General features: G+C 33.8%; 1 protein-coding gene and 1 pseudogene across 1 annotated transcript in view; one reads left to right on the plus strand and one right to left on the minus strand.

The window, feature by feature from the left end:
* Positions 1-11,280: 11,280 nt before the first annotated feature.
* LOC119642286 lies at positions 11,281-70,257 on the minus strand (annotated as a pseudogene).
* An 18,796-nt stretch (positions 70,258-89,053) lies between these two features.
* The window catches only part of LOC119642287 (putative uncharacterized protein DDB_G0277255), a 128,605-nt gene continuing 73,479 nt past the window's right edge, over positions 89,054-144,179 (plus strand). The window contains exons 1-3 of the mRNA XM_038041381.1: positions 89,054-89,361; positions 95,177-96,356; positions 104,133-106,504. Of these exons, the coding sequence (XP_037897309.1) occupies positions 95,247-96,356; positions 104,133-106,504 (3,482 nt within the window). The 5' untranslated portion in view covers positions 89,054-89,361; positions 95,177-95,246. The remainder of the gene's footprint in view (positions 89,362-95,176; positions 96,357-104,132; positions 106,505-144,179) is intronic.

Below are 144,179 nucleotides of genomic sequence, written 5' to 3' on the forward strand. Positions count from 1 at the left end.
ATATACTTTTTTATTGGAAAAATTAACTTTTTGGCTCTTCGAGTAATTATAGTTTTATTAAAGTTTTCATGTTAAACTTTGAAATATCAAATTATGAATTTACAATTTAAAATTGTGATTGTGCAGGATGGTTATTATTTACCGTAAGTAAATATAGCGCTAAGGAGAGAGATCGTGTCTTTTTCCCCAATAGGACGATTTGCAGTCGTGTAACTTCACTAAGTCGTACGTAATCTCCCAAGAGTTATTAAAATCGTTGTATGCAAATTGTTGCCGATTGTTGTTCTCAATTATGAATTTCTGCCTTTGAGTTGCAACAACCTAAATGGTGTTAGAATATTGCTTGCGAACTTTTTAAATGGTGTTAGAATCAACCATTAGCTAGGAAATATTAGATTACATTATTGACGTTACCGTTAGTCTGTTGCTACCTTTGACAAAAGACGACCTTATGGTCAATTTATCAATGCATTGTTTTGATTTTCTAATCAAACTTTTTAAAATTTAAAATTTTACTGTTTATATAAAAAAAATATCATTATAAAATCTAATTAATAAACTTGTTAACCTAATAGAAATTATATTTAAAATTGGATCGCTGCTAAAACGGAACAAAATCGGGGCATTTCTGCAGGTATTGTCACCGGATCACCAAAAGTAAGGCACATCAAACAATAATGTACGATCGCGGAGCACAGTGGAAGAAGCCATACGAACGGTGAAAAAATGAATTTATACTGATTGTGTAGGAAATATGATGGCATTATTTAAGAAATTTAATACCTGCTTCCAGTTAATTATAAGTATCCACCAAAAAGAAGACCAAATCAAAACTTGACTTTGAAAAGACATCTTTTGATTGTTGTATGTATGTGTGTACATAAGTTTAAGTCTGGAATGTTTCCGTAAACAAAAGAGTGAAAAAGAAACGATGAAATTCCGTCTTTTTACTTTTTTCTCTCCTTTTGTTTGTTCATTGGCAAATAAATGAGTTAAGATGTAAGGAATAAAAGTGTAGCTGAGAAATACTTTAGAGCAGACAAATATTTTTTTTTTTATAGAAAAATTAGAAAATATCTTTCCTTTACTTAAGTGTTTTTCGAAGAAAAATCAAATCATTTCTCTTAAAATTCATTTAATTCTGTTTTGAAAGGTTACTGCTTAATAAACTTAAAGCGAAATTAAGATAATCAAAAAATTTGACCATTTGATGACGAGAAATTATCTCAGTATTAGTATACTTTGAATCTGTTGTATGTACGTACTTATTATATACTGCACCACTTGTGGTAGGAGCTTAAGAAAAATCCACCTTTTATTATAACGTGCTATTCAGAATTATTTTCTCAATTGATTTAAACGTGCCTGTCTGCCTGATGCCCGTTCACCCGGGTATTTTTGTGTTCAGCTTAGAGGTCGAAATTTTTGACATACTTTGATGAAAGTTGGCACGTTGACTTGCTTTGACTCAAGCACGAACGCTGTTGCGGTCCACTCTCTAGATCACTCCACCTGCAATTTTCAATATTTGTCGCAAAAGGTCGCTTAGTATTGCCCTTAGTATGGCGAAATCTGCGTTATAATAATAAATTGCGAAAAAAAATCAACCTTACCGAATTCGGACGACATAAATCAATCTTTTGGATACCAACGCGTATTTCAAAAGTCCTAACTGTTAAGATTTTATGATGAAAATTTGTTCAAAATAGTAGCTTGACATAAAAATAAAGTAAACCGTATTTGAATCACATGGGTCTATTTTTCCACTCCACGTAAAATTTTTCATTAATAGTAAGGTTTTCAGGAAAATATTTAATTTTTAATGTTTTATGATGAAAATTGGTCCATAGTTGCAATTTAGTAAAAAAGTGAACAGCAGAGATTTTGGATTACAAAAGCGAGCTTTTATGTAGAAAGAAAGTCTAATTTCTTTTCGTCGTTTTTGACGGAAATTGAAAATTAATAAAATTTTTAGGAAGTAAATGAGGTTTGCAAAATTTGGATCGCATCATATTATGTTTTCGGTATCCTCCAATACGCCGGCTTTCATGAAAAGTATGTCTATGCATGAAAATAGTGTGTATTATTACCAAAACAAATCGTACTAGGCGAAGCAGCGTAGTGTTTCTAATGATCGGCCTTCCCGGCTCTAATATTCTTACTTATTTTTTGTTTGGTTAAAGATCTTTATTCACTAATGTGAGGTTGTCAAAAAAGTTTGAAAGTTTCTCTTGTGGAGCTAAGGATGGGTTTCAATATGGAATGAAAATGCATGCACTTTTCAGCGAATACAAACTGCGCTTGCTACTCTATTAAGTTTCGGGTAAAGAATCATTAGCTTATTGATTTTTATTGCTATATAAAACAACTCAATTAGAAATAACGCAACGTATATACATTTGGTCCACTTTTCTTTTTCTGAATATATTTATATTTGTACTTTATGTGTTTTCACTGCATGTACGTTACAATTATTTTCATTATAATAGTTCTGCCGTAAGTGCACGTATGTGCCTGACATATAAAGTCATCCTTTCGAATAAGACTGTAGTCTATGTTTGCGTACGCCATGGCATGAAAGGCGGGGAATAAACGAAATCACATTGTTAACGCGTAACAGAAAAATGTCACACAATTGCTTAACAACTCAACGTTACAGTTCGGGAAAAACTAACAATAAAAGGCAGTACCAGTAGCAGCACCAACACCGGGACTCCTGGCACATCCACATGATATATAAATCATGGGCCGATAGTTTTACAACTCTTTCTCCCTTTGAACCATACGATGCAGCAGAATGTAATTTTTTTCTATACATACAATATATATATACAATATATATACAATATATACATATATATTTGTATGTATGTATGCATGGATACATGTTTATATAAGTTTGTTGCATATTTTTAGCATAGAACTTGTATAAAAATGCATACACACGTACCTTTATCCGGAGGGAAGTTTTTCTCTCTATGTGTATGCATTCATGTTAACGTGGATGTGTGTCGGGAATATTAAAATGATATTACAGTCAGCGTGCATGTGGAGAGAGAATGCGAAAACTAGGATATAAAATATGTTGTAGTATAAATTTAGGTAAGTAGGTTTTAACAGAGAATGCATTTTACAATATATCTGCTATAAAAATGTATACATACATATGTATATATATATATATCTAAAAACGGATTGAAGAGCAAATATGGTAGAAACGGAAACAAATGAGTGTAAGATTTTTTGTATACATTTTTAGTAGCGCGGATATTATTGCTTTATGTTTATACAGAAATGAAAGTAAATGTCTCTCTGCGTGTATGTATATATGCGCCTTCATAAATATATAGATGTATTGTGGTACATATTCTGAGCGTACATGAGCATATATTAATGTTTGTTGTAATAGGGTCAGGTTATAACAGACTTTAGTAATTTGATTTAACAGTATGCCCGCAAGTGCGGTTTACCATACTGTAAGACTTTTATACTTATGCAGGCAATGACCCATATCCGTACAAGGAATTTTATATTTAAAACGCACATATATCTAACGTCGCAAGAAGGTTTATTTAAATTTTTCTTTTAGCGCAAAAATAAATGGATGTTTATTAGTACTTTTTAAAATAAGGACGTATGTCTCTTAAAGGCATTAATTTAATGGTTGAAAAAATAAGAGAGTGATAGTAAAAGTGTTCTTTTACTTTTTGGTTCACTTAGGATTCGAAAAAAGTTAATTTTACATACTTGACTGTCGCATTGTCTAGTATATGAGAGTTGCGGACATCAAGTCGGGTTCGCGGGCGCAAATCTCAGTAGGGTTTGACCCTACTTAATCTTAGCTATAGGGCTTCCTTTTTCTTTCCTGTTTCGCATTTCTTTGCAACCGTGTCAGATGCAAAGCGAAAATGCGCAGTTTCTTTAGGAATATTAAAAAAATTATATTTGATTACGACCGAATTTTTTATATCCATTACCGTTATCCTATAAAAGATTGGAAAAAGGAAAAATATAAATTTGCATACCCATACCATTGGATGAGTGCGGCTGATTTTTGATATTCTCGTAGAAAAATTTTTTGTACTTGTTGTATTATATGAGCAACGAACAAAAGACACGGAAAGCAAAGGTGTACCCAGTTTCAGTTGTGTAGACGTGTGGATATTGTAAGCGAGCTCTTTGGTCTGCTTGCGCCATTTTTAAACTCTTTGCAACTCTTTTTCAAATTTTTGGGCGATATCTTCGTTTTTGCGAGCAGGAGAATGTCTACCACAAATATTGCGTAATTTGGCAGACAGAAAATGGGCGGACCAACACACGGACAGACGAGAGACGAATAAGCGAATATACTTAAGTGGATGCCGAATTTGAAATTGGTCAAGAATACATATACTTAATGAAGTTTTTGAAACTGGCTACGGCACGTTACAAAGGAATTGATGCAAAGTAATATTGTGCAGGGATAGTCAATTTTTCGATTTTTTTACAGTTGCTATAGCATCACTAATGGAATATACGGTCAAATTTTTGTAGATCTATATGCTGTGGTTTGTGAGTAATGAGCAAATAACTAATTTTTTATAATTTTGAAAACCAGAGGTGCCCTCAGTTTACGTAATACTATAGAATTGTTCTTTGGCCGATCTGGCATGCTTTCAAGAACTTCCAATGTTTCTGCCAAATTTTTAGTCGATAGCTTCACACTTCCGGCCAGGAGAATGTTTAGAACGGACATTACACAGATGGACAGACGAACATTCTTAAATCGATTCAGAATTTGATGCTGATCAAGAACACACATATTGTTACGAAAATCCCAAATCCAGTTAATTTCAGCTAAGTAATTTTCCATAATAATAAATTCCCAAAAGAAGGAAAAACCAAATGCACATTCGCAGGCACATCATGTAGCTGCGGGGCGATGAAAACGATTAGCGGGAAAAACAGACAGGAATTAAGCATAAAAACTATGAATTTGAGTATAGTAACATGCTTGTAAAAATGTATATAATTAGAATATTTGTGGAAGGGAGAGTTAGTCGGGCAAGAACGTAGAAGTTGAGAGTACGGCCAAAATAAATCGTGAATAATCCTACCTTTAAGGAACGTAATTGGAAATAAATGATCCTATCGTTAAGGAGGATAATTGTAAATAAAAGAACCTTGAAGTGTATTTCTCTTGAACAAAATATCCAATTTCTAGTGATATAGACTGTATCTTAGAAAGCAAATTTCATAACAATATATTGTCTCTGGAAACTTCTTATTAGCTTGCAAGCGTTTTGACCAAAAAAATAGTCCGTCTTTCGGTAGTGGGTATAAACAAACACGTATCGGGTTTATTAACGTCATGACATGTGTTGTATTAACAGCAAACCGTATCGATTGTGTTAAACAGTACTAGTTAAAGGTCCTGCATATCCTTTATTATTTATCCAAATTGCCCAAGTATATGTAAATGTTGGCTCTACACATTCTGAGCATTTTACAAAAGTGAAAATATTAATAAATTATTACACCGTCTATTGCCGTTAAAAAATACATATTTTTCTCGATTTAATATTCACATCTTAAATACAGCAAGCATATCAACATTTACATATTTGTATGTTGCATAGAACAACTTAAGAAATTAAAATATGAAAAATATAGTGAAAAATTGTGAAAGCCTTCTTCTTTTTATTGAGTTTGGCATGTACATGCATACCATTGTACATATATCGATATACATCAACATAAAACACATACACAACGTACACATGCAAGTAAACATACGCACACTTACACAAGGAAATTTCACGCTCCGTTGCAAATGAACAGCGCAGACTTCACGAAAAGAAATAACATAAGAAAGATTGTTTAAGAAAGTTTAAACATATCATATTTGTAGACGTACGGGACGTATGAGCGATACTAATAAAGAGGCAGACAACGTATACGTTATCGTACGTAAAAGTTCTTACTAGAAACAAACAAACAACATCGTTAAATTATAAAATTTATACACATAAAAACATATATTAGTTTGGCGAAAAAGAAATCCATTATTTTTTCGGTAGATGGCTGCACTGATAGATTTCTCGTAAAGTATCGATCAAACAATTTCCGATACTGTACATTTACATACTGTACATTTCGCAGTAAAAAAAATTCTTTTGCTGTTTTTTGTTTGGTGCATTCAGTTGTGAGTTACAGCGTGTTAAAAATGGAAGTGAACAAAGAGAAAATTCGGTACATTTTACAGTTTTTCTTTGACAAAGGCGAAAATGCAAGCCAGGCGGCTAAAATTGTGAATGGTGTTTATGGTTCCGATACTGTAACAGCCAATTATGTGCAATTTTGGTTTCGTAGATTCCGTTCAGGAATTTTTAATGTTAAAGATGCACCTCGCACAGGTAGGCCGGTCGTCGAAAATGTCGATAAAATCGGAGAAATGATCGAAGTTGACCGGCATGTTAGCAGTCGTAACATCGCCCAGGAGCTAAAAATCGACCATGAAACAGTTTTAAACCATTTACACAAAGCTGGATTCAAAAAGAAGCTCGATGTTTGGATGCCACACCAATTAACAGAAAAAAACATGATGGATCGAATTTCCATCTGCGAAGCCTTGGCCAAACGGAATGAGATAGACCCATTTCTTAAATGGATGGTGACTGGAGATGAGAAATGGATCACATACGATAACCCTGTGCGAAAACGATCATGGTCAAAGAGCGATGAAGCACCTCAAACGGCCAGGAAGGTTTTGCTATGCATTTGGTGGGACTGGAAGGGGATTATTTATTATGAGCTGCTTCCATATGGCCAAACGCTAAATTCTGATCTCTACTGTCAACAACTGGACCGTTTGAAGATAGGGATTGACCAGAAACGGACAGAATTGGCAAACAGGAGAGGTGTCGTGTTCCACCAGGACAACGCTAGGCCACACACATCTACAGTGACTCGCCAGGAACTTCGGGAGCTTGGTTGGGAAGTTTTAATGCATCCGCCATACAGTCCGGACTTGGCACCAAGCGATTATCATCTTTTTCTTGCATTGCAAAATTTCTTTAATGATAAAAAATTGGAATCTAGGGAGGATTGTGAAAATCGACTACTAGAGTTTTTTGCAAATAGGATCCAGGACTTCTATGAGAGAGGCATTTTGAAGTTACTTTTAAAATGGCAACAAATCATACAACAAAACGGTGCATATTTGACCCAAATCGGACAATCCGAAGCATGTTAAATAAAGTCCTGAAGTTCATATAAAAATAATGGATTTCTTTTTCCTCAAACTAATATTAACGTATATATGTATACTTTTCTATATAGAGATATACGTGAAAATGAAAGCTTACAATAGGATATGTATATAAGTGTGTATTTATGTACATATACTTACATAAATACAATGAGGTTATGTGCGCAAATGCAACATACGGATATTCAATACCCTCTGGCTGTCATGTTAACATAAAATATATCACTTTTTATAAACCATTAAAATTGTATACATCTACATACATATAAGCTATATACGTGCTCTTGTGTATATACTTATGAGCAATTTTGTAAAAGTGTCGACATCTTACTTATCGTTTATATTACGCACTTAGATACAATCAAAGTCATTCATAAAGCTGCTTTCATTGTTGTTAGATTGCTTAAAATTATTGGGCTAAACAGCGTTAAGCCTAATTAACCAGACGGAACTGTGTCGATACAAATAGGCCGAAATTTAGTTTGCTTCGTTGACCATATGGTTCTCTGTTTGTGCAGTTTTTTTTGGGCCGAAAGTTTCTTTACCTATATGTCTGTCTCCCCGTCACCCTGATTTCATCTCTTCTTTAATTATATGTTTTAGGCTGCACCGATCGGTGTTTTTATGCCACCTTTGCACTAATTTATTTGTCCGTCTGTCATTTCATTCGTTTGTCAACAGATCAGTTCTTCAGGCAAAATATTGAAGATTTACAAGTAATAAAAACTTCAGACGAGAATGAAAATTTGATAACATTAATGAATGTTTGCCAATAAGTTAATTTCTGTGTTCTCAGAATACTTATCCATCTAAATATTGAAAATTAAAGATATGTTTATCGAGCCTATAATTCGTAAAAAATAAATTATCTCAATTAATGGGTCAGAGCAAGTATGAGTTAGGAAAAACCACTCTTAGTAGATTGTTTTAAAGTCGTGTACTATGATTAAAAAACAATAAGAGGCGATACTGTGTTGTACTTAACTTCAGGACAACTGGGTGCGAACACTGACAAAGCCTTGTAGTCCTGCTAAAAGGCGAAACTCGTTAACTCTGTAGAAAACTTGTCTGAAATGTATCGAGAGTTTTGGACACACTTTTGTCGCCCTGTGCCTTTCGCTGTGTGCGAAAGAAAAGTTTGATATTGAACTTAATAAATTGCTTTTAACCTCATGAGCAAAATTATTAATTCTGTCTAAGATGTAAAGCCTCAAAACAAAAATATGGTTTATGCAGATACGTTTTATTAACGTCGACTCAAATTTACTTGCATAATATCATTAATGGTTAAACCGATAGCACCACCGGATAAGGTTTCATAACTCTTTTATTAATACAATTTGCTTTATTGTTTATCCTGAGCGATCTGGGTTTACATTGTTAGGTTTTATGCCGTTTTGTAACATGGCTGATGATTGTTATTGCTCCTGTTGTGCATTGCTAAATCTGTTGGCACAAAAATACTTTGTTATTTATTGCATGAGTTGGCGGATATTTCTATCCTCTTTTGTTTTTAGCTTTCTTCTTTTTTTATTTGTGAAAAAAACGCTTAAGATCATTTATAAGATACTTATAAGAGCAAATTTTATAAGGTTTATAAGTTCATTTTCAAACAACCGAAAGTGAAACTTACAAGTTTAAAACGAATGTTGGATGCCCAATATCTAAGGCAAATAAATGCGAAGTGAACATTGTTCTTAACTGTGTGTAGATGGATGATCTTTTAACTGACTATATTGATAGAAGGACAGGAGGACAGATGGACATAGGTATATTTTTTTAATTGCGTACAGATTTGAAATTGCTTGCATTGAAGATTGAATAAAAGATCACGGGGACAGATGGGCATAGCTACGTCTAGAGGGACGGATGTATTGAGAAGCGAACGCATAAATTGAAAGACATATTTATGAATGATCGGACAAGCGGACAGAAGGATAGATGAGAACATACGCCTACAGATGGACTTGCAAACGAAAGAACAGAAGGGACAAAGGACACCAAAGCAGTAGTTACAAGTTAATCGATTGAGAAGGTAAGGATATTTTTAAATGTAAGAGGCTGACAAGAGCAATGAACTTCCATTTTGGGAAACTAGGCGAAAGGAATTTCTTTTTTACAATAGTCGATAAACAACGCAGTGTTCAAAATCTAGAAAATTAACAAAGTTGTTGATTATGTTCGCGGGGATTATGAATTTTTTTTTTTCTGCTCCATCTACACATGTAAAATTTATAAGAAGTTAGTGCAAGCAGAAAGGCAAAGTTAATTTGCTGAAATTTAGTTATTTAGCTTTAAAAAGTTTCAATGTCAGTCTGTTATTCTTTTTTTTTGCGGAATATACTTCAAGTATACAGCTTTTCATTTGTGTTCATTTCATTTCATTCTGTATTACAGAGAGTTGTGTGTGTGCATGATAGCAATATTGATTCTTCGCTTTGCAAACAGCATAAAAATCTGGCTAAAGATCTTATTCAGCATTATTCCCATAACAGGCAAAGCAAAACAACAACAAGCTGTTGCTGTAAAATTTAATTTCATGTTTTTTCATTTTTCCACTCATTTCACTATGCTCCGCAGTTCCTTTCTATTACTGAAGAATGTGTATTCTCTGTTCTTTTTTTTTGCGATTGTATAATTCACTGAAATTCAGTTTCAGATTTTCGAACAGAGAAAAAATAGCTGTAAAAAGGAAAAACAAAAATGAAAACAATAGAAAATAGTGAGTATAACGGAAGCTATGCTACGGACAGATATGCTAGGAATCACAATACATTTTCAAAATTCAAGTTCGCAACTACATTTATATATTACTACGTGTAGTAACATGTTACTACAAAGCGTAGCATATTTACATACATGCATAGCCATTTTTCAAAAAGCAAAAACCTCTAAATAGACAGAAATTGCCAAATTTTCAATACAATTTACATGGGAATCTGACCGAGTGCGTCCGGCGGGCATCTACGACATATTGATGTAAATCGAACCATTTAAACCAAACATTATTAAAAATTTTTTAATACATAATGTAAAGCGATAAGGAAGATAGGAAGAAAAAAGTAAAAAGGTTTTCAAAATTGTAAAAAAAATAATTAGATGTACTTTTAATGTACTTTTTTCTCCGATGCAAAGCGTAGTGAAATTAAAAATGAAAAACCTGAAGAATTAATCTGGGAATAAGGATGACTTTTAAATGAAGAATAATTTGTTGATTTGTGAATCGAAACTGACAAACCTATCGTGTCTTATACAACAAGTGCATCTAAAATGATGATGTTGCGTTGCATTTCAAAATCAATGTTTGGATGCGTTCCCTAGGTAAATAGTACTCAAATAAGGAGCGGGGTTATTATTAGAGCATTTATCTTTACTTATTTATTTAATAGTACCGTTTCGTTTAGTTTTATAGGTAATTTAATTTTGAGTTTATTCACAATGTTTAAGTTAGAATTTAACCGACTTATGCTGTACCACATCGTGTTAATATGCACTGTCAGCGTTTATAAGGATTATATTTTTGAGCGTTTTGTGATAGACATATATTGTAGTCGTACAATATATATACAATACAAAATTTTCCCTATTTGATGATAAAAGTTCGAAAATTAAGGGGAAAATTAAGAGAACAAGAAAACATGAAATTGTGAGGCGTTTCACTATTGTTTGGTACTCACATGTCGGCAATGTTTTTCGTCAAGACATGTGTATTCGTGGAACCGTTTGGTAGAATGGAGGAATCAAGCTCGTTGTTAACCTAGCCATCATATGATACGTGTTTGAAACAGTGTCTCGGAGTCGAGTTAATAATTACCCTATATTTATAGAAAATAATGTATAGATTTTAGTTACCGAAGCGCAATATGCACATGAAAGCAGTTTGATTCTTTGAATTTGTATTTGCTCGTACAGTTACTTTGAAGAATCCTGTTTACCTTGGTTCTATGAAGAATGACTCATCGGCGGCTTACCCAAGAAAAAGGCATCCTAAATGCTTGCACTCATCATATCATAATAATCATGTTAGCAGTTCATAAAGCTACTTCTTTATATCTTAGAAACATAATCATAGCACCACTGAAGACGCCGCCAGCCTCTTCAATTGGCCCTATTTTCGGTACCCAGAAGGCTTTCAGAGCATCACATTCCGTGTTGTAAAATATTTCAAATTCGAGGATACCATCGCTCGCTGAGAGCGTTACGGCCAGCGGAAGAATGTACGTCTAAGGTATTTGCAAAAATTTTGATTACTTTTTCACTTGAAAAAGGCATTTATTGTGAAAAATCAGTACAGCGTATGTTAATCAAAATAGTTCCTATCATTTTCTACAACATTTTACAATTTTTTTTGGCAAATTGTCGTTATCATGTCGAAACAACTTAAATTAATTTGGCATCGATCAATTTTCTCACTTCTTCAATTTTGCGGACCCGCGTGGTAGCCAAGCCACGCTTCAAAGACCTGAACAAGTGCTAGTCAGAAGGCGCCTTGACTTGTGAGTACGTTGAACGCGGCAGAGCTTCTCATTCGAACTGGAACTATGTATTCTGGACAACTTTTGAAACAATCGGCTAAAAAATGGCATTTTCAGTGAATTCGTGTCGCCACTTTTAAATCGTTCAAACCAAAACGGACAGTTGCCATATAATAGAGCAGCATCACTATAAGTCTCAGAACGTATTTGATGGGCTTCGGCAGCAGATTTCATCAAACAAGCAACAAAAATAATGAATTTGGAAAAATAAGTATTTTGAGCGCTTCCTAATTAGTGCCGTCGTGCGCTGACTAAATCGTTAATATTAAATGGCAAGATGTCATTCTAAGTAGAGAAAGGTCAAATTCTTCGAATTTAATCGTTATGTACCATGATATTTCCCATTTGTTTATCATTTTTACCTGTAAAAGTTGGCAGCGGAAATTTTTGCAACCCTCTAATAGAAAATAGGGAAAGTAATCTGTTGATACGTTTTGGTGTAGCTAACAATTTCTCAATCAAATTACTATGCAATCGTCTGTTCCTTAGTGATCGGTTAAGCGCGTAAATTTAAAATTATTAAAGTGTAGTTGTAAGTTTTTATATACGCAGTTAACTGGCATTTGAATTTCGAATTTTACTGCATTATGTATGAAATTTTTCAATCAATTTTACTCTTTTCCAGGATACTCTAATACCAAAAAGTGCACATTCGTATGCAAATATATTTATTATATAGCCGGAGAGAATAGATTCTGGTAATGTTGCGTTTAATTGGAAAACTTTTTCAATTCTAATTATAAAAAAAAAAGCCCCAGAAAAGATTGTTACTAAATACACAACAACGACAACAGCATGTAATAGAAAAATAGTAAATAAACATATTTGCATATATATATATATATGTATATATGTATATACCTATACCTATTCATATATATATATGTAAACTGAAGGAAATCCAAAAGTTTTTCTGGTTTCTCGAACTTCAATGAAAATGGAGGATAAAAACGAAGAAGAGGACGACCAACAGGGCGAACTAAGCATTTAAAGTGCAACAAACTTTTATTTAGTTCTTTTTTTCCAACGGAAGTGGAAAAAAAATTTAAAAAAGTAAAATATTGAGTTTAGAGCAGGGAGGAGACAGGCGAGTCAGTTATCAAATAAAGACAACAACAAAAAAATATTGGAAAACTTTTTCTTCTTTAACATTATTATATATACACTCTGGGCGTAAGTGCAAGTTATAGGTTGTTGGGTTAGTGTAACAAACATATGTAATATATATATATATATATATATATATATATATTAAGCAGAAAGACCAGCATGCATACATTAACATTGTGTACATTGACTGGTAAACCGTAGTCGATTTTCCATTGCATCTTATTGTATGTTTAGCACTGTGCACTGTGTGAAGAGGGTAAATGAATTGACGGCTTCTATGAGTAAAATTCATACCTATGTATATATATGCGTATAAGCTGTAGGAGTCGAAATGACTGACAGAAGCATGCAAAACTAAACGAAACCAAGCAACTAACTAACCAACCAATTGTGTACGTAGTCAGTGATTGCTTTTACTGGGTTGTTGCTGCGTTTGATTCCAGGTTTTTGTTTACTGCACATTTCGAAATATATTTCACGTATCCAGAAAACGTATATTCTGCAAGAGAGGGGTTCTATGCCTGTAAAACTTAACTACCTCCACTTTGAACCGCATTGCAGTAATGGTATTTTCCTCCGTCTGAATTATTAAAGTTTGTCTTAACAATTTTTAAACTACAGCACGAAATGAGCAAAAAATGAAAGAATTTCCTAAATCATAATTAAAAAAAACAAATTTAACTTAAAGTAATTATCTTTATCAAACGGAAAATTAAAGAATTGTTGAATTGAACAAAAATTATCCGCGCTTCTTAACCTTAATATTAATTTCTCTAAATTCTCTCTAAATTCTCTCTAAATTCTCCAAATTCTACTGTTCTTATTATTCAGTTTCAACTTAATTTTTTAATATCTCTAGCCGATTAAGTCTATGGAAGTACAACCAATGACGTATGAGGTGAATGTATCTTGTACAATATAAAGAGTTACCAAATATATGGAGGGGACCATATCCTGCTTCCGCTTTCCCAATAAATACTTAATTATTATTTTTCACCCACCATATTCCTACATCTATAAGAGACTACATAGCCATCAGCTGTTTGAATTATTGATGTGCATATATAGAAGTTCGTGGCTTTTGTATACCGTAACTTTTTGAACTTTTTATAGTCTTCAACACTTGCAGTATAAGAGTATATTAAGTTTATGCGAATGTATACAACACCCGGAAGTAATTGAGATGCACCCATCTTTTATTATACCGATCAATTCAGAAAGTGATGTTTGTCTGTCTTCCATGCGTCTTTTTTTGTGTTCAGCCTACAAGCTGCAATTTTTGAGAAATATCGTTCGCAACACTTATGGTGCAAAGGTAGAATGAGTTTGTGCAACACGTGGAAGGACTAAAGATAGGTCCACCTTTTATTATACCGATAAATTCAGAATCACTTTCAGAACCTCTTTCTAAACCGATCTAAGTTGGTCTATCCGTCTGCCAGTCAGTTTGCCTTGTTTTCTACACCTTTTCTCCAAGTTTATAAGGTACAATTTTTGATCCAAGGAGGACCACTATAGAGAATGGTTCGATTCGAACCTTATGCTGGGAAGTCGTCGTATGAATAACTTTAAACTATTTTGGGATATTTAATAGTGGGTCGTGGTGCACTACAGCTTTTTTATTTGTTTTTCAAAAAATAGTTATGTCATTTGTATAGAGTTTTTGGAATTTCTGGGTGGAAAATGGAATCAAATGATATTCATACACTACTTTAAATTTAGGTATATGTTATTAAGAGAATTTGGCAGGGACCGAATTAAATCATAGTTAAAGAAGCCAAAATCTATACTCGCTCGGCGATGTGATAAAGTTTCTCAGGCAAGCTCTATAAATTTTTGCTGAGTGCATAATTTATTTGTGACCTAACATTTTGGTGATGGAAGGCAGTCCCCTTTATATTGACTAATTATGATACAGTAATACATATTATTAAAACGACATTAACTCAGATTGAATTAGCAAGTATCATAGCAATTCTGCCCGTCCACCGAGGGAGAAAAAGTTTACAAGAACGAAAACTAGGCTATTATCTATAAAATATATCAGATTATTAATCAACCACACTTTGTCCCACTACCCGTGAGTACACCTGCATATTCCCCCCATTTGCAAAAACTAAAATGTTGGAAGTTCTTGTATGCCGGCTAGTACTGAAAATAGGCGAAATTATTGGCTCGTTACATATAAGCTGTCATCCATAAAACGATAAAAATTTCGACATACAGCCAACCCGTCTATACTGTTCTTGCTGTACTCTTATAATGCAGTTCTTATATTCTGAGTTACTGTAGTGTGGTTTCCACACAAGCTGTTACAAACTAGTCGTGTTAGAGGGGGGTTGACTTCTATGAATGATGCCAAACGGGAAAAAGCAAACACGCCCTCTCAATATTATGTAGTAAGAAATTGCATTCAACGTTTTATTTTCTTTTTACATTTTTTTAAAGATAAAAGTGGGAAATACAAACGGTTAGGCCGCAGCTGAGTATAATTGTCTTATTCCTTTTGTCTATTTTAACAAGCTATCAATGGAAGGTCACTTTGCACACGCGCGAGTTAATAGGACCGATATTGCGAAAGTCAACCTGTCCTATTGTGGACCTTGACCTATGAATTTCTTGTAACAATCTTGGCATTAATAATTTGATGCAAAAATAGTTTCGTGGACATTTCAGGATTTACAATTACGACAAGGGGGAAACTGTAAAAAGAAAGTAATTGTGACGATTAAGAGGGGTGGTAAACTATGCTTTGCAGGGAGCATAGATGTGCCGAAACTCTCTCCTCTTAGCGGTGATCCCCGGAAACGCCTCGTCCGGCGAAGAAGAGTTTAAGGTTTTGATCTACTATAACTCGGCGACGAGTTTTCTGATAGATGGTTTTAGTGGTTCACTGGGATATAGTTTTATATATCTTCTCAGAAGCTATTACTATAAAGGAAATCTAACCAGACTCAATGGTGGCTGGTTAGCATAAGTACTACGATATAGTAATTAGTGAGAGCATGGAAATCTGGCCATGCCAGATACGCCCGATAATTCCATATCTTGAAGAAAGGTAGTCGGGAATTGGCTAACCGGGACTGTGTGGTTGGGTCCAAAAGCAAGAGTGATGTATTATATTTAGCAAAGTAAGGCTAAAGCCTTTGTAGACAAATTTTAAGCACCACGGGGGTCAGGAGCCCGTTCACGGGGGTTGATATGATGTACCAAGAAAGTGCGCTGGGAAGAACATCAGTCAATTATTGTGAGTCCTGACGGCTTGGGTACGGCCCTTCGGGGAGTATCGCGGTTGCTGTGGTTTTTATATATCGGAAAATTGAACTTTTTCAAATAAAGTAAAGTAATTTATTTAAAAGAAAAATGTATTTAAAAGTGTTTAATAATTTAACAGAGAATCTTAAGCAGTAAAACATAGTAACTATAAAAAATTTTTATCTATAATTAGAGAATATTGTGGAACTACTAGATGACCCCGTAGGTAATACGATGGGTAGTGTTGCTTGATCGATAAAAAAGCTATATATAGCTGTAGACCGAGATAGGTGAGCGTAAGCGCAAACATTGCTATTTTACGAAATAGCAATAATACAATATGCTATGCAAGTATATTGGAGAGGCCAATATTGTTTTTACCCTAAAAGTTTAAATTAATTAATTAGAAAATGACTTAATATATTTCAATAAGATATGAAACGAAGTTTTGCTCAGTTATTTCTTTTTTAAATCAATTTAGGGGCTTGCATGTGTTTTGGTAATTTTTCATTATATATTGGTATTTATTGAGAAAAGTTGGTACAATATTTATTAACCAAAATATTTTCCATCAGTTTGTGCAATTTTTTCCCAACTTTCTGGTAACATGGCGATACCGTGTCGAAAAAAGGTACGGTCAAATGGCAGCGGTCAAAAGATTTTTTCACTTCTTTAGCGTTTCGAAACCGTATGCCAGCCAAGCAAAGCTACGTCGATTTGAACAAGTGCTAGTCAAAAGCCATGATGCCTGGTGAGTACGCTGGATGCGGCAGAATTTCCCATTCGAGCTGCAACAGTGTACCCTCGACAACTTTTGCCACATTGTCATTGAAGGGGATGATTTTGCGCCTTTTAACCGCTATTGCTCGTCTTTTTTTGCAAAATTGCAACATTGAATTTGTTCAATTTATGTGGGTACACATTTGCGGTAGAGGTTTTATTCGATTTTACTAGGTCGCTATATGGTATCGTTCGCTGATCTCACCATATGCATGGCAAAACTTTCATGAATATTCTGTTTCGGTGTCGAAGTGCATGGCTCTCCTGGACTGACCCATGATTTTTTGCGCTTAGAATTGCCATAGTAGATCAACTCTTCGAAAGTTCGAAATGGCATTTTTAGTCAATTAGGGTGACACTCATTTTCCCTCCTTTTGGGTGTTTCTGGAAACAGTTGATTTACAAAGCTGTTGGAAAGTTTTTAAGAGTTTGGGCTGGGTTTCCGTCCAATAAGCCTTACAATTCATTATCTTCGAACTTTGTTGATCTTCCAGGGCGTTCTTTGACATCGACATCAGCATTTTAAAACGTTGACACCGAAACCGACTGTTGGACCAGCATCACCCTAAGCTTTTAAAAATGTTTGATGTGCTGCGATGCCAAATTTCTTCACATTAAACAACAGAAGTAATGAACGGCGAAAATGCAGTTTTGAGCCTTCTATTGTTAGCGTCTGCATACAATGAATAAATCAATAATACTAAACGGAAAAGTCTTATTTTATGTAAAGAAAGGTCAAAATCATCGAATTTAATCGTTGCGTACGTTGACAATTCGCAAATAGATGTCGCTGATCAAACTTAATGTAAGTACAATGCTTAATATGATTAATCACTCAGGTATGTTCCCTATGTGTAACACGGTGATGGTCAGAAAGAATTATGGAAAGAGAAACATAGATAAAGGGTAGTCGCAGCCTTAACGATGGGTGCACAATCGGCAAATGTTATGCTTTTACCGACTAAGCAATGACTGCAGTTACAACCAAGTGCGACCAACAAGCGCAGAGATTTGAAGGCGCGAACACCCACTTGTTCGCTCCCGTGAATCTTATCTCCTGGATTATGCGGCAGCCGCAGAGAGGATCTTTGTTTCAGATAACTGTCTTTTTTTAACTGCGGCAATGAACATTTGCATAAGAGAAATCAATTTTAATAAACCAAACCCAAGAGTTCAGTCCTAATCTAAAATATTCGGAATAATCGAAGCAATTACTGTCTTGGAAACATCACACTTACTTCAGTGAATCGTTTTTTTCCCAAATAAGCTCACGAATATATTTATGGCCGAACATTCCTTTAAATTTCTTAACCGATTTTCACTACATTCTCTATACTTACACTTATATGCACACAAGCATGTAAATGAATGTGTGGGTATATATTGTACTCTGTTTACACTTCAGGTTTATGCTAAGTAAAACCACGATAATTTTGTTTTTTCTTTCCCTTTTGGTAGCTGAAAGAAAGAAAAGTCGTCTCCAAATTCCTTGTGCGTTATACAATAAAGCAAATAAACACACGTTCTTTTCAATAGACATCTACGTACACACTTACATACATGCCAGTTGCTCGGTTATTATTATTGGTATTTATTTTTTTTATATATTTTGAAGCCGTATGCAACATTAATGAAGTCATATTCCGTTTTAACTTAACATTTTATACTTGTTATATTTATTATTCACGTTGTTGTTTACTTCTGTTTTTTTTCCACACTTCCATGGAGACAGTTGAACAGGAGAATGTTGTCAGGAAAAGAAAAAAAGAGAAACATGTAGTGACGTGGCTTTTTCGATATTGTATTCCTTTGTTGAGTTACATGGTAAAGAATCAACGAGCGAGGAACGATGTATAAAAGCAAACAGCCGCCGCCTATCAGCCGAACGACTAGGAAAGCAAGTTGACTTTGCAATGTAATGTGTGTATATGGGAAAGAAATCGGAAAAGCACGTTAGCAAAAAGCAAAGAAAACAAAAACCGCTGATCCCCTTTATCTTCCATCCAATCGTTCCTTCATTCATTCATTCATCATTTAAAGTCTTCGACATTTATAAGACTTTTTCTTTTTCTGCTATGAGTGAAAGATTATAAAGTGTACCGGAAACGGAAATGTTGCAAACAACAAAATTTTAACAAGTATACACAATGTCGGTATAGTTTAGGGAAGTGTTTGTGTATATAGGCTTGCGTATAGGCTTACGTACATACATATAAATGCAGACAAGTCATGTGTTCTTACCTGACTGGGCACTCGTGTAAACTGACTGACTTTGCAAAATTTTTATTATTGTCATACCTTTAAATATTTCATGAGTGTCGTATCGATTTTGATTCGCTGCCGATTTAATGAAAAGAACTAAATTTAGGCACTTAAAGTAATTAATTTGCGCAAGATTATCACGTAAATTGTTTTTTCAAACGATGTGCCTTTAAATTTATGATGGTGTTGTAATGCACTTGGTTTAACTTCGAATTGTTTGCAGTAAGAAGGAGAAAACTGATAGGTTACGGCCAAATTGTTACAAAGAATACACTTGGGCTTTATGTGGTCATAACTACTTCGGAGGATGGCGCGATGTATATATGACGATTACCCTTTTGAGTTTCTCAAGAGAAAGCAAGTCAACAAGAGCAGTTTCTATTTATCAGACGGTACGAATTACGATTTTTAAACGACATTTTTTACGACATTTAATAGCTCACAACAGGAACAACTAGAGTTGGCCTTGAGCAGATCCAAAAGGGCCAATGTAAGTCTGAGGCAAACGCCCGAACTTTTTTCGAGGATTGGCCCGATTAAACGAGTGGTGTAATATTTTATTCTCAAAGAAGGGATAAGAGACCTTCTTCGCTTCCAATACTTGGCGAAACCAGAAAGACATTTCGCTTTCCTGACAACATTGATTAATCTCCTTATGAAGTCACGACCGGGTATCGAGAATAAGATCAAAATAAAAAAAAGCATAAGTTGCCCAAGTACGTTTTTGTTTCCTAAGGGGTGGCAAATGAATTTAAATTGGATTGCATGAAATACGAATGATGAGAGCTGTTGAACAATTGAGTTGTCGTCGTTTCGTACGATTAATGCCAAATCGTTAGATTTAAGATAAAGAGAATAGTATAATTCATTACGAGTCTTGAAAAGTGTACACACCGCCTGTAACTGTTTTCTTTTAGACATTAGGGAATTAATTTATCCTGGTGCGTATCGCTGGATTGATCAACAATATGCAAACTCCAATTATAAAACCTTTTAGTAACTACAATTATACATAAGCCAAAGGTAGTGGTGGTGTCTTTTACCTATTCCTCGCTTTCGCATTTAGTTTATAGGGCTATCATCGCGAGGAGTAGAAATAGAGAAAACTGCTTTATTATGGCGATATCCCTCTTTCCTTTATGAATGTAAATCAGTTTGTTCAGATGACAGATAATAATACTGTGACCAGAAAGGAAGACCAATATACAAGTTAAATTCCGTGGGTACATCGAATAGTAGACATCTCATGAAGTCTTGGTCATGGAAAAACAAATTTCATTAAGCGCACTTATTCCTCAAATTATGCTGACTCCAGCATTAAGCATTATGCTCAGTTTATAAATAGCTTTCCTTTCTTCATTTATTATTATTGGTATACAGAGCATACGGTCAGTCTTCTGTACATATTCGTTGTTCCTTATATTAGTTTTAGATAGATTCTGTTATATATTATAAATAAATTTTATTTTTTTCTACGGATGATTATGTAGTACTTGTATGCGAATGGAAAAAATTGACTACGCCTATCCAATAGTATAGGGTATCATATATTAATGTTTTTTCAATACTCTCATAAGAGCAGTAACAAAGTTCCAGAATCACATAAAGGAAATAAATTAGGAATGCATATGAGCATGCACGTTCCTTTATATGTCCGTCTGTCCATCTGTCCAATTGTAAAGTATCTGTGGTAAAAATATTCCCGTTCGCAAAAAGATATGTCGCCTACAAACTTGCAAAACAATTTGAAAATAAGCCAATCAAGTTAAAACACACGCCTACAACGCCCACATGCTTATACAACAAAAATTGAGAATACCTTTGCTTTCCGGATTTTTTTGCTTGTTGCTCATAAAATCCAACACATACACCGTATAAATTTCCACTTTTATTGTGAAAATAGAAGAAATCAATCCAATGTTATAGAGTAAGGAAATTACTTATTTTTCTTTTTTTAATTCGGAGATATATATACACAGCAGATTCGGTCACGAGCAAATACAGCTTTCTTACTTGTGATTGTTTCACGTTTGCTTTGCGTTCATGTTTTATTTGAGCTCTAGGGGAATGAAAAAGCAAACTGTGTTATATCCAGCAATTAAGTTTGTGGGCGAAAATGTGTGAAAATGAAATGAATTGAGTTTCTTTGCCGCAATTTTCGACGGCAACCAAACCAAGCTTTCTACGAGTTTATGTTCTTCTTTCCGTTTCTACCTTGCCTTTCAATTAGATCACGATCTTCTTTAAAATAATTGATCATTAAGACAATTCCAAAGTAAGATGGAAGAACATTTCATACTGGCCTTTGAAATGATTGATGCCATTACTTGAGAAGTTCTCTTGAAAACAGAGAGTTGGGAACATAACTCTTATTCCATAAACTTAATTCAGTGATTGTAGGCGAATTTGGAAAATGGGCTTAAAATAATTTAAAATCGTATCAAGTTGAGAGCTAAAGTTCGAAAATTTCATTAGCGATTTCTCTACTTTAGATATCCAGCAATTTTTTGATAGACTGTGTGAACGCTTCAATAATCGAAATTCCAAGATATTTCTTACCTTTCTAAAAGTCGATGTGTTTAACGATCCAGTAAATGAGAGAAAATCTGTGTTATGTAAATTAATAACAAGAGCAAAGATGTAGCGAAGAACTTCATAAGATCTTATTTGTTTTAGGTGTAATAGATCTTAGCAAAGCTACACTAAACTAATATTTTTCCATTATTTTTCCTTACAGGAAAGTAAAAGAGACGTTACGCGAATTTTTCTGACTTCGCTATTTTAAGCAAGAAGAAGCGTCACTACAAAAATACGGCACAACGTGTAAATAAAATAGTATCAGCGAACGTCATAAATGTCTGTATGTTGGAATAAATGAGAACCAGTGTGGAAGCTAAAAAGTTATGAGTGTGTGTGTGCATATTTATAATTGTGTAGTGTAAAACAAAAGAAAAGAAAACTTAAACGCCAAATGTAAGAAAATTTATGGATTCAATTAAAAGTTTTTCTATTGCTCTAAGAAAATAAAAAAAAAAATAAATTATAAACACTTTTCTACAAATAATACAGGCTAAGTAGTAGAATTGTTTTGAATTCCACTGAAGAATAAATACGCAAATATACGTTTTATTAACATTCAGCTTTCACGAAGGCTAGTCATAAAGGAAAAAAAAAAAATAAGGAAATTTCACAAGGGGACGTGTATGACAAAGTACTTGGATACCACAGAGTGGGATTTAAGGGATACACACACACATAGCGGCAATTGTGGCCGAAATTTTGTGTCCACAATAAATGCAACAGAAACTTGTTTAAGTTATTGAGAAATGTTAATAAGGGGAAAAACAAGGCGCCTAAAACAGTTTAAAAGACAACCGGGAAATGGAAGTGTTGTAAGCAAAAGATATTTCCGTTCGACTTAAGAGAAAAATGGGCTCATAAATAATAACAAAAGCGGTGTCTAAGACTGCAAATCAAAAATACTGAAAAGGACTTTCATAAACTCTTAAGCGTAATGACGGGTAATTTTTATTACCATGTCTATAAGATGTAGTCACACACTTATTTTCTTATTCCGTTCGCATCGTTTAAAAACAATTATCAAGAAATCAAAAAACTATCATGTTGTATAATCGAAGCTGCCCGCTCGTTCGTCGCTTGGTCCGTTAGTATTGGAATATTCAATATTCCATAAGTGAAAGATAAAGTTAAATTTTGACGAGCAAACAGAAAGAACGCTACACGAATTTTTAAGAAATGGAAAAGGAGCACGTGTTGCCTTTAAAGGACATTGAGTTTCAATTTAACAGACTGACTGTAATACTTTTTAGAGCAATCGTAACATTTTCAATTAATCTTCCAGTACGTTTGGAACTATGCTTTAAGGCTGTCTACGTGCCTTTCCTAAACACTTTCGTTAAATTAGAAAGCAGCCGTTTTTGAAGTCGTTTTCTTTCTAAGTAATTTTTCGTAAAAGTTTGATGCAACTTGTTGATTCGTTTACAATTTTTTAATAAAAACTTACGATTGTGAAACAGGAATGAAAAAACGCAAAGATAAAAGTCAAAAGTCACGAAAATTAATTCTCTTTTTCAACGCCTTATTATTCTTTACTTATTTTCATTATAAAGTGCAACAAATTCGACTCATTTAGGCAACGAAGGGCTTACTGTTCATGAGACCCTTTATATGGTACCGGATACATACTATAAAACTGCGCAGACAAAAAGTGGCCCAATGAATTTTTATGTCAAATTTCTACTGCACACCAATTTTCTTTATGAAATATAAAAGATAAGACGTCCTTGTCGTACTTTTCCTAGTAGTGACGGCGGTGGTGGACGGTAATCAGAAAATTGATCTATCCGTTTCAAACATTTTGGATTAAATTCCTGTGACGAAACATCATTATTTAGCGAATTTTGTCGAGAAATTTTGAAAAATTTCAAACTTTTCTCATTCAAAGGGTCTTCCAAAATAACGCGTCTTTTGTGGAGTGCTCATAAGAATATTGTACGACCAGAAAGTATACTGTACGACCAGAAAAGTATATTATACGACCAGAAAAGTATACTGTACGACCAGAAAGTACATTGTACGACCAGAAAAGTATATTGTACTGCGTGTTATTGATACCTTTTGTGTGATGTGATTATTATTTGTATTTTATATATATATTTTGGAAGGTTCCGATCCAATTTATCTTCAAAAGAGTTCGATCTTTAGGTTGAACATACATATACGGAGAAACATTAGCCGGACAGACAGACGGGCAGGAAATCTTAAATCACCTCAAACGATGAGTCATTCGTTGCAGTGAAGGGTGGGTCTATTTTAAGTCCTTATTTGTGGTACATACGCCCGTACGAGCTTAATATTTCATATACTGCAGATGGTGTGGAATACGGCGGTATTTTAAAGGTGTTGTTACCAATCGAGCTCTTCATGAAGAACACAAAAAAGCTGCAAAACTCTAAAGTACCGATCGAAATCTATTGAAGTTTTCACCTTTCTCCCATCGACCTAAAGTGAACTCTAGAGATGCACCGTAGAATTTTTTGTAATCTATTTTTCGACTTCAACTTTCATAAATATTAGGCTTGCATTTTTAAAGCTATTAAAGTCGTAAAATATAAGTGGGCGACATTTTCCTTTTTCTCAGAATTATTTGTCAGTGCCAGAACCCTTTATGTGATATCGAATTCTTTTTATCATATGTAATTTTTGTGTATTTTGCCTTTTTCACATTTGTCTATATCCCGAAAAGTATAATATTCTTTACAGTATCATATAAATAAAAAGTGTTGTCTGAACATAAAATACACAATTATTCCGTATTCAAGCACGTCACACACATTTTAAAAGTTATTTTGTGTTATCATCTTTGGCTACATACACTTGTACACATGACACCTTCTTAAAAACTTACGTATGCATGATTGTTACAATGTTTTATTCAATTTAAAATTTGTATGTTATGTTATATGGTTGTGATTACATACATACGCACATTCATTTTCTGCAGGCTTTTCTTGAAATTCTCTATGCAAATAAAATAAACGTCACAGAAGGTTAAACATTCAAGTAAACAAGTAAATAACTAAACAAGCATATCTTATACATGGGATGCGGGAGATGTTATGAATAGATAGAGACGGATGCATACATAAAACGTATTCATATATAAAATGAAAAGAAAAAGAAAAAGAAGAAAACTTCATTTAATTTTGTATTGCATAAAAACTATTGAATTTTTTCAATTCTCTATTGTATCGTAAAAAAAAATTTTTTTAATTAATTTTTATGGATTAAAAACATTAAACGAAAATAATATAATTGTATGTGTTTACATGTATGTGCATGGAAATAAGTTGAATAGAAATTTTAATATGTATACTAGCTTCAAGAGAGTTGGAGTAGTTTTTGCAAGAATTTTTCTACAAAAAGCCGAAGAAGGAGCTACAAAATAACGCTGCTTATGAGATTCGAACATTTATGGTTGTAATTCGAACAAATTTTCCTTATATTACAAATGAACTTTATTAAAGGCAATATGTGACATTTTGACCGATAAAGTTATGCTATTTTTTATATCCTACACCATCTTTAATACAGGGCATATTAACTTTGTGTGAAAGTATGTAACGCTCAGAAGGATTTTAGATAGACCCATCATCGTCTCAATCTAAGCCTTTCCGTCTTATGATTGTCCATGTAAGTTTGTGTTCAACCCAAAGGTCGCAGTTTTTAATATATATTGATAAAATTTGATACACTAATGAGCATTGTATCATGGACAAACGCTATTGAAATTGGTGCGGATCGGTCCACTTTCCCGACCACATCGTCTTATTTAGAAAAGTCGTTACATGGAAAAAACCGCAAATTTTAAAATCTACGATAGCTTTTCCTAAGTAATAGAATTTTGACGTTTTAAAATGGTCTGAAACTTTTGATTCGGCAGGCGCAAATTTTGGAAGTTCGTCTTATATGGAAAAGGCAAAATTTTAAATATTTGATGGTGAAAATTGGTTATTAATAGTAAATTGACAAAACAATTAACCTTACCGAATTTGGACTAGGTAGGTCTACTCTTTCTTACTAGCGCATATAAGAATTCTCAGGAATATAGTTCGTTATGTGCCAAGAAGGCATAATTGTTAATGGTTCATGATAGTAATTTGACACAAAAATTAAATGGACCAAATTTGGGTATTTTATGGTCGATTTTGCCCCACTACAATGTTTTCTTGTTTGACAGCAAAATCATTATGTTTCCATTAGAAAATATCTGACATTTCTGGGTAAAAAACTGGACAAAGAAATTTTCACTGACCCAATGTGAAAGCCGCTTTACGCCTTGTCAGGAAACATTAAAACTCCTATAGAAACAATATAAATTTATCTCGAGTCATTAAAATGCAGGCTACACGGTGGATGCATTAATATTTCCCAATCGGGCTTTCTCAATTTTCCTCACTGATAAGAGATGTGTTGTGGGGTTCGTGGAAGATAACATCTCTCTTCCTATTTATCGAAAGCTTTTTAAAAAAGTAATTTAAAAAAACTTAATTGTACCGAATTTGGTTCAAGAAAGTATAAATTTCGACATCATGGCATACAAGGATTGCCATGAATTAAACCCTTATATGCCAAGAAAGGTGAATTTCTAATGATTTACGAAACAAAATAGTCCACAGTATCAATATAGTTAAAAAATTAACCGAATCGAACTTGGACAACATAGGTCTATTTTTTAGATCCCACCAATTGAGATATAAATCCTCCTATAGCAACATAGACTCATTTGTGGTTTTTCACGACGGAGTTCGTTAGTTGACGGCCTAAGAACGCACCAATTTGAGAGTTTTCATGAAAACTTTGATGAAGTAAGACAGTAGGTAAGACCATAGGTAGTGTATAGAGTAGCCCATCCGGTAAGTAAGTGCCGTCTGTCCAAGTGCCTTCATAAGGTTTTTAGCACGTACATAATTTTGGTGTAATAGTCTGTGTCCGTATTGCCGACTAGGTAGCTTTTCAGCTGCGTCTAACCGTTTGCAGCCTCCGACCTTTTTGGTACATATAGATTTTACATAGGGGTAGTTTTTACAAAAGGGTACAGAATCTAATCATAGATATCTACATATTAAATAAAGGCGGCGCCCAACATGTGGCCAAAAGGCGACAAAATATACGATATTGCGTTTCAGATAATTATGCTACAATGCTTGTATTGTCACGAAAATCAGTAAATGAAAGTGTTTAGACGAAGTGATGTACGATATCTAATGAGCGACCTTGCGCGTATATGGCTACTCCTTACTTAATATGGTTGTGGTTTTGAATTTGCGAATAATCTTTATCAGGTCGAGAAATAACCCAGCTTTGTTAGAGAGCGAAAATTCAAAATTAATTGTTAAAAATCAAAACCTTGTTATCTTTAATTAAGTTCGTTATTGGCGGACAATTTAAAAAACAAATTATAGATTTTAATGAAAATTTCAAATTCATTGTCATGAAATTAATACACCTATATTTGCATCTATAAAATAAAGTAAAATCATTCATATTTTATTTTGTTTTATTTTAAATGAATTAAATTCAAAATCAAAATTGTGAAAACAATTTCCATTTACAGCATATTTTATGTGCTGTTCATTTAATTATAACAATGTTATACAATTCTTTCATATATATATATATATATATAGATATATGTTATGTACTGGTGGTATTCATATATGCTCTTAATTAATAAATAACATGAACAAGCGAGAAATAGTTTTGTGTGTGTGTGCTATTTATATATATATATATATATATTATATCCACCTATATATAAAATATATCTACATTTGCTCTGATTAAACAAGTGATATAAAATTAATTAGCCAAACGAAAATTTCATTATTAGCGACACGAATAAGTAGATATACAGTCTCTCATATATATTTCGTTGTATTGTCTGCATTATTTAGCCATAAGAAACTATAAACATTAAATGAAAATCTCCATAAGAGTGATTTAAACCACTGTATGGTTTACTGATAACCATCTATCTATCTATACACAACTATGTACATATGTATAGATGTATGTGCGATTGAATAAACGAAATGAATGTGATTTGCTTTATGTTATTATGCGTTTGTGTATGTGCATACGGTTGTATTTTATTAAGCCTTTAAATGCTCTCAATTCCAACTTTTTGAATAGCATTGCCTGAATGAGTTTTCAATGACTTTTCGCAAAAATTTTCACACTACCGGAAATTTTCGGCTGTCAACTGAATTTACCGGAACTGGAAATTTTCATTTAAATTGATTTGAATTTTTATGACGAAATGATTGCTGATATTATTCATTTGATATCTATTTATTTTTTTTTTTTTTGTATTTGATTCTCTGCTTCATACGCGAAACGATAGGGACATTTTTTGTTCTGCTTTTTCCTAAAATTCATTTAATAACTGATAACGATACGAACTGATAAAATACATACATTAAACGAGTCATACGCTTTAAGATATTGATATGATAGCTTACGGTAAACATTCAACTAAAATAGGTAGGATGGCATGACATCGATCCAGATCGAGACACAGAAATACGCACGCACACCTTTGCATATCCATGAGGATAGATAGCCGGAGAAAGAGAGTGGCAGAGAATGAGAACACATATAAATATACGCAATAACATAGTGTTTCCAGTCATGATAAAATGAAACTGAAAATTGTAGTCAGAAAAAAAATTTTTTTTCCTTTTTACTAATCGAATTATTATGTCCGAAAATATGGCGAACATTTAAAATTGTTGCTTTATTGCATAGAAATCTAAATTTAGGGAAAAAAACGACAGAAATCACTCAGTTGGGTATTGATTATAGTATTTGATCTCTTCAATAGTAATAATATTTCGTGTTCAAAGCGTGTATGCAGAGAAAGAGCAAGCAAGTAAAATTTGCGTTTCTGAATGGTCGTAAGTTCCTGCAGTTCTTACCGATATTTCCTTTGGTCTTACTAATTCTTACTAATTTAAGTTGAAAACGTTCTTTTTACTAGTTCCACTTTTTTTTTTTATACTAGCTGATGTGTATGTACTAGTTTCTATAATCGAACAGCGTATGTTGATCACAACTGTTAACCAGTTATTATCTTAATATATAATACAAGAAGTCTTTTCAATACATTACAGGTAACTTAGAGAGATTGTGACGGTATTATTAGAGCGACTTATTATAAATAAAAACTCAAAAAGACATTTTATATTAAGCATTGTATACTCACAAATATGAGATGTATAGATGTAACGTGTTTTTTTTTTTTTTCAAAAGAAGAAGACCTAGCACCCCATATGTTTGTGTATATAATTCTAACTTTTCAGGCCATTCGAATTATGAAGACGCTGTGCCGAGACGAAATTATTAATCACTCCAGATTTCAGGGAGCTGAAGAGAGAAAACATGGGCTTTAGCCAATCTAGAGGCGGAAAAAATTAAAAGTATTTCACGAATCATCCTGATCGACTGAATTTTTGCTTTACCGTTCGGTATTAGCGTTAGCTTGGCCTAAAGTTCAAAGAATAGCTAATGTTGAAAAGCTGTGAACTAAACATATCTGCTTTAGTTTTCTAGACAGTCATCAAATATAGTGATGGGTAACTACGACCATTCTGAATTAACCATTTACTACCAAGTTTATGCTCATGTTTAATATATAAACAATCACAAGGATGAGATGTCCTCAAAATAGATGAGATCCCGTTTTCGAGGTTATCTAATAGCAGAGAACAGCGATATACACACTCCTCTCTATTTAATTAAGGTTAGAAGAATTTACAGAAAAACAAAACTGCATAGCGGGCGTCTCGAGTCTAAAGATATAAATAGGCATTAGTGTAAATCTTAAATAAGTCTTAAATATTTAAGTAATGATCAATTTTTCCCACAAAGTTTTAGACGAAGAGGTCATTGTCGTATTCTTTATTCAGTTCACAATCCCAGCGAATAAATATATGCGATGATTCTGGAAGATTGTCAGGTGCAAACGGTTTTGTTGGCTTTTTTTATAGTGTAATGAGATAAAATTCGCATGTGAGAAATCTCTTGTTCATGTTCCCGGTATGGTCTTCAAAACATGTCGACATAGTTGATGCCGAATAAAATTGTTGTATTTTATTCTTGTGATGAAATGTATGCATTTATTTCTTAGTACCAGGGATTATTAGTTCTATTTGTGGAACGGAATAAAGAAACTACCCTTCCAATTCAAAGGGCAAACACCTGATTTCAACCATGTAAAACGTTGTGTTCTGATATGACCAAATTAGAAATCGAAATCGAGTTGGTGATCTGGTAAGGATAGTTAACAGTTAAATCGGAATCAACAGTTGAAAAATTTCGTCAGAAGTATTCAGCAAAGTGATTTGAGGTTTCAATATCATCGGAGGGCTCAAAGCCATTGAAAGAAACGTGCAAAGAATATATGGAGACATTCCTGTCGGAATTGTCAAGCTTAAACAACTATTTAGAGTTAATCTGCTGTAAGAATTTTCTCAACTGAAGGTGCTTGATTGGAACGGGTACAGAAATAATAGGGTTTCAATATTCCCAGCAGAAACATCAACCATAATGCTTAAACGATAAGACTTAAGCAGTAAAAGGTTGGCTTTGTTAAAGTCGTAATGTTTACTGAAGGAAGTTGGATCTTGTACATAAGAATGGTTCAACGGACGACCTCTGGTGGTAGTATGATTGTGTTGAGGTACCATCAGCCAGAATTATCACTACAACACAATGTGGCTTACGGCGAATTGAAGTTACAAACGCTAAGACTTGATCAGTGGATTTAGAGTTTTCGGACACGTTACAAATGAGGGCAACATGTTTCTTATAAGATATAAGGAGATATCCGCATTTGGGGGAATGTAGGGGCAAGTTACGTATAACTGTTTATTGGCAATTTCCGCCCGGATGTTAATAAATTCAATGTTGGGAGGAGCAGAAAATTCAATTGAATGGAACGGGGGTGGCAGCAGATATGGCAATTAAAACACCACCCCCAGTGTGATCTAATCGACCCTTCTGGTAAAACCTGGAAAGGATTGTGAAAAAATTCCGACGAATGTAAATCAGACTTTAACCAAGTTCCAGTGAAGGTCAAACAGAAAAACTCCGTCCTTCAGGAAAGTGGGGAGTAAGTGGGGAGAATTTTGGTAAACGAAAGTTATTGGGCCTGAAGGAACATTTCGACTACGGGATCGATCCCGTGGAATGATTTCTTTAACTAAAGATCCAACTGGCCACAATGCTTTGTTTAGCAAAATTTCCAAGTTTTCAATCGGAACTAACTTAAAGTGTTAACTTTAAAAGACGAGATAGCTCTAGGTATAGATGGCGCCAATTTGGAAATGCTTACATGCTCCAAATTGATGGATGGAACTTTTACATCCATATACTTTTCTCTTGGTTATCCTGAGAAGTGTCAGACGACAGTCGTGACATGAATAGTGCCTTTCGAGGAAATACGGCCGTCTAGCAGACGTTATTCGTATTAAGAACGTTAGGTATCACGTGTACAGAACTTTGAGTTCGGTAGAAAATAGAGAAAGTGACTACGCTTGCTTATACATCTTGTACGACTTTTTCAGTATGGTGCCCAGCAGATACATCTTAACAGGTAGGAGGAGAAAACGATTTATCATTTTTGTCAGTATTTTTTGGAGATGCAGACTAAATTGACTAAGTGGCACCTAGGGTGAGAAAATTTAAGGCATATCTGTCCTTCCATCTGTTCATCTGAGCACTTCAAAGTATATAAATTCTTGGCCAGTTTCAAATTAGGATGGCACCTAAACTTGTCCGTCTGTTCTTATGTCCATTTGGCTATCTTCCCAACTGGTAGCAACTGAGGTAAGCCTTTTCCCGTTAGCAAAAGCGAAGTGACACAAATATTTGGAAGGATACGCATACAATGCCTACATATTTATGTGAGAAAAACTTCCACTTCATATTGTGGAGCATAAAAATTTAGTTCTTTTGCTTTTTTTGTGTTTTTTAGAATAAAATATAAAAGTTTCGGTCACGACCGAATATAATTTTCTTACTTGTCCTTTTTCTTACCTTCATTGATGGAAATCGTCAGCTACATCGTTTTGAATTCTTGCCTTGACGTCCGTAACTGACTATAGTTTACAAAGGCAGTTTTTACGGTTATGATGACACACAATTGAAGCACGCACTTTACACAGCAAGCACTTTAAATCATATAGCGTTAGGTAATAACTCACAACTCAACGCGCTATCACAATACTTTTAGTACAACTATATTGCCTCGTCGTTAAAATGCAAACAATGTATTATTTACGAGTTCATTTTGGGACACCTCATTTAAATGTACACTTGTACACATATAATGCAACCAAATGATTTACAATTCTAATGCAGGTTATTATGGTCGCGTTGTGGTATTCGTTGAATGTATAATTTTCATTATTTCAAAGGCGTATTAATTGTGCATCCGCGCTTGCAAGCATATGTATGTTCGCAGTTTTACGGTTAGATTTTAGTTTCAATTAATTTCAAATTTGATGGCATTAAATAAAAAGTCATTTAGTAGAAAAAGTTAAAACAAATAACATAAAAAAAAAAAAACCGTAAAATTACTACGGTTGGACTAGGCCCACACTTAAATACCCTAAACCAATTCGCTTAATACAGCGAGTTTTGTCAGAAAATTTGGAAATTTTTTCCATGTAACGACTTTTCAAAATGAGGCTTTGTATCGGATATGGTCGAAGAAGTGATCCGATCCGAAACATTTTGAATAGCTTTCGTCCTTGGGCAAACACACCGGTGCACCGTTCTTCATAAAAATATCTAAAAATTTAAGATCTTTATGTTGAGCAAAAGAAAATAAGACAGATAGACAGACGGTTAAACTAGCTAAGATCGTGAGGCGAGATCAAGAGGTGAGCTAACCTTAGGTGTTTTTGGGGCTTACATAAATCCAAGTATACGATTCTCTTATACCATGGAGCAAGCTGTAAAATAAAACACAGAAAGATAGTGGAGATGTTATTTATGACTTGGATTGAATATTTATTATTATTTAATAAAATACAAATGGCTTAATTAAGTTATATTTTTATCACATATTTCATTGTATATAGGCACACGTGTACAATATTTTATTATATATTACATAAGGAAGCAGTGAGATGCCGCATTTTAATTGCTTCTTTTCTATACAATTGCAGAAGCATCATTTCTAAAGTTCCCTTTTTTAGAAGGCAAATAGTTAGAGAAAATTTTTGCTTTGTTAGACCCACATTGTAATTTGTGGATGGTCGCATAATTGATTTATTTGAATGTTGGAATATTACTGTAAAAGTTTAAATCCAAAAGTTGCTCTCTAGATAATAATTTAAGAGAGAGGAACAATTTGAAAGAGAGGAACTTGTAATATAATTTAATATCAAGCCTGATTTCCTAAGTAAAGTTTAAAGTTAGAATGATTAAATCAATGCTGGCTTCACGTTGAGTTCGCACTTGTCACTTTTCAAAAATGAAAGAAATAGAAAGATATGTTTAGCTTGCAAACGTCAGTTCGTATTCATCACTTAAATTTAACTAAAATGAAAAGTTCACTTTTGTAGTTTGTGGCACCAATAGTTTTAAGAATGTTGCCTGCTCGATCAGGGTCGTTTTTACATTTAATTTCTTTATTGGTCCCATAAGTATTTGATTAGCATTTACTATAAGAACGAAGGTGCAGATTTTTGCCTATTTCGAACCTTCTTAATAGATCGAACGTATTTCGTTTGAAAAGCAAGGCTTTAACTAAATACATATCTCATCTTTGTATCAGAATTTTTGATGGGCTAACTCGTAAGTATTCCTTTAACAGATGCCAGAAACGCATACGAACGAACAAGGAGAAACCGATTCAAAATCTTATGCTGCTTAAGGGTTTATTTAGTTATCAACTTTTGAATGAAAGGAAGAATTTCATATATTTGCCTATTTCGATGATTTTTTTTACAAAAATACGTCAACAATATCGAAACACAAATGTTTAATGAAAAAACCATAAAAATAAATATATTAAAATGAAATTAATCACATTTCATTTTTTTTTCTAAGGACGTAACAACATCTTTTTTACAGTCGTAGCCATGGTGGGATAAACGAAGCCTACTAGCTTTTGTTTTGCTAATAACAGAGATTTTATTTTCCGATGTAATTATAAAATATTTATTATCATATCATACAATATTTTAAAAAATTTGTTGCTAATATACTGTATAATGCACATTCTGAAACTACATTCAATGGAGTACATTCAATGGATTGCCAACATCTTCGATTATCGGTTGCCCGTATGTCGAACATTTCCGCGTAGCTCTTATTATGTTTATTTCACTCAAAAATTGGTATTTTCAAAACAAAAGATAGTAGCAGAAACAACTAAAGCACAAGAAGGTTCAATTTTTTGTTCAAAATTTAAAGTAGGAGTTATCACGCTATTAATTAGATGCTGCTTGGCTGCTTGCTCTTTCGTTCTCGTTACTTGCATGTGTCAAGATACTGTAAATCGTTTCGTCAGATGACCTGACATTCTCTTTGCAAATCAGAAGCACATATAAGTGTTTGCATGTATTTTCATCATTTTTTTTACTTGAAACAAATATTTATTGGGAAACACTGATACAATATATATTGATTAAAATATTTGCCATCATTCACTGCAACTTTTTTAGCAATTTGGAATCGCGTGCCCCGCAAGCGATGCTGCCGCGATCTGAACAGAAGGTAATCAGAAGACGTTTTGTCTGGTGACTACGCTGGATGAGGAAGAAATTCCTATTCCAGCTGCAACAGTGTATCCTTGACAAGTCCTGTAACAAGTGCGTATATTTTTGGTCAATTTGTATTGTAGTGACATTTCCTCTTTTTGGATCTTTCCATCGCATGTAAACCTCTGGAAACAGTTGATTTAGCAACTGCTAACTTCTAACTGTTCGAAAGTTCTTTGAGAACTCCAGCTGGATTTTCGTCCAATAAGTGTTGCAATTCGTTGTCTTCGAACTTTTTTATCCATTCAGGCTGTTCTTTGTCAATGCCATCGGGTTTCTAAGCTAGATTTCTTCAATTAAACTGCAAAAGTAAGGAATATTGAGTGTTCCACGATTAGCGTCCGTATGCACTGAATGAATGAATAATACTAAGTGGAATAGTGCTACCTTATCTGCAGAAAGATTAAAACCGTCGGGTTTAACCGTTGATTGATATTTATTCATACGTCGAAGGATTAGAAGGACAAGATTAACATACCTTTTATCCTTATACTCGCCTTGTTATTTTTTTTTTTATTCTTAACACTGTGAATATAAATATGTTCGACTCACATTCATAATCCATTTATTACTACTTTCAGAAGGACATACAGAAAACTATAAAAGCTTGAGAGTGTTTTTCTTGTTTAAATTTTTATTCTGCTCTTCTTCTACTATTATTACTGCTACTTTTACTAGTCGAAAAATATTTTCCAACATTTTATTTTTCTTTGTACTTAGGAGTGCTTTTATGTCAATTTCAGAACGGAAATAACATATCATTAAAGTGGGTGTGCCTCAATTTCCTTTCGAACATACGTTCTGTAAGTATAATGCTCGTAACATATGGGTGCGATGGTAGAATTCCATTTGTCGTTATTGTTGTTGTTCATAAAAAGAATTCTTTCCATCACAAAATTTTTTCTGTTGTCAATGATACATGAATTTTAGTCATGTTCCTAGGAATAGATTGCTTGTTTGCCTGTACATATGTTTCATGTTTGGCAGTCTTCGTTTCTTTCACAGATGATGATATTTTTCAAACGGAAATTAACTGTATGAGTGGTCTTTTTTTCTTCTCCTTTCTTCATATCTCACAAACCGGAAATTTTATAAAGTTACGCCAAAACAGCTGCTTTTTCAGATCTAGAATTCTTATATAAATTTTTTTTTTTTTAATGTTTAAATATTTACTTTGTACTATTTAAGAGAATTTCTCTTGAATGAGAATATTATGAAATTGTTATACTTTGTGTTAGTCACTCAACCGTAGGTGTCAGAGATTCTATGGATTATGTGTGTTATAGAACAAAAGGGACTTTCAGGTGAACTTGCCCCGTCTGCGAATTGTCTGTCACCCCTATATTCTTCTATCTATAAGTATATTCATTGGTTTGCTCGTTTGTCTATATGTTCGTCCGTTGAACAGTTATCTTGTTTGTGTCCGCATATCGGTTTGTGGGGCCGATTGGACGATTTTCCTGCATTCTGTTTCCATGTTTCTTTCCCTGTTTATACACTTGAACTGGTATCTATTATCTGTTTTGCCATTTAATTTATCGATGATAAGGTATTCCCAATTGATTCCGTTAGACAACGTAGACTGACCGCGATTCTTCTTAAGCTGGAGGCCAAATGTACTGCGTAGACATAAAAGACATACAAGATTCTCCCAAGGAAGATAAAAATTTTACGAGTTATAGCTTATGTTGAAATAAGCGTGAGGTGGCATTCGGTTTCGATTTTTGGAACCGGAAGAAAATTTCAGAAAATCGAAAAGCAATAAAAATTATGAAAATGGTTTCGTCTCGAGCAATTCTTTCGATGAGGGTCCTTCTAAGCTTAGAAATTTGTTAATATGATAGCAGTAAAATTAAATAAACGAAAAGTGATGCAAAATTCAATTCAAAGTTGAATTTAAGATGATAAGGACATCCCTATGGAAGGTCTCTTACATCCTCGGCAAGCAACTACCGACAGTGGATAGAAATGCAGACTCGCGCTAAAATTCAAAGTTATGTTGCAATACATTTTTGTTATTGTTGTTGCTGTCGTCATTATTGTTGCGGTTAAATGTTAGTTTCTTTTTGCGCCGCAACAACATTTGAGAAGAAAGCGATGCATGAAAAACAAGTAAATAAAACCAAATGATAGAGAAAAACTAAGAAGCTTTTTCATTTTTTTGTTTTTGTTTCTTATTTTATTTTTCTTTGTTTTTGCTTGGAGGATAAAACAGTCGAAAGAAAAAAAAGAAAAAAATGTAAACAAAGGCCCTTTTTGCGATTATTTTTGGAAAACGTGAGTATACGCTATTATCCGATAAACGCTTACGCATTGGAATTTAGTGGCAACGAGCAAACTCAACACTTTTGATCCACATGAGTGATTTGTAGTCTTTTGATTTCATTCCATTTTCTTTTATACCATTTCACTTCACTCTGAATGTGGAATAGCACATAAGTTTAAAAATAAATGACATAACAGCATATTTTGAAAAGAAATTTTATGAGAAAAATAGTGAAGATTTTCTTATATAGAATTTCGAGCAAACGTCTATTAAAAAAACTACGCATGTCTTGCATTCGCGATTTTTAGGTAATTTTTAGCTCAAGCAAAAAAGTTAAAATTGTAAACTTTTCGGTTAGTTCACTCCTCTCTTGTGGTCAGTTTCTTAAGTTTTGAAAAGCACTGATATGTGGATTGACCGTCATATACCCTGACATTCTAATAAAAAAGCCTTTTGGACGCTAGAAAGTTTCCGATTATTAAGCGGTTTTTCCTGCCAGATGACTAAGAAGATGGCAATTTTAAGAGAAATACGAGAAACAGTTTACACGAAATATTACCCACAGTCACTACTTCTTTCATCGTGGAATATGAATTCCTCGCGTGAAAGACAATAGAAAGATGTTGTGCTCAAACAATTTATTTTTGATTGTCATCGAATGGTACCTCAATCAGACAATAAGTCCTTGATATATGGGACCCATTCACAATTATCGTTTACTTGGTGACGAAGGCGGTTTTGCACAAGCTGAGAAAAACTGTCATCGCATCTTAAAAACAGGGGTTGGAAACGCATCAACGCATATCTTGCGATGCTGAAAGTTTTTCCCCCGGGTTATAATCCAGAATCAAAAGATCTCATTATATTCTGACTAAGGGCCGACAAGTTTCCCATTTTAAATGCTCACTTCGAACTACCCTTTTGATTTGGGTTATCGTAAAAAGAAGAAAAGATTTCGTTCGAGGTTCTTCGTTGGCGAATGTCACTTACTGGATTTGGCGCTCAGAGAGGCCACTACATTCTATTTTTTAGAACGATGATGATGAGTGATAATGAAGCATGCAATTTCTCATCGATAAGTTCCCATACAAAAAGTTCCATAAAAAAAGGAAAACAATTCATACAAATTTAAAATAAATTTTTATTTAAATTTATTACAGCATTTATATACGGATATCCTGATTGGAACTTATTCACCAAAGTTTAAATAAATTCATTTCGACCTTTTTCTGCTGAAATACTTCACATTACAAATCGTACGAAATTCTGGCAATTCGGGCAAGATTATATTTTACAGTCTATCATTCACTGAAAGCCGGAAAAACTAGATCGGCGCAGATGATCACTACCGCGCAAAGTATATCTTACTATCACGAAATTAATCCAAAACTGTTGCTGCTTAATGTCCCTTACGTTCTTTTGGTAATTGCTGTCACCAATAGTGACGGAAAGAATTGTATGAGATTATGGACGTAGCAAAATGAAAAGCTATTAGAAGCGTTTGTCCGTCCAGATTAAATTCCATTTGAAAATGAATGGATTGCGTGAAAGCTCTTGTCGGCTATGCTAGTTTGTTGAAGATCTTTAACTTTACAAGTGTACAATCAGAAGAGATCCTGAACTGCATATGTTCTCCTAATATTCCCAATGTCATAAAATCCTTATCTTCCGTTTTAAGTTGATAATTTTCTACTAATAAACAATTAAATCCCTTGTAATTATTTATAATCTTTCCTGTTAAATAAATAAAAATCCTCCAATGGGCCAACGTTCATCATTCAATACCTTACACCACCCCATAGTATAACACGTCAGTGCATTAAATTTCATCAAAAGATCTTAAAAGTTAGAAGCTGTACGAAATACGGGGGACAGATCATCTTAGATCGATTCAGAAAGTGATTCTCAATCAATCGGTATGAGGAAAAAGTGGGCCTATCTCAAGTTTTACTGAGTATAACCTACATTCGCACTTTGATGCACCCTTCTACAACAAGGATGGATAAAAACAAAGTTAAGAAAACAGATTTTATTGCAGACGCACGTACAGACGTTTCGTTAAATGACCGCCCAATTATTGACCACCACTGACCCACCAAATAAGCCCCTTCCCCTTACTAAGTTTCCGATGCATATTTCCGTTGTAAGATAATTAGTGATTAAAAACGATATATTTTTAAAACAGTGCGTTATAGTTTTCCCGCAAAAAGAAAAACAAATAAACTGTACAACGTAATTTATAATATAGTTATTTTATATTCTTATAAGTGACTAAGCTTAAAGTAAAGACAGTTTGTATGCTTTTCATTTTCACTAACGCCCTATTTATTTATTGTTTCGCTAATAAATAAATTTAGGTCGGCCATATGATGCTTATCTGTATATTTAAATTTAATATAACTAAAAAAAAAGAAAAGAAGAAAACGAGAAAAAAGTGCTTTGCTTTAAAGCTCTTTTCCTGCCAAATGTGTCTACAATTAAATTTTATTTTAAAGAGACGATCCCTATTTTCTGGCGTATGGTTAACAAGAGAAAAAAAAGAAGTGGAATAGAGAAAAAACAAATTTATTACAATAACCTGAATTCTCTATGTTTTCACATCAAACTTAGGCAAGTTACTGATGGCGACGACGATGATGAGTGACAGTTTTTACAAAGTAACTGATGCTAATGCTGATGTGTATGATGCTGTCTTTCCGCAATTTCCCAGCTTCGGTAAATGGATTTTAGAAGAACATACCTATGCATGGGTGCATATTGCCTCAACCCTCTATCATTTGAAATTAAATATAACGTTGTTGTCAAACAACATCTAATTAGGTGTGTAAGCCTTTATTCATACTCAGGTAAGTATGTGTTTGTATGTACGCAAGTATATGTGAGTGAGTGTGTTTCTTGTTTAACTTGGCGGTAACATAATTATTTTGTACGGTTAGGATTTCAAGCTCATCATAACTTGAGTTTGTCGTTATGTGGGTTACTAGGACCGAATTGCAGCGGCTGTCATAGCATTAAGAGTTATAACATGAGGTGAAATTTTTGCTTCACATATGCTTAAAGCATTAGATACCTTAAATTAGAAAGAATAAAAAAGTTTTTAAGTTATGGTTGTTATATCAAGCGTAAGGCAACCTTGATGTAGGTGCACAATTACAATCCACCTTACTGCTGGCGCAAGATGTCTTTAATTCAAGGAATTATTTTTACGGTTCAAAGAATGCTTTTTTTGAAGTATTAAATAAATTGCAGTAATTTTGCTATGTGTCATTATCTGTATTTATGAATATACAAGAAATTTGTTTACAAACTTTTTGTTAAAAATAGTTTTTTTTTACTTTTAACGAAAAGCCGAAAGCCTTAGATGCTAGTCTTAGAATTGATTCTCTGGCAAAATTTATAATAAAATAATAATAATACTTTTAACGGCTTGTCACGTAAAAACTTTACAATGGGTGACGTCTCATCATCACATACCCTACAACTCTTAGCTACATATAGTTAACCATATAATAACATTAAAAAGTAAAATACAACGTGGGAAGTAGTTGAGAAAATCATGCCAGATGACAGATAATCTTAGATCAATTTAAAAAGAAGCAAGACATGTTCACAGACGAACGGACCAACAAGTTTGGATCGATTCAGAAAGTGTATAAGTATAAGCTACGGAATGGTGTACAACTTCCTTGATTTATTAGTTCCTTTTTACGGGAAAGAAGTACAGCGATGGGTAGAAGCTGGCTATGGCAAGGAACCAGCGAGGTGACCCGACTTCTGGTGTGGCTTGCACGTGATGAGAGATTGACTTCTTATATTATTAAAATTTTCCTTTTGGATTATCGCGACGCGCTACAGAGAAACGAAAACGTTGCCAGTGTCATAGCGGCCTTGGCTCTCAGGGCCGGCGGTTCGTCCCTAATTGGTGTGTGAGTGCAAAACTAACAACAAAAAAGCGTCTCTCAGTTCTTCAGGGATGGCGATTAAAGCTGAGCCAGCTCATCCCCTATCCGTTAAGTCAGTGTTCTGAAAGTCCTTCAGGGATGGCGATTAAAGCTGAACCAGCTCAACCCCTATCCGTTATGTCAAATGTCCTGAAAGTCCTTCAGGGATGGCGATTAAAGCTGAACCAGCACATCCTCTATCCGTTAAGTCAAGTGTTCTGAAAGTCCTTCAGGGATGGCGATTAAAGCTGAACCAGCTCATCCCCTATCCGTTAAGTCAAATGTCCTGAAAGTCCTTCAGGGATGGCGATTAAAGCTAAACCAGCACATCCCCTATCCGTTAAGTCAAATGTCCTGAAAGTCCTTCAGGGATGGCGATTAAAGCTGAACCAGCACATCCCCTATCCGTAAAGTCAAAAAAAACTCTTCGTACAGGTCAACTTGTTAAATTGTCTGAGGGTACTTATCTAGACGGCTATGACACCAAACTTAACGAGTCTGTGCGATGCGCCGCTATAGCCGAAGTCTCGCTCGCTTGTCCTGTTGCCAACATGGCTGCAGTCGCAACCTTAGTTACGACTTGCATGATCCTGCTTATACATAACTTGATATCATTTACATCTAGCTTATTATTATGTTTGTTCAAATTCCGACGCAACAGGCACCCAGGTACCAAATCGCGTGATTCAATCACCGTTAGGTATGTGAGTGCTTGTCCCTTTCTATGCCACTGTGTTTGCATATGCTTGTTTTTTTGTGTGTTTCTACATGTGTGATCGTGTCTTTGTATATTTTGTGTAATATTGTGTGTGTGTTTGTGCTCTTTGCGAGTACGGGTATTGGTGTGCATTGCTATGTGTGACTCTAACGTTTATTCGTTTTGTCTGATCATATATTCATTGTAGAGCATAAGGGTTTCTACCTGATTATATACCCTAACGGGGTTTATGCAGTAATGCGTAATATGTAAGCGTTTCTACAGTTTGCTTATACAATTTTTCGGCATACAGATTCCTATATGTTACTATGGCCTGACAGGGATATACAATGCTATGTGTGATTGCGAAGCGCAAGGGTTTCTATATGCTTATTTGACCTAACGGGATTTATACCGCAATGCGTAATATGTACGCGTTTCTACAGTTTGCTTATGCAATTTTAAGGCATACAGATTTCTTCTTGTATATGTTGTACCTATTCCATATGGTTTTATACCTATGTTTGACTTGGGTTTGAGTTATAAGACTTAAAAGTTCTATGGCGTTGAGTCGTGTCTGACAAGCTTTATTTGATTGTACTCATACATATTCTGCGCTTTGGCGGTTGTGTAAATGTTACATATGGTTGTGTGCCTATGTTCGACTAGGGCTTATGTTATATGCTTTTACACGTTCTATGCCTATGAGCCGTTTCATACAAGTTTTGTTCATTCTACCGATCTTATACCTATTTTGCTCGTGCCTGTATTATATGTGTTTATACATTTTCTCTTTATAAGGTATTTAATGTGCATTTTATGACTTAGTGCTTTTGATGTTGGAGTGTGGGTTCTTATGAATTAACTAACGTCGGTCTGTACAGTATGTGTTTATACATTTTCTCTTTACACGGTATAGGCATATTTAGTGAGTGTTTTTATGATGTTTTCTCTTTACACGGTATAGGCATATTTAGTGTGTGTTTTTATGATGTTTTCTCTTTACACGGTATAGGCATATTTAGTGCGTGTTTTTATGACTTTATGCATTTGATGTTGGAGAAGGCTGCTCGTGTATTGTTCACAGAACGATGTGCGTGGACAGCTCGGACTTGCTGACTACGGAGTGCGGGTGGAATTTGAAGCGGACGGACTTGTATTTCGTAAGGAAGCAAAAACGCTTCCTTACAGTACTTAAGAATATTAAATTATTCTTGGTTGCGAATTTCGCTGAAAATTCATTTAGTTTTGGTTAAGAAACCTTACACCGCAATCAAAATTAAGACTAATATTATCCACAAACAAGGCAAATAGTCGATTAGCCATTAATTTAATGAGCGACGTAGAGCGTCCTTATGTCTTGCATAGCGGTCTTCATGCTTGTTAGACTTGTTGAACTTGCCTTCATCAAGATTCGTTACAGACTATTCGCTCGTTATTTTGTGTGCCTCACTGCATGAATTTTGTACCTTTCTGCGTTACGCCATGTTCGACCAATGCCGGATAGATATAACTGATTCAAGATTAATCGAAGTAAGCCTTTAGGTGTTCGCCTATGTAATGTTATGTTACGGTTAAGCTAAGTATAGGACATCTTGGTACAAAATGAAAGCAATCTGATATGACTGATTGTTTGCTCTTTTGTCGTCAATAACTTTCCACGAATGACTTGCAATAATAAATAATAACGTAAAACAAATAAAAATCGCTCGACAAAAAAGTTTTCAGACACTAATCTTGCGTTTTATTTCAAGTTAAAAAAATGTTCGGCTTTTTTCACTTCACCACTTGCTCAGTTAGCTCAGCTCTATGCCAAAGATGGGCTACGTAATGTAATTGCACGAAATTAATAATAAATTTGTGCATTATTAACGCCTGAGATATGTCAACATATTTTTCATTGCAATAAAACGAAAAGCGGAAAAGAAAAGTGGACAACAAGACATGAAAAGCATTTCTTTACAAAATCTTAAATCTACGTTAACTTTTTCCCAAAAAAAAAGTTCTATTATTTTAGAGAATAGTAATGAGAAAAATAAAAAGGCTTTTAATTCAAAATAGACGAATCTGCGGAGAAACGGAGAAGAAGAGTTTTGGTGCAGTGCTCGCTTTTATAATCTCTTTAAATGTTGTCGTGAATTCTTATCAAGAAACCAATCGAACTTACACAGAATAAAGGTTTCGTGAACGTGAGACTCGGACTTATTTCTTTTTCGGTGCACTTCAAAAAACATGGGAATAATCTGCTGAAAGTTCGTGATTAACTTCGCGGGTGATACATTCACAACAAACGAAAAATTAAACCAATTTTCATTGAGTGGCCATCGGTTAAATATGCTTGCGTTGGTTGAAATTTTATGTGCACATGCTAATGGGCTCGTAAAGAATGTGCAAAAAAAAAAAAACGAATGAGAATACTGCAGTCGGGTGATGCCATTAGATACACTACACCGTCTAGTTCAGCCATTCACACGTTTTTTCTATAATATAGGAAAAAGTATACATAATTTTTAAGCAAATGCATAATCTTCATGACAGCCCTCAACGATTAGCTAACGTGGTCCAAATTTACCAAACTCAATTAACTTTCCTCAAAGACTCAAAGACTTTGCTAATTGCCCTTTGCTTCCGTCATAACAAACCGCATAGAAGACTTTGTCGTCATAGAAGGTTTTCTTTTCCTGATTCAAGTAAGTGATTCAAATTCCATAGGGGTGATTTAATAGGAATAAATTTTCACCATAAGACATTAAAAATTGGTCATTCTTACCATAACAAAACTTATTTTATATAGAATTCTTATATGAGTTGGAATCAAAAGAACGGAGCTACGTGGACCAAACTCCGTAGAGTTAATTTTTGTGACCAAATATTATTATTTACGAAGGTTCATCAAGACGTATTCGAAATGAGGCTCTTGTACAACATAAGAATTCAGTTGCCATAGGAACGGTTATTAGACAGAGGGTTCAAAAAATTTCCCCATTCGATCGAAAGTTTTCGCACCAATTAATAACGCTGAAATACTACGATAAAGCGAGTCTTGTTGAGAAATTCTGAAAATTACATTTTTCTTTCATGTAACGATCCTTCTAAATAAGGGGTTATACAAGGAGCGATCGAAAAAATGGTTTTATCCGAACCCTTTTGAATAGTGTTCGCCCCTGCATCCAAAACACGGCAATGTGCCATATATCACCAAATCTCGAAATCTGTCAGAAAATGCTATCTAGTAAGTTGAACCAATAAATATATGGGCAGATCTCAGTTGGAAAAAGGACGGAAAAACTCAGATCTATCTAGAATCATTTTTCTCTTAGTCTTATCTCATCGTATCAATTATCTCATCTTATCAATTTCACCAAATCTCGAAATCCGTCAGAAAATGCTACCTAGTAACTTGAACCAATAAATATATGGCCAGATCGCAGTTGGAAAAAGGACAGAAAAACTCAGATCTATCTAGAATCATTTTTCTCTTAGTCTTATCTCATCTTAGCTTATGTATATAAAAGATGAGTCCATCTCAAGTAATTTTGGAGTAGCAAACATCAGAACGTACAAACGGTGTGGGCACAGATTGTAAGGATTAAAGGTTCTCTTCAAGAGGAATTATTAAAATACATATTTACTTTAACTATTGTATATGTATTTAGCATAAACAGCAATCAGTTGAACATCTGCTAAATAAGGAAAAATTATTGAAAATAAATAACGCAAAGAGTCAAAGTTCTTTGCACTAGAGGTTGTTGTTCTAGTTGTATATTAATTTTTCGGAAAAATTTTTCAAAGAAATTGAATTTTTTCAACAATAATTCTCATATAAGAAAATGAAAAAATTTTTATAATTGAGAAGATCTTGTAGAATAACACAACAAAAAAAAACATAAATACGAGCAGACAATTGTTGACGCTCTTGCTCACATACACATGTTCACAAGAGCCAAAGTAAATTTTCTATTAGTTGACGCTACATGAAGTATTGATTAAAGCATATAAATGTTTACCGTACATTTGTATATACATGTTATGCAAGCACATATATATATATGGTTGTTTATGTATCAGTAAATACCTTTTGTAATGTTTCGTAATTTAAATGAAGCGAAATATGTATGCAATCCTGATGGTTTCTTTTGCACAAATAAGGGCATATTAAATGAAAAACTCACACAAACGGACAGTTTGATGTATATTGTGACAAATGGACCGACGTGTCTGGGTTTATGTTAAGTGAGATTTGACAAATTACAAATACAAAGCTGACCACAAGTAATCTGAAAAGGAATTCTAACTGGACAAGCAGAACAGTCCAACCACATCAATCATCATAACTAACAATAATATCAGTATTGCACTTGTGTATACTTATACTGCATGCGTATCTGTGTGCTGGTGCGCATACAATCAAATCTAAAGATAAAAATAAACTTTGAAGGTAATGAAAGCAAATTCACCGGTATAAATTTTATTTATTCAACCTTAATGTGATTAACTGTAATAAACAAAAGAGCGCCGCAGAGGCCGTGTAGAGCATATACAGTTTTGACCAGCATCAAATTGTGAATAGATTTAAGCGTGCCCGTCAGTCAGTCGGCGTAAGGTCTGTTGTAAGCATTCTGCTGGCCGCAAAAAAGAAGCTTTTGGCTTTAAATTCGGAAAAAAGACACGTCTACAGTACCACGTAAAGTGAGAACACCTCTGTGTTTCATAAAGAACTTAGTTTATTTTTTGCTCATTACACGCACTAGGCTGCGTCCTCCTTCCTTCTCTCTCTCTCTTCTCTCTTGCCTAATTTTTTTTTTTTTTTGACCATGTATAGGGGATATCCCCTAGGTGTTTGATCAAAATCGAAACCCCGTCACAATAGTCAGTGTATTTAGTAAAGGTAACTCTACAGACTGAAAACACATATGCATGGACACGCAATCAGTCAATTTTAACTCTGTTCAGAAAATAATTCTAAACCGAACGATGTAATGAAATGTGCGCCGTTCTTCAGCGAATAGATTTAATATCCCCCGTACGGTGTAAAAGAAGTTTGCGGCAACATAAACGTCTTAAGAGCGCAACGTCTGTAAGGCTGTGACTCCAAACAGACAACGAAAAAGTTAGGGTTCAGATCGAACGATAATACTGGCTATAATTACAAAAACAATATATTAATACTGGATCCTTTTTAATCGAGGTTTTTTTAGGCTTCATCATATTATATGAAATTTGAAGTTGTGGTAAGTAGTGTGTTTTTGGGGTTAAAGACGTCACCCCTATAATTAAAAAAAAAAAAAAAATTGTAATGCATCATTTTAGGAAGAATGCAAGAGAAAAACCAACGGAAAAAGTTGGGAGTGAGAATTTTTTACTCTTTTTTTCATGTTGAGATTACTCCTTTTTTTAAATTAGATATATATATTAACAAATCAAAAATATTGACAATTAAATGTATGAATGCTGTTTATGTGTGAACTAAACTAAGTAGGAATGGCTACTAAATGTACGGCGAAATGCTTAATTCCAACTGGCAAAAAAGAAGTTTCAGCTCCAAGACCGAGAGGACCGGCGAACTTAGCCTAGGTCCATGTAGAATTGCATTTTTCTCAAGATTGTATTAACTTTGCCAACTCGTTGGAAAAATATTAACATCTAATCGAAGATAACGGTCTAATAAATGTTATAGACGAGTGAGAAGCATTTTTAAATGGCGATCTACGACATAAAAGCAATAAATGTTAGCTTTTTATCTGAACTTCAACTCCCAACGTGTCAGACAGGCAGGGGAATATGATTAAATTGGTTTAAGATCTTGCTGATATTTATAAATACGTTCTTCTTCGCTATTTACAACAAATAGTAGAAAATAAATGCACTTTTAAATAAATGATCATAAAATAATGGTGTGAATAAAAAATAAAGACAAATTTATAAGAAGTATAATTTCATTTCTTTTCATCTCCGGGAATTATTATACATTACTTCAAACGATCTAAAATTTGCAACAAAGTGAAGATTGAAAAAACAAAAGAAAAATATTTAGTATTTACATCGTTTTATCTGAGCAAGCAGACAACATGATAAATTGTTGTACTATGCTCTGTTGAATAAATCGTACAATTTTTGAAAATCATCCGTTTTTATACATCGAAGATTTGTATCTGCTCTATCGATGTTATGCAACATACATATGTTTCTTCATTTCACTAATACTCTTAAAAGGTTTACCGCAAATATATCTTCCCTTTACCATTTCAAGCTAAATGATTTTCTTCGCATAGATATAAAGCAGAAGAGAAAAAAGTAAATAGGAAAAGCCGGATACTCGTCTCTTGGTGCAAGCACGCAAAAACACACAAATACATTTATACATATATATATATATATATATATATATGCACCGTTTAAATATGCTTGTTGATCTGTAAACGGAACAAAATAAATTACATGCTATTATAATGATCTAATGGAAAATTATTGGCATCATTTTCGTTCGATTTCAGTCTTTTCAATACCTACAAGAAGATGCGGCTTATGCGGTTGTTCGTTTCGAATAAGTTTGTGTACGAGTGCATGGTGTGTGTGAGTGTGTTTGTTAAGCTCTATAAAATGTATATAGTGTTTATTTCGACAAATTATTAACATTTCATTTCATTTCATTGAAAAATTGATGCATTGAAACTCTCTTGGAATGCATTCAAGTATTTATCAAGCTTATAATTGTGAAATATTGATAAAGGGACGACATTTATAACTGATAAGTGTTGTCAGCGTAGATAAGTGCTTCACTTTGAAAATTCGCTAGAGGCGATGATATTAACTATCGACAAAGACAAGGCTTAGACGTAGCCTTACTAAGTATTTTCCTTTCTATCTTTATTATAAAATTTTTTTCACCCGAAATAAGAAATGAAAATTAAAAAAAGTAAGATAATTATGTCCGCTTATCGAAGTGCTTGCATCCCAAAATAAAAAAAAAAAAAAATAGAAAAAGTAAACCAAAGTGCTACATTTCGCTACCCTCTGATATAGGTTGGGCGTGACAAAGTTTTTTAATTTTTGTACTGGTATGGCACAAACTCTCATTGTATATAAATGGAAATACTTATGATTGTATGTGATGTAGTTAAGGAATAATGCGCAAAAAAAATGTTTTTTTGGTTTTGAAAATAGAGATGTTTCTGATTTATAATACACTTTATGTATGGCCTTCGAACCATGGACCTATTTTCGACACCAACTTACTTGCAAGAAGTTGCAATTTTGCCCAATTTGAGGATTGCCTACCACACCCGACGAATATTTACCACACACAAAGATATACCGAAACACAGACGGACGAACCAAGAATTATATGTATATTTTATAAAAATTTCTAGAGTTTTTTTTCTAGGTGTTGCAAATCTTTTGTCGAAATGGCTAAACTCCCATCCTATAATAATATAGAAAAAAATATAAAATATAAAATACATATAAGAAATACAGCTAAGGCATTAATACTCTTTTTGGAAAGCATTCCAGTTACAAACACGCGAAGCTTCCTCTCACCAGCCAAGCTTAAGGTGTGAATGAGATGTGGCAGAGTTTTTAAGAAGCGAATATTTTAACTTCGATGATAGTTATTTGCATCAATTTTTAAGGGGAAAAAGAAACGTAATTCACATTATGGTAAGTCTTTAATACTTTTTAAGATTAACTATAGTACGGTGGTTATTATTCTTATTCTTAACCTTTATAGCATTGTATACAGTTAGCAATTTTTTATAATCTCTTCTGCCAATATGCCTTGGATTGTAAAATAAGGCAAGCAAGAATATATACATATATATCGAATTCTTTTTTGTACGATAGATATGTTCCTTGGAAAGCCGTGCAAAAAAAATAGTATACAAAATTTGTAGTCCAATTTTTTAAGGTCAGTTTTTAAATCTAATAAAGGGACATATATTATGAAAATATTAACGAAATTCCATCTGTCTGTCAAATGTTGTTATCATAATAGCCTGAATTACAAAGTGAAGAAAGTCGAGATCGTTCACTGGCTAACAGTAACGCAGTCGTTGTGAGCTTCGCTCTCAATATTTACATAAATTAACCTGTTTTTTTTTAAATGAATGTGGTTAATCGGCTATTAATAAAATCTCTGGTAAGCCAAATCACGGGAAGAACCCACTCGCTTGGTTAGTATGGAGTATTGAGATAAAGGCAGAGCTTTTAGATGGTCTTCGATCTTACAATAGGGGCGGTACCTCCTTACATGCTTATTTATCTGGTGCTCGGGGATTAATGATCCCCGTTTCCCCACCAGTTAAGCCTTCACGGTAGGAATCCACATTGAGGTTTTAGAGCGTTTCGGCTTGTATTACATAACTTTTTTTTGTAAAGTTAAGCATCTTTGACCTCCAAAAATAACTTAGTTTTTATCTTACATTAAATTCGATGGTGAAACAGGGAGTATGAGTTAACAACTGAGGGATAAATATATCTTTTGTTGGTGCACTACATGTAATGATAGACGGAGGTTTGCACCTTATCACTTTCTTTTTAAGGCAAATCTTTCTTTGATAATTAAGTAACGATTGGTGCACAATTTTCGTTGGGGTGAAACTTAGGAAACTTAGCTTTTCGCGACTCTCCAGTACTGTCTTAACCAACCAAATTGTTTGGTTGTCAAGGTTTTGCTGTTGTTTTGCTTTGGTGAATGCAGCCAAGGATTTAAGTAACATTCCAACTTAATCTAGAGCAGAATTTTCTCTCAATTACCATTTGTCACCTGGTTTGCTCAGCCAGGATATTTTCATTACAATGTTGCAAAGTTGTCGACTTAATTTCCGTATGTAAACAAAAAAATCTATCTGCTTAAATCTATAAGTATGTATGTAACGAATTTACTTGATTTAATTTGGTGGGAAAGCACTGCAGAGTAATGAGCATCGATTTACCGAGCGGATGAATTAAAACAAAGTATATAACAATTCATTTAATACGAATAACAGAATTTAATGATTGTATAAACAGTTGATTATCGGGATCATTACGATGATTGTGATGATGATGGTGACGATGATAAGAGATGGAATGAAACGAATATCATATATGAAATTGACATTACAAATTTTCTGTTGCCGCTCTATTCTAAAACGAACAGTTGCGCTGCTTTTACTGTATAAGCATAAAATACTATGCGTTTGCATTTGTGCACGAATATAGTTCGCCGAAATCAGCCGTGTGTTCTCTAAATCGTGTTGACTTAATGGAAATGCCAGCATTTGCATTTTCGTTATATGTGTGAGCCTTGTGCTATAGCGGTCGCAGGTTGGAAAAGCTGTTCATCCGTATATTTTGCATTCAAGCGATGAATCATTAAATTAGCAAACTGCTAATATTTACACTTGTTGTCAAATGCACTTTCGCGCTGTGCTGTTATTCAGCAAAACCCAACCTATTCATTCACTTACTCATTCATTCATTCATTGATTCAGTTCCTCAGTCCTTTTCTAGCTGGTTCACACATCCCTCGAATTCAAATACTTACCGCACACATACTCCTATATAAACATTTAAATACATAATGCATACTCAAGCATCCATTTATATAAAGATGATGATTTCAGTTACGCTTCACTTTTGTGAAAACTTAAACTATGTTGCGTTGTTGTTATATACGTACGTATAAGGATGTGTGCATGCTATCGTGGCGAACTGGAAAATATGTATTTATTTAACCGAATTGTAAATACAAACATCAACTCTGCCACTTACAAAAACATCGGTAACAACAGCCACTACTACTATAATAACAAGTTAGAAGAAATAGCATTACGCTTTTCATCATCATCATCATCATCAGCATCGTCGTTATTAACATCGTTATCACCATCATCGTCACATGACATCAGCTATAACCATGATGTTGATCTATGGCCAGCAGTCTGCTTTAGAAGGTGATTTATTTATGGTAAACAATGGTTCACATGCATCGCCCCAACACTGTGAATGAATGTATTCTCAGTAAATACATGTTTAACAGAGGAAAAAAGAAAAAAAGAATAAAACTGTTTTTAAATTTATTTAAAAAAAAAAAATCATTTTTAAGTTATTTCTTTTTTTCGCTTTAAAAATGATTTTTAAAAGTTTGTTTTTCGTTTCCTTTTTGCCTTATGTTAAAAGCTTCTCTCTTTTCCTTGAATAGCGAATGTGTAAAGTTGTACAAAAGTTGAAATACTTTTCAAGTTATTTATGTGAAAACTTTATTTTGACAAGTTATTCTTGTATTCTTCCTTTTTCTCTGAGATGGCAATTGTTGGCAAAAGACAAAAGACGAAAAAGCGAAAAAACCCTAAAAAAATCTCAAAAACTTTACCATAGAATAGGATTTACACGCATGTATGCATATTTCAATACACGTACGCATGTATATATATATATATACATACATATATATGTATGTATATATATAGTTGCCGTCTGCTCATCTATTTTGCATGTCTGTAAAATCTTAATTATTATTTCATATAAATTTTTATGTAAATATTTATGAAATTTTCTTAAGCTGTATTAAACACTGTCAACAAAAATCATCCAAAAATGAATGTATTGAGGACTGTCGTTGTAAAGAAGAACGAGTAATTGCAGTCTTTTCTGCCTCAGAGTTTGATGAACGAGACATCTCAGGCATATAAGGCAACATTTATGTAAGGAAGTAACAAAATGTAGTGATGATTATAAGCTTGTAAAGTTAGTTTTGTTACTCTTATTATAACACTACTTTTTTTAGTTTAGGGAAGAGTAACCTGACGTTAAGTTAAAAAGCTGCATGGATTACAACTAATACACTTCGAGATATTCAAAAAATTTTCGAATTACACTTGACTAAACTTCACTGTAATTAACTGAATGTTCTTTTTTTTTAAACAATAACTTTGCGCGTTTTTAAATTTATGTTTATCCAAAACAAATTCTCTGCTATTTTTCGAATATAAAAATATGAGAGGAAATGAATATGATATATGAAATTTTCGGTGATTTATAAGAATCATATCGTTTCTGAACATAGTTATAGATGATGAGCAGCATTCTACTGGCTTTTAATGCCTGATTGGGGATACCTGCAAAATGAATGACGGAAATATGCTTATAAAAGTGTTTATGTGCAACAGCGCTGGACGGTTATATTAACAGCGTTGCTCTGACATTCTCATTAGTCAATGATCATAAAATTAGTTTTTGGTATTGGGCTGACTTGTCAGTTTTTTGTCATTTTGTCTTAAATTCGGTACTACGAAGCAAAAGTGCCAATGAAAATCTTCAATATCGCTTTTGTTATACAACAAGGTTATTAAGTGATGAAAAGAAAAGATATTCTTTGGAAGAAACTGCGAGAAATTGGCACTGCAAGGATTCTACCAGAGCGTGAAATTTGCCATGATAGATGAAAGGATCGTTCTTTGAGATCCTATTGTGCAATCGGCCTGTGCTTGTGAACCATGAGGTATTGCAGCGACAACGTGAAACATTTGACTTTGAAGCATGTGACCAAGCGTATGTCGCTCGTTCTTACTACCAGTAGTTTGTGCCCTATACCAGAAGATTTTAAGGATCATTTTGCTCGCTCATTGATTCCAAAGGCAATTCGATTCCTTTCGTGCCCATTGCGCTACCACCCCGTTAGAGCCATATTAATATTGGTACGCCACAGAAAGGTGCAGGAACTTTGTTGGAGAAATGGCGAGGGACCCATATTAAGTGCACGTCATTGTGCCTTCCTAACCCGTTCCGTGTTTGAAGGCACTCCAAGGCAAGCCTGGATGTTATCATTTGCCCTTTCAGAGAATTTATGGGCCCTTGACTGTCAGAGTAAACGCAGATCATCTCTCTCCTGCGTTGTATTTTTAGGCATTCGGAAGCACTTGCGAAGATTGCATAAAGTTTTGCTTGGAATATGGAGAGATAATATCCCATTGATATGGCCTTTTAAAAACTCGGACCGCATACCCCAGCCCCAGTTTTGCCATTCCTTAGTTTGGAACCGTCGGCGTACCATTTTTTTGCTTCCGCCCTGGTTTAAAAAGCTAATCCGTCACAGTCCGATCTCGGGATGTCATTAGCTTCGTAACGCAGTACTCTTTTTCTTGACAAAAAGTTTGTCCATGAATCTTTTCTATACCTCCATGTGGACATTGAGTTTTCGCTATTTTGGTTTGTCGATGTTTGCAACCTAAGTGGCATCCAGGTAACCTGTTACTTAGGTTTTAAATGACAGCTTTTCTCATTTCCTGACAGCTGCGACATTATTTACTCCTATTGGGTAAAGGGCGTTCGTCAGTTCTTTTTGAGAACTTGCGTCCACATAGCATTTTTTCTGCTCTACCGAAAATCCTGGGACGCTTAATAACAGACGATGCTGGGCTGCACTTGCAGGCGAAGAATTTACTTTGTGGTAATCAATCTGGATACAAACCACACCATAGCTGTGGTATGGCGGTAATTGTGGTTTTAAAGGACATTCGCTCAAAGCATTGCCAGGAGGAGTTGAAAATCCTTGTAGAGACTGATTTTTCTCAAGCGTCTAATTCCTCCAACCGTAACTTATTCTTGCAACTGCCCGAATATTTTTTGAGTTCAATACGGCTGTGACAAAGCTGATCAGCACTTATTTGGTGAATCGGTACCAATGTGTTGCTCTTGATAACTCGTTCTCTGAATTAAAATTAATCACTTCCGCTGTTTGGCAAAGGCACAGTTTGAGGACTATCTTGTTTGGTGTCTTTATTAACAATTTGTTTTCCTGTTGCCACAACTTTCCAATTTACCTAATTGTTGATGTGCATATATCTCTCTCTCTTTTGCACCCGCTCGGTGCGCGTATCAATGAAGCTTTTGATCGGATTATTCTTTGCTATGATTGTGGCAATTTAAAGTTGGATACAAGTGAAACTAAAGCAATTGTTGCTTCGCCGGACGATTGCCACCCCATTTTTTTTCATTTGTTAAGATACTTGATGAAAAGATTGAGCTTGCCGGCGCGGCCTCCAAACGTGAATTAAAGCTTATCTCTCACTTGAATGCTGAACGCCCTATTAATTTTAATATAATAATGGCTATCCATGACATTGTGAGGAAGCTTTAGCATTCTTCAAGTTACCTTTATACAAGCATTAAATTAAGACTGGGCAAATGGGTCATCATGCCGTTTATTGTAGTTTAGATCAAGTTTCTAACAATAAGTAGGAGGGTGTTGTTAATACCGTAGTTCCTTTTCAAGTATTTGAATTCTGATCTTCTAAAGTCCCTTAACATCAGAAATCTAGTCTTTCGTTGTAAACCGACCCGCACTCGAATCGTAGTATATTTATAAGAGCAAATGTTGTTTGCTAAATATGCGATTAAATTTTATCCTGCCTGACTACAAGCCTTTATCACCATTAAGGCGATTTCTTGTTAACGCTGCAAAGTTGTTTAACTCGTTACCATACCCTATTAAAGTAAGTGTAAGCCCGAGAGGGGTTTAAAGTGCCTATTAAGGCTTTCTATAATTTATCATATATCATCTAAAATTTATAATTATGTCGGTATATATGTCTTGATATCTATATATTACAGTTATTCATAACTGTGCCGCAAGAGACTTTATAGACTAATCCGTACGTTAATATTAATTATTTTATTATTATCGCTTAACCATGTATATAATATATATTGTTATTAATAATTATTATTATTAATTAGTAAGGTAAACTAAAACAGGTAAGAAAGCTATATTCGGCGGAGCCCGAATCTCGCAACCCATCGAATAGACGCTTAGTACACTTAAGATTTTAGTATTCAAGAAATCGGTTTTTTCTAAAGGCGCCAAGCCTTTATTTCTTAATCGCCCATCACAATTGTATTATAACTAATAAAACTTTATCACTCTACTCTCCAACTCGTTTCATTTGGCGCCTGTAACGGAGGTATTGTACAGCTAAGTCGCGACGTGTACCACAATTAATTTAGAATTAACAGACACAGCTACTCGCATTCTCTTCAAGTCGTTTTCTGGCATACCCATACCAACGGTATTGCAACGAAAAAATTAGTTAATTTAGTCGTGACCTTCGAGATATTTAATTTAGAACTGAAACTGCTGATATTATTACGAAAAATTGATCCACCAGGTCGCAGTGTCTACCATATCTTTTGGCGAATGTACAAAGCAGTTTTAAACATTCTGTCTTGTTTCCCTTATGATGAATAAGCGTAAAACCTCAAAAAAGTGAAAAAAAATAAAACTAAATCACTTGTAACTTTGTGTGAGCGAGGTCGATTTGTTCCATTTTCGTATGTAAAGAGTAGGGTGCTTCGCAAGGTAAATGTGGAATATCTCAGCCTTCTAACTTTTATAATATCTGAGTAACGGGCAAAAACACACAAATTTTTGTTAAGAAAAACGTAGTTGCCTTCAGCTTATGCTCCAATTTTGCTCATTTTCAATAAGACCCTGACTTCAAAAATTGTCAATATTTCTATTAAATTTGAAGTCGTTCAATTTGCGATCAGGAGCGTGCCAACAACAAGCAGCACACAGACGAACAGACATGACTTAATCAATTCAAAATTTCACGCTGAGCATGAATATACATACATTATAGGATCTCTGAAGCATCCTTTTGGGTGTTATATACATTTTGAAAAAGGCAAAATGTGTATACGAGTGGTGGGATTAAAATCAGAACATGAATAATATATGAATTAAGACGTCTCTCTTATGCTGCTCAAAATACGGCTATAACATAACACGCTATAACATAGGATATCAAGATGAATACGAAAGCAGTATACCAATAAAGATACAGATTTATTTTATCAGGTGTTGCGTTCAGCCTTTCGCGTTTCTTTAAAATCTTACATGATGCCCCTATTGAGTACCGATTTTGGCAGCTTCTGACACGAAGATATTAGTAGTTTGAGTACTTGATCCAGGTTCTCATTTGATCCTAAGGACGAATATAGTCGTTATTTAACTTTTACTTAAATATATAATGCGTTAAAACATTTAAGTGCACCACGACTACCCATTAAATGGTCTACATCACTTCACTTAATATAGCAATTAAATTAACGACTTTTCAAACTAATGAGTTATGTGAGATGTCTCGGATTCTCAATCTTAAATTCATATTTCTTTGTATTTATATTCATGATAATAAAAAGAAGTAAAAAAATTATCTTCTTCCAAATCTTTTATACGCATCACCGATATCAAAAAAAAACAAAACAAACAAAACTATTTATGCTTTACAATATAGAGTGGGTGTGGTCGCTTTTTTCTATTTTCAATATAAAGGTTTTCGCCGCATAGGCGTGCGGATGTTGTAAGCGTGTCCTTGGAAAATTTTAAGGCACTTTTAAATCCTTTTCCAAATTTGTGGACGATAGAATAAACCCCCCATCCTTCGGTGATGCGTATAAAAATTAAAAATTTAAAACAAAATAAACAACCAAATTCGGTAAGGTTAGTTTCTTTATTAATTTATTATTATGAACCAATATTCACCATGAAATATTGAAAATTATACCTTTTTACTATAGAAAAATTCTATGAGAGCGGATCAAAAAAATAGCTGCACCCCAACCGACACCAACTTAGAATGCCGAGATATTATTGCTTAGTGACTTTTGCCGAAAAATTTTAAAACTTTTCGAAACGAGCTAAGAAGTGTTCGCATCCGGACCATTCTTCAAGAATTATAAAGTCAATGATTTAATAGCTGCGACTTGAAAAATGGGGGCAAAATCATGTTTCAAAGTTTTCTATTAAATCTTAGAGAATAGGCCCAGAAAATCAACCTTCCTTCCAACTATATTTATAATTTTCTACCTAGCACAATACAATGCTCTGTGGCATAGCTGATTCGAAACGTGCTTCGATTTATCTAACTATCATCCGATAAGTAAGCGCCTCAACCAGCTGATATGACTTTTTCTAAGTTTTTGTTGCGTTAATTACAAACAGAAGAAGAAATTTAAGCTGATCGAAATCAGAAAATATGCCGAAGAAACTGAAAGCCATTTTTCAAGCATTCTATGACCACATATTTTTTAAATAAGGTCTGGAAGGATGGCGTTGCAAGCGATTAATTATACACTTTCTAAATTTTTTCGTGCACTTTCGACACATACATTAGCGAATAAATAGGTAAATATTTATAATGCTAGCAAAAAAAATATCGGCATTAATTTAATTTTAAAACTACCACTATTTATTATATATATTACAAATTCAAACATTTCTACATTTAAAAATATATTTATAAGCCATCGTAATTTTTGTTTTTTTGGTTTTTGTGTCTTTTTTCTTTTGCTACATAATAATTCAAACAAGTTTGGTTTGCAAAATGAAAGTCTCTGGGCTAGGAGAATACAAATATATACTTCGCAGCAAAAAACCGCAAATAAGGACACTACAGCCGAGCAGTTTAGTAACGCAATAGAAAAAGACCGAGCAGCAGTTAATGCATAAATGAATTTTGTTTTGTTTTATTCATACCTTTTAAATTTTCAAGTGGTTTTTATGTACACGATGTGGTTAAATACAACTAACATTTTGCAAGAGTAATTAAATAAAACTTTACTAATTGGAAACTATTATCAATTTTTTGGTAATAACTTATATTAAAGAATAACATTAACCATAAAATTAAAATTTTATGAAACGGAAAATATAAGAGAGAAGAAAGTGAAGAGACTGGGGATTTAAAGGTATATCAAGTTTATGCAGATGTATGCAATATCTAGGAGGATTTGAGGTAGACGCACCTTTTATTATACTGATCGATTCAGAATAACTTTTTTTTGAAGCGATTTGAGGTTATCTGTCCGTCTGGCTTATTCGCTCGCATTTAATCACAGGCACCACAGTTCTTAAGATCTCATTACAGCCTGCGACGGTAAACACACATTTTGTTAGAGCGATCGGTTCAGAATGAGCTTGTATGTCTGTCTGACCATCTTGGTTTATTGTGTCCAATCTCTGGACCGCAATTTTCGAGATATTCCAATGAAGACGAACTCTATTAAAAATGGTTCGCATCAAATCGCTTTTTCGATTATTTCAACTCTTTACATTGAAAAATCGTTATATGAATTGCTGCTGTATTAAACGGAATGATGTAAGGCAGTCAATCGTTGGTCATGTCGCACTATAGTGCTTTTATTAGTATTTTTTGTTTTTGATTAAGTAAAAAACGTTGCAAGTCATCATTCGTAATGTCAGATTGTTTTGCGTAATCATAAAACATCAAGTTCTCTTTCGTCTTTTACTCTGACTTAACCCCAATGCTTAGAAGTTTTACAGTTCACAGTTTAGTACAATATCGTTTATTTTATCTTCTGCATTATTCTGAAAAAAAAAAGAAAAAAGATTGTTTGGGAAAATATTGTCGCTCTTGACGTTGAATGAAAGTGATTTCTTTAGACGCCTCGCCGTTTTCCATTGAAAAGGGTGTGACAAGTGGTGGTTTGCTTAGTAGTCGAAATTTTAAATTTCGACAAATGATTTAATTGGCTGCTCAAAGTATAAAAAATAAACGTCAACTAAGGAAGTGTAATCATTTGCTTAAGGACTTTCCGTAAAAAATTGAAAATTTCTTCAACCTTTTTGCTCTACTTTATTCATTAACGCAATACGATGTTGTATTAATTTTCTCGTTCCATTTCATAAGGTAGACAGATAAGGAAAAATTATATCATCACGCAGGCATACAAAATGTATTTTCAAAATAAAAATTTCTTGGTCTCTATTACTCGATATACAAACATATTCTTTTTATAATTTCAATGAGCTTCAATTAAGTCAAACATTTACCACTGTGATCGATAACTTTTTGTCATTTTTTTTTTTTTCAGGATATGCGTAATTTGATCATTATAGAATTTCTCAAATTTTGTAGATATACAACTGAAACGAGTGACTTTTACAGCGACCCTTTCAAGACAGTTTTACACCTTTGCTTTGTGCACAAAGCAAAAATGTGCAAGATTCGGGCTAAAGAGTAGACAAATGTTCATGAAAACTTTGTGACCAATGTCTCTCATTATATAATGAATCATTAACCGTTTGAGTACCAGACGGTATTGAAAAAACACTGTTCAAATGTTCATGAAAACTTGTGACCAATGTCTCTCATTATATAAGGAATCATTAGCTATGTGTTTGATGTGATATTATGGTGACGTGTCAGCTCCGAATGTCTTATCTCAACTACAAGCTGTAAAAGTGGACAGAGAAATCGATTCTGTGGCCAAACCGGAGCGAATAATCATGCATGATTGCCTTCCAATCCTGAGGCATCACCTTACCTTCTTGCACTGTGATTTTTTTGCATATAAATACCGTATATGACGCACATTTCCCCATTTGTTTAAAAATCCATTTAAAAATAGCTGGATACCAGTTGGTTCTAGCGGCGATCCGCAAATGGAAATTTGGTCCATTAAATTTCTTACTGACATGTTAATTCAGATGAGTTTCTGCATACAATGTTTTGCGGATTCTCATCGTCTTTATCATGCATTATCGTTGAAACCACGGCTTATCTTAACGTCGCGATTTACTGAGCGAAAACGGTAAATCGCTGATATTGATAAAATCCTTGCGAAACGTTTTCACTTCGACCGAACTGATATCGTAAGGTATAGCGATTTTTCACATTTTTATCTTATGTTCAAGACAAAAACACTCTTAGCTGAATTGATGAGTGCTACAAGGTTTTTTTTTTTCTTTATGGAGAAGGGCAGCTAATATGTAGCACTAGATGATGTAGCACCCTATATAGAATTCGCAATACAAATGTAGAAATGTAGAATTGATTGCAGAATGAAAATCCAATGACAAACAAAAGCTTTTTGCTCGCATTTTTCATGAAAGTGAAGCCAAGTTAAAAGTGTCAATTATTCTGTATGAATTCTACATTGCTTTTGCGGAGTTGTTCATCCGATTTCCGTATAGAATTTGACAAAAAAGTGCTGAATAGATGAAGAATTAGAAGATAATATAAAAAATGTACAAATAATTGAATTCAAGTTTTATACTTTTTATATGAAAAGAGTAAAGCTAAAGACTCTTCTTCGAAGTATTGCAAGATCTCGCTGGAGATGAAAAATTTTTGTAAAGAGTAACGTTCAAATTTACTGAGGTAGTCAAAAAAAAATTTGGAAGGGAAGGAAAAGAAAATGACGATAAATTCAAAAAGTGTGTCTAGGCGCCTGAAACATGCACTCCCGCAATAACATATCGTGAATTTATTTGCCTTTCACGCGCTAATATCACGCACTTTTGTTAGCATTGCTTGCCGATAACCTCCTTCCTGAAGTAGTAGAGGCATTACATCTTCGTGATCTACATTTTAGTTTGCCATTCACTTTAGAATACCCTTTTTTAAATATATTACCCTATTATAAATATTATTATAAATACCCTGTTTATAAATATTATTAGATGCTTATATGCATAATATTTTAATAATTCGTGCAATATCTTTCATCATTTCCTACAACTTTTTCCTAGCGTCGAAAGAACGAAATTGGTTTGGCAGCGGGTCAGTCATTGACCCATTTTTACACTTCTTCAGCATTTCGAAACCGCCATGCTGTATCGATCTGAACAAGTGACGATTAGAAGTCGCAAGCACCTTTTATAGTATTAATTATTTTCCAAACTAGTCAGGAGCGACTAAAATTGTCTTCTGCTTCCGAAATATACCTTTTTCCTTCTTCTTTCTAAAGAAATTTTCCATTCCATTGATTTTGGAGTTTTTCATTAATGTTTAGGTATGCGAGCGCTGGCCATATGAATTTTCCATCAGCAACGCATGCAAGCTATGCGTTGAACCGATTCTAGGTTTATTTTTTTTCCGTTGCGCGCCAAATAAACCTCCTGACGCAATCATTGTATTCAGATAACAATGTGGGAATGACGGCCACTCGCCGGGCGAGTGAAGTGAAGGCTGCTTCACTTTTTCTAGCTCAATGAAGGGATAAAGGCCATGATTATCTATCTAAGTTATCTAAAATAAAAAAATATTTTTATATTATCCACAACCTAGAGTAAAATATTCACACATTAAGCTTAGCACAGACGGCAAATGTTTGGTTTACTCGCCAAATTTTGTCTCTGATAAAATTCATCTTTTGTTTCCGAGTTTCTAACGTTCTACTCTTCTTCTTAAAATAAGAAGCGGATCCCAAACCAAATTCCTCAGGTCAAAAAGCAGGAGCTGTTTTTGAACTGACTCAATTGAATCAACACGGCCACTACAGAAAGGCGACCACATAACTGAGGCATATACAAGTATTGGTCTCACCAAACTAATGAGTAACTTTTTGAAATGCATGGGCGGCCGAGCTCAATAGACCACTCTTTAGTAAAACTAAATATAGACGTAAGTTTATTTATAGATAGTTCGAAGCGTAAATTAAAGCATACCCCTTGGTCGCATAGAATCCTTATATTACACGAACGAATCCTCATTTTTCAACTTGTATGAATTGTTGAGAGAAGCAAAGACTTAATTTCATAAAAATTCCAAGGTATGTAGATCCGACTGAAGGAGATAAGAGTGCATTTCCACAGATTAAATAAGGAAATCGATTATACAATGGAAAATAGTAGAAAAAATTTGAATGAATTCCATGTAAGATTGTCTCAATGTAAATTTTTAAAAAATTATTTAGATAATTTTCAAATGATGTGAGAAGTTATAAACTTGGACAAGAAAACAAATTTCGCACATTTATTTATTGTTTGTTTATTTATTTATTGACTCTTAGGTAGCCGCGAAACCATTAAGGCTTATTATAACAGATTATAACGTCTACGATAGGTGCAATAATAAAGTACAATAATACAAAATTTTCTTAAACAATCTAAAGAAAGAGAAAATAAAGTTGAAGGTACAGGAAAAAAAGGAGGTAACTAGGCTAGTAGGGAAGAAAATAACACATACCACTCCCACACTTTCGTCCCAAACTAAGTAACTAGCTAACCGCATTTATACCGTTGAAGATTAAAAGCTTACATTTGTAACTGAGGCAAGAGCATCTAAACAGTTGTAATACCCTAGACAGACGCGCATTGTAAATGATCGGAGAAGTAGGACTCTATCATAGCAGCAGCTGACTGCGAAAAGTCAAACTGCTACGCGAGTTTATGAATCAAACGTACATGTGGCACTCTATCAAAGGACTTAGTTAGATCTAGCGACTATAACAACGAGATATGCTTATCACTTACTGTCCGTCGCATTTAAGCAGGAGAACTCAGTAACGAAGATGATACATCTTTCAGTCTTTTCAAAAACCTTGCTGAAACTCAGGGAGTAGGAAGCGTTGTATACTTTTGAAGTGTAAAGATTTAAAGGTCGTGAAATTGTATTTAATATTTAAAGAGTTGAGCTACGTTAATAAATATTTTTTAACCACTGGAGAGCGTACAAGTTAATTGAGTTAGAAATAATTTTTTAATACCTTTCTTTATGCCTTAGTCATATAAATCTTTGCAAGGGGAAAAGGGCACAACGCTGTATAGTGACTATTTACAGCTGAAAAGTTGCTATTAAAATTTATTTAATGCCTAAAAATGTGCGTTATGTATATTTACCGATTTAAAGTAATTCACTTAATCTATAGATTTTTCTTTAATCAAAATTTTCTAGTTAACATATATACGGATACACGCTCATATTCTTACGTATATCCATACATACAATAACATATATACATATATATATTTGCATATATGTACGTACATATACATATATATATATTTATATTTACACTTTGGGTTTTCAATAGGGTTCTTAAAAACATAGTAACTGTTTAATGGTGTTTGTGTGCGCGCTTGCAGATGTGTATCCATGGTTCCCTGCACTTTCGCTTATACATATGTAGTAAACTTTCGCTTTTACTTTTACCATTTTTAGTTTTTTTCCTTTCTTTATCATCCTTTTGTAGTTGATTGTTGCCAACGTCCAGTTTTAATCCGTTTAAAAGCTTCCATTAAGTATTTTTTACATTTTTCTCTTATTTCTGTTTTCCTCAAAATGTTGTCCTCTTGTTATCATTTTTACATTTTTCTCGGGCTTGTTCTTTTCACTTTTCATGGTGTAGACGACAGCACTTGGGTACAATTTAAAAATTATTTTGTACCTTATAAATATATTATACTGCAGTCGAGCGTCCTAGAAATATATATATGAATATGTATATAATAGATATTTGCATATAATTTTATCAGCGACATCCATTGATAAAAATGATAAAAAAATGCGAAGTAACCATGATTTTAACCTTCCCTACAAAAAATAAAAGTCTTCAATTTAATATTACTACGTTATTTATTGTAAACAGACGCTAATCATGAAATGCATGGAATCTCGTTTTCCCCATTAATTGTTTTTTCTGTTTGACTTCAAGAAATGTGCTGCGGAAGCCTATCAAACAGTTTTAAAAGCTTATGGTGTTAATCCTTATTGTCGATTTTGTTTTCAACAGTTTCAAAGTACTGATTTTGGTGTCAAAAACAAAGAACCTGGCCCTGGAGAACCATAAGTGTTTGAAAACAAGGGATTGCAAAACTTATTGAACGAAAACTCAGTTGGAGCTCTCAAAGAACTTCCGAGTAGCTCAGCAGTTGATGAATGAGCCGTTTCTACACGTTCACGTGCGATGGGAAACATCCAAAAGGAAGAAAAATGGCTACCGTACGAATTGACTAAAAATGCCATTTCAAACTGTTTGGACGTCGTGGTTTCATTCCTTGCCAGGCGAAAAAGTAGAGGTTTCTGTGGCGTTTTGTGTGGTGAAAAGTGGATATAATACGACAATTCCGAGAAGTGGATATAATAAGAATACCAAAGCGGAATATACTTAACCATAAAGTTCTACGCTATATACGGCGAAATTAGCAACATGTAGTCTATTACGAGCTGCTAAAACCGAGTGAAACTGTTTCTGCAGATGTCTACCGACGTCGATTGAACAAATTAAACGATGTATTGTTGCAAAAAAACGAACGCAAACAGACGCAAAATCGTCCTTGTGCATGAGAACGCTCGTCCACACATTGCAAGAATTGTCAAGAAAACACTATTGCGGCTCGATTGGGAAGATCGGTCACACACAGCGTACTCACCAGGTATAGCACTGTCTGATTACCATTTGTTCAAATCGGTACAGCATTGTTTCGCTGGCACGCAGTTTCAAAATATTGAAGAAGTGCGAGCCTGGGTGAACGATTGGATTGATGCCAATCCAAGGCCACTCTTTCGACACGGTGTCGCCATACTGTCATAAAGATGGGAAAAAATGGTAGAAGATGATGAAAAAAATTTTGATTAATATGTATATTGTACTAATTTTTCTCAGTAAATGCCTCTTTTATGAGTGAAGAAATTATTAAAATACATGCAAGCATATTATGTATGTACATATATGTAGGTATATGTATATGTTTTCTGCTCTTGTTTCCTTCCATTTTTTTTGTATGATGTAAGCGGCAAATAAAATTCAATTACATTAATTAATTAATTAAACAACAAGCAGTATAAGTAGAGATACAAAATTAAACCAGAAACGGAGAAAAGCTTTACACGTCGATTTACAGAGCGAATGACGCAGTTAAATAGATTTTTTGTTTAGTGTTTAACTAAAGTTCGTACACTTTTTTCACGTACTAAGTGATAAATATGTAGTTCCTCTCTCCCTGTCGCGTTCTCTTCCTTTTATCTTTTTATCTTCACTTTATCATATTTATCATAAATCCATTTAAGTTGATGAAAATCTTTCCGACAAAACTATTAAGCAAGTGTAAATGTATTAGATAAACGTTTTGTAACCTTCGGAATGCGTACAAAGGAAAGCTTTTACGGTACTCATCTTCATACTTTCATATGTAAATGTGAAATTTTATACTCATTCCCATGTGTCTCTCATTAGGTTTTCTAAGATACGGCTGTTGAGCCTCTATGCATGGGGCGTGTGCGTTAATCATTTAAAAGATAAATGTTAAGTGTACGTGTTTTCTCTATGTAAACGAGACATTTTTAATTTCTTACTATATAACGTTTGCTTACAAGCAAATATCAACAAGAAAACTATCTTTTTGTTTGCTTACACATATTGTAGGCAGTTCTTATACATATCTTTTATAACTGTATAAATAGACATACAAATATATCTATATATGTACAATGTTTGGATGGCAAAATGTTTTATGTTTGAACAATTTATGAGTACAAGGTGAACATTTGCGTAAACGCCTCAAGTAGTGCGATAAGTCTTAATGAATTACTTAAATAAATCTTTTTTTTTTTTTTTAAATTATGACCGAGATTAAAAAATGCTTTAGTTTTTTCCAAAATAGCGAAAAGGCATGACGGAAACAAAAAAAAAGGAAAGAAAAAGACGGATTAGAAAATAGAAACAAAATGTTAATAAAAAATTTGAGAACAAAATCAAATAAATTTTACTGAAAATCAAATCATTTGGGTCCTATACCTTATTTTATTTCATTTTTGGTTAAAAACAAGTTTACCAGGAGCAATATACTGAGTTGAGAAATTTTTGTAACATACGTTGGATACGGAAAGATGGAAACAGAATTTACTCATAGAAGAATCTGACACCATGTATGCAGAAGATAAATGTCTGCGGCTGTTTTTTTTTTTTTTTACAGGTTGGATATCTGAAAGTAATAAATATTCATAATGCCAACGCATATTACAACTTAGCACTACTTTTTCGAAAAAAGAATCTTTCGGCTTTTGTGCCATATAGAGACAATTTTGACAACCTCAAAAGCGAAGAATTCATGGGTAGATCTAGTATTAGCTATCAAACTAAACTAAGATTTAACATAAATGTTACGACAGAAGTTGTTTTAAAGTCGCTTAAAAATAGAAAAGAGGTTAAAACAAACAAAAAGAATTAGAAGTACTGTAGTGGAACAGTATACACCATTAAATATCTAAGAAAATCCTCCAAGTTTTTTACGTAAAGACTTTTCAAAATAAGTCTTTATATGCATAGCAGCCGAATCAATTTTAATAGCGTTCGTCCTTGATCCAATATACGGTCGGTGTATTCTTCTAAATCTTATTCAAATATATCAAAAATTGCGAACTGTAAATGGAATAGAAAAATACAAGGGGGACAGACGGACGGACAGACGAATTCGGAAAGTAATCTTGAATCGATCGGTATAATATAAGATGGATCTATCTCAACTCTTTCTAGATGTTACATACATTCGCACAAACTTAATATACGCTTGTATCATAAGCGGTGTAGAGTATAATAAATAAATAATTTGAATGAATATATAATAAAAGAAACAGAGAAGCTTGTACATGTCAAAAGAAACCTAGCTTCCTAGTTTAGCTATTAAACATAAAGCTCTATGCATATTGATGAAAATATATATATATATATATATATATATAACGGTAACGGATGTATAAAAGAGAGATATGAGATAAAAGCAAAGCTCTAGATCGGTGCAAACAAGCATTATTAGAAATCATTTACAGCAAAATTAAATAAATTGGAATAGAGCCTTTTTGATAACATTATTTTGATCCGGTTTCGATAACGATTCTAAATTACACACATCATCAAATTTTCCGCAGAGAAATCGACTGCGACTAAAGAGCTCTACGCCTGTTTATGTAACATCTTGTTTGTTTTGAGGATTAACGTACAAGTCTCAGTTGATTTAAAAAAATGGGAAAGTGGCACGAAGCTCTCAAAAGAATTTCATTTTCAAACCTGAATAAATTGAATGACCCAGTCAAACATCATAAAGACAAGAGGTTTTGAGAAGTGCGGGTGAAATGGTTCCAGTTTCAAATTAGGAGAAACTTTTATTTTCCAGTGAGTAGTAGAGACAATAATCCCTTACTAGGGAGAAAAGCAGCTAATGCCGGGAAGGGTGACCTTAATCCGCATTAAATCCTCTCCTGCTGCTCTGCCTCTGAAATGACGAGAGAGAGAGAGAGAAAGACAGACAGATGGATAGATAGATAGATAGATAGATAGAGATAGAGATTTCACTTTTCTTGTCAGACGTTGAACCCCATTGACTGAAAAATTACAACCCATTTTTCTTATTTCTTGATTCCGATGAACTGTGCATTCAAAGTCTACTACGACATTGCGTATTTGTGAGCATTACAAACATACATACGTACTTACTCACTTACTATTTTCTTGGTATATTAAAATCCAAAATTAAAAAAATGTAGGCGGTTCGCATGAGAACAATAAGTAAAATAATAAATATACCAACGAAATAATGGGAACATTCTAAAAATACCAACAACAGAAAATAATTTGATGATGCATCAGTTTTCAGTGGATGTCTTTAGGCACTTTCAAAGCTGCAACGTAATAATTAATGATTGCTAATATTTATTATTCCAATATTAGCTCAATTATTACGATTCACGAAAACAACGATATTCAAATTTAAATTTATTAATATACTTGCATTGGCAATTCGGTAGTCCCTGAAGTAGCACCACAATTATTCAGAAAGTTTCTGACATATTTTTTGCGATGATGCTCCGCCCGCTCTATGGGATGAGTCTTTTAGCGGTGTGCATGCATATTAGCATTGGAATTAAATGTCTTTGGACACCAAGTACAAGTGTAGAGAACGTCTCAACATGCGTGGCCATATGTTCCTATAAGATATACATATATAGATTATAAAAATTTTATTAATTTGCTGTTTGAGTTTACTACTAAGGACCTTGATCGCTTGATATCTTTGCCGCAAATTGTACATTTATGATCAAATCCTGTTTCATGAGTATATTTTATATGTTCTTTCAGAGCATATAGATTCGGCGGCACTTTTAGGCATATTGGACATTCAAATCCTTTTTTTCCATCCTGTGGATGTTGGCGTATCTTGTGACGTTTTAATCCTCGAGGACTGGCCAGTTTAAGTCCACAGATATCGCAAATCATTTCGGGCAGAGGTTGACAGGTGTGTTCTCGCATGTGACGTTCAAAGGCTATACTTGATCGTATTTTGCATATTTGTGCAGATGTACACCTTGCAAATATTATTAAGCAATAGTTGACTACTATAACTGGAAAGAAAGAAAGAAAGAAAGATCATAAGAAAAACCCTTTTTTTAAATCAATGCGTTTTTGTTGAAATTTTACCTTTTCCCACATTCCGTACATCGAAATTTTCTTTCGTCTTGCGGGATATGTATTAACATGTGAGTTTTCATGACTATTCGAGCAGCAAAAGCTTTACCACATTAATGACATTTATGTTGCTTCTCCCGTTTACCATCATAAATCTCGTGCATTCTTATGTGTGATTTCATTGATCGTCGGTTTCCCATTATCTTCCCGCATTGTTCACATTTGAAATGGTTTGGATTAAGATGTTGATTTATGTGATCAACAAGGAAAGCGCGTTTAATGAATTTCTTTTGGCAACATAAGACATAACCGCGTGTTTGATGTTGCTTTTGGGAATGGCGTTGTAATTTGCTAAAATTTGCTTGAGGTTCGCAGATAATTTTTATGTTGTCGGTTATAAATTGTTCAATTTGATTTGGCTCCAATTTTTATGCTTCCACTAGAAACACATTTTCTTCCCTTCTTTTTATGTGTCGTAGAAACGGCATCATTGGCTGGACTACAAATTGAGTCAGAATCAATATTAGAGTAATCAGCCAATGCTTTTTCTAAATTTTCCGATTGAACAGCTAATTTCGATGTATATGTTAGCTTTAATTCGAGATTCGCGGTGATTTCAGGCTCAGGAACGTTCTTTGATATTTCCGTTCCCTCTGTGAGATCATCATTCTTGCCATTTCCTTTCGCCTTTAATGCACTAGTTAGTTCATTTCTTTTTTCAAAAATTCTCTAATCTCTTTTTTACGAGGCCGTCCTCTTGGTCTCCGCGGAAGAACGGAACCTTCTTGAAAAGATTCCCGTGCTTTAGATTTTATTTCCTTCTCATTTCGTAATCGATAAGGTGGAGAGAGTGGATTTATTAGCGTTTCCGACGCTTCTAAGGAATTGCCAGATAAACCGTCATTTTCCAGCCCATCTACGTTTAATTTAGGTTCTATATTCGTTACTAACAGTTCAGGTTCTTCCTTGATTTCTGGCTTGAGTAGAAGTAAACAATCTATCTTCGAATTCTGGCAAATTAAAGGAGAAGTAAACAATCTTCGAATTTTTTAGACACACCGATAACACTTCGGATAGACGGAATTTAACTGAAAAATTCAAAGAATATACTACATAAAAATTACGCCAAGAATGGGCAGAACGTGAAAAGATTTTTCGATTTGATAATTTGGACAAAGACAAGGCGACGTTAAATAAGCTTGAAAATAATATTTAAATAGCAGAATATCTATAAGTTAGCAAATTTCAGGATTGGGGCAAAGGGAAGAAAAGACTGCAGTTGTTGTATAGACCCAAGTGCCAGATGAGAATTCCATAAATCAGTTAGAAGCAGAAGTAGAAAATACATTGACACAGGCAAATGCAGAAGATATTAAGCAGGAAATTAAAATATCAACAACTCAGAGCAGAAAGTGAAAAAAACCAATGCTAACAGCACAAAGGATGAGTCTAAAAGCAAAAAAAAACGCGTCGCAAGAGATCTCAACTGAAGAAAAAGAACTCTCAGCGTAAGTCTTCCAACAGCAGTTCAGTTAGTGGCAGTACTCCATTGAATACGGCCGCCAATAATCCAGAGGATAAACTTATTGAGGATGGTGACACTATATCCATATCCATTTCAAATAATATTGCACATTCGTCCTCCAATGATGAAGCTTCTCCTAAGTCGGGAGAATAACCTTCACTTGTCAAACATCATCATTAACACCTAACAATAGACGTATACCCGATATAGGAATTAATTTCATTTCGGATACGGAAATTACCTCATCAGCAGACAATATGTTTGACTTTATGAAAAACAATAACAAAATGCGTAAACAAGTCACCGATGGTGGTATATATTTGTCTGATCTCGATGTTGAGCGCATGGATTCGGAATAGTAATGGCACTAGTTTGCCACATTCGCCCAGCTCATTTAGAGCTTATTCCGATTACGAATACGGTCAACCGCTTGATGGAAAGTAAATTTTATTTTCGTTTGCTTTCTTAATGGATTCGTGTTAAATGGTTTCTTTTCGTCTTGTGTTATGACGAAAAAGATACTTGGATTTTGTTGCCATGTCTTTTTGTAGCTTCAATGGAAAAGGTGATACTTCCTACGAAGAATTTTAACGTAACGCTGTTAAATATAAAGATGTAAATAATTTGCATTTGCATTTGATTGTTAAGGTATGTGCATACAAATTGTAAAATATTTTCATTTTCCTACGTACGTTGTCGTTATGAATTTACTTCCAAAGCACTGAGCACTGAAACACTTTCATATTTATTCGTAGTCTGCATATTGTTTAATTAAATCGTTATTAAATATTTATAACAAAGTGATTGACTATCAAAAGCGCATATCATCAACACAATTCTCCTTAACGGATGCTCGTTCGAATTGCTTTACGAAGCTTACTTAAATTAACTCGATGAGCGTGACTTGTAATGGTTGATTCATTTTTTTCTCTTCTTTCTTCTTTACGTTACTCATGTCGCTTGCAAAAGAAAATGGAATATTTATATACACTTATCAACAAAAATCAGCGAATCTTCGATTGTTCATGTAACGAAGAACTGGAGAAGAAGAAGAAAATGAAAAACCAATGAAAACACCATAGTGAGACCTGATCCACTATTAAATACCTTATACCCCGTCATACAATACAAAGTTCATATAATGGCATTCATATAATGGCATTTCAAAATAAGGCTTTATAAGGAGAGTGGTCGAAAAAATCGCCGGATTTAATCATTTTCGTCTCCCGTCCTCCAAATTTCATCAAAATTTCGATTAGTAAGTTGAACCCTTAGATCGATGCAAAAATAGATTCCGAATGGGTATAATAAAAAGTGGGTCTATCGCAGCTTCGTCCAGGCATTGCATATATTCGCACAAACTTTATACCACAAGCGGTATAGGGCATAAAAAGAGATCGAATTCCTTCGCTGGCCCTACCGATATAGTGTTTTTGTTATAAAAAATATTTTACAAGAAAAAAAATTGAAAATATTTACAAAAAAGTCTATATTTAAAAAGTAGAAAACAACAAAATATTTCATACAGCATACAAAATAATCCCCGGTAGTTTTATCCCATTGCTTGCAAATTTCAGTTTCAGCTTCAAAATGAAAGTGTTAGTAAGTATCGCTTGCTATGGCTTGCTACAGTGGGCCACCGCCATACGACACTGTAGAAAGAAAGAAACGGCCGAAAAGGTGGTACGATCTTTCCAACAGAATTCGTCCTTGGATCAGCGTAATAAAATTTATGAATATGTCTCAAAAATTGAGGGCTGTAGGTTGAGCACAATGAAAAAGTATGGACAGATGGACAGGTATGCTTAAATTGATTCAAAAAGTGGTTTTGATTCAATCGGTGCAATGAAAATTGGGTCCATCTCAAGTCCTTCTCTATCCCATACGTCCATAGGAACTTATTATGTCCTTGCTCTATAAGTGGTCTAGAAATATAAAATAGTTTAAACCCAAATGAGCCTGGTAGTCACTTCTGCATCTGTGATTGCTCCCATAACATATGGCAAAAGAGCGGACTTATAATCTTAAGTAGATCCAGAACGTGATGCATATGACAAGTGCAACCCACATGCTCTGTTAGTCTGTTTAAAATCAATACGAAATACAAATATCAAACAATCGAACGAAATGCAAAAATTCTTAGCCGAAATAATTCAAGTCCATCTAAGTGCTTACGTTATTAGTTTCACGAAAATTGAGAACTTCTCAAAATTAATGACTAGAATTAAATTTGCAAAACTTTACGGAAAATTATAGCCGCTTAATAACTATGCCAAATGCAAATTCTGGTTGCAATTGACACTTGTTCACCTCTGGTAGCTTCGATAGGTTGAAATTTCGTTCGAATAGCATTTCTATGACGTGCACTGGTGCGTATATTACACAAAGTCTGTTTGCGTTTATTGTGTATCGCTTGAGTTAAGAGATTGCTAATAAGAGGAAAATTCGATAGAGTGAAGTCGCAATCTCTCTTTCTAGCATTTCGGAGACATGAAAGGATGTTTGCAATGTTAAGCAATCATGAATTAATTTAACAAGGTATTTTATCAAGGTAATCTTAGTATTAACTTCACTCTATGAGCGGGAGCCTGCTCGCTTTGCTTAAGAGGAACAAAGATTCCTTTTGCTTGGACATTTTAGACCGCAAAAATACACAGGAAATACGTTGAAGCTATTGTACGCCGAATGCAGCAAGGCTATGCAAACGTACAATATATTGTAGAACAAGAGCAAAGAGAACAATAAAACGATAACATCGAAGGTACAGAAAATACGGCGGGAAACACGCAACAAAGAAAAAGGCGAAGGTGGTACAAGTGTATCAAATGCCGTTGTTAAGCAATTTATGTCCCAAATGCAATAACAAATGCAACAAAGGCAAGAGCAAGTGCAGCAAGGGCAACAGCAAGTGCAACAGTAAATGCAACAGCAAATACAATCAAGACAACAAGAAATAGATTCAAAATTTGACAGGACCACGAAAAAGATCGAGAAAGTTCATTCCAGGAAGGAATTCAAGGTACTCTGAAAACAGGCATAGATAAAGTGTATCAGCAAATTAAAGGCGAAATTAATGCGCTGGAAGGGAAGGGCCTTGGAAGAAATGTTACTAACGCCGAAAGGCAGAAAAATGTAGAGAAAAACTTAATGATTCCAGAATACAGAAAATACTGTGCACGCATGCCTAAGAAACAGAATGCTAAAGAAAATGTCGCTGTTCATCCGATCAAGGTAGAATTTGTGGCAAGGGTTTAACGTGGGTTCCTGCCTGAAAGGCTTAACCCCACGGTGGCCCAAGCCACTTTTAAGCGTACTACGCCCCCTGGCGAGTTAGACAATCCCCACAGAGTAGGAGCCTAAACAGCACCAGAGTCCAGATCAGTTTATTGTGTATGGAACAATAAACCCCACTCTGGTGAATGGCGAGGCCTAGCTGCACTCAATTGTTCCATTTTAGCTAGGAACTCGCCAACCACAACCACCACGAGTACTCTCCGAAGGGCCGCACCCAAGCAGTCAGGACTCAAGGTAGAGACAAAGTCAAAGTTCTCGAAGGAAGAACCGGTCGATGACGATCTAAAGTTAAACGTGTCAACAATGAATAAATCGCAAAGGAAAGCCCTACGGTAAAAGCGTAATGCGCCCAGTGGGAGAGCGTAGTTTTCGAAGACGGATGCCTATGGAGGATACGGTAAACCAAAAACGGTTCACACATGAGAACGTTGTTGGTCATCTCAAGAGCCAAGTTCAAAGAATTTATAGAAAAACACCACAGAGGGTCAAACGGAGAGCACTTTCGCGTTATGAAAACTGTTAAGGAGATTAAACGGAGATTCTATTGAGTAGGATGCTGTAAAGCAGTAGCAGCATGCATTCGTAGCTGTGAGGAAAGTGGTAAATCAAAAGAAGCGAGAAATAAGTTGAAGGGCCAAGGGTGGCCACAACGATTTACAGGTAAAAAACAAAATGAATGTGAAAAGTTGATCACCGGAAATGATCGGAGAGAACTTTGTGAACGGAAACCTGGTACCACTGTATAAGTCATCGCACAGGGGCAGATTTTTAGCAAATTTGCAATCTAAGTGCGAAGGACCGTACAAAGTCATCACGAAAATAACCGATAGAGTCTGTCGCATCCAGAAACATCAAAAGGGCGAAGCTACAAGTAATGTAAGCAGGTTGGTAGCTTTTTGACTTGACCTTGTTCGCGACGAACAAGATTAAGGGGAGGGCAATGTTATGGAAATCCCAAACACAGTGCATTCCAACTAATTCATTTTCCCAGAAAATAAATTTCCGAGAGAGGGAAAATCAAATGCAAATTCGTGGCGCGTCATGCAATCGCCGGCCGACGAAAAAGATTAGTGGGAAAGGAAATTAACGGATTAAAAATGAAGCCAGGAAGTTAGGTAATAGTGATACGCTTGTAAAAATGTATATAAACAGAATATTTGCGAGAGGCAGAGTTAGTCGCAAAAGAGCATTTGAGTCCAAAAGAAAGTTTAAATTAAGAATGCTGTCAAACTAAGCAAACTGTAAATAATCCTACTTTTAAAGTATTTAATTGTAAATAAAAACCACGATCTTGAGATACGAACCGGATCGAGCCGCAGAAAGACAAATTTCGTAACATTGTGTTGCAAAAACTTTGAGAAACCCAAAGCGGGCGAGAGGTAAGTACTCTTTTGATACTAGCATATAAGTAATATTTTTCTGATATAAGCAAATCGGCTTTCGTTTGTAAACAGCAAGTCAGAAACAAGTGATGGCATTAGGATTGCAATTTTGAATTAACCACATGTTTGTCGAGCGGGATGACGACGATGAACGATCACAATGCACAAAGCAATCCAAACATGTACGATCACTCGGGCCGTAGCGCTCAAATCTATTGTGTTTTTTGCGCTGAGGTTGATTGCTGTCGAACAGCTTAATATCGAATCTTGCCGTATTATAGGTTTTGTTTCGGTAACAGACCAAGTATGTCTCTTTTGTGTGGTCTCCTTCCTATTACATTCAATTGAATCAGTTCAAAAGCAATTTTTGCTGCTCCTTTAGGAATTTAGGTTCGGACTTGAGAAGCGTAGATTTATTCTTGTTATTTTCTTTTTTATTAAGTTAATAAATGGTACTGTCGATTTGTCCGCATTACTTGATTAGATAAACTTTAATATCCCTAACAGCTTCTATAGGCACTTTATGTTCATTAAGCTTAGCCAACGTAAATATAATTATTAGCTGTTTAGTCCGCTCAGAGTTGTTTGCAGAAATCTAAATGATGTCCACCACTTAATGCCGATATCGGACTCTTTAAAGGCTATCAAGAAAACTGTGCTTAATACCCGTGATTTGCCTATATCGTATTCAAACTAACTTGTAATCTTAACATCTCATTATGATTCAAAAGTAACTGGTGTTGTTTATTGTTATCGGTTTCCCACTTGCAAGTTGAATCTGTACTGGTTGAGGGTGCTAGTTGTGCTAGTTGTATACTATATGTATATTATTATTATTATTACGTTTTATTTTTTTCTCCTTATACACTTTATATTAGTTTTTAATAGCAACTAGTATGACTTTTATTTCTAAGTGTCAACTGAATTCGGCTATTAATTTACTTTCAGTAAGAGTTTCATGTGTAAGTAAACAAATAAATAAATAAAATTCAAAGTCAATATTGCCAATAAAATTGTGACACTAATAATTTACGCAATAAAGTTGAATTTGAGAGAACTGTCACTTTTGTGTCAGAGCATGTAAAGGATGTATGGATGTTTATATTTAACTAATTATTAAGTATTATTGTATACCTATTGATACAGTTTACATCGATCGAAACATACCTCATAAGGTCAACCTCGGTATTAATTGCGTGTAAAATGTACTAAGGTTCAAATCGTTTACAATCTAATGAACAGAAAGCGAGCTCTCTAATTAGGTCTTCCTACACACAATAATATGCATTTATTTCATTGTGCTACCGCGAACTATTAAAACACATTACCCAAACGAGATATTTTGAGCTTAAAATTGATTCCGTTGGCTAGGAAATTATGAATAGACTTAATGTTCCTTTATATCAACAAGGCCCAATTTTATTACCGTTAACCCCAAAAGCAAATTAAATGCAAATCTGAACTTGGTTGTTTGCCGTTCGCCTTTGCGCTTTCAACTTTGCTTGATCGTTATTGCTTTCATGTGGTTCCTTTAAAAGATTATTGCGGATTTTCATAGCATTGGCCATTAATACATTTTATCCGACGATATTTAAATGATATTTAGGATCACAACTTCTTTTCGCTTTCTACGTTTCTTGAAATGAGAACAGCCTGGATAGGAGTAAAGTTTAAAATTCCCTCTTTTTTTTAACTTCTTATCAGAAAGTTAAAGCACAAATTTGATTTCATCTTCCCTGTCTCATCGTGTATGAAATAAATGGCGGCTTAAGGAACACAATCATAAAAATTATGATTTTTTTTTTCCCCTACTTTACACTTCTGGACATTTTCTACACAAGAGATATACGTAGTTCTTAGATTTTCCGCCGCTGTGCTATAAAATAACAAAAAAAAAAAAAGGAAAAACTAAGTTTTAATTAAAATAATGTATGTGAAAATAGGTTTTTTTTTCCCTCTATTCTTAACGAGAATCGTATAATACCTGTTACTATCGTTACCTGCGTCTCTTGTTTCAAGTTTCATCAAATATTATAATATATGAAGTCGAGCTTGTTGTGTGTTTTTTGTTGTATCGTTTTTTGTCCTTTTTCTATGTTTTTATAATTTCATTAAAAAGTAAACAAATATATATACATATACATGTGCGCACGTATGTAGTACAAGGACGGTCGTGCATTTCTCTTTAATATTTTTTTTTAGTTTGTTTGCTTTTTGCTTTAAACTCTCTGTAATTATCGTTTCACATTTTATTTATTATCATTGTCAACGTCAAAGCTACTACTCCGTCACCATCAACATCATTATCACACTTGTTTCTCATTATTGTTTAATTTTCATAAATTTACGATGATTTCATGGACATTTGTTCAAGACGTCATCAAAAGGATTAAAAGCAATAAATTCCGATTCTTTCATTAAAAATAATAATAAAATTTCGATGGATAAAATAATAAATAAATAAATAAATGAACTAAAGAAAAAATTAGTATTAAAATTTAATTTCAATTTTTATTCCCATTACTGAAGTATGACGGGGTACATTTATTTCATAAAAACGTTTGATAACTTGAGAGCCCCGAAAAAGTATATATATTCTTTGTCAGCATTAAATTCCGAATCGATTTAAACATGCCTGTCTATCTGTTTGTCTGGATTGCGCTGCAAATATTCCTTTGGCCACAAAAGTGGGCTTATAGGTTTCAAATTTAGCAGAAACTTTGGAAAATCCCTACCCACGTTGGTATTGAAGATGATTCAAATAAGTCGAAGGACATGCCTTTACTGTTGCGCAAAGTAAAAACATTTTTGCTTTTCAAAAGGAATAATAAACTCATTACTCATCAACCATATCAGACGAATCGACAAAAATTTGAACGCGTATTCTTGTTCTTCTTGGGTTTCAATTAGACTCTCCTCTTAATACACCAATCGATTGAGAATCGTTTTCTAAATAGATCTAAGCGTGTCTGTCCACCTGTCCATCTGTGTGTCTGATGTCCGTCCATATAAATTGCACAGGTAACAATTTTTGAAATACAGTGATGAAATTTGGTAATCTGACTTGGCCCAAGGACAAGGCTATTGAAAATGGTTTGAATCGGTCTATTTTTCCAACCGCTACCCATATATTCTGAAAAGTCATTATTAGGAAAAAAAATTGCAATTTTCAAAATTTGTCGGCAAAAGTGACTAAGTAGTAGTATTTCGTCATTCTAAATTGCTGTGAAAACTTTGAACCAGCTAGAGCAATTTCTCGAACTCCCTTTCATATATCGGGTCCTGTGGAAAATTGTATATATAGTAAAAAAGTCGAATGTCCAAGTTTTCTGGTGAAAATTAGCTCATAATAGTGAATTGACAAAGCGACCTACCTTACCGAATTTGGTAGATGTATTTTTTGGGTATCACCGCATATAAGGATTCTCATGATGAAAATTCACGGATGGTAGCAATTAAATAAAAAATACAAGTGGACCTAATATGAACCACATGGGTTTATTTCTTCCCCCATAAGAAATCTCATGATGTCTTAGTAATTGCTAGGAGAGTTTCAGTTATATAAGTCTATTTTTGTTAGTCTAACACTTATAAAGGCGCTATCACGAAATGCAAACTCTTATATTGGGAGAAAATCTAACCTTCCAATATGCTTCCAATAACTTTGTTGTATTCTTACCAAAACAACAGAATAACTGTACTGAGGGGAGTGATGTAGGGCATGTAATGGTCGACGATGCATTCTTTTTTTTTTAAATAAATTTTTAGTTCAAATGTTTTAATTTGTATTTGGTTGATACCGAAAATTCATATATTATTGTTGTTGTTGTACTTTGTTATGAATTCATTTTCAAACTTACCACAATTCTGGCCTTGCCCGAACTGTATTCGTACTTTATACCGCCCGGTCTGTACATATGCCAACAGATATGTATATGGTTTTTGGGTATAAGACCAACTATTTAATATTCAATGCATTCAAGCTGACCGCAGACGCACATTCATACATAGGTATGAATGCATTCATTTATGCATTTGCACCTACCTATCTACCTAAATAAAATGATTATTTGTTGCGGCTAATACACGTATGTACGCGTAAGTGAACGTTTGCCAGTTGATTTCAAACTACATCGCGTTTCATTTGCTCACATTTATTGTTTCTATTAAAGAGTTTCAACACAGAAAACGACAAACACAAAAAGAAAAAATTACATTCGTTTACATTTTATAGTTAATTACTAAATAATATTTCTTATTAAAATTATTAATTGAATTTGAGACCCACAAATTAATCAGGGTATCCGAAACCAATTGCGACATTTCTTCTATCGTATCGTGACAGTTTAATTTGATTAATGCTTTCATTTACTGAAGTGAAGTTAGCCCACTGTAGCTAGCCCTTCTAACTAACTTCACTCTTGGGTAACCACCCTTGCTAAGATAATTGATAACTGAATACTACAAAATCATTGGAAAAACTAAACAAAAATAGAAATACAAGCATAAAGCAATAGTAACGCGTTTGTCCATACACTTGCGTAAGAGGTTATATGTATGGTATTGAGTTGTCGTCATTTTTCTAAATATGAATCCCGTGCAATTTTGTTCGAAACTTTCTATAGGCTAGTAGAATATATGCTTTGGCAAAAATGTTCGTGTGCGTTTGTGCGTGCGCTTAGCAGTCACTTGACTGCCTTCTTTTTCTTTCTGATTATTTATATTGGTAAAAATTCTCTTTATGACTTTTGGGTATGACGGTGTATATTCTAAGATTATGCTATATAACTTATTTTATTTAAAGACAATATGGTACCTAAAGTAATTACAATATAATTACATTGAATAAGTCATATAATATAGCGGCCGGCGTGACTGATCACAGCTCCGGCCTAAGCAAACTCTACGGCATTCGACATTTGAATCAACGAATACCGACTTGATAGTCGCGATTCTTACATACTAGACAGCTCATGAGGATGAAATGACTTATTACGGGAGATAAGACTTGGACTTATGCATACCACTCTGAAATAACCGATCGGTCGAAAGAATGTCGTATTTAACTATACCAAGACCGTAAAAACGCACAAAATCGTGCAAAACTCAAGGCCACGCTGGCAATTTTATTCGACCGCGGGGTTTTGCAATATGAAGTTTTCTGTGAAAACGTTTGCAACGTCCACAAGGAAGCATCAGAGACATCACAAAGTGTATATATATTCAAGGCAAACATCAAGTTCTAAATCGATATAAGCATATCCCTCTATCCGTCTATATAATGCCTTTTGAAAACACTCTACTTGCTGCAGCTTCATTCGTATATTCATTACATACAAATAGATGACAGCGTGTGTGTGGCAAAATTTTAAAAGATCAAAATATTTGCTTTCCCAAGCATCGCTTATTTTCCGTGTGGTAAGGCTATCTTAATTCTGCTTCTGTTGAGATCCTTATTGAATTTTTATGAGATAAGGGATAACAAGTAATATGTGAGCAATTCGATACTGTAAAACACTGAAATGTGCATAAGGTGCGACATAAGATGAACTTATTTATAAAATAAAAAAATGAGAGAATTATATTCGGTCGTAACCGGATCTTTTGTACACATCACCCAGCGCGGTGGACTTTTTTTATTTTTAAAACAAAAATGAAAAGTTTAGGTCATTTCCAAATTATTTCACAAATTTTAAGTGAAATGTTCATTTTTGCGAACAGGAGAATGCTTACAACAGATACTACATCGACGGGCAGACACATAGACGGACGAACGGGAGGGCGGGCGCGTGGACGTGCTTAAATCGATTTGGAATTTTGTGCTGATCAAGAATGTGCGTACTTTGCGGTGTCTCTGATGCTTCCTTCTGGGCGTTGCAAATGTTTTGCAAAATGAATATATCCCTCATCCTTCGCGAATGGGTACAAAAAGGGCATGCTGCACAGTTAGGAGTAACTCGAGAAGAAAGGTCAGTTCGATTGCATTGAATGCGGAAAACGCAGAAGGAAAAAAAACGGATACCTCAGGAGCTAACCGAAACGAAAAAAGCCGGACAGTTGACATCTGCTTAAAATTGTTAAGCCTTATTTCTTTTACGTTTATTTAAATTTGGAATGTAAAAATATATTCTCAAAAGAACGGAAGCTCTTATTCCGCATTTCAAAAGTTTTTTTTAGATCGTTGTGCATACCGAGTTCTTATAACCCATGTTTAATATTGAAAGCCCTACAATATTGCTTTGGCTTTATATGATATGCACGAATTTGTATTTCTAGATTAAGGTTATGATAAAATGTGTTTATTCTTTCTAATTATGTAGGATTGGAAGTTTTGCTGGACATATTGTTATTGAGGTATACCCAATTTAGAGCAACACAAGGAGACCATTTTGCCTTGCGAATATACAGTGAAAGTTATTCACCTTTAGGTCTGATATTTATTTGAAACCCAAATCCGCTTTGAATTTGTTAGAAAAATTAACATTGGAATGTGAATATGAATATATTTTATTTTAACAGAATAAACAATTAACGTGACTTTATGTTCCGATGTTGACTGCTAGAGCTTTGCTTTGTCAATTTCCTGGAGATGGCTCTAAATCGCTGTCCACCTTTTAGTTTAGCTGCACAGCCGTATCATCCCGCAATTTGTATTTCCTTTTATTATACTTGAACTACTCTAACGTGTGGTTTTAAAAAAACTAACATTTTACTGCTTAAATCTCATCGCTCATGCATTACGCTCTGTTACTCTGCTGGAAATCCGTAATATATTACACCTAGCTATTTCTGTATTCATTCCCATCAAGCAACCTCGCACACGAGGCAACTGCCCGCCATCGGTCAACAAGACAATCAAATATTAAAAAATAGAAAAAATAAACTTTTCCAAAAATTATGAAAATTGGTTCTGCTTAGGACTGTTTTGCCTATTCTGCATAACGGCATCAATTTAATTACCTCAACTACCTGTATTATTGCTCATACCATCAGTTGATAAAATCCTCACTGCTCACCTGCTAATCTCAAATACTTTTTTAAGTTTGTCAACTCCAAAAGAAACATCTCCATATATCCCTCACATGTTGCTTTCAATGATTCTCTGAGTTTTCTGATGACATTGGGACCCCGAATCTTTTCGCTGAACTTCCAACCAAATTTTTCAGCGGCTAATTTCTATTTAACTGTCAACTATCCGGAGCTGTTATCTAGCTCGATTTTAATTCCCAACTTGGTCATTTCAGAAAATGATGTTTCTGATAGATTGAGATAGCTAAAATATAATTCAGCTTCTATAACTAATGGGATCCCATCATGTGTACTTAAAATATGCTCTGTCGAGCTATGCGGTGTTATTTCAATACTTTTCAATCAATCCGTGACAACAGGTGTTTTCAGTTGGTGTTGGATGAGTTAAGTTTTGTTATTCCAGTTCACAGATGTGGAAATAGACATAAGGTTGAGAATTATAGAAGTGTCGCCAAGTCGAATGTCTTACCTAAATTGTTTAAGGGAATTATTACTCAGCATCTACTTACCCCTTCAGAACCCCTTTTATTTAATTTATTTAATTTACACTTTAATGATCTCCGCTCGGTGATTAAATGCAGCCAGGTCTTAATGTATGCTGACGATATTAAACTCTTTTCTTTCTTCTGCTGCAATCGCAATTTTATCAGCTTCAAATCGACTTAAATAATGTGGTTACATGTTGCTCATTATATTTTATGAAATTAAATGTAATCAAATGCATAAAGCTTTCTTCCTTACGAAGGAAGTCATTCAGTACCAAGTATTTTATTGATTCACACAAGCTGGAAAACATAAATACGTTGATCGATATAGGAGTTCTGTTCGACCAAAGATTACGTTTTAATTTGCACATTGAGCTCTCTTTAAATAAATCTAGGTCCGCGTTCGGTTTCATTAGGAGATGATCCAAAGAACTGAAGGAGCCTTACATTACAAAAAGGCTACACATGTGTTAAGCTAGACCAATATTGGAGAATGCCTCTATTGTGTGGTCTCCTTCCTATAAGTATTATATAGACTCAATCGAATCCATTCAAAAGCAATTCTTGCTGCTTGCCCTTACCAATGTAGTCCTTCTTGTCTCTCTTCCTCCTTATGAAAGTAGGCTGCTTTTTCTATCCTTACCGCCATTTGAGAAACTTATATTTATTCTTGGTGTTTGGTTCTTAATTAAGATAGTACTAATTATTCACATACATTATTTGGTGAGATAAGCTTTAATGGCGCTAGCCGCTTCTCTAGACATTTTGTTTTCATTAAGGTGAGTCAATGTAGATGTATATCTATCAAAAAAATTTTACTTGATATGCGCGATTTGCCTATATCGCATTTAAACTAACTTACAATCTTAATATCCATCTCATTATGATTCGAAAATTAACTATTTAATTCAATTAATTGGAGTTGTTTGCTGTATCAGTTGCCAAGCTTTTGAATGTTTGCAATGGCTTAGGTTTCCCTTGCTCTGTACTGGTTCTGTACTGGTTGAGGGTGTGCTTTTGTGCCAGTTGTGTACATGCTTTTTTTTTTCGTTTGTTTTTTTTTTTTATTTATACCTAAATTATTATTTAATTATTGTTACTATTTTTTTTTTTTACGGCTCCTTATATATTTTATACTAATTTTTAATATTAATTACTATAAGAGTCAATTGAACTCGACTGTTAATTTATATTAGTTAAGTCCATGTGTAAGTAAAAAAAATAAATAAAAAAATAAAGTTCATGGAAAGCACGACGTTGGACATCATTTTCAAAATTTTACGAAGGTTGTATCAGATTTTTAATAAACTTAATTAAAAAGCAAATAAAATCAGTATAGTGCGATTTTCAAAATAAGACGTTGCCTGGAAAGTGCTCGAAAAATAGATCTGATCTAAAGCACTTTCAACAGCTTTGGTCACTGAGCCAAAACAAGTCACTGCGTCAAATTTTATTGAACAAAACAAAACGGACCAACAAGCTTAAATAATAAAGGAAGGTTTTTCTCAAGTTCTTCTATATGTTCCATATACCCATATAAACTTAATATACCCTTGTATCACAATAGGGTGTAATAATTTTGGAAAAGTAATACTACTTTAGTACAAAATGACGTGCGGAAACACTGTACCGTCAAAGTTTACTGTTTTTAGTGTAGTGCCCTAAGCAGATGTCTTATTTCCTTTGTCTTGTCTTTTTCAGATAGCAGTCCTTTAGTGAGGATACAGGCGTGTGCGAAGGTAGCCTAGTTTCCTTTTAAACGACTTATTTCCTTACTAGCTAACATATAAGTGCCGCTAAATCCTTTCAACTTTGTCCAAGTTAAGCTAATCCACATTTAAGTGGTCTGCTCCTAGCCAAGCCAGCGGTTTTTATAGCCAAGTAATTGTGTTTCCAGGCTCGTTTTTAGGCATTCTAAACTCTTCATAAAAAATTAGCTTTCTTCATACACTGTCTTAATGTTACGGCATTATCAAATTCTGATCAATAGGTCCAGTTTTTAGACCGCACCATATTTAGATGCTCTCATGAAGGCAAGATCTTCTATGGCGACAATTTAATTTGTGCTTTGTTTTGATGCAAGCAATTGGAAAATATTGGATTTTGGACCATGTTAATTTTGGGTATCTTCGTGAAAATAGCACACATGAGAATTTTTGAATAAATAAGACTGCATTATGCTAAGTGGTGTAGGGTACCTAATGGAAGGCCTTGAACCTCTACGACGCTTTTACTTATTTTTTTCTAGCTAATTTAATCCCTTCTCAAACACATTATATATTTCCTAGGCAATACAGTCTTTTCGTCATGGGTTTGGTCCATCGTCAGGCCGCATTCTGTAAAGCATAAAAGTTTATATAAAACAACTGTTCGGCATCCCCTACATTATGTGAATTGGTTTATTTGATTAATTTTAAAAATGGAGTGCATTCGATAAACATAATTCGAAGTTACTTTAACTCAAAATTAAAGATGACAAAAATAGGTAAAAATTTAAATTTATTTTTTATTTAACTTTTCTTTTTTTTGACTTTACGCCAAGTTGTTTCAGTTGCCACACTTTATCCAGTTTTCCATTCAATTTTTACTTTAATATACCAGAAGAGACATCAAAGTCAATGACCATTCGTTATAAATAATTTATCCTGGAATTTCCACACCTATCCAAGTTTCTGTATAATGTGTGCGCAAAAATGCCGGTATCTACGTATGTTATGTGTTGTCTATACAATTACACATGTAACAAATAGTTGATGATTGAGCAGAAAAAAAAGGAAGGTTTAGTATTTTAAATCCTTTTTTTTGCTAAAACTAAGTTATGTAATAAAAAAAATTCATATAAATTATAGCGGAAACCTTCGCAATCTGCACATTCACCGCACATACACTTACGTAAGCTGCTGTGGATATGTTTACGTGTGTGTGATGGAGTGCCAGAGTGATTGCGCACCCATTGGGGACATCAGATGTAAATCATTAGAACGAGAAAGCAAAAAAAAGAGAAAAATAGTTATACAGACATAGATTTAAAAATTTTTTTTTAGATTATTTATGAATAGACTGAATATATAAAAAAAAAATTATTTTTTTATGAAATTTAAAAAAAATGCAACACTTGCAGTTAATTGCAGAAAGAGCTTTACAAAATTAATTGAAAATTTTACTAAACGATCGAGAAGAGAGCAATGGTTAATCAAATTATTGCTTTTGCTAAGAAATTTTATTATTTGAAATTTTATATATTGCTTTTATTAAGAGCTTTTTTTTTCTTAAATTCTCTACAGCACATCACTGAATGCAATTAATCACATAACGACATTTCGAAATAAGGCTTTCTATGAGAAGTGGTCGAAAAAGTTGTTCGATCCGAATCATTTCCAAAATTCTTCGTTTATGGCCCAAAACTCGGTGTATCAAATTTTATGAAAATATCTCAAAAATTGGCGACCTGTAAGGGACACGGCAAGTAATCACTGAGGTAGACGAACGGACAGAAAGAGAAGCGTAGTTGAATCGATCGGTATAATAGGAGTTCGCTTTATCTCAAGCCTCTGTAGATGTTGTATACATCCGCACGAACTCAAAGTGCCCTTGTATCTAAAGTGATGTAGGTTGTAAAAGTCAATCATTCGAGGTACGCAGAGTGTCAATATTATTTTCTTGCTTAAATTTGATTTTATTTCAACAAAACTTTTTATATGCGTTTGCCGCACATAATGCCAAATATATATTTCATAACTGTAATCGCAAGAAATGCAGAGAGTAATCCAAACTTATTTTATAAATATCATATACAGGTAAAATATATAATCATTTTATCATTAATTTATATAAAGATCAAACAGTTGTATATTGTTCGCCTCCTTCCATATAATTTTTCTTTACCATTTCCACTCTTCTCGTAACATATCAAGAGAGAACAACAAGCAAGGTGCAAAGTGCATTTGCAACGTGATATTGAACTTGTGTAACGAATATTTAACAAATTGCCAATATTTCATGTGAATGAGAGCATTTCGCATGGTCGCCAAATATTTGTATTGATATTTAATCGCAAATATTTTTTATATGAAAAAATGAAATTTACAAAAAAATTAATTTTTAGGCCGATAGCCTTAGATGCTAGTGCTTTTAAGAGTTTAGTCTTAGAATTTATTTCTCTGGCGAAATTAATAATAATATTAATAATAATACAAAAAAATTATTTTTTAAATGTAAAGAAGATCATTTAGCTTCCGTTGTAAATGAATGTATTATCTAAGAGTACGGTTTCAAAACTTTGATCCGACAACAATCTTTCGTACATCATTATTGAGAACCTAGAACAATATTTATATTTCTTAATTGTTTTTAATAATGAAATTTTGGCGCGGTCCTTATAGAGTCGTAAATCAAATTTTTACTCTATTATAAAAGCAAAAGAGAAGACGAGTTTACTAAACACTAAGATTGATTCATATCGTTTTGTCCTTTTTTAGCTTTCATATCATCGATGACCCTTGTCGTACTTCAACCAGTTGACCATGCGGATCCAAGATTCTTGACTGACCAAAACTGAGCTGGTCGTCCATCTCAAGGCTTATCATGAAGACCCTAATCGCCAGCATCTCCATAAATATAGCAAATTTTCTTCAATGGAAAAAAAAAGGATGCAATAATAAATATGATTCTTTGAAAGAAACGTAAAGACTGTGCTTTTTAAATTATTTTCAGCAAACATTGATTCACCGGACGTTGTAAAACGAATACGTGCTTGATCTTCAACGATCGGTATAGAGCTGAGAACGAAACAAAAATGTTTGCAAACTATTGCTTACGTACGGGTACCTTCAATATATACATTATACATTCTACGATGTCATTTATATAATACTGTTACGAAAATCCCAAATTCAGTTAATGTCAGCTAAGTAATTTTCGTAATAATAAATTCCCTAAAGAAGGAAAAACCAAATGAGCATTTGCAGGCGCCTCATGAAGCTACAGGCCGATGAAAACGATTAGCGGAAAAGCAAACAGGTAAAAGCTAAGTACATATTCGCAGGCTCGTCATGCAGGTGCACGCCGATGAAGACGATTAGAGGAAAAGAAGGCTGGGACTGGAAATAAAATCATAAATTTAGGTATAGTAACATGCTTGTAAAAATGTATATAATTAGAATATTTGTGGAAAGGAGAGTTAGTCGGGCAAGAGCATTTGAGCTGAGAGTACGGCCAAATTAAATTGTGAAAATTCTACTGTTAAGAAATATAATTGTAAATAAATACTCCTGCTGTTGCGGAAGACAAAGTAGTAAAATAAAAGAACTTTGAAGTGTATTTCTCTTGATCAAAATATCCACGATCCAGTGATACGGACTGTATCTTATAAAAGCGAATTTCATAACAATGCGATATACGATCAATATATCGAATGAACGGCTCCGTGCTCCATGTTGCAATGAAATATCGCAAGCAAATTTGTTGCAGATACTAAAAGATTTGATCCTTACCAAATACATCTGTTTGATTGTACGAAAGGTTTCAGACAGAAAAACAAAACCACAAATAAGCTTGATCAAGCCGCATAATATAAAGGAATTCAATATAAAGGGTATCCCAAAATGTACGATTTATATAAATAGAAAATAGAGTTTCCTCTTTCTTTTAATTGTAATCTTTTTAATGAATCATAATTAATAGATTAATCTTTGAAAAATTCACTTTAGATCGATAAAGCTTTCTTGTTTCCTACTATTCTTCATTGCCAATATAAAATATTGAATTGTGTCTACGACATTGAGCTCAGAACGGATTAAAAGTCTTTTATTCATTTAAATTTGAAATTCAGAACTTATTAAACACTGACTGAGTTAACCCCCATGCATTATGCAAGCGTAAACGACAAAATGAAACTTAAATCGTTGAGCACATAAGCGTACCATAAAAACAGTTTTGAAAATATATTCAACAATTATTAATTAATTAATAAGATTATTTTTATGATATGCTTCATATATTATATAAATACATTATTTATTAATAATTAATAATTTAAAATTATAGTATAAAAAAAAAATGTAGTAAATAAATATTTAATTATTAATTAAATAAATAATTCACACATTTATGACGGTGTTTATGAAAAGTTATTAACAAACTGTCTAATATTTTATTATTTATACTCCAGAAAAAGATTGGCTTCGATTTTGGAATTTTATATTCTACTGCGCAAACTCACCTCGAAAAAGTGGAATGAAAGTGTGACTAACGTGGATAGGGTACCAGAGTATGTGGACTATAAATTATATACGGTACACAGAGTTTAAATTGAGACAAATCAATGTTAAAAATGTTCAGTCTGATTACGGGTTACGTTTTTAAACGGATAACGCACGGCAAAACAGTAACGGCGCAATATAAGGCGTAAAACGAAAAGTGAAAGTTTAAGAGAAAAAATCCACAATTTTTTTTTTTTTTACTACATTAAATTATAAAATTAAAAAAAAAACTTCTTTTATTTAAGTGTTTTATGAAAAATATTTAAGAAAATCATTACGTTTTTTAAGCGCGCTAGACTTGAAGGTGATATTCCTTCTTTTTTTTTTTTTAAGAGATCTTTGTATGATATGTCATCCTTTACCGGTTCAAGTGTTTGCCAAACACTTTTCGTATGCTTTGACAGAGGGGAAAAGATTAGAGAGTATCCTTCCGCGTGTTAGTCAAGGTCGTTTAAAATTCTATGCTTGACAGTGAAAATTTAATTTTTACCGTAAACACTGACTATATAGTGTTGCTCGTGTGTGATTATTGTATTTGTGTGTGAGAATTTTAAAACATTTCTTGCATTCTTTTGCTTTGTTATGGACTGCTACATTTTCTTCAACTGCAACCGGAGCCGCATTTGTGTTAATTACTACTATTGTTGTGTTGTTACAATTTAAAGCCATTGCAGCGTAGATATTTTAATTGTGATTCTACACTTGCAACAGCTGAGACTCTGTAAACAACGGGAGCATATACGGATGTATGTAAATATATAAATGCATAAATATATATTAATGTGTATTTCTATACATGTATTGTTTCTTTTGATGTTAAGTTTTTGTATGTTTGTTATTATTGTACTTAAGCTCTTTTGCTAGGAAAAAAAATTATAAATATATATATATAAAATAGAAAAAAACTACTCGAGTAATAGGGGCAGTGGCAAAAATACCTGAAAATGTATACGCGATTAATGCTATAAGTTCAACAACTACAACTACGGACCATTACAACAAAGCTTTAAAACGTTAAAAACACAGCAGCAAACAAAATCAAACTACAACAACACATAGTGAACACCGAAGGTTAGTAAAGTGTGCTCTAGAAATGAATAGGTTTTAAATACACGATCATCCAATAAATAAGAAGAGGGTGGGTATGCTTTAAGATTAATTTCATTGTTTGTGTGTTTGCCAGTTTGTGTGTACTATAGGTATACTTGTAAGTGTATACTTGTACGAGTATTTGTGTTTATTCCTTTAATATAAATGTACTCGCAATTAAGAATACATTGTTGAGCATTTTTATAGGGGGGTGGAGAAAACACGTCACGTGCCCTTGTTTACGTTTTCTGCTTAAGGAAGCTTAGCAAGTGAAAATCACTCGATATAAATGAGAGCAAATAAAAATTAAATCTGCCTTGTTTTTTGTTTTTTTTCTTGTTTTTCCATTCGCATTTTTATTAAGTGAAGTGAAATTTTCCCTATGAACGGCTTAAGCAATACTATTCCGCACTACGTTCCATTCTCTTGTTAACTAACTAATTGCCAACGCCGGTGATAATTATCTCAATCGCTGAGAAAAAACACGCGTTTTATTACATTCTGTTTTTTTATGCGTTTTTGCGTATATTTGCGTGTTTGCTAATAAAAACGTTATGCCCGCACATGTATGTAAATGAGTTCTTACGCTTTCCCATTAATTAATGTTAACTTCCGTGTATGGTATTTACTTATTTTTTCAATTATAGTTTTAGTTATTTTCTTACGTTAAGCACATACTGGCCACATTCTTTCTGCTTTTCTTTTTGAACGTTGTTATAAAATAACACAAAACTAACATTACGCCTTGCATAAAAGTGCTTAATTTTTGATTTTTTTCGATTGAATTTTCTCCTCTTTTTATTCAATTAAAAAAAAAAAATAAGAAAAAATAAAACATTTGCAAAGTTATTTGGCTTACAGTTTTTATAAGCTATCCATTGCAAGCGTTAGTTGGCAATTAAAAGGAAACTTTTTCATAGTTAATCCGAAGTTTGTAAAAGGTCGAGGATAAATTTCTTAGCATTATTAGCTTCTTTACTACTATGAGCAGGGAAGTAAGGAAAACTCTTTCAATTAATGTGGGCGACTGCTTCTACTGCTACCACTACTATTACTGTGTTTGCTGGGCAGATATCAACAGCTTGTTATATTGTAAATAGCATTAAAAGAACAAAAACAAATTTATCTGCGTCAGCTGAATTTTAATTGAGAGCAAATTAATGTTTTTAGGCATTATTTTTTATGTAGTTGTCTTCTCTCTTCCTTCGTCATAATTTCAATTTGCGGATGATTGAATTTTTGCGAACATTTTCTAAAATGAGAGGATGCTTACATTGCGTTATATTGCGATCACCTGTCTCCAGGAAACTTATCACTTTATCACCTTTTAATAACGATAAGTAATGGATTCGCCTTTTTCCGCTTCAATTTCGATTATATTTCAATCATTTTTGTACTTTCCTTAAAAAAGTAGAAAATATGTCATAGGACATCTCATAAAGCATAAAAATACTTTTCGAATCTATAAGGCTCTAAAGTGAAGATGAGAATTTTCATGTAATCTTTCGTCGTTGCTCATAGATGAAAACGTCAAAATGAGGTTGGAAATTCACGTGCATCCTTTTAGTTAGTGGCCACAGATGAAATTTAAAAATAAGTGCGGTTCGTCCACAATCACGTTCATAGTAGACTAAGACTAAAAAAACAAAAAACGGAAACAGAAACAGAAAACTAAAGACCACAAACTATAATCCGCATTCGTTGAGAATTCCTACAGCTATAGTTAAGGCTTAATTAGACGACACACTTGGGTGGGTAAAGCTATACGCACATGATAGCTTGGGCTCAATCAGCGTCTAAGATAGTCCTACATCACTAAGAGGGCCTGCATATATGAGTCAAATTCTCCTCGACTCTTCTCGTAGGGCCGAATCCAGCAGTTAAGCTGCTCCCACTTGTACGTTCGACACGCATTGCATGCGGCATTTCTTTGTGCAAGTGATCGATCGAGTTGGTCATTCTGATATCTTTTGCGCCCACATTTCTAACTATAAAAATTGTGGATATGCAGCAAAGCCATTTTTGCCTTCGGATTATCCTCACATTCCGGATTGCTATCTAGCAATCCGAAGCATCCAGTCGTATTACTACTCTATGATACCCTCAATATACATAGATTTGTTGTAAGCCTTGGTTGAATGCTTAGTATAGAGACTTACAAGCGGATCACTTGCGATGCTTTCGATGGCTTCTCCACGAAAAGTTCTCTTCGCTGGGTATTAAAGATAGAAGATTGTTCTTCCTATTCGGAAATATTGTTTGTATCTATTGTCAAGGTGTGCTAAAGCCGCTATTCCATGCGCTCTTACCTTCGATCTTCATATTCCCCCGCATTAATGAGAATCATATCGCGCGATTAAACGTTATAACTCGACTTGTTTTGGTTTAATGTCTAGGTCATATTCTAGTTCCCCTTCTATTTTCCACTAATCTTAACCATATAATCATTCAATTAACTATAACTAAGCGGACGGTTTCACAGAAATTAGAGTTTTAAATTTCTAAGCACTACGAATCGGCGTTTCGCCTATCGTCGTCAAACTGTTCCAACGGTCAACTAGAGGAACTAGCCCTTACCGACGACCCTACGGGTAATTCACTTATGTAGATATCAACTGACTTCATTCCGGTCGTGATTGCAAGCATAATGTACATAATACTTAAGTAATAAAGTATATAAGAAAAGTTAAAAATAGCTTAAACTACACTTAACTAATAATAGACATTGAAAAAGATAACAATACGTAAAAACAACTTAAACTCCTATTATGCGCGTACGTCTTGCGACTTTCGTCCGTTTTCTTTTTTTAGAAATTTTGAGCGATTTGATGCTATCACTGTGGCATGTGTACTACTGAGCAAATTACTTAGATGGTTAGATGTAAAAGTAGTACCTAAGCTCTATTCGACACCATATCTTAAGGCGAATACAACTTTCTTATTTTCTCGCAACTGTTGAAGTAAGTAATCTATTTATATGCTCATTTCTGGGTATAATAAAGATTCAACCAAATTAAGCAACACTATTAACATAAAAGGCTTCAATTACGACTTTATAGAAAAGAACATTCACTAAACGCGCACAGTTTTTACAACACTTTTAAGCTTAAAATACTAACGAACGTACCTAAGTTTAAAGGTCAGACTATGACAGTGTAGTAAAAGGTGTTAATCAGAAGAAAACATAGAGTTGAAGTATACATATAAAACTATATAACTACTTACAGTACAGTGGTCTAACGCACTCAGATTCAAACTCGCGGTTATCGACTTAGCAGTCTCGACTCTTTGACTCTCGGCTACACACCTCATTGTAAAGAACTCGTTAGCAACTCCAAATGTAAACACAACAAATGAGAAGACTATAGTGGGCCACAGTTCACCATTAAATATTCCACATCATCCTACATTTATATATATAACAATGTTCCAATAAGGTGTTAATTGGAAAAAAAGTCGAAAAAGTGGTAAAAAACGAAATATTTTCAATAGCGTTCGTGCTTGGGACAAAACACCTCAGCGAGTCATCAAGACGTACAGTTGCGTCCTGCAGATTGAAGACAAGACGGACGGACAAACTTAGATGTAATTCCGAAAGAGATTCTAAATTGGTCGTTATAATAGAAGTCGCTACCTCAAGTCGTTTTGAATGTTGCATAAGTCCACACAAACTCCAGGTGATAAAGGTCATAAAAGCCAGCGAACAGATTTCCGGCGTGCATTGTTGTTTTATTTCAGTTTTTACATGTTGTTGATAGCCAACTTATAGTATAGATAGAGAATCGCGTCCCTTTGCTGTACGTTATGTCCGTACAGTTGAAAACAAAACATGAAATTGGAGCCCTTTGTCTTAATGTGCAAATAAGAAGAGCTTGTATCAAAATTTTAATTATTGCGGATCATAAAATTTATTCAACTGTGCTGTTTAAGATGGCTTGTGGCTCGAAAGTGATATTCGTTATGCATCCTTTTTTGTCAATCACTTGAATTAAAGGGTACAAACCTTCTGTGCATGGTGCATAGTTGAAATTGCGTTAACGCAGAGAATATTCGAGTTGCGTTAATTGCTTATATGCAAAAATATGTTTTCAACTTTAGCGGTTCTCGGTAAGTAACATTTGTTTAGAAGTAAAATGCGAGAAAATATTGTATTGAATGTACAGTTTAGCTCTCATCTTCTTCTTCTTCCAATACTTTGACCTAAGTTTAAAGCAATGTTAGTTCAAGTCAAGCTTTTGCCTAAAAATGTGCTGTGCTTTGGTATTGACTTACATGGAGAGATAGAAAAAGATTATTGCATGTAGGAATGGCAGAAGAAACTATATCTAGCCTCCATTTTGTAATATCGTGAACGATTGATTACAGCAACCGCGAGCGAACGCAATAAGCTTTAGGAGTCTTGGCATCATTCTATTGCGGGATTAGTAGGAAAGACATTCCTTGATGATTAGTAGCTTTCTTTTTACCAATACCACTTTTAACGCATAAAATTTAAAAGTATTTAATCAACATTTACTGTAATCCAAATAAGAATTTTTTTGGTAAACCAATCATCTAAACAATATTTAATCAGTAAGTACAGTAGAGTCCACAACTGTGTACTCGTTTTCTCTTTCTAACGCAACAAAACTAACACCGAAAAAGAGAACACATATATTGTGATTCTTGTGATCAGAGTCAAGCTCTCAAGAAAACGTTGCTAAACATTTCTAAATAGATTTTGCGAATAAAGTGACGAATTAATAAATAGACTCTATTTTAAGAGCAATTGAATTGAATCAATAAAAATATACGTTCACATATGTTCTTTCAAAAAAAAACAGTTATTATCTACCCTTCAAACGCGACCGAACGTTCTTCCAAAACAAATTTACTTTACAATCCCGCCGTATTTCTTTCCAGACGACTCTAAATTAAAATTATTTCAAAATTTAAATGTTTTTTTTTAAATGCACGGTTTAGTTTTTTTTAGACGCATTTTTTTTAAATATCTTTTCGTCTAAACTTAAATTGGTTTCCTCTCCAAAGAGTATGCATTATATAGACAAACACAACATGCACGACTTTTATGTTATTTCCAGAGAAGTCCTAATTCTGTCTCGAATATACTCCTTGCCATTTTACTCAGTTGTCTTTTCATTGTTATCACAAACACGTAAAATGAAATGATTTGTTAGGCCTTCAGCGATAACACATCATTCTGTCTTGATTCTATTTTCCACACATTTTTTTTTTTTTTTTGAAAAACATCTGCATGCTTTCTGCTTTAGAAATGTAATAAAAATAAAAAAAATAAAAATTATTTTTTTATTTATTTTATTTTTTGACAGAAGAATAGAATAAAAAAGCAAGCTTTGGCGCTTGCTTTCATCGTCATAGTTTTAAAAAAAAATTTTTAAATTTCTTACAAAAAAAAAAAAGAAAAAAATTGTAAAGTTATTCCACGTATTTCTTTTGTTTTTCTATTTTCAGTTATTTAAATAATATAATTGAAGAGAAGAAAATATGGCAGCTGTGGCTTATATAGATTCGTAGGCATTTAATGAAAACCTTTTTGAAATGTTTGAATTTTCTAAGCAAACATTTCAATTTTATCTACAAAATGGCGGGCGAGAGATCAGTACATCATCAGCGACGGCCACCTGACGTTGAAGAAGCTCTTTCCTCAATGCTTTGGACGCCATATGAACGCAGTTCGACTGACACCTCTTCAGATGATGAAGATGAGCGTATTCAAAGGAATTTAAAATCATCTTACGTTAGTTTTTGCTCAGACTATACAGCAAATCGTAGTTTTGCGGCATTAGATACTGAATATGTGACTTTTATACCCACATCAATGGCTACGTCAACTACTGCCAATCCTCATGAGTTGTCTGATTTGACGTCGGCCGCAGCAACTACATGTTATTTTACGGCTGCTGGTAAATCATTCTACGAACCATTAGCAAATGTTGCAACACCTTTAGTGCCTTTACCATACTCCTCCGTTGTGCTAAATACGCGCACGCCAGCCGTTACTAATTATTGTAATGACGATAGTACATTAAAGATGAGTGGTGCTGCACATTATTGCGAACACCCATATTATCATAAAGCGTCAAGTACAGGTAACGACAACATTTCGTATACCCGCACAGAGAATGCTACTCCTGTTGCTACTAGACAGTCAAATAAGCCTTTACATTCACGCTATGCAGCGATATCATCGCTGACAAAGTGGTGGTCACCCCCGGCTAATACTGCTACCAATGGTAGGAGCAGCAGTAGATCGGCAGCAACTATTACGGAGTCGTCGTCAATAATGGCACCAATATCGTCATTAACTTTATCATCAAATGGTATTGTTAAACGACCGCCATCTTATGAATCGTTGTATGCAACAACAAAGTCATCGTATCATAATAACCATCAGCATTTGCATCTTTTTAAACCAATGTTGAATACGTTAAAAGCAAACGTTACCTCAATTACTCAGACTCGTCCTTTAACAGATTTAACGGAGACAACAGCGGAGATGATGATAATACAACAACAAGACGAACAACAGCAACAGCAGGAACAACAGCGTAGGGCAAATATATCTACAAATGCTTATTACAATACTGAAAGGCATTTGGTGCGTTCATTTACTGACGATTTTATAGTTGAGGTAAGAAGCACTTCATATCCTTACTCTCTACTTATCTTACTCTCTGACTTTTACTGAAATTCTCGTAACAATGATTATCACAACCCTTGCTTATGCTTCCATACAGAAGGCTTATGCATGCATTATATATTGTGTTGTATATCATATACTAATATACTAATCAGACAGTTAGTTACTGTAATTGTACATTGCTTACATATAATTAAATATTTATATGCATTTAAATTCTCTTTGTTCTAAAATTTGTAAATAAATTTATATAATAAATGAGTTATTTATAAAGCCTACATAACGCACACAGACATCCATTTATATATATTTTATACGTTTATATGTATTACATACATCGATGCGTACATTTGTATATATGGGGTAGGTAATATAATAAGTTAATTCTTATCTCCATTTATTCATGTGACAGTAGAGTATGTTAATGTGTTTTTATGATATCCAATGACTTGTACATTTAGAATTTCATTTAAATCTATTTTCCTGACCTAAGTGATAGCCAGTATTTCGGGTCAAGTGAATGTCAATATCTAACTACGTACATTTAAATAATGTTTTGCTTTATCCGTCAAATATTTCATCTGATTATGTTGGCGAATTATTTAATTTCTTTGCGTCTAAATTGAAATTCTACAATTTACTTACATTACGTTAGACTAATTGTAGTACGAGGGTGTTTTGAATCCGAATGTAGTAGCCAAGGGATACCAAAAAGGACAAGAGATAGATCGACCTTTTGTTGGATCGATCTAAGCTTATCTGCCTTAAGTGGTATAGGCGATTTGATGTTGGGCCTTAGCAAACTATAATGTTTTTACTTGTTCTCATAAAATATAATGTTCATAGAAATTTTCGTGGAAACGTTTTTAACTGTTTCCACCCTACACAATGTGGTATATTTGTTCAGACGTATGTTACACCCAGATGGCCCCAAAATAAACCGATAAGCATGCCTGTCTGTCAGACCGCAATTTTTGAGAAATGTTGATGAAATTGGGTGCACTGCTTTGACTCAAGGATGAATGCTGTTCCAAATGGTACAGTGGACTTTTCCAACCACTCTCAATGTAACGCCTTACTTTGAAAAGTTTTAAAATTTCTGGAAAAAACCGGTTAAGCAATAGTAATTCGGCATTCGAAATTGGTAAGAAAAGTTTGGTTCGGCAGGGTCATTTTTCTGAACCTCCTCTTATATAACGGTCCACACGAAAATTAAACTTTGTGTGGTAGAAACATTTAATTTTCAATCTTTCATGATGAAAATTGGTTCATAATAGTAAATTGCTAAAGAAATCTACCTTACCGATTTTGGATATCACCGCATATAAGGATTTTCATGAAACTTGAAGACGCTCTTCTTATCTACAATGCTAGCCGATAACTGCACTTATTTTAAGAAGGGCTTCAGCATGTAATATCAGTTGTCGTGCAGAGTATTGTTACGAAAATTCCAAATCCAGTTCATTCCAGCTAATTAATTTTCCTAAATAATAAATTCTCTAAAGAGGGAAAAACCAAATCCACATTCACGACGCATCATTCAGCTGCCGGCCGATGAAAACGATTAGCGGAGAAGCAGACAGGGATTACAAATGAAACCATGAATTTAGGTATAGTAATATGCTTGCAAAAATGTATATAAATAAGTTATTTGTGGAAGGCAGAGTTACTAGAAAAAGAATATTTGAGAATATTTTCGAAAGTATTGCTAAAAATAAATTCTCAATAATCCTATTCTAAAGGAACATAATTGTTAATAAAAGAACTTTTGAAGTGTATTTCTCTTGAAAATGATATCTACGACCCCATCTTAGAAAAGCGAAATTTGTAACAGTATACTAACTTCGTGCAAGTCCGTCCTTTTTCTAATGTCGTTTATGTTCAGCCGGAATGTCCCCATTCTCGCGATATATTCATGAGAGTAGTCACTAATATGTTTTGGCGAAAGGATGTTTAGTTCTTGGCATAAGCACTGATTCCGTTTGAGTCATGTATTGAAGAAAGAGGAGTTAAAAATCGGCAAGCAAAATATTAGTTCACGACCGCTCAAAAGAGATTTTTTTTTGACATACGTGCTTTTCAAGAAGCGTTTCGAAATTTCACGGAAAAAATTTATTTCATGTAATGAATTTTGAATAAGACAAATCTTATCTAAAATTAAAATTGAATTAATTAAAATGTTGCCAGAAACGGTAAAAAAAAAAATACTGAAAAATAATCGAAAGTTCTGAAATATTGTCAGAAAGCTGTTTCAGAATCCCGGTAGAATTTTAAGAGGCTCGCCTGCCTACTCACATTCGAATAAAACTTGAAGGAAGGAAGCCCACGTGTATGTAAGGTTTTTTATTTGGGACGTCTCTTATTTCTCTTGACCAATGCAAACGTTTTTGGAATGTCCTCAGCTGTGTAATTTGATAGTAGGCTTAAGAAATTGAAACCTTAAAAAAAAAGATATATTAAGAGGGATACTACGGCTCCTAGTATACAACAATTCTGGGTAAATAATATCCAAAAACTTAAGGGCTACGCATTGATCTTGTATCTCTGTTTGTTCGCTCCAAACATGTTATTGAAGTTGATATTTGAGCAACTTTCGGTGCACTTTTTTCATTGTAAGAGTATTTGGCAATAGATGGCTTGCATTGTTGTCGTAGACCCTTAAGTCCATTTTTTAGGCCAATTGAAATTCTAATTAGAGCGGATATCTTAAAAGACAGCTTGACAATCGTATAGGTATGGATAAATGGAATTTTAGGTTAAACAAAGAAATTTGATTTTTAACTTCTTCCATATAACACAAAAGGACATTTTGTGCACTAAACTACAATCGTTAAATAATTGTACTAATAATCAAGTAACAATTTTAAATACTCCAATGCTTTGTGGAACGTAATAAATAATTGCAAATAAGATGTAACAACTCTTATTTAAAACTTATTTAATAGCAGCTTTTATTTATAGACCTGTTATAAGCTAGTGACGCGTCAGTAAAAAATAGAGTATTGTTCGCACTATTTAAATTTGCATCATGTGTGTTGATTACATACCATGTCTGCGTTTAAACAAATCCATCATACAACGTGAATAATAAATACATACGTGCATATATATAAAGCTACTGTGTATAAAATACCTTACAAATGGTCTAATATCTTTAAATATGAGAACAACAGATGAGTATAATTGGTTTTTGATCATTTGACGAACTGTAACGAGTTCGCAGGTTCATAAATTATTAATTGTTTATATTTATATCAAACAAAAACAGTGACGGCCCACCGTTAAATGTCCTAGAGTGTGTTATAGTTATGAATGTAGTGATTTTTTAAAATAAGTCGTTATACGACAAAAGGTCGAGAGAGTGGTACGATCCCAAGCAGCTTCAATAGCTTTGAGTCACGATACGAAAGTGTATTAAATTTTCTGTTGGTTCTTGTAGGTGGGTAGATAAGTGAATACAAAGAAACCAAACGGACAGACGGTCAGACACGCTTAAAGCAATAGTCTATCTCATCTTCTCGGTGTTGCATATGTTCGAACAAACTTAATTACTATATGTTTATACCACAAGTAGTGTAGAGGGTATCTATACAAAGGCTAAAATATTTTCAAACCTCATATACTCATTTCATTTATTTATTTTATTTTATATGGGAGCCAAGTAAAGCTGTCTTTACTAGTCAGCTCTATATATTTGAGAGAAGTTTTTAATATGCAGTCAACCTAAACGGTCAATTATTTTTCTATTCGCATATAACTTCATAAACAATTTTTCTAGTTTTTTGTAACATATTTTTTTTTTTTTTTTGTGTTAAATAAAATATTAAATTTACGGTTGGTCTAACATATAAATTGGTTTCGGGGACGCGCTACATGAGAATACACATAAACTAATTTATTTTCTACCCTCACCACAAAATTGACTTATTAGTATTTGTTTATAAGTCTAAAAAAGTGTATGTCTTCTTACACAAGCGAAACAATATGCGCATATGTGTTGTTGTCTAACTTAAAAAGCGGAAAATTGTAATTGTGGTGTTTTGCAAAAAAAAAAGTCAAGAATTGTTTCCTTTCGCGAAACGCTCTGAGCTTTAGCTTATACTTTCGTTTTTATGTAACAAACAATTTTTTAAAAAGAAAATTATTTTGTTTTTACAACTTGGAAAATTAATCCTGCTTTGGTGGGAAGCATATAAGAACAGATATTATTATAATTTTTGATAATTCTTTCACGTATAGTAATTTGGCTGGAACTTTAACGTTAGAGACGGCTACGGATTTTGTTACCTTTCACGGCCTTTCAAAAAAGTACCGGGAATGTTGGAAAATCAAAATTATATATTTTCATCATTCATTTTTTCTTTTTTTTTTTCTTATCATCCTTTTTCTGCAAAGCAGGTTACACTGGCCCTTGCAATGCGCTTCTATTGGTTTCTTCTCTCAACTGTCTCTTCTATTCATAAGATCACTGTCTCCGAAATGTTATCAATTCACTCTAAAAATAGCGGCCACATACACATGATATTTTTGTTAACATTGTACACATTTTGCCACAAAAGTACCGGGAATATTAATATCTAAAATAGGATATTTCTATTACTCTCGAAGTTTATTTATCTAATTTTATAAAAAAGTAAAAACGGTCCAACATATAATACCCTCGACCAGTTCCGTAAACGTAGTTAGTCATACAACAATTTTTCAACATTAGGCATTTTATTGGCGGTGATCGAAAGAGTCCAATCCGAGTCGTTTTTCAAGTCGTCAAAGCTTGTCGGAATGTATCAAATATCAGCAAAATATATCTTTGCAACCAACAAACCAAACGCAAGAAAATAGGATAAAGAGACGAAGGGACAAGCTTAGATTGATCCGGGAAATGAGGACGAATCGATCAGATTACCAAACCGTGGATCTATCTTAGTATTAAGCTCTCCTGGGTTTTGCACACATTCGCGCTTTCAGCATACCTTTGTACCACAAGTGGTGTAAGGCATAATAAAGCGTGCTTCAGTAGAACATTGAATTTAAGCAAATGCTTAAAATAATCATTAAAAATATTTTTTTGGGGTTTCCTCGACAAGCCGTTCAATTTCTTCTCACATCAATGTGATATCAAAGAAATACAGCTATGCAAACGCGTAAATTTGTTATTGAAATTCTCTTTACAGGGGTTTCACATCAATATAGTGTCCAAACACCTTACATGAGGTCAGCTCAGTTTAATTAGTGATAATAATGAATAAATCAAATCTATGCTTAAATCAATCACTTCTTGGAGAATTTTCGGGGACTTCCTTGAGCATTTCTCCAAACATTGTTTTTTGATATCAAACAATTCAAATCACTTTCTAAGCAACGGTTACTTGAATTTTAGCAAAAATACTTGAAAGAAAATTCAAACGGGATTGTTCTTGTTGATTAAGCTACGCGAATAACATGAAGCTGCGATCAGATGAATAATAGTGTTTTTGGCTAAGTTTGGAACGGTTTTACAGTTTCGCAACAGTTCCTAAACGCCATTGTGGTAATCAAAAGCACTTTAGAACATTGTAGTACGGCACAGTCGGCCATTAAATACCTCGTACAACTTCGCAAAACACAGTTATTCATCATTCACAGCTACATCATATAATAAACTAAATAAGGCTTTGCATGGGAAGTGGTGGAAAAAATGGTCCTAACCGAGTTAATTTTAATACGTTTCCTACTTGTGGCACAACGCGTTGGCGTACCGAATTTCATCAAAATATCTCAAAAATTGCGGTCTATAAGTTAAACCAAATGACACTAGATGGACAGGCATCAGACATGCTGATTAACAGACAGACAGACAGGCAAGCTCAGATCGATTCAAAAAATGATCGCAATATTTCGTTGATGGGTACAAAAATCAATCCTAATTTAATTTTTGAAAGACTTTGGGGTTTTTTTTATGAAGCCGGCTTGCCTTACTTAATCGTTGCACTGATAGGCTCAGGTTGTTGAGCCAATGTACGAAAATTAAAATTAAATTGAATCGAAAGCAATTTTTTTAGGTTTGTTGTCATATTCGTTACCGCCCTTAAAGAAAAAGCACGTTCTTAACATGCAAAGCGTTTTACGACCCAAACCTCAAATAACGGATTCCCGAAATACTCTCTCAAGCCTAAGTTCTGATGACCTAACACCATTAATTGCTTTGACTTTGCTTTCTATAAATTTCTTTATTTAGTCCTATAGTTCTTTATTTAGTCCTCTAGTTTTCTAGTAGATCCAACTACTTCACTTCATTGGAGGCATTGAACTTAAGGCAAGTTTTTCTAGTTGAAAATTTGTCCAAAATTGACTTAGAAGAATTCATAGATCCTAGAAGTTGATTACATTTGACAGTGCAGTAGTGTCGGGAAGGAAAAAACATCGTTAATTTTAAATATAAAAATTGTGTATTATTTCTAATTGACAATATTATTGCAATGTATTTATTTTTTTAAATTAATCTGTATCATTCTCAACAATACCGTCAATAACAAGTCTCAATAATTTAACACAAATAAAGTTCTCCAGCAAAAACTATGTTTCAAAAGAATTGCTATCAGCTTAATTAATATACCTTTTAGGCTAAATAAGGAATTGAAAAATTGTGTAACGTGGTGAATATTACTAATGCGTGCAGGAAATCTAGCCACATTCTCCCCCAGTTGATACAAAAGCAGACTTAACCATTGTAAGCCAAAATGTTTAGGAAGAAACTAAGGCGTCCATTACCAAGCATACTTCCGAAGGAGTAAACACTTCCTGTCGGATTTAAGGCTTTGTAGGAAATAACTAGACAATTAAGGGCATTGAAGTCTGTTTAAAACCATACAGGCATCAGCTGATTACATTAAAGTTGTCAACGTTTAAGTTTTTTTAATTTTTAGAGCGATGCTCATTTTCATTTGATCTGGCACCGGTGGGCCTTTATCTTCGCGATTATTTGAAAGGTAAAATCCATACCGACTACCTGGACAAAATTCAATCTCTTAAGAAGAAAGTGCTATATTCACAAGACTCGCAAAGAGTTCTAAATTTTAAATAGTGAGAACAGCAGGAATCATCGAAAGAAAGCTACTTGTGATCAAGATTATATTAACTTTGCGCGGATGTTTACAGACCCGAGAAGAACTTTAGACAGATCCATCTTTCACTCTACCACTTCAGGGTCACTTTCCGACCCTGAATGGATTGGAATTTCACTTTTTGAATCGACCCAAGCGGCCTATACGTACTCTTTTGTTCAACCTAATTCATTTTGTTTTTGATACTTATATTCTATGGTATATAGGCATATTGCGTTTGTGCAGGTGTATAAAACACGCAGGAGGACTGGAGAAAGAGCCAGCTTTTATTGTATAGATCGATTCAGTTAAGCTTGCCTGCTCGTCCGTCTGATATATGCCCATCTATTGGTGTGTCCTACTTACATAATACATAATTTTGATGAGCACCGGCGTGTTTTTCGTCAGGGTAGAACGTTACTGCAAATGGCTCGCATCAAGCTACTGTCTTCCTTTAAATGTATTAATCGAAATTTTATTCGATAGCAGGCTCATTATAACGTTTCTATTTCTTTTCTAATGTACGTTTCAAACAGTTTTCTAAAGTGCAACGCTTAAATTTTACGTAATTAATATCGATTTTTGCCCTGATGTACTTTCTTGTAACGTTGGAAACTTTAAAATTTTTTAAACTTGTTTTTTTTTCTATATAACTAAATATAACTTGTATATCTTATTTTATACACAGCGTTGTGCAGCTGAATCACGTGTGCCGGCCACAAATGTTGATAAGCAACATATAAATCTTCGCAATGCAGTCAGCGATCAAATCAACAGCTACAACAGTTGTAACAACACACAAAAAAGTCATTGTGAAATTTTCACAATGCAAAGTTTAACTAACGTTAAAAGAATATCGATGAGTCATCATATGGATACGAATGTCGGATCACAACAAAACCAAGAAAATGAAATCAACAACCACACTGGAGAGTTACAAGAACAGGTCACTCAACTACGAACACCAATAGAGAAAAGAAAAATGCATGCATTAACTTGTGCGAGAGACAGCAAACACAAAGAAGAGAAACAAGAAAATGAACATAAAAATGATCAACTTTACACAGACCTCGTATATGATTATGCGATTAGTTCGACGCGTTCATTCGATGGTGAAACATTAGCAGTGGGTTATACGCGGAATACATACGATACACTAAAAACGACCGGCGGATTAGTTAACGTGCTTACGAATAATTCAATAAATTTGACACCGGATAATAAATGTTTAGCCGAATTGGAACGTTTGTACGCGGAATTTCGGGCTAGCGAGAAAATAATCGAGCAACAGCTTAAAGCTAAAGCTTACGATACTAATAGTGATTTGAAACTTTTTGATACGGATTGCGCAAATATGCGTTTAAATGTACCCGCCTCGACGGAGGCATTTAATCGTAACGGCGTCAATTTAACGGTGAAACCACATAATAGCTCGAATAGTGTCATTTTAACCACAACGAATAGTGTGACTGCTTTAACGACAAATGAATGCCAGCATTCTCCTAGTTTAACGATACAAGTAAATCAAAATAATGATAAAAATACAGCAAACAATGATAATAAAAAAAATCGATTTAACGATAGTGGTAGTGACGCAAATATTAAATTATTGCAAAATCAAAATCAAAGCGATAAAAAAGCTTTAGTGCATCAGTCTAATGTAAATATAATAACAACAACAACAACAACCACAACAACAAATGGCGTTAGTGTAGTGAATTGTAATTACGGTAACATTGGTAGCAATAATGAAAATAACAACAAGCATATTAGCAGTAATAATAATAATAATGATAATAGTAACAATAATATTAATAATCATAATAACCAAAGCATAACAAGTTTATCGATAGATGCGTTTAAATATATACAACAACAGCAGCAGCAACAACAACAAAATACAACTACTCACGTAATAAATGGCCACAATTCAAAAGCATCAACAAGAACAACTGCAAAACATCTAACAAATAGTTCCGAAAATAATCAAAATTCCATTACTAGTTACTATCATAGCGGTAATAGTAACGACAGCAATAACAACAAAAACAATAGTAGCAACAATAACGACAATAGTATTAGTTTCAGTTTAGTGCCTAATTTATACAATAAAAGCTATGAAGCAATGAATGCTGTGAAAAATGAAAATCGATTTGCAAATGATGAATGTTTTATCAGCAGCAGCGGCAACTACAACAACCATAAAAGCAGTAATAGCATTAATAATATCAAAGTGAATATAATACAAGTGAATGCAACCGCAACTATAGCAACAGTTTCCACAGCAGCTTCAACGAATGTAACAATTGCTGCACCAGCAACAACAACAACAGCAATAATTCCTAAACGCACTTTTACCTCAACTGAATGCCAAACGGATGATATACCCACGGTAAAGTTACGTTCAACCGCAACATATGCTGCTGCTAATGCTTCAACGATTCCCCCACATTCCCAACATCGTGACCAAAGACGTCGCGAAAGACGCGAACGTCGCTATTTAGCGCACAATAATTCATTACTGGGGCAAATTCCAACGGCCCTTGCACGTGGCCATTTCAGGCATACACCAACGTATCCTCACCATCATCATCCACAGCATAATCATCATCGTTTATTAGAACGCCATTCAATGCCTGCTTCTCATTTGACTGCTTTGTTACACCCGGCCCATATGCATGCCGCCATGACTGGTACTCATTTAGCCTCGTTATCCCATCAGTCAACACCCTCACCGCCCCCTCCGCCATCCCCAGCCACTATGCTACGACCCACGTTGCCGGATATATTGCATAATCATTTTCCTCCGCCATATAGTGCTTTACCTTGCGGCGGCAGTCAAATGTCGAATGGCACAACAATGGCTTTAGCAGCACCCCCACCATTACCGTCACCGCCACTGCACGGTGCAACTATATTAGGATCGGCGTCGCCAACTCCACCTTCTTCGGCAGCTGGTACAACTATCCTTACGTCAGTGATATCAACGGTTCCTATGCCGGGTGCAACGGCAATTGTTAATGACGGACGTTTCTCTTTACCGTTGCCCATTATACGAAGGTAAGTTATTACTGATTAGATTTTGCGTAACTTAAGTGAAATATTGTTATATGTAGTGCTTTAAATCAGCCAAAACTAGTGTAATTGCAATGTACACTGCTTTATACACAAAAAAAAAAAAACCAACAAAATCGAGGACACTTTAAAGTATCATTAGTTAGCAAATGCTTTTAATTGGAGAATTTATAGCAGAGCGTAACACTTCTGCGGTTCACACTATAAAAGTATATTAAATGCCCATACGATTATCTGGATTACCTTGAACTACATTTAGTTTAGATGTATCTGCTATTAAAGCAAAATAATTTCCACTGAATTATGGTCCAAATCATATGGACTCAAATGTGCATTTCAAAAACATATGCAATAATTTTTAAACGAAAATTACATCGTTTTAATAACACACAAATGATGTTATGTAAGGACAGTTTACATAATGATACTTAATATTAAGTGGAGAAGAGTAAATCGACCGCTTATAATTATGTAGACATTTAATTAAAAGTGGCTACAAGGTCTGTTGGTTTACAAATTGTCGTTTACTCTTGTTCGAAAGTTTTCGAATTTTCAAGCATTGCACACCTCTTAATAAAAATTTCTTCAATATTATTGTGTGCCTCCAGAGCTTTTCTTCGAGCCCCATCACTTTTAATCTTAGAATTTTCAGAGGAAGTTTTTTTCCGGTATTTTTAAAGGAATCCACTGACGTACGTAAATATTCAAAAAAATTTGGGCGAAAGATTCAAGTAAATAACATACAGTCTAACACATCGTGCCAACAGAAGAAGCATCGCTGCTTAAGTTAAATTTTAAATCCCAGAAATTTTATTGATAACTTCCCAGAACCATCTGGTACCTTGTTTAACTACGAAGAGTTTTGTTAATATAAAAAATCAATGTTTAATTAAGTACTGAAAATATTAATTATACATCAATATATGAAAAAAAAAGAACAAGTATAAATATTTAGTTTAGCAATATACAGGTAGAATTTTGATAAAGTAAAAATTGTCTTTTACTCTGAAAATAAGAAATGTGATAAGATTTTAAAATTGCCCTCAACTGGAGAAAGATTATCAGACAAAGCAAAGTTTTAAGCTAATTATCTCTATGTTGAAGCCCAAGCAGTCAAGGAATCAATTCTGAACGGAACGCGCTGATTTTGGAAAACTCACATATAGACCATATGATATTCGTCATATTGATCTATGGAATAATGCAGTAAAATGCAGTAGACTGTTGTTACGATTGAAGTCATAAGAACGATGAGAAAAAGGAAAAGTAAGGTTTTCCGCTTTCTTTAGATAACTTGAAAGTCGTTAAGGTGAACCAAAGAAGCGATATATATGTATTATATTTGGTCTACCGGGGAGTTCTCAATATGATTCGAAGTGGTCTTTTGAGCTGAATCACGCCTTTCACAAGCTCCGATATTGTCAAAAAAACACGATATTGCTCTAACATGATGTCAATAGTATCGACGTCGATCAAAGATCGTCGCCCAAAGTGTGATTTTTGAAATTTTCCACTGGTCCTCTGGATGTTTTATCAGAAAGTGTACCTGGGCGAAACGATTTCAATAAATTTCTAGACCCTTCTGTAGTAATTGTTGCTTTTTTGAATTCGTACACAATACAGCGACATACATAAACTTTATTTACTTGTTGAAACTTATTGTAACCGGAACGGACACGACTTTGCGATGTGTACGTTACTACATTCATGACGATATATATACCTGGAATAGTGCAATGAAATGAACATGTTGTCTTGTTTTTATGTAAAAAACATTTCGATGCAAATTGAAGATGGTTAACATGGGGCTCTTTTTGAGTATCTTTCTCCATCTTAAGATGTGGCCCGTAAAAATTACTTATATCACAATAAGAATGGGAATTTTTTGTTGGGCTGGCTATGTGAAATATATCGGGAATAGAAGATTGCCAAAAAATTGTTGTTAAATTACCTGCAGCAAGAATGAGTACAGATAAAGTGTATATGAAACTAGATTAACCAATTCGCATAGCAATCGAACTACTGGGTTTTTTATAGGCGAGAATGAGTGGAATATTAAACAAATCGGAACTCTATCGCTATGTTATATTGTTCGTTGCCTGTTATGCGTTAAATTAAACTTTCAAAGGAGAACACAGAACTAGGGAAAGGACAGGATAAATAGAGACAATTGAAAGACTTTTTAGGGATTAGGCTTTAATTTTGTTGTCTCTGATGTCAGTACCATCTCTAAATCTCTTAAGCAAAAGGTGCGTAGTAAGACATTATGAAGCAGTTTGCGTCGTGAAGTGAATACCATTGCTACATTTAACCAGTAAGGTAATGCATCCGTTCGTTTTTGAGGCGTATTTCTAAAGTACGTACTATGAAGCCTTCCATTTTCGATTAAGGGTGTAAAGTGAGAAAGATGTACCATATAGTACTGCTCAGGGGTAAAGTTCATTTATATTGTCTTCTAGTGTAAGAAAATATGAATACAGAAGTAAATTGCTCTTCCTTTGCGAATGAAATAAAATAGGTCATGACGTCAACCTGCTGAGATAGTTGACAAAGTATATGAAAACGGCCTGTTTGTTCCCGCGGGTGCTGGTCGCTGAAGTGAGTAGACGTACTGAACACTAACTCAACTTTATTTTTTTTTCGTTTTTTGTGTTAACCGTTGACATGAGTGGGCGTGTTTAGGGATCTGACGGTGAAATCGATCGAACATATGAGCCACTAACACTGCTATCACTGGCCTTTTCGACCAATTTCTAAGGCCGACCCCAGACGCCACCATCGTAGATAAGATTAGCGAAAATAAAACGTTCAATCACTGATTGATTAGACAAACCGACTAAAGTAATATTTCCAACAACTGCGTCACACTTTCTCTTTTTGAATACGTACGTTACAGTGTAAGTTTGCTTACTTGATCTGCTATTCGTTGTTACTAAGTAATCAGAAATCAAGAGTGATTTATTATTTAACGACAAAACTAAAAGCACTTTATGCCATTTTCAGGAGTGGAGTACACATTGTACGAGGCCTAAATGTTTGCATTTTCCATTGCATTTTTTATTTTTAACAAATGCTGTTGTCATATTTGCTCGATGCTGCTATAATTACAATATATTGAAAAATTATAATAAAAATAATAATAACAACATTAATAATGATGATAAACGCAACAAAAAGCGAATGCGTGTTTGTCTACAAAATCGCAACTAAATCTACGGTTTGGAAAGAATTTTATGCATCCATCACATAGGTGATGGGTATGAAAAGTGCTTAATTAGCGTTTGTTAACGGTCGTCGAGTCTTCAAGGCGCTTTCTCCATAGTAAAGCTAAGGATAATATGTCAGCGTAATTTCACTTACGAAAATTACTTGAATGCATTAAGCTAAGTCCGCCTTGGACTCTCGTTACAGGAAATTGACTTTGATTGATATTTATCGGCAGTTTATCGCTGATAAGATCGCAGATAAAGTGCCATTGAGAATTTTTGTGATTTGAAGTTTTCATAATGCATATGACCTAAGTCTACTTTCTAAAAAAACTAATAGAAAATCCGTTTTAATTTTTGAATTTGAAGTGGTTCGTAACTTAATACATGAACTCAATTTTCACAAAAAGTTCTTAAGTAATTAAATCTTGAAAAATAGCCTGATAGGTCTGGTTTGCAATCACTGGTACGTTATAGCCCAACACTTAAACTAACTGCTGAAATTGTTAAAGAAGCTGAAGGAGGTATTCTTATTTGAGATATCGACTTTGTGCCAATTCATGCCTGAATTGTTTCTTCGTCAGCTTCAAGTAGTCATCCAAAAGGACCTGCATCTTCAAGATCACATTTACCGGATTAAAATTTTGCAAACCAGTTCTATCACTGGCCTGTTGTCAATGCATCTTCTCGGATCGGATAATTTTTTCTTGCTTGAACAGCATTTTTACCTTTTCAATAGAAGAAAAGTAAAATATGCCGAAAATGCTGCGTTTCACTTTCCAAGGCACTTTAAAAGGGCACCACTGCATAGAATCAATTGAACTGTTTCACAAGAAATTTTGGAATATGAGATGTCAACATATATAATGATTATGCGGTTTAAGTGTGAAGTTGGTTAAGTCCTATGTTGCGAAAAAAACGAAATCACTTTCCGAACAACCTTATGTATTATTTATCCAAAAAGCTCGTCATGTTATGCTGACGAAAAATATGAGTATTCCATATATTTTTGTTCGTTTAATATGAACAATGCGACAAATCTTGTGTGCCATCATCCTCCGAAGGTGATGATTGAACAAAAGAATAACAACACAAAATGAGAGAGGGAGGGGGATATATATATTAATATATATAAAAATATGTACATATTGGGAGAAATTACACGATAGTGGGGAGGGGTGGGGTGGGATTGTGGTCTTTATAATATAATTAAATTAATGAAACCTTTGCAATTGTTCTCGTTGTTGAGTTATAGTTTTTATTACTGTTGCGATTGTTTATGACTAGCTTGCATATAAATACAACTTTAAACACTTAAAGTATGGTTGTGAATCCATTTCATCTCCCTGTAAAAGCAATAATTGCTTGTGCATGTTTATAATATAAATTGAAATTTATTACACAAATCGAATCCAATTAATTAATTATACATGAATTAATTTGTTTACGACTTTTTCAATATTAGCAAATGTTTTAGCGTCGGCAACCAAATTAAGGCTCGCACATCGATTAATTGAACTCTTGACATTTGTATATCAAAGTTTGCGCCGCTGCCCAGTCGCCGGTCGGCAAATGCAATTTAAGCATTCACAAGATTTTGCTTTAGATATAGAAAAAGATATTTATAGAATTTATTACTTAAAGCATGTGGAGGTGTTTGCAATAAACGGCGTTAAAGAAAATTGAAATTAATAAACGAAATAAAGAAGTAAAGAGCGTGTGTGTGGAACGTGTTTTAAACTCATCACGTTAAATTTTATGCTGGTTTACTAAACTAAGTTAGTTTTTTATGAAAAAAAAAACCGTATAAGGTTGTCCCACAGGTGCTTATTTTGCTTTCTTTCCTCTAGCTAACGATGAAAAGAGAGAGAATTGGTTGATTCGTCTGTAGCGATCGCTTTCACTCATACTTCGAAGCACGCACCATTCTTCCGAAGCTATTCATTTTATTTCCTTATCAACGTTTCGATCAACTTTCCCTCAATGGAACTTTTCCTCCTATAGTTGTATTTTTAGCTTTCAATTCAAGTGTTGTAAGCTTTGTACATTTTTTGTTTCTTGACCTTCGGCCCTTTTTTCATCTTCTCGTCTTTGTTACCTTTAATTTCTTATCTCCACGACTCATTAGAACTAAAGATGTGTTTCTCGTTAAGAGACGCACTTATCGTAACCTATTACCCTCAAATTTTTCTACCTTTCAAGTCTGACTATATCTTTTTTACTATTGTAGGTTTCTCTATTACTCATTACTCCACATGATTTCCCATATTAGCTACATCTTTATTGACTTGTATAGCCTTCCAGTCCTGTAATTGACTGCCCACTACTATCCTCTCTCCTTTAAGCGAAAAAAACAAGACGAATGGATAAGCTTAAACCAAATCAGAAAGTGTGGGATGTAGTAATTTATTGAATTTTAAACACTGGGATATTTAGTTGCCCTTGTCTGCTTATACATCCTTTTAGCTACTTTCACTGCCCTAGCAAATCGTGAAAGCAGCTTCCTCTCCTATCAAATTTCAATAAAAACTAAGCATGATTCTAATGGAAGTTAATAGCGTGGTGATATTCGATTTAGGAATTAGTGAAAGTTCTATAAAATGATTGCATTTTATTAGCATTGTGTTCGTCTAGTTTGATTTGAATGTTTTTCGTGTAATTAAAGTGCGGCACTTTTTTATATATGCATAGATTTTATGATAATCAATCGAAGCAACAAATGCATTAGTGAGCAAACTTGGCATCTGTGAAAAGTCATCTGTAAAATACATCTTTATGTAAATATGTGTTTGCATGTAATCAAAAGTTATCATTCAATCATCTTTTAACATTTAATGAACTTATTTATACGTTTGACTTGCTGTTAAATTTGTTTTTGGTTTTCTTTTTTCGTCTTCTTTTTTTGGTTTTGTTTCTTTTTTTTGTTTATGAATTTATTACAACAATTGTGCAAACGAAAAAAAAACTTTATTTTTGTGCACTTTTTTTTATTTTTATAATGTTTACAATGCAAACTCGTTTCCATTTCGTTAAACTTTTTGAAAACAATAACATAAAAGAGAAGAAAAAAAACCGTAAGGTATATGTGATTGTGAAAGTGAAAGTATACGAAACGATACTCTTGAACCCCGAAACCAAACAGAAGAAAAGAAAGCGAAAGAAGAAAATGAATCTGATGCTGCTCAACCTCAGTTTCTTTTTTTTCGCTGATAATGAATGAGGGTACAAATTTAAATAAATATGTGAATAAATGTATGAATAAATTGTATATATATATATGCATATACAGTATACATATGTGTATATATACATATGAGTAGGTTCGGTATAATAAATGTATATGGTAAGCATACTCTCTCCTTATCTATGTATTTGGTTGAATGAACGTAAAGACGGATTGTAAGATGTGCATGTATTTCGATTTATCTTCGACTGATTGTTAATGTCGTCTATGAAGGGTGAGAAGATTTTCAAATTTTTTTTGTTCTTGGTAAATGATGTTCTTGCAAGTAAAAAGTTAATAGTTAGAACTTTCTGTGCCTTTTAGACATTAAATCGTCTGGCTATATTTGAAATCGACGTCCGTCGCTGGAAACCGAATTGACAATAGCTGCTGAACATAATCGAAAATATCCTATTTAGATTGCAAAATGCTAGACACATCTCTATTCTGCACTTATCACGTTGGATCAATATTGATTCATTTACGAACACATAAGTAAGCAATGCAAAAACACCAAACCAAAAAAATGAATTGATTTTTTGTGTTCGAAAATATGATTTACATATTCTTTCTTTTATGGTTGGTAAATAAACGTTTATTTTGAGGACGTTTTTAACTAATTGTTCATCTTTCTTTGCATAATTATTATAAACATCTAATAAAAAAGGAGTTACATAAAAGAAAGGAGATTAGGAAACTTTTATTTTTAGTTTTCCAAAATGCACGCAAAGTCTACAGAGATTATTGCAATGTTGTTATTATCCTTTTTTCCTTCCAATGTAAAAACTTTTTAAGTAAACTATCGCAATAGTATCGCAGTGTTAAAGACGAACTCAATTGTCATCAGAATTCGTTGCTTTAGAATAAAAGTGGGTAATAGTTTGGACGAGATTTTTGTAATCAATCGGTTTTTAAAATAAGACTGTTCTTATATTTTTCAAAATAAGTTTCTTTTTATGTAAAAGAAGATGGCGTATTGACTGTTTTTTTTTATACCTATCATATCACAAGTTCTTGATTAGCATCGAATTCCAAATCGATTTGGGCCTGCCCGTCTGCCTTTCTGTCCGTCTTTGTAAGGTCTGTCGTAAACATTAACTTAATTTTTTTTCGAAGTCTTTATAACGCACAGAAATGTTTTGTCAGCTTTAAATTGAAAATGCACATAAATACGTCTGTTTGTTTGTCTGTCCATTAGTCCGTTTGAGCAACTGCGTAGTATCTATTGTAAGCATTCTCCTGTTCTCAAAAATAAATATATCGCCTACAAACTTAATAAGAATTTTAAAGAGGCTCAAATTTTTAAAAGAACGCGCCCACAGCCCTACGCGTGATATATTCGGCATAGCTAACGTACCATTTGTGTACTGACTACTTATAAGAAAAGATTATAAATAGCTTAGCAAAAGATCATGATTTATTGTAAAATGTCTCGGAGATCTGAAGTTAACAGAGTTTTTGCTTTATTTTGAGCATTTAGGAAAGTCTTAGTTATACTGTAATAGATTGTAGATGTATGTATGAAGCACAGAAATTCAAAAGAACTGGCTAAAATTTTCACTCACTACTCTCACTTTTACTTCTAAATGAAGCGCGTCAGAACGCAGCTCTTTCAGTTGCCCATGCAATTCGAGGTAAACGGTCACTAACTGTTAAAGAAAATAATAGAACATATTTCTTAAAGATTTTGTTAGAATAAACATATATTATTTTACTTAATAGTACAATATTTTACTATGTAGCTTGTGAAATATCTGATGAATGCGCATCTTCTTTACAACTAAATATCTGATATCATTTTAATGCTAACTGTAGAGAACTGGTGACACTGTTAATTTCAAATTTTTTGCTTGTTTTTTAACTCATCGTTTCTTCTGCTTCCATATTAGTTCATTAATTTATTAAATGATTATTAGAAGCTCAAAATAAATTAAAACAAGTGAAACCATTATCGTCGGACTGGACTGGTTACACACAAACATCCTACACCGCATTGTGCAGCAATTCTTACTTTTGTTATACAACACAGAAATTGTACGCTGTTTTTGTAGGAACAATGGTTGCGCCCAAGAGATTTAAAAATTCAGCACAGTTAATTTTAAAACTTATACGTATCTGCCCTAAAAAACAAAAGGTTTCGTGGAAATCGTTGCATAGGGTAAGATCCAAAAAATAGGCCGAGACGGGCGAAATTTTGTACAGTAAATTTTTTATTTTAAATTACTATTATTATCTGATTTTCATCATAAAGCATCGAGTATTAACCGTTTTTGTTATATGAACTTTAGTTTTCGTTATGTCAGAGGGTTTCGGAAATTACTATAGCCGGTTCAAAGTTTGTACACTAATTTAGAATGCCTTTTGTTGAGAAATTCTCAAAATTGCAATATTTTTTATATAACTTTTCAAAATAGGGCGTTATTTTAGAAGTGGTCGAAAAAGTGGTTTGAACCGAACTATTTTCAATTGCGTTCACAATACCTTGAACACAAATTTACATGGTCAGACATCAGACGGACAAGCAGACAGACAGGCTTAAATCAATTTAGAAATTGATTCTGAATCGATCGGTATAGTAAAAGCTGTGGCTATCTCAAGCGATTCTGCGTGTTAGATACGTCCGCCCAAACTTAATATACTCTGTACTATAAATGGTGTAGGGCATAAACATCAAGTTATAAGACGTTAACTGGAAGTTCTACCTTTTTTATAAACCTTACCGAGAAGATAAGTGAATTTTTCTTGTAGTAAATGCTTATTTCCATGGGCCGAACTCGGAAAGCTCATTGTGCATTTAATTTATAATCTTTAGAGGGGAGAAATTTTTGAAATAATTCGCGCAGACATATAAACACACCATAGCGTTGATTATCAATTTGTTTTGTTATACTCTTTTTTTCCAGTTAACGGTTGTCTAGGGCTGTGAGTGTAAGTTTCGTGAAAGCAAATGCAATAATTTTTGTCTTTTACGAAACTTACTTTAACAGTAGTTATTGCGCAAAATCGAATCAATAACAATCGTAACCTGCCGCTCTACTACAAATGGAAAAAGATCCCGATACAGTATAAACGGTAAACCTACAAAAGAAGTGGCGACTATCGGGCTTAAGACGTACTCATACTAATTCAAAGAAATAAATACTACTTTATATTACATTGTGTTGCCGTTTTTTGAATTCATCTATCGAAAACGAAGTAAATTGTTTACGTATAATTTTTGCTTAAATAAAATTGAATAAGCAAAATTTTGCTTATAAAATAAAAAAACGAGTATAATCTCTTTGGCCATTTTTACCAAAAGATATCAGATTAGTTCATCCTGTGTAGCAAGCATAAAAATATTGTATGCCATTTATTGCAATGCTTTTCAATTCTTCTAGTATTTTTTAATAACTAGGTGTTTTCACATATCCAATGAAAGAAGATAACGGTTTCTGCAAATTAGCAGAAATTTTGCAGGCGCAAACGCGCATTTTGTCCATACATTCGATCGTTTTAATATCGACCACGCATCAAGCAAAACAACAAGTGAATTTAAAATATTAAATATTTAAAAAAAAAAAAATTTAAGGAAAACAATCATGAAGTAAGAAGTGAATAATTTTTTTTTTAAATATTTTCAATAAAAGAAGCAAAAAATATATATTCATTTCCATTATAATACCTCCCCGTTTGACAAACGTACACTGCTATGTTTAAAGATATAATGGTTAAAAAGTAAATGATGTATCTAAAGTTCATGGTTATTACTTTATTCCTGTGTTTTGTTGAACTTTTTAATGATATTAAATTTCTTTTTGGCTCGGTATTTATACAATTTTCTTTACAAGTTAATTTGTATCGCAGATTTTTTGTGGTTAAAAAAAATGGGCCGTTTCCTTTATAATCGTCCACGTTTTATAGGTTAAGGATTGTTCGACTTGAAATTTTTCCAATTCAAAAAGCCCTCTGCCTCTCCCTTAAGTAGTAGGTGGAGTCCCCTTTTCCTTAAAGCAGTTTCTCCCCCTAACTTCGTTTTTTATAAGCAAGTAAGTGTTGGAGGTAAACTTTTATTTAAAAAGGTTTCTTTCAAGTTAAAAATTTGATTATCACCGATCGACATGAGGAACAAGAAAGAGAATTTCACACATATTTCAAAAAGGGAAGAAAAAAAAAAGAAACTACTTTGGCATATAAGAAATTATGATCGACAATAATTCATCTTTGACGGTATGAGATATTTGCTCAATATGTCTAAATGATTAGCAATCGGTTTCAAGTTTCAATTATTCCAAAGATGCTCGAAGAACAACGCAGAGGTTTTCCTAATATCTGAAAACAGCTTCCGTTAATTTAAATCTTTACAAAAACTCTTCCCCGTCTGCCCTTCAGCCAAAGGCGTTTCCGATTCTATGCGGGAGTACGAAGTATTTGGTCAAAGGATCCAATTAATTTGTAGACGTTTCACATTCTCTCTTTTATAATAAGATATGAAATAATGAAAATGAAAAAAAAGTAAGCGTCCTGATGATAATGTTCTATATATATATATAGAGGTATTTATAATTTCTTAAAGCGAAATTCCGTCAAAAACCCTTTCACACCATTTGCGTCTAAAGTCGTTAAAACTATAAAAATAGATGAATGAGAACAGAATCCAGTCGGAAAAATTTCAGACGCTTTCTCCTGGTCAAGATTTAAAATTTTAGAAAAAACGTTATAAACTCCACAGTTATTTTGTACGTCGTAGTGTTATTAAATAATTGATCGGTCTACCACGAACGCACTCTTACAAAATCCACACCAGGAAACTTGAAAATCAGATTAACTTTGCGGAAAGTATTCATCTAATCCTCATTTAATAATTTAATACATACATTTGGTTAATTTCTTGAGATCACCATCATGTTAATAACTTCGCCCTTTGTCTGTTTGTTTTAATCAATAAATCCGAAAACGTTCTCCAAATTACATTCTTTTACCCTTTTAAATAATTTAATATTTTTTCTTGGGAAAACAGCTGATTATGGTATTGCGCAACCAAATGGCTGTGTTTACATATTGAAAATAATACCAACCATTTGGTTGTGTTTACATATTGAAAATAAACTTACGCGCAACCTTACATATTGAAAATAAACTTAGGCGCAACCTTATAAAGTCCTCTACGACATGAGACTATATATTAACTTTATCAGGACTTGTGTTGCGTACGTGTAATATAAAATTTCGACACTTACCTAAGGGAAAAATTTCTGCATATGTTGCTCTTTGATGGATGAGTAAGAGAAAAATTATCTGAACACACTCTGTTGCTAAGAGAAAATCCTTTAGGCTCATTTTCCATCTTAGCCAGGGTTACTTTTGATATAAGTGACACAATTGATTGCCATCTTCACTTCAACTAACATGATGCTTTAAGTTTCTATATCTCGTAAATCCGTCTTATCCAAATTTCTTGATTACATAAACACGAGCAACAATAAGTAGTTGGATATCGAAAATTCAAGCTGAATCATGTAAAATTGTTTGCTTGCTTTAGTTTTTACAATATAAAGTTGAAAACGACAGAAAAAAAAACGGAAAGAAAAACTGAAATAAGTCATGGATTGTGGGAAAAAAAGTGAAACAATGAGAAGCACGTTTATTTCTTGGGTTACGGATAGAGAAGAAGAAAAGCAACAAACAAATAATGAACGAACATAATTTCCTGCAAATTTGATATTCATTAAAAATGTAATGTTACTAGCGTGAAGTTAGTCCACTGTGCATAGCCCACATTTTTGTCTTTGCTAATAAGAGGGCTATCTTCACATTTGTTTCGCCCCACTGCTAAGTTAATTGATAATGGAATGCTACAAAATGATTAGAAGAACTAAACAAAAATAGAAATACAAATAAAACAAGAAATTATACAGGAATGTTTGTATAAGAAATTAAACAAATTTTTTTTTTTTGTTACTATTTATTATAAAGTGCGTGTATATTATTGGCGAAAAATTACAATACACAAAGTTTGAACGAATCCATCACCACCAAGTTCTCCAAACATCTGCCTTCTCCATGTACAAATTTAGTGTCTTGTGTATATGAAGAGCGCAGTTTTTGGCGAATTTGGAGGTGATGGAACGGGACCAGGGTAATGAAATTAGGTGTTTCTGTTCTTTAGGACACATCACAAATCTGCACCAGGCAAAATTGGTTAAAGTTTTTTATAACTAGTTTAGTGTCTTATGTATAGGGAGAGGTTTTTGGCGAATTTCGATGTAATGAACCGGGATCAGGGTAATGGAGTTAGGTTTTTCTGATAGGTTTTAGTATTTTTCACGACATATCAAAAATCGGTAATCAGGTAATGTCTCTGAGAACGGTTATAACAACATTGAATCATTGCATTCTTTCAGTATTTGTAACGTAATTTTGCATGAGATTTAATAGCAATAATTTAGTATTTTTGGTCTTGCGTTCGTAATTAGAGGCATAGTTTGTTTTATGTATGTATGTTTGCTGAAATTGTTTAATTTTAATATTTATTTTACATGTTTGTTGTTTATTTCGCAATAAATCGTAACTTAGCAAATACATTTTTAACGAAGACACGAAGCTTGAAATATTGGTTAGATTGGTGGGCTATCTTCATTTCGTGAAATGTTTATGTATTATTAGTTTTAATTGGAAAACTTGCAAAAAACGCATTCCGTATATATAACGACAATTGAAGGTTAACAAGTCGTCACCGTTTCTTGCCAATCTTTATAATCGCATTTCACATGTACTCGCTTACGAATTGGTCATCGGGTTATTGTTGCAATGTTTTTCTCTAGTTTTTTTTGCATTATCATCATGGCGTATGGTAGCTGCTGTCGTTTCATCTCCTACTTTAATAAATTGTCAGCCAACAAACCATTTTAATCAATAATGAATCCTTTTACTTGACGTGAATGTTAAAGGGTATATTAGCATTTGAGTGGATGCTTACTACGCTGCTATATACTACGGATATTTAAATGTTTGTATGTGAGTGGGTATGTAAAGTTAATAGATCCATACACCCATTCTTTTTTTAGCTTACCCTTATCTTACGTCACAGCCACCGATGATAATATCAAGGAGAGAGTGAATTAAAAGTTGATTTTATATAAAACTAAAAAAAAAACGCGTCATTTGTGTTACAACAAACTTTTTCTTTGCTTATTTTCTTATACATTTTTCTTTATTGTTAAGCAAATATATCAAACTTTCATTTTATTTTCTTTTTTGACTCTCTCAATTTGCATTTTCACTTCAAGTTTCCCTTTTTGCCCTTCGTTTTTGCACACAACTGTTAAAATTTCGTTTTGCTGTGCTTGGCTGCTGTTTAATGAAGTGTAACTTCTTGAATCAATATTGGTCTACGAACGGTTAAAAGAGCAAATGGTATAAAAATTAAAAGCTAGTCGAACAATTTAGTAAAAGTTGTTGATGGAAATTCCTTTTCTCTAGATGTGTGAAATTCTCAGAATCATTTTCAGACTCTATCTTACATTATCGCAACCAAAAGAGTTCGCCTACAACTACAATGCTTTCAATGGCTCTTCGTTAAGATCTGTCGTATGCTTGGTATGGAAATCCTTTTTTTTAGGTTTTGTTTAAAGGACATAAAGAAAACTAAAGACTTCACAATAATTAATGTTTCACTTAAGTGGGATTTTTTTGCTACACCTTAAATGGCGTAGTCAAGTAAATTCGACTTCACAAGGATTTTTTTCCATCTATACCTCTGTGGTATGATTTTTTAATGCCACGTGCTTTACTTGTCTTCTATTCATTTCGCTTTTTTTATGTAAAGCTTTCCAGTTCAGGAAATTTTTTCACAAATTTTTCTCATGGCCCTCGCCCCATATAAAATTCGAAGTTTTGACATCTTAAACTTCACGTAAGAAGTAATTCTGATCTGAATTTTCTTGAGATGTATAGCATGTGGCATCGTCACCACATAGCATTCACGTTCATATTTTGCAATTTAGATACAGAAAATTTGATTATTGCATCGATAGCGAACACCATCTATTTGCCCGTATGTTCGAAGCCGACTAATGCGCTGCTGTCTCCAACCGAAAATCCACGCTAAACAGCGGTACGTTATACACACTCTTTTTCCTATAAACTCTTAATTATTCGAGGATTTTTTGAACTCGAAATGTGATAATTTTCTCGTTAACCAAGCCATTGAAATGAAAGCGAGGTTGGGCGTTGAAGATATTTTTATCCAAAGAATGAGAGTACGCTTCACGCTTCATTTTTAATAACTCTTAACTGTACGCTTGTTTCTTATTCTTTCTGTGTAATTTGGGATTCCTTATACAAGCGGAGGGTGTAAAGCTAGAAAATTACGCTTAAGCTCTAATTAATAAGAAGATAGAAAATGACTAAATTCTCTATTCACATTTGAAGGGGAAAAAATGAAAAAATTGAGCAAATACATTACAGTGTCCATGGTTCACCGTTAATTATCCTAAAACATCCTACAATCGTTCAAAAAACGATTTTACCAATAAAAACGTTGTAAGGGAACTCGTCGAAAAGCGGTATCTTGACCAAAACACTTTTACGGGTGCAACAAATTTCATCGAAATATCTTAAAAATGACGATCTTTTGCTTGAACACAAGAAAAGAAGACAAACAGCAGTTCTTATTGGAAGTAGTCGAAAAAGTGATCCGGCTCGAACCAGTTTGAATAACGTTCGTCATTGGGACAAAACACTTCAGTGTGCAACATTTCCTTAAAATATCTCAAAGATTGCGGCCTATAAACTAAATATAAGAAACTAAGACGGGCAGACTGAACCGATTCAGAAACTTATTCAGGAAGCGGTTCTGAATGGATAGATAGGATAAAAGATGGGTTCATCTCAGCTAATTCTATGTTTTGCATATATCCGCAGAAACTGAAAATACTTTACTTTCGCAACATAAGTTATATAGGGAATAATGAACCTGAATTTGTCCGGAACGAACTTAACTTGTTTTTTGCCTTTATAGTACGCAATATAATATTTTTGTTAAGATATAGTTTGTAAACATTTATTACACAAAACAATTCTGAAATTAAAAATTTCAATCTTTTTATATTCTCTGAAAACCATTTCATTAAATATTTCCTAATAGTTTTGAAAATTGGTCATTTTTTCTCGTTTGACTGTAGCGGACTTTTAAATTTAATTGCCTTATATATTTTTTAAAAATAGTCTTTAAAAATTCTCTTTGCAATGTTTTCTAATTTATTTGAAAACTATTTCCATTAAAATTCCCCAAATATCTGCTAAACTAAATGACATTTTCCATTTTAAATGCGACAAATTTACTAAATGGCTGATATTGTTATTGTTGAGAACTTAACTTCATTTATTAAAAGTGGTTCCCGCAAGAAATATTCGAATATTATTATATGTTTTTGTAGATAAGTCGATGTAAAGTCATTTAGCATTTTCTAAAATATGCGGAATTTTCCAATTAGGTTTCCTAAAAGGGTGTGAAGTTAAATATAACTATAGCAAAGACACAACCTAAAATTTTTTTGCAGAGCTCTGTTCTGCCCTTAACAGACTTCTGCTAAACAAACTCTCGGAGGGATTTAACTCAAAATGCAGTTAAAATGGAACTTTTCGAGAATTTTTTTACAAAATAGTGTAAACAAAACATGACTTAAAGTAAATTAATTAATATTCGAAAGGACAACCTTTTTGCACCTTGTCATAAATGAGGTTGATAAAGCGAAAGCTTACGTAGCTAGTACGGCATGAATCTTCTATTACCAGCCTTACCAACGATGTGCAGTATATATGAAGTTATGCTCGGAGAATTTTCTTATGAGGCAAAAGATAAACGTCTTTGCTAATTAGATGAGAATTTCTATTGTTGGTCTATTGGTGGTATATTGGGTTTCATGGACGAAAATTTTATTGCTTTAAAGAATATTAAAATTTTTATTGATCATAACTCCTTTACTATTGCGTACAGGCTTTACAAAGTAGTATGTTTTCGAATATAAATTTTAACAACAAAACCAGTTGGACGTAATTGCTATTGATAGTTGACTTTTAAAATTTTCTTAAAAACTCAAACAAAAAATTGAAATAAAAAAGCAAAGCGACGCTTTACACTTTAAATAAATTTGAATATATCGCTTAAGTAATTTTTTTTTTACGCAGAATCCTGCTTAAAGTGTCAAAATCACAAGCAAAAAATGCGTGAACGCAACAAATTTGATACTCAGGTAAGGCTAAGAGAATAACAAGGAAATTAAAAATGCGATTGCATCACATATATAAGGCAAAGTAAGGCAAGTAACCGAAAAGTAACCAAGTTGAGGCGAACACTATAGCGCGCAGAAAAGAAGACTTGTATTATTATTTTTTTAGTATTTGCATGTCATCATCAGCGTTTTTGGCTTCTCTAACGAAAATGGGCGTTGAAGTAAAAAGAAAACAAAAAATAAATAAATAAAAAATTGTAATAAAACTCAATCAGCTAACGAACGCAATCACGGTAGCTAACGAACTTTGTATGTCTTTACAATGCCATTTTCATATAACTCTGCCCATCAATTAAATCTGTTACTTTTACAATAAACGAAGCTTGAAAAAAAATTTTATAACTCATAACTCTTGAAAAAACACAAAGAGGATGAAACTACCGGAAAGTGAGATTAAAACAATGAATACCTGATAATATGATGGACGAACATTGTTTAAAACTTTTTAGAAAGAAGAAGATGGTGAAAAAATAACGAACAACAACTGGTAAAAAATAATAGACAATAGATAAGACTTTTTTGTAACAAGAATGTTTGATCCTTTTATATAACAAGACTATGGGCCACACTGGGCCTCACCTTTAGGTAACGATTTAATGAAATTTATCTGAATGTCTGATTCTCTTGTATAATAAGACTACGGCCCCCCGCGGGTGTCACGTTTGTTAAACGTAAAATAACTCTGCGCTCTGACCATATCGTATAACAAAATTATGCCGCGCGTGTTCTTTGTAGCTGGTAAAGCTAAGTAGCTCGGAAGTAGAAAGGTGGGAGGGGGAAAAGATTAAATTTCTATCCAACAAACGCTCCCTATACAATTACACTTAAACGATGTTCGATGTAGTACCTTGGGCTATTCTATACTCTACCCTGCCTGGGGTCTCCTTTGGCCCATAAATTAAAGCTAAATGAAAGCAAACGATGTTATTGCTTAAGTTACATATTGTTATTATTATTATTATTATAAATTTTGTGATAGAAGTAAATTCTAAGACTAAAGTCTTAAAGCACTAGCATTGACCAAGACCATAGCTTTTATAACAACCTAAGTTTATGAACACTTAGTTAATAAATTCTTGTATAACTCATGCAGCATAGGGCGCTCAGAGCTTGTATAATGAATACAGGTGTCTTATTCATATGATATAGAGTCAATGATGAATTTTGCAAAACTTTTAAGGCATCATGCACTAGCACTTTAAATTGATTTTGAAATATTTTTGTAAAATAAAAAGCGTTTAGTTTTCATACTTAAAGTAAAGAGTTTTTTCGCTCAAAGACGACCACTATTCAAAATGGCTCCGACAGAACCACTTTTTTAACTACTTCCAATATAACGCCTTATTTTGAGAATTTGATTTATGGATAACCGTGAAGAAGTGTAGTGTTTTAATGGTGGTCCGTACCCCATTATAGGGTTTTTACTTATTTCAGAAGAAGTTATTTTAATGTTGATTCGAAGGCGGAAAACAAGAGAAATATGAATTAGAATGCAATTTTTATATTGTAAAAATTAAATTCACTTTATTTTATTGTAATTTATTTAACTGTTAACAACATTTCTTAAAAGTGTTTTATAAAATAATTATAACTACTATTGTCGATCGCACCACTTCGCTTGATACTGTTATTCATACAACGACTTCTCAAAATAATATAGCAAGTGGTCGAATAAGTGGTTCGATGCAAACCATTAACCAAAACCACTGTTTTTGGGCTAAAATCCGTCAGTATATGACACTTCATCTCAAAATACCTCAAAAAGTGCGATCTGTAGGTTGAACGCAAACATACGTGCATAAATATTACGTCGCCAGAGGGGCAGACAAACTTAGAATCACATTCTGAATCAGTCGGTATAATAAAAACGGTCTATCTGAAAACCTTCTTCCGAATTAATCAAGGAATGGCAGGTAAGAAAAAAATTGGGTATTGAAAGGGTTAAGCTTGTAAAAATTACTTTTTTTCTTATTTATAATCAATCCATATATTCGCCTTGGATCGACATATTCGCCAGTCGTTTTCCGTTGGGGAACTACTGGAAAAATCGAACAGAAGAATATTTTCTTTTATTAATGGATATAATACCTTTGCAGACGGCGAGACATTTGCATAAGCTTCGTAGGATGAATTCGCTAGTCTAACCTCCACTGAAACGACGAATACTCCAAATAAATACTTGTTTGTCTGTGTAGTTCATATTAATTTCGCGTCCAAAACTGTTTATCATCAAAAATTTCTATCAAGCCAAATTTCGCCCAAATCAAGATTTTGAACCAGCTGCGTCTTATTCCTAAGACTAATGTTTTGAAATCTTTAAGCTTTGCTTTTACAAATTTTTCTATTAACTTTGTTTCTTTGAGATGAGAGTCTAAAATTTTGCAAGTCAATATGATCGAAATGAAATCAAAAGACCAAAAAAAACAAAGCGAAAACAAACTACAAAACAAGAACTTGCATAAAATAGAGTTAAAATCTTGTAAAACAAGTTTAAATCGTTAAAATAATAATAAAATATAATCGCCACGAAAATCTCACACAACAGCTGAACAGGCAAGAGCCACAAACTGAGTGACTGAGATCGAAACTGTTGATGATCGCAATGATAATGATTAAAGAAAAATAATAACAATAATAAAAGAAAAAAAAAAGTTAGGAAATGAAAACTGAAATCCAAGCTCTGAACGCCACGTACAAGATTTTTTCTAAACGCAAAACTATAGCAAACGCCTGGTTTTTCATTTCAAAAATGAACAATTTAGAAACAAAATTTTTAACTATAAAATGACATTTTGGTTACGACTTTGTTGTACAGAGCTAATCATAAACTGAGTTTAATCTTCGCATTTTATTCATTTATTTTTTTGGATTAAGACGCAAGTTAAGTACGCCTTCTGCTTAAAGCATATAAGAGGTTTTAATCGTTTGCTTATTTCAAATGTTGACTGACTGACTGTCGTATGTATGACTAACTGCACAGTTTTTTCTGTTTGAACGGCAGCGATTATTGCTAACGAACGAGAATTCGGTGAATGGCATCTAGCAAGAAAAAAAAAGGTGATGTAAAGTCGTTTATTTTTTTGTTTGTTTTTTACTTGTTTGCAAATATAGTTAAACTAGATTGATCTTGTTTGTTACTTTCTTGGGTTTGTGTGTGTGTGTGTGTGTGTGTGTGTGTGTGCACCTATGGAAGTGTATGTATAGTGTGTGCGATGTATGCTTTGTTTGATGACTTTAGCGTTGTATAGCAATGACACAGTTAATTTAGAAGTACGTTTACCGGTTGAACTCGTCTCTACCGAGATCAGAAATTTACGTTTATTTAGATTGGGTTGCTCTTATTTTTATTATTAGAGAAAACAAGAAAAAAAAAAATAGCTTTGAAAAATAATTAAAAGCAAGTTTATTAAATACTAAATAGAGTTCGTATTAAATTTTTATCATCTTGTTGAAAATGTTAAAGCTCATATCCTCAGCGCCTTAAGAAATCCGTTAAGCTTTCCAAAGAGTAATAATAGCCGATCATACCAAAGTATTAAAATGAAAGCTTGTGACTTAATTTTTTGTTGTCAAAAGCTGCTTACTGTTTCCCATTCCCACCCGTTACGTTCAGTCTTTTATCATGTCTTTGAGAATTTGCCGCATTTCCTTTTATTTTCGGTGATAAAACTATACCAAAATTGCCGTTCACTTAGCAACGCAAGGAAATGGGCATAAGATTAAGATTTTGAAATTTCAACCAACCTCGTCTCTCTGTGCATTTATATGCGTACTGCCAAAATATGTATTTCATAGCGGAATTGTGAAAAGAAATGAAAAGTTGATGTAGATATTTCGTATTTAGTTCTTTGGGTCAACAGTGAAAGTTTACATAATCTGCTTATTAACGAAAACAATGTTCATTTAGACTTTTACAGAAGTACTGTAATATGAGCTTTATATATCCAGTATGTCTCAAAATAAGTTTTATATCCGAAATGTTAAACATTTTCATCCCACTAGAATAATCCCATCTTTAAAGCTTTACAAATATGAAATCAGGTCTTTTTATTCCCCACACCATCACCTAATGATTCAAAGGTAAATTAGGTTTGCGCGGATAAATGCAACACCCAGAAGACAGACTCTGATCAATTCGGAAACGATCTAAGCTTGTGTGCTAATGTTTGCCCTCTGTCCGTCTTGTTTTCCAATGTTCAATCTACAGTGGGTAAATTGTGAAACATTTTGATGAAGTGCATTGGACTGACGTGTCTTGACCCAAAGACGGATGCAGGAAAAAATGCTTCGCATCAGCGCATATTTCTGATAAATCATTATAAGAAGAATTCTTTTCAGAAGTTCGCGGCAAAAATCAAATTGGCATGAATTAAATTGGCGTGAAGACTTTGCTTTGGTCAGGGAAATTTTTTAAATCTTTTGTCATATAACAGTGCCTACGGAAATGGAATCTTTACATGGTAAAAAACCCCAATCTTTGCACTGAACTTGAAGCACGGATGTCTACTTATCTCGATCCCAATCTATATAAGGATACTAATGAAAAATAAGACTTTATATGCTAAAAATTTTTAATATTTTATGATGAAAACCTGTCCTTAGTAAATTAACCATAGACAGTTTGGACCACCTAGATCTACTTTTTAGATCAAAACCATCTCCTTCTATGGCGACCAACTCTAATTTGTGGTGCGTTATGACGGAAGCAACTGCAAAATAAAATCCTTGGCAAGTAAATTAATATTAATAAATTTAGACCACGTTGAGGTTTAAGAATCCTTCGATATCGCAGCTTAAATGAAAATTGTGCATTTACGTAAAAATGATGTGTACTTTTCAATCTTGCCTGACTAAGTATTTTAACGTTTCTTTTTTTAATATTCTCCACGCTAGCTAATTCTTTCAGCTAGAATATGAATTCCGTCCGGAACGGTTAAATGTATTATCGTAAAAAGAGCGAAGTGCGCTAATAAAGAATAACTTATTGCCATGTTGCATGGACAGAGCGGAAAGGAAATTGCGTTTCATACAGAATTTTTTCGGCAAATTTTGGTAAAAGGAACCGAATATAATTATGCCGATATCCTAACATTTAGCATATCGTTTTCTACTAATGGTTTCGGGTAGTTGGGGAGATTCGTGATATACGATATCCAACTAAGCCCCTCAAATGGAGGCGCCAACTATATACGGCTTACTCATGTCGAAGTTAATAGTTCGTATAATCTGTACAATGGTTATTTGCGATTCAAACATCGAAACATATCCAATGTCCAATGCACTTTATGATCCACTTGTATGTTTGAATTTAAGCAAAACAAGACAACGTTTGCTATTTGTTCCGCACAAAATTTGACTTATGGAAAGGTCTAAAAAATGGTGTTATGCACGTTTCAGCGAGAAGGTGCATAGAGCTCAAAAATAACACATTCACAGGGAGGAGTGACAGTCTGACTAACTGTTAGTAATACTTGTACATATACAATAGAATAAAAATTATTAGATCGAGTTGTAAGTAATTTACGTTTTCCTTAATTGTTGACTTTCCCTAATTTCTGCAGGCGATTTCATTTCTCCTCCTGCTGTTTATGCAAATTTTTAATTCAACATATACCTTATCCGTCAGTGCTAGAACCTGTCAAGATATTTATTAATTTATCGCGCCGTAGTTTATCAAATGCTTTTTCATAATCTATAAAATTAAGATTATTGCATTAATTAATTTCCCAAAGCGCCAACTGACGAATATGCACTTTTGTACTCCGTTTTGACGGTTACAGTTTAATAAAACGTACACTACCCAAAATAGTTGACAGCTAATCGAACCCTTATCTATTTAGTGAGAGCGCAAACTCGTCTGTAATGGCGTTAATTAAATTTTTTGTTTGGAATCTTAACCTCATTTCGATATAATTTAATCGCATTTTCTATTACATCTACAATCCGAGGTTTTTTTTAGTCAGTTTCTTTTGTTATACACAAAACTATCGCGTTATTCGCGTTATCGTTTTGACGATTTCATGTCTGAAATCGATATTAACTTCGTTAATCCGTAAGTGTTGATGAAATGTAAACCTTATTCCCGGATTTGGTTAGATTTCAAAATCGGGTTGACCTATTCACAATTCAGTTTGCAAATATAAATTGGAGAACACAGAGAATTGTTTTCGTTGAGTTAATTTCGGGTGATGTTTATGTCAAAAACCGATAGCTAAGAATTGACCTTGGGTCCCTACGTCTTCATTAATACAAAGTACTTGCAACCGGAATAAAATGTTCACTATTTATACATCACTATCAAAACATTTCGATCTTAATATCAACTTCAATCAAAGCTGCCTTTGCAATGTCAATTAGATTAGATTTTAACTGTCTTGAGTCTTTTTTTTCATAGAATTATCATTTATATGGTCTTTGTTTCACCAAATTTGATATCAGCACTTACTCGCTAAATACAATACTTAAAATTCAAATAAAGCAGAATCGGTTTCTTATTTGCACTTCGTTTCTACTTCAATACTCAGTTAGCATCAATAACTTTCGTACTTTATTTCTCTTTATTTTAAATCAAATAAACCGCAGCATTCATACATACATACGTTGGGATGAACTGTAAAGAGACTGTTTGAGAGCAAAAGTCAATAAAGCCAATAGAACTTATGTGTTGCATTCGTTGGTTGATTGCTTGTAATCTTTACTGAGGCAAGAAATTGAAAAATAAAAAGAAACAAAATGAACTCAAAAAAAAAAAAAAATGAAAAATGAATAAATAAAGAGTAAGCTAAGACATGTATACAGAAATATATGCTTGTCAAAGTGTTTTCTTGTTCAAAGAGATGGACAGAATACAGCATGCAATGTATTGTATATATATATGGTGCACCTTGTACATAACGACGTAAATACGTTTTCTCATGATTTGTTTTTAGAAAAGTTATAAAGTAAAATATATTACGATTAGCAATATAAAATAAAGTCAAATTGTAAATACGATCGATGTATACCCGAAATGTTTGCAAATACAAACTTTATTTATGTTCACTTACTTATATGCGGAAAGCCACAATATCTTTAAAATTAATCAGTCTTGAAACCATCTAACGACTTGCTGACTGCTTTTAAAAGGTGCTCTACAAATGGGAAAGTCGTTTTACAATCTTAGATTCAAATGTTGCTAAAATACAAAGCAAAAACCATGTAGTGGGCCACGGTCCGCCGTTAAATATTCTATAACACTCTACAGTTATCTACACAACTTTTTCACAAAATGAAAGGTAGTAAGGGAAATGGTCGAAAAATATATCCGATCTGAAATGTTTTCAACAAGGTGCGTGCTTTGGCCAAAACACGTACACACGGTGTACCATATTTCAACAAATTATCTCAAAAATTACGGCCTGTTGCTTGAATGCCAGAAAAGAAGACGGACAGCGTAGATTAATTTAGAAACTAATTATGAAAGAGGCATTATAATAAAAGGTATGGTATTACCTAGACCCGCACAAACTTAATATATCCTTTCATCGCAAATGGCGTAGAATGTAAAGAAAACACAGAGGTATTTTCAATTTATATTGTACTGTAAGAGTATACTTCAGCCGATTTGGCGCAGTTCAAGTGCATGCTAGAATTTGCAATATTTCTGGAAAATGTTTACAATAGACATTAGACAAACGGACATGCTAAAACCGATTCAGAATTTGATCAAGAATATGTAGGCTTTGTGTCTTCAAGCTTCTTTGCGGACTTCGGAATCGTTTTGACGAAATATGTGTAACTCTCATTCCTCGGGGATGGTTATAAAAAACAATCAGCATCAGTATCCGTCGTTTATTTTACTCTAAAAAACTGGTGGTTCGGGGTATGTTATGCGACTGAAGCGTTCTTCCTTGCTCCCTTCCTTCCTCGCAATTTTAATTTAATTTGACGTAACCACGAAATTGAGCCTTCTTTACTTTAAATGATAAACAATCCATTCATATGAAGGGCAAATTAATTGGTACATATATCGCTTCAATTACAAAATTCGTTAACCTGATTAGAAGATTTGGCAGAAAAAACAGAGTAATTGGATCTATCCACAGGTGTGTCTATAGCAAATAAATTGAAATAAAATTTCTGGAATCTTTAGGAGAAGTAATCTAATTATATGTTGGCGCGTTTGCCTTAAATATCGTTAATACCTATTTTATTCCGTTTGTAAAAATCACTTTTTTTTTAATACTTACTGCTGTGACAATTTGAGTTTGACAGCAAAAATATGAAATTTGTTAATGCTGAGAACGATTATTAATTTATTGAGAAGAAATATTTGAATATTTTACAAGTCAGCTTGTGTACGGTATGTAATTCAAAGAGGGAATGATATCAATATGCGATCGCTGTAATTTTAATAGTGCAGCAAGTGCATGTTTGTTTGATATTTAAAGATTGGTACCACTTTTGGATATTCTTTTCTTTTTTGTATATTATGATATTATATAGTGCAATTAGGCAGTGTGGTACTGCTGGCTTAAAAACAGACTTACGTCACTTTAAACATTAAAAAAGTACTGTAATTGCTATTACTGATGTTAACTTAGGAAAAGGTAACGTCCTTTGCCAATCAATCAACGGAGGATACAGTATATCTTTCTGTATTATTTACTTCCAAACCTCTGCCTTCCTGCAGATATTCCCTACTCAGTTCAGCATTTATCAAGCAAATTTCAAAAGAATGAAATGGGCTGGTACTGCTTTCAGAGCGAGCATATTTGCAAAACCATTGAAAATTAAATTGAATTGAATGGGGTAGGTCGTGGTGATCAAACGTTGTATGTATGTATGTTTAAATCGGTCCTCCATATGTTTCCACGTTTAAAAAGACGAATATATACACCGTAGTGAACACGATAAGGAAAAAAGTTTCTGGTTATAAGAACTTTTGCTCAAAGTCAATCATCAAATATTTTTCTAGAACTGCAAAATCTTAATAACCACTAATAACCACGAAAACTAAGTAAAGCACTTTCAAGAAAATCACGAAGGGGTCTCGTATAGAAAAGAAACCCGGGCTTGAAAATAAGAGAACATGAAAATTTTACTACCGTTTTACAAAGCGAAGAGAACTGTTCATCAAGAGAAATTCAATGACTTAATTCATTCGAATTTCAAAAGTTGAGACTAGACTAGAAAAATTTTACGTAAATCTTTCTATTTCTTATCCATTCTGATTCAGGTAAAAGCTTTTTTCCCTATGTATGTTTGTGCATAATTTAATCTAATAAAATGCTACAATTTCTTCCTTCTCTTCATTACGTTTCGCAGCGAGAGAGATGGACTACTAAAATTTGTACATTTTCTTTTTAAACATAACAAGTACCGATCTTTCAAATGAAAAAAGTGTTCATTTATTATTTATAATGACTATTTTCAATTAAGTTGATATATCCATTCATTAAAAGCCGCTAAGTTAAGGCAACTTTTATCTCTTCCTGTAAGCGAGAAATATTTGTAAATAATTTTCCGGCAAAGTACAATTCGTTAATATTCATAAAGTTTGATATCTCTAATGCTGAGATTGCAAGAAAGATGAGAAAACGTACGATTGTGTCAGGGGAAAAAATGTGACCGCTTTACCTTGCAATTGTTCGTTCATAGGTTCATGCATTCATATATATGCACACGGCATTGTGAACTGAAACATGTTCGCTAATAACATAATACTCTTTTTGACTCTCTCCTGTCTCTCTCTCTGTCTTTCTGTCTCTTTATATGGCACGACGCTATTTTGTTATATACAATCATGATAACAATCTTCATATAAATAAATAATGGTTTTTGACGGTGCAAATACATTCGCACAAACTCCGCTGTTCACGCATACCACTCTATGATAAGTAATAAATAAATAAAAATAAATAAAATTGTGTGACAATTATCCACTTAAACACCTACATATAAACTTGTTTATTCAACTGGTCTGTGCGGGTTTATATATATATATTTTACTTTTCTTCATTTTTTTTATTTTTTTTATCATTATTTATATATATATTTTTTTTTTTTGCTTCGCTTTCCTGTCTTTCTCTACAACTTCAAGTTTCATCTGTATTTGGTGTGTTCGCTAAGTTTTAGAAAAATGTGCAAAGTACACAATTATATACACACACCTGTGTGCTGCATGCGTGTGTGTATTTGTTTACTTGCTTTGTTAACCTGGCTCTGTGGAAAAAGTTGCTCTACCTAAAAACAGAAAACAAAGACAAGACACGCCATCACCAGTCATCATCAGCAACCATAATGCTACGGGAACAGCTACATCAACCAATAACAATAATAGCAACAACAGCAGCAGCAACGAAAACAACCACCAGCAATGAGGTATAATATTTGCAAGAAAAACTAACGGTTTTAAAGACCTGTTCAGACAACAGATGAGCTAAACAACTAAATAAACGGATTTGTTTTTTTTCCTTTTCTATATTTCTTCTTTCGCTATGTACATTTGTACGTGTGTTGCTATCATTGCTAAGTGCAGAAAACAAAAAAAAAATGAGAGGAATAAAATCATCTACGGACATTCTTAGCTACGCATACACAACCAAGTATTAAACCTTCACAGGAAAGTTTTAAATTAAACAATTTTTTATCTAATTGCTACCAAAGAAGAAACAGAGAGAAAAAAGTGTAGAAAACTAACTTTAACAACTTATTTAAATATCACGTTTTTACATTTTAAAAAAGATCGGATTATTGTGGATTATAATTAATTGATATAGAAAGTGCATCTTTTCAATGTATTTCCAAAGACTTCGCTGCTCTTTTTTGTGCTCTAATCCACACAAACAAGAGTATAGCTTAAATTAAGATACCACTTGAAGAACAAACAAGAAAATTGTCTACACTTCGGAGGGAAATTGTGGGCTTCCATTAACGTAAAGAAATGTATAAAATGTTAAAAACAGACCGACTTACGAAAACGCAAGCATTGAAAGAGAGGCAGAGGGAATTTTTGCTCGTCACTAGAGTGCGTCACGAGAACGCAGAAATGCCAAAGTAAACAGTCGCAAAAATAGGAAAGTAAATCAAGATGAAGAGATGAGACCTGAAAAAAATCCACATACGATAGAGCAAACGCTAACAGAATGCGCGGAGTCAAACAAAAATGCTTGGAACAAGGAACGGACGTCAGAAAGGAGAAGAAGACGAAAACCCTTGCTATAAGAGAATGTGTACATATACAATAGGTGAAAGAAAACAGACGGAATCACCGGAGGACGGAAAGATGAAAGGCAAAATGAAAAAAAAGAATCTAGGGACCGAAGGACCATGGAGAAGAACAACGAGATTTTACTCAAAGAGACGGAAGAACAGATACAGAGAAGAGTAAAGATGCTCGGAGAATGGAAGGACAGACAGAAGAGAAATGAAGACACCTTAAGAATGGATAGATAGATGGAGAAAATGGCAGGCAGAATCTAGGAACGGAAGGACAGATGGGGAAAAGTACAGTGAGACTCTAGGCTAGAGTCTTTAGGAAGGACAGGTATGTGGAAAAGAACAAGAAAACGCATAGATAAATGAAGAGGTCAATGTACAGAATCATTTAAATCATATCAAGAGCTCGCACTGGGGCCGTTTTACGGCTGTTAATATCGACAAAATGTGATCGCAATTTCGATACGTCACTCGATAGCAATGTTATGATCGCAAGATTGTTCATTCGATACTAAGAAAAATTTATCGCCTTATCGAAGGATGTAAACTCACCATTCATTACATTGAAGCGATAATCGCTAGTCAGAGTTAACAGTGTTTACTAATCAACAACAGCGTGAAATCAGGTCCTCGTCAAAATTATGTACATGCTTTTTCCCGAGTTTTACGATATGTACGAAACATTTAGGTTAGAGTTAACATCTAGACCACTATTGCAGAGAACTTCTTTATCTAATTATTGATGATGTTGCTAAGGCAAGTGGTGCTGTTGCTGCTTTTCTAAGTCTTTGTCGTCGTCAACTAAAGAATCTTAAAAGCAAAAGTACTGGTTGGACATTAATATTCCTCATTTATTTTTGTTCTACCGCTTTCTTTATAAGACAATGTTTTATGGATACCTCGTCTACAGTTCGACTTCCAATCAGTTGTTTCTTTTTCCGTCAATGCTTCGAACTTTATTCACTTGCTTGCAGACGCGCAAATAATAATAACTTAAAAAGAAAACAAAATTTATTTTTTCTTTATTCTGAGTAGCTTTGCTTTCTTTTCTTTTTTTCTGTTGTTTTTTTTCTTTTCATTTTATAGTTTTCTCTTTTACAAAACTGTTCTTAATACAATGTTTCGAAGGTATCGTAAAGCACCTGTGTGCCTGCGCACAATTTTACAATTATTTATGTTTTACATACGCACGAAATAGGGGAAAAGTTGAAATTTACATATATGTGTATGTGTAGCGTACATAAATCATGCTTTCAATGCCAGAAATCATAAAAAAGAGATTTATGTTTACATTTGCATATAATGCATGAAATAGATGAACACACGTGTATACAAAAGTAGTTATATTCTAGCATAATGTACGGGATCAACTTGATGTAGAAGTTATACATGCATATGCATCCATTTGCATATTTTTTGTGATCAGATTAAATTTCAACAACAATTCACTTACATTCAAAAATTATATACAAACTTACGTTTCTTGATTTTGCTCTTTGAAACGCTCAGATGTATGTCTATACATAACATATATATATAATTTAGGTAAATCAGTTTAAATGTTTATTATACATCCGGTATTAAAGGGTGACTTTAGTGAAGGAATAATAAAACAAAGTCGTAACGTTAACGTAAGTTACCTAATAAGTTTAGTTCCTTTAGTACAGCACTATGATTTTTAAATGTAGTTTGTCGAACATGGATTAATAAGGCATTAAAACGTTTCAAGACCGCACTCAGGATAATTATAAAGGCAGGCAGTAAAATGTATGCTTTTTTTCTTGACGTCAGTTTGAGAGTAAATAACATTTGAAAAATTTTCCATTATCCTTCCCTACTTTATAGTAAATATAAAAACAAGTAAAAACATTGTTGTGAGCCGTGGCCCACCCTTAAATACGTTACACCAACACTGATTACACTTAAATCACTTATTTATACAATGACTTTTCAAGACAATGCGTTCTATGGGAAAAGGTCGAAAAAGTGCTCCGATTCGTACCATTTTGAATAGTGTTCGTCGCTAGATTGAACATAATAACTTAAAAAGGACAGACAGACAGATGGACAGACAAGCTTAGATCGCCATAGAAAACGGCGGGTCTATTACAAGTTCTTCCGGGAGATAACAGTACTACAAGTAGTGTCTGGTACAAAAATTAAAACAACTGGTTGCGAAAATAAAAAATGGAACGAAATTGTAATCATAATAAATATTAAAAAAAAAACTCTACAAAGCAATTTAAGTTTTAAACTTAGGATCGAAGACTTTTCACATGTGTCTACGAAGCATGTGAACCTTTTTAAAGTTTTCTATTCTCTGTGTTTGCATTAGATATGTTGTATGTCTCTCTCTTCTACATATAGAATGTAATATGTGCATAGAAATTCATTAGCACTTAATGAATGAGTTACAACGAGTTTGTATCCATAACTTTATTTATTTTTCTTTCCCAAACGAATACCTGAATGTATATAAAATAAACCATCCCTACAATAACCCTAAAAATTCTTTATTTGTTTTGGTTAAAATACAATAGATTTAAATGCAAAGTAGCAGCAATAGTAACAGCAGTAGCAAAAGCAGCTGCAGCGAAATCAACTCAACGGAATAAGAATAATAAAATGCAATACAATTTTAAAAAAAAATTGTTTAAATAATGAAAAATTATGCATACACATGTTTTCGAAATTTGTGATAAAAGAAAAGCGAGAAAAATCAAAAATAAAACAAAATTTTAATAACAACTACAAGTAGAACCGTAGTTAAATGAATTCGTAACACATAGTAGATTAAAGTAACACACTTGTACATCATCATTTAAGCACTCGTACGTAAACAGACATTTATGCAAATATGTCAGTTTTGAGTAGGGATGAATTTATTTTGTGAAGTGACGAAATATTTTATGTAGGCAATTAGGCGAGCGAGGCGTAAGTACAAAGAAGGCAAATTCAACGTTTCTATGGAATACGCAAAAGCAACAATGTATGTAAAAAAGCTATGTAAGTACATGCTTTATGTTAAATCTTGATCCTATTGTATTCTAAACAGATCAGTTATAAATAAAATAACCAATAGGAATAATGCGGCCAGAAGGTTCAAGTGGTTATCTGCTTCTAATGGTAGTATATTGAAATTTCTTTCAATTTACTTCACCATATCACCTTTGGTTGTTTTATTTGATAGTAGGTTGTCATTTCTGACTTGTGTGTGTGAATGCAAGCTAAACGATTATTTTTTATTGCTGATCACTTGTCAATATATTCTATACGGGGGATTCATTAAATTACCGATCGATAAAGAAAATGATTCTGCAGTGTATTAAGCTTGCTTATCCCTGTGTTCATCTGATGTCCATCCATGTATTCTTTCGTTCAACGTACAGGTCGCAAATTTTTAGAAACTTACCATATAACGGTTTCTATGTAAACTGAAATTTCATACGACAAAAAGTCTTATTTTTAACATTTCATGGTGAAAATTGTTGAATAGCAGCATTTCGACATGAAAGGCACACTTCTGGGCAGGCGATAAAAACTTCAGAAGCTTTCACAATCTTTATAACCGCATAATTAGCGGAGTAAATAAGAATCGCGACTACCAAGTCGGTGGTCGCATGTTTAAATCTCAAGTGTTATAGGGTTTATTTTACTTCAGTCATAATAGGCATAACAGCACAGTGACAGATTGGGCTACGGCCGCCACCTTGATGGGTATTTCTCGTAGTAGTTTTCGGGTTTTGGAAAGGACAACTAGGAAAAAAATGAAAGGACGGATGTCTGATCTGGAGTAAATCCGGAATGTAAGAACCGACGGATGGACATGATTAGATCTCAAATTGGCAAGCAAAAGATTATCATTATAAAATTAATAATAATAATTTCTTCGATATTTGGACTACAGATGAACAAAGTTGGAGAGGACAAATTGAAATGTTCTCTATCCTAAATATTTAAAAGTGGTAAGTGACTAATCTGCACATGATCTTTATAAAGAATTTCTAGGCGTCGAAACCTTCAACAGATGACCGGACGGATGGATAGACATAGTCATATCGTCTAACTAAGAAGACATATTATGTATTTGAATGTCTTTGAAAATATATTTTCTATTGTAAGAGCTGCAATTTACCTCTCGATATGCCAGCACATAATCGTTGACGTCAATTTCTGGTTGTTTTACCGTTAATACTGAATGACATTACTCGACTACAAATTTTTGATAAGTCGTGAAGAATGCTAAAACCCATGCGAAAAAAGTAATTTCGTTACACTGATCCCGGTCCATTACCTCGAAATTCGCCAAAAATCCTATACAGAAGATGCTAAACTAGTTATAAAAAACTTTAACGAATGTTGCGAAATGCGAGTTTGCGATATGTCTTAATGCACAGAAAGATCTAATTTCATTAACCTGGAAAAATCAGGCAGTCAAGTGGCTGCTAATGAACAAGTGCACGCACAAGCGCACGCAAACATTTTTGCCATAGCATACTTGCCTATAGAATCTTTTGAATAAAATTGTACGCGATGCATATTTAGAAAAATGGCGACAACTTAGTTGCGGGAATATAACTATTTAAGCAAATGCATGGACCAACGCGCTACTATTGCAAATATACGCCCATAATGTACATACATGTAACATACATGTTGAATAAAGGCGGAAAATTATGCGCACAAGATTGAACGTTTCATTAGAAAAAAAAACAAAAACATTACGTATATAAGATCGAACATTTCATTAGCAATATTCGTTAGCAACGTTATTGCAACATTTTGCTTTTATTATTATTATTGTTATTATTATAATTTTAGACTAATGAAATAAATTCTTAGACTAAAAAAAGACATTGAGCACTAACAACACAGGCTATCGGCTCTAATTTAAATAAATGGATATTAGATAATGAGCTTAGTAGTATTAAAAAAGTAATATATTGAATTGATATTCTGTTCTGAAGCTGATTGTAGAACGTCCAAAGGGTTAATCGTTCCAAATGCAATACTTCTAGCCAAGGAAAAGTTGAGGCAGCCGCAGAGAATGGGCTTTATAGTAAGAGTTTGTCCACAACAGCAGATTGGGGAAGAAGACTTCTTCAGGATCCATTGGTGAGTTGCAATTGTATAACCAAGGCGAATTCTCGAAAATGTTTGGATCTTGGTTTTCTCAACATTTGTTGGATATAGAGGTGGAGTTAATTGACGGTTAATGCAAGAGTAGTGTTGATGATGGTATTGTAAATTTCCTTCTGCAATTTTCTCTTTAACTTTTCTTCCAATGTATCTTTGAAGATCCAACTTTTCCATGACATCATCCATGATTAGAGGAGCAAAAGCAGCATCCTTTGCCGCTCGATCAGCCTGCTCATTTCCCAATAAACCGATGTGACTTCGTACCCATAACATTTTTATTTTTCCGTCGGGTGTAGCAATTATATTCCTTAATTTGTTGATGGTGCTCCATCTCGAAGTCGAAGGATTCCGAATAGCTTGTAATACAGACAAACTGTCGGTAACAATGACCGTTTTGACCGAATGTTTTTATGGGCAACGTTCGCACCGTGAAGGATAGCTCTGGCTTTGGTTGTGAAAGTTGAAGTACTTTCGTGAAATATGTGGTTGAGAAGAACTCGTCCTGTAGCACCAACCTCGGCACAAGCAGGAAGCAGACCAGAAGATTTTGAGCCGTCTGTGTATATAAGATTCCAACCAGTACTTTCCAATATTTGGGTTTTTTCAGCTATTAGATTCCTGAAGACGTAATTTGGAATATCTTCTTTCTTGTGCATAGACAGAGAGATGTCAAAAGAGCAGTCTCTCAAAGTCCATGAAGGTTTAACACCAAAAGAGCGGAAAATTTTTAAGAGAATGTTCAATTCCTTAGCGACGTACAAAGAATAGTCAATTGCAGATGGTCACTTTGGAATTTTCTTCGCAATAATAATCTTTCTCACTTCATCACTGAGAATAGATTTGTTTGAATTAAGAAGCTTGGGGACTATTTTGGCTTTTAACTCATAAAGTCTATTTTCTAAAGTTGGGAGACCAGTTTCAATTGTAATATTATTTATGGGCGTCGTCCGAAAAGCATAACAACTTGCTCTGACGGCTTGGTGACAGACCGGTTTAAAGATGTTGATATTATATTTGCAGCTATTGCCGTAAATTATCAAAGCATAGTCAATAAGCAATAGTGTTAATATGCGCATGGCTTCTCCAAGCAACGTACTGTATGAAATTAACCCTTGTTAAAATAGAGTTTTTTGTTGGGAAAAGTGAGCCCGAGATAATGCAGTGTCGGCACATTTAGTAATGGTAAGTCATTAATATGCATCAGTAGATTTCCTGCATCGCAAATCTGCTTTCGACAAATGTGCATTTTTTTCGATTTTTGTATGGAAATTTTAGCCCCCGACGAGTTTGCCCATGCGGAGATCTCTCGTCCAATAGACTCGAGGATGTTGATTGCCTTCGTGCTATCTTTTTCTTTTGTAAAAATGTATACATCGTCTGCGTAGAGGCAATGTTCCACTCTTGGTGCACGACAAAGAATTTTGCTAATTTTGTTGAAGTGTAGCGGAAAGGAACCAGAGACATGATTGTTGATTCTAACTTTAAACCGCCGATGCGACATGAATGATTTGATGTAGTTGAAAAATTTGGGTCCAACATTCGATGATTTCAAGAGTCTTAAAATATCATGAAGACAAACTCTTTCAAATGCTTTTCCGAAATCAATTGAAAGATTTGTTACATGGTTTCGTTCGGAAATTGCTTTGCTTGTAAAATAATCAATACGTAACAGAGCGTCGATGCACCCTCTACCCCGTTTGAAACCAACTTGTTGCTTTGTTATCAAATTCTTGGACTCAAGTAAGCAAGATAATCTAGATGCCATAATCTTTTCCAATACCTTTGACAGGCAAGTTAAAAGAAAGATTGGGCGATAGTCCGATGCGATGGAGACATTATTTGACTTTGGAATTGGAACAACTGTTGCCAGTTTCCACATATAGGATATATGGCCAGTATTATATAGGTCCAGTAATTTCTTTTTACTAGACTTAGACATAGCGCTGATCATTTGGTATGAGATGCGGTCTAGACCCGGGGTCCTCCCCTTCAAATTGGAGAGACAACTTCCAAGTTCTAAGGTGGATATGCAATTTTCCAGGAACATGGCACATCTATCAATATTATTTGAAAGAGATATTGGAGTCCTTTTATTTTCGATGAAAGCACTGGAGAAGTTGCTGCCAGAGGAGTATTCGCACCACACTTTTCCAAAATAATTAGAAATCTCATCTGCATCAGTTAAAGTTCCATTGGGAGTGCAGATAGCAGAGATTTCGTTCAGATTTGAAGTTCCATTAAGTCTGTTGATTTTGTTCCAGACAACTTTTATTGATGTATTTCTGTGAATTCCTCTCGAAAAAAGTTCGAAACTAAGTGCCTTTGATTTTCGTAATTCCTTCCTGAATAGAGCATTGGCCTTTTTGTATAATGACAAATGATCCTGATCAGGACATCTCTTAAAGCGGTGCCATAGATCCATTTTATTTTTCCTCAGAAACGAAAGCGGGTTGTTCCACTAAGGAACCCTAGCTCGTTTAAAAGAGTTGTTGGATTGAGGAATAGAAAGATGAGCAGCCGTGCGAATCGTTTTAGACATAATAGCACATCATGGTTGCAGATCCCGTTAAATGACTTTGAATTCAAAAAAGACTCCACCTGTTTTGCTGGTGTAGCAGAGGGCGATGAAATTTTAAGATCGATTATGATTGGAAAGTGATCGCTATTATGCAGACCATCAGAAATAGACCAGAACACCAAAGGAAGAAGTGATGGAGAGCAACAAGTTAAATCAATATGTGAAAATGTATTTGCGTCGCGCTTCACCCATGCTACAGTAATTTTCTGTTGTGATTTTTAGAATTTCACGCATTTGTATAAAACGTGGGCATTGTTTGTCTAACGCAGAGTGTTGATCGTTGCAATTTAAGCGGAAGCTACGCGGACAGTTTTCAGGATGTGGAGAAAGACCACAGTTAGCACAGGATGGAGGACTGGTGCATCTTTTTACCGTATGGCCCAGGCATTGGCAGTTTTTACACCTCATGGGATTTGGTATGTAAAGCTACATCAACCGTTGCCGGTAGCCGATAGCGGTCAAAAGACAAAATAATTCTCCCTGTAGGAGAGCGGGCTTTTCCATCATCATTTAATTTGGTGAATTTGTAGACTTCAGTCACTCCTTGACTGCCCATTTCGCGCACAATTTCATCTTCCGGCACCTCCTTTAAGCATGGGGCATAAACTACGCCTTTAACCGAGTGCGGTTTGTCATGCAGTTTAGCGGACATAGCGCACACATTGGCTAATGATTTAGACTTCATGAGCTTTTCGGTTGCGCTCGGTGTCCCAGCCAGGACAAGTAAATTTCCATCGCGTAAATTCGATATAGAGTCTATATGCGTTGTAATGCAATCCAGTGCTTTTTTAATAGCGAAAGGGCTGAATTGCGAAATTGTTATGGAGGGATCAGTTGGAGAAATCACAATATATTTTTTGTCGATAGGAACGATACGACTGGTTGGCAACACCGGAAATTCAGAATTTTTAATTTTTGTTCTTTGAGGGGATACATCTGCTAATATATGAAATCTATTTGAGTTTATATCAGGCGGCCCGGGGGCCACTATACCTTATGGTTGTCTCTTATTTAATAAATTGGGAAATAACCACTCACTTGAGAAGGTTTGGGAAACTACTGAGGATAATGTCAAATTTGTTAAATTTTTTTTTTTTTTTTTTTGCTTTTAATGTCTTGCGTATACGAAGAGCGCAGTTTTTGGCGTATTTGGAGGTGATGGACCGGGACCAGGGTAACGAAATTAGGTTTTCCTGATAGTTTTTAGAGCCCTTTGCGACATATGACAAACCCGCAAAAAGGCAAAATTCGTTAAAATTTTTATAAACACTTTCTGTATTGTAATTTTTCGCCAATAATATACATGCACTACAAGGTAAATAGTAGTAAAAAAAATTTTTCTAATTTCTTTTAACATTTCTGTATAATTTCTTGTTCATTTGTGCTTGTATTTGTATTTTTTTAATTTTTCTAATCATTTTGTAGCTTTAATTATCAATTATCTTCGCAGAGGCGCGGGCCAACTATGAAGATAGCGCATCTATTAGCAAAGGCAAAAATTTGCACTATGTACAGTGGGCTGACTTCCCGCCAGTAAACTTTCTAGCATTGACGAAAAAAAAAAAAACTTTAATCTGTGAAGACCATTTGTATTCAGTTACATTTGCTTCCATGAAAAGCCGGATGTAAATTTATTAACGGCATTGACTTCATTCAAAAGCTTAGAAACGCAGCTTATAAGAAAACAAAAAGAAATATTTGTAGGGAATTTAATTTTTCAAAACGCATTGCATTGGTTATTCAAACCGAGTTGGTGAAGGGAACTTATATACATGCGTAATCGCAGCTGAAAATTGTAGAATGCTTGTTTTTTTATTGTCAACGTAATAACCTATTGAAAGAGAGGTGAAAAATATGATCTTTGGGTATTTAAGAGTGCAAAGCATTGTCTTTTCCAATGTACTGCCGTTTGTGTAATAATCTTGATATAAATTAGCGTAAATTGCTTGCTAAGCTCTAACGATTATAAAAGAGTGTGTTCCATCTATTTTTTTTGTCCCGTAGAGAAACTATTAAAATAGAATAAACGAAATTTGTGATT

Source organism: Glossina fuscipes, unplaced genomic scaffold (genome assembly GCF_014805625.2).
Source record: "Glossina fuscipes isolate IAEA_lab_2018 unplaced genomic scaffold, Yale_Gfus_2 221, whole genome shotgun sequence".
Classification (NCBI taxonomy): Eukaryota; Metazoa; Arthropoda; class Insecta; order Diptera; family Glossinidae; genus Glossina; species Glossina fuscipes.